General features: G+C 43.9%; 7 protein-coding genes and 2 long non-coding RNA genes across 21 annotated transcripts in view; 6 read left to right on the forward strand and 3 right to left on the reverse strand.

Annotated features, from left to right (window-relative positions):
- tfcp2 (transcription factor CP2) overlaps positions 1–5,422 on the forward strand; it is an 8,204-nt gene extending 2,782 nt beyond the window's left edge. For 3 of the 6 annotated variants that reach the window (XM_020104736.2, XM_020104737.2, XM_020104735.2), the window contains exons 4-16: positions 1–31; positions 167–272; positions 517–623; positions 883–1,035; positions 1,139–1,249; positions 1,575–1,663; positions 1,786–1,834; positions 2,369–2,492; positions 3,064–3,154; positions 3,247–3,347; positions 3,463–3,605; positions 4,073–4,124; positions 4,223–5,422. The exon at positions 1–31 is cut by the window's left edge and continues 46 nt beyond it. In XM_020104736.2, coding sequence (XP_019960295.2) covers positions 1–31; positions 167–272; positions 517–623; positions 883–1,035; positions 1,139–1,249; positions 1,575–1,663; positions 1,786–1,834; positions 2,369–2,492; positions 3,064–3,154; positions 3,247–3,347; positions 3,463–3,605; positions 4,073–4,124; positions 4,223–4,260 — 1,195 coding nt within the window. In that variant the 3' untranslated portion in view covers positions 4,261–5,422. The remainder of the gene's footprint in view (positions 32–166; positions 273–516; positions 624–882; positions 1,036–1,138; positions 1,250–1,574; positions 1,664–1,785; positions 1,835–2,368; positions 2,493–3,063; positions 3,155–3,246; positions 3,348–3,462; positions 3,606–4,072; positions 4,125–4,222) is intronic. The other 3 variants (XM_069527667.1, XM_020104738.2, XM_069527666.1) reach the window with 1 other exon arrangement.
- A 1,873-nt stretch (positions 5,423–7,295) lies between these two features.
- csrnp2 (cysteine-serine-rich nuclear protein 2) lies at positions 7,296–14,906 on the forward strand. The gene is made up of 5 exons (XM_020104739.2): positions 7,296–8,028; positions 9,743–9,915; positions 10,081–10,343; positions 11,116–11,412; positions 11,720–14,906. Exons 2-5 carry the CDS (start codon positions 9,756–9,758, stop codon positions 12,656–12,658), a joined length of 1,659 nt encoding a protein of 552 aa, XP_019960298.2. The 5' UTR covers positions 7,296–8,028; positions 9,743–9,755; the 3' UTR covers positions 12,659–14,906.
- A 22,467-nt stretch (positions 14,907–37,373) lies between these two features.
- On the forward strand, positions 37,374–67,368 carry itga5 (integrin, alpha 5 (fibronectin receptor, alpha polypeptide)). Its single transcript, XM_069526868.1, has 30 exons — positions 37,374–37,829; positions 46,480–46,610; positions 50,426–50,526; positions 51,010–51,133; positions 51,270–51,331; positions 51,468–51,513; positions 51,623–51,748; positions 51,864–51,908; positions 52,090–52,133; positions 52,351–52,407; positions 52,965–53,017; positions 53,174–53,382; positions 53,663–53,854; positions 53,951–53,996; positions 54,403–54,516; positions 55,787–55,842; positions 56,266–56,423; positions 56,585–56,722; positions 59,127–59,194; positions 60,548–60,698; positions 60,819–60,911; positions 61,470–61,549; positions 61,685–61,765; positions 61,868–61,973; positions 62,274–62,432; positions 63,052–63,159; positions 65,475–65,588; positions 66,250–66,351; positions 66,443–66,565; positions 66,699–67,368. Exons 1-30 carry the CDS (start codon positions 37,621–37,623, stop codon positions 66,780–66,782), a joined length of 3,180 nt encoding a protein of 1,059 aa, XP_069382969.1. The 5' UTR covers positions 37,374–37,620; the 3' UTR covers positions 66,783–67,368.
- A 2,127-nt stretch (positions 67,369–69,495) lies between these two features.
- On the reverse strand, positions 69,496–90,689 carry rapgef3 (Rap guanine nucleotide exchange factor (GEF) 3). Of its 7 annotated transcripts, none has more exons than XM_069526873.1 (29): positions 90,587–90,689; positions 88,743–88,791; positions 88,102–88,181; positions 83,357–83,401; positions 78,981–79,087; positions 78,764–78,885; positions 77,564–77,741; positions 77,310–77,394; positions 76,893–76,953; positions 76,356–76,432; positions 76,109–76,255; positions 75,901–76,007; positions 74,688–74,776; positions 74,511–74,589; positions 74,033–74,183; positions 73,829–73,911; positions 73,678–73,708; positions 73,517–73,592; positions 73,254–73,391; positions 73,031–73,128; positions 72,813–72,938; positions 72,278–72,459; positions 71,290–71,380; positions 71,074–71,124; positions 70,885–70,972; positions 70,717–70,781; positions 70,551–70,605; positions 70,363–70,434; positions 69,496–70,117 (listed from the first exon to the last, which is right to left on the reverse strand). In XM_069526873.1, the coding sequence occupies exons 2-29, from the start codon at positions 88,765–88,767 to the stop codon at positions 69,999–70,001; spliced, it is 2,628 nt and encodes an 875-aa protein (XP_069382974.1). In that variant the 5' UTR covers positions 88,768–88,791; positions 90,587–90,689; the 3' UTR covers positions 69,496–69,998. The 7 variants fall into 7 exon arrangements, with proteins under 7 accessions (XP_069382974.1, XP_069382973.1, XP_069382971.1 ...); XM_069526872.1 differs by having other exon boundaries at positions 88,096–88,181; XM_069526870.1 differs by lacking the exon at positions 90,587–90,689 and adding an exon at positions 90,215–90,369 and having other exon boundaries at positions 88,096–88,181.
- LOC138410510 (uncharacterized) lies at positions 72,026–73,692 on the forward strand. Its single transcript, XR_011243220.1, has 3 exons — positions 72,026–72,167; positions 72,256–72,399; positions 73,556–73,692. It is a non-coding gene; the product is annotated as an uncharacterized lncRNA (long non-coding RNA).
- Positions 90,690–91,898: 1,209 nt separating the features above from the next.
- Positions 91,899–94,785, forward strand: slc48a1a (solute carrier family 48 member 1a). Of its 2 annotated transcripts, none has more exons than XM_069527003.1 (3): positions 91,899–92,814; positions 93,132–93,299; positions 93,388–94,785. In XM_069527003.1, the coding sequence occupies exons 1-3, from the start codon at positions 92,706–92,708 to the stop codon at positions 93,522–93,524; spliced, it is 414 nt and encodes a 137-aa protein (XP_069383104.1). In that variant the 5' UTR covers positions 91,899–92,705; the 3' UTR covers positions 93,525–94,785. The 2 variants fall into 2 exon arrangements, with proteins under 2 accessions (XP_069383104.1, XP_019964428.1); XM_020108869.2 differs by having other exon boundaries at positions 91,899–92,528.
- A 114-nt stretch (positions 94,786–94,899) lies between these two features.
- On the forward strand, positions 94,900–101,076 carry LOC109643686 (solute carrier family 26 member 9). The gene is made up of 20 exons (XM_020108870.2): positions 94,900–95,840; positions 96,157–96,296; positions 96,452–96,562; positions 96,720–96,895; positions 96,999–97,163; positions 97,241–97,393; positions 97,521–97,603; positions 97,701–97,848; positions 97,941–98,054; positions 98,167–98,244; positions 98,324–98,419; positions 98,521–98,627; positions 98,751–98,820; positions 98,922–99,014; positions 99,089–99,229; positions 99,343–99,588; positions 99,835–99,889; positions 100,151–100,287; positions 100,725–100,784; positions 100,901–101,076. The coding sequence occupies exons 1-20, from the start codon at positions 95,632–95,634 to the stop codon at positions 100,910–100,912; spliced, it is 2,394 nt and encodes a 797-aa protein (XP_019964429.2). The 5' UTR covers positions 94,900–95,631; the 3' UTR covers positions 100,913–101,076.
- Positions 101,077–109,041: 7,965 nt separating this feature from the next.
- tmdd1 (transmembrane and death domain 1) lies at positions 109,042–111,764 on the reverse strand. The gene is made up of 5 exons (XM_020108871.2): positions 111,629–111,764; positions 111,134–111,325; positions 110,748–110,867; positions 109,771–109,926; positions 109,042–109,363 (listed from the first exon to the last, which is right to left on the reverse strand). Exons 1-5 carry the CDS (start codon positions 111,696–111,698, stop codon positions 109,125–109,127), a joined length of 777 nt encoding a protein of 258 aa, XP_019964430.2. The 5' UTR covers positions 111,699–111,764; the 3' UTR covers positions 109,042–109,124.
- A 1,833-nt stretch (positions 111,765–113,597) lies between these two features.
- On the reverse strand, positions 113,598–114,890 carry LOC138410532 (uncharacterized). The gene is made up of 2 exons (XR_011243241.1): positions 114,770–114,890; positions 113,598–113,967 (listed from the first exon to the last, which is right to left on the reverse strand). It is a non-coding gene; the product is annotated as an uncharacterized lncRNA (long non-coding RNA).
- Positions 114,891–137,573: the final 22,683 nt, after the last annotated feature.

The following is a 137,573-nucleotide window of genomic DNA, read 5'->3' on the forward strand; positions in this document are numbered from 1 at the left end:
ACTTCCGGAAATCACTGATAAAATGGTGAAGGTAAGATGCTGACATGCCGCCACAACATACAGAGGTTTTACAGGTCAGATGCTGCCCGGTGAAACCAGAGTGAAAGTGTTTGAATAGCATTTGCATCTCCTTTGAATCTCCTAACTGAATTTCTCTGGATTTCAGAGCATTATTCGTGTAGTGTTTCATGACCGACGACTTCAGTACACAGAGCACCAGCAGCTGGAAGGCTGGCGCTGGAACAGGCCTGGGGATCGCATCCTCGACCTGGGTGAGCACAGAGAGAGTTCTGGTTCTTCTCCATGGCACTTGTTGTGTTTGTGGAAAGAGTGTTGCTGTGCAGCCTTGTATGTATATTAATCTCCAAGATGTTTTCGGTAAATCTTCCTTAAATTCAGCATTTGGATTGTTAAACTGAACTTCAAGCACAAGATGGCGGTGATGAAATTGTTGAGAAGATGGTGTCCATTAAGATTCCTTCTGATAACACCCTGTTTTGCATTGATCCGTTGCAGATATCCCCATGTCTGTCGGCATAATCGACCCCAGGGCTAACCCTACTCAGCTTAACACTGTGGAGTTCCTTTGGGACCCATCAAAAAGAACCTCAGTTTTTATCCAGGTAGAGCGACGGAGCAACACTGTTGTTTTCCTGAATCACTTTCATTCATGAAAAGCAGTGGCAGTAATCTCAGGCATTTTATAGCACTAAGCTTGTTAACTTTTAGTGTACTCACCTATTATGTGAATGTAAAGTGAATGTTATTCTGCAAGCAATAATTACTAATACAATTAATATTTGTTTCTTGTCTTGATTGCTCAGATTTAATTGTTATTTTCTAACGTTATAGATTTAAATGTAATATTCCTTTCTTTTTTAGGTTCACTGCATTAGCACAGAATTCACAATGCGCAAGCACGGGGGTGAAAAGGGCGTCCCCTTCCGCATCCAGATCGACACTTTTAAAGAGAATGAGAGTGGAGAGTACACGGAACACCTCCACTCTGCCTCCTGTCAGGTCAAAGTCTTTAAGGTGAGGGGACTGAGAGGAACAGAGCAAAACTGAAAGAGGAATAGTTGATGTGCTAAAATGCAAACGCTTGTTGAGTTAATGACCCACACATGACGTGTTTCAGCCTAAAGGTGCAGATAGAAAGCAGAAGACGGACAGGGAGAAGATGGAGAAGAGGGCACCACAGGAAAAGGAAAAGTACCAGTCATCCTACGAAACCACAATACTGACAGAGGTGAGTATGTGAGACAAATCACAATATGATAAAGACGAGGGTCATTAAAATGAAACTTTAATAAGTCCACATGGAATCTGGTTGTGACGCTCGAGAGCCAACTCTTCAGTGGCTGCCCGTTTCCGCTTTAAGACACTCGTACTTGCATACAAACTGCGTAAAACTATGAAATAAAGCTGTGGCTAGTGCACAAACAGACTAAAACACAAACTGTGTGCATGAGCTGAATGTAAATGAAGAAGCTGTAGCTTATAACTGGATGTAGCAGAAGCTTTTCCTGAACTTCTCCAAATGCCACAATAAGAAAAGTGTTTGTCTTTGGCAGTGCTCTCCCTGGCCCGAGGTCACGTATGTCAACAACTCGCCATCTCCTGGCTTCAACAGCACACCCAACAGCTTCCCAGTCCTGGAAGGGTAAACATTTTCTACCAATACTTTGTTATTAACGCTGTAAGTTTAATTTATCACAGAAATGTGGTAGTTTTATTCATTCAGGACCACAGACTCTTACATGGTTACATTTTCATCCTCTTTAGAAACGGGTCCCCAACCCACCAGCCGGAGCCTGTTGTTCAGGTCGCAGATGTAAGTACAAGTGCATTTTTAATTTTCTGGATTGAAATGACCGCCTGACCTCCTCCTGCCTCACTGCATGTTAATGTTCACATATAAAAAAATAACATCTTAGTGTTACACATCTGCCTCCCAGTGGATTTACTAATGCACTTAGAAAACTTGAGTTAAACTGAAATCATCCAAACCTGTGTTGTGGTGTGAAGGATAGTGCTTGATGATAATGAGTCAAAAACGATTCAAGTTAAACTCCCAGTGAAGGCGTTATGCTGAAACTTTTTTAATTGCCAGCATGACCTCGAGGTTAAATATGTAGATTCAGGCTAATTTATGTTAAGAGCACAGTTACAGTGTCACCACACCTAATTTAAATTCTTGTCTTTAAAATTGATGTCGGAAAATGTTAGTTTTGTATTTGCAAATAGTGACTGTTGAAAAATCTGTACGTGTTAAACCAAAACAATACAATCACACTTTTTAAAGCTAAGATGATGATGACAAATATGATGGACTTGACTTTTAAAACAAGATCTTGGTGGTTGTCAGCTGCCGTCTGTCTTGTTTTCTCCTTCTCAGAATTTGTTACCCACAGCAACTCCACAGGATGCACAACAGTGGCTTCACAGAAACCGCTTCTCTCCCTTCTGTCGGCTCTTCACCAACTTCTCAGGTAAAATGGTCCCCAGATATGGAAGTATTGCAAGTAATACAAATATTTTCGTCTCGTGTCCCTTACGGCTGCTGCTAACTGTGATGCCAGAAAAAAGGGAGCAGAGACGGGAAATAAATCTGGTTTGATTAAGTGGCGAGATAAAGTGAAAAGACTTTTCCATTAAGGCTCATTTACGTTTCCCTTACGTAAGAAAAGAAGAGACGTCCATTTTGAAAGATGTAACCGTAACTACCCTCGGCATGTGTTTTTTACGTTGGCGTGGTTGTTGAGCAAAACATCCACTAGAGGACAGTGTAGAGTCCAACAAACATGGTGTTGACAGTGGAGGAGGTTGTGATCAGCAACTCTAAAAGTCTCCTCCGATATTGTTGAAAATTCTTCCCGTCTCGCTTGAACTTTTGGCTACGCTGCCCCCCGTGGTTTCCGTCGAAACTGCTCTGTTTTGTCCGTTTCTGTAAGCTCTTGGAAGTCGACGCAAACACGGACGAAATGAACGTAGAGTATTGACAGAAGGCTGGGAGGGGGAGGGGTTCTCACTCTTAACCGAGGTCTTGTGTCTGTGCACCAGGGGCAGACCTGTTGAAACTGACCAGGGAGGATGTCATTCAGATCTGTGGGCCGGCAGATGGTATAAGACTCTTCAATGCACTGAAGGGACGGTGGGTCTTTAACGTAATCCTACCTGAAAACATGTCATTTATCTCGTGCATCCAGAACTGCTTCACAAGTATCTGAACGTGTTTTTTTATAGTGTGGTACGTCCAAGGCTGACCATCTACGTTTGCCAAGAGTCTCCGGAGGCACGAGATCAGAAACACGAAAACGGAGACGCTGCCACCAACACGTTCTTTAGTTAGTTTGTTCTTGTCTGACATACGTCCACATTAAGTTGCACATTTGACTGTGTAATAATGCCAGAGAGAAAATAATTCATGTTGATCTTACCTGCTTTTCTGTCTGGCCGCAGTATATCACGCCATCTACTTGGAGGAGCTCACAGCGGCTGAGCTGACGGAGAAGATCGCTCAGCTCTTCAACATCTCACCCAGACAGATAAACCAGATTTTTAAACAGGGTCCTACTGGCATCCATGTGCTTGTCAGTGACGAGGTGAGGCCATGTTTTCTTCTGTAATCTCCTGCTCTGTCTCCCTCTACCAAAGTTGCATGTTGAACCACAGACTTCACGACGGCTCCCAAAAGTGAAGCCAAATCATCTCGATTGCCCCCAGGTGGCTGACTGCAGTATTGGTCATAAACCCTGCCTCCTCCGTGTTAGTGGAGTACATGTCAAATAAAGGTTTTTCTAAGATGGTTTTCACTTTAGTTCTTATCACGCTGACATTTGTCAGAGGGTTAATTTGGTGCAAGATGGCCGCCTTTGTATCTGGGATATTTTGGCTTCATTTCTGGATAACTGGAGGAAGTAGAGATGTGTCGTTCATTTTTACAGTCTTTGCTTTCGAGTCACACGTAAATGAGACTAGTTTTAATTACACGTGTCAGTAACTGACGGTAAACTGCTTAAGTGTGTTTTCCTCCAACATTAAACCATTAACTCTAACTTTTTTTGAACAGATGATTCAGAACTTCCAGGATGAAGTATGTTTTGTTCTGGACACAATGAAAGGTATGTGAACATTGAAGTAATAAATCCTAATCTTGTATTTCTGTATTTGAGCATAGAACCTTAACCTTCCCCATGTTGTCTCTTTCTTTTCTCTCCAGATGACACTAACGAAGGCTACCACATCATCTTGAAGTGAACACTGGGCAGGAGTTTCCCTCTCTTTCAGCCCTTCTGAGCCTCGTACTCCTCTCCGTTCTCTGAATATGTGGCGAAGTCCCACAAAAACTCTTAGAGGCTGCTCAGATGAACATGCGACTGAATAACCTTACCCTCTCCTCACTAAACCTTATTGTCTTACTTCTGAGGGAGTGACTCTGATACCACAGTGAAGTAGTGCTCTCCTTCACACCCTGCCATTGCACCCCAGCCTCGTACGTGGTTGCATTTTTCCTCTGTCGCTTATGCCTCATGCAAGGGGTTAGTGGCACTACAGCTGCTATCGCTGTTTATTTGTTTGTTGAGCATCTGGTGTGCCAAAGCTCTGTGCTTCAGAATCAACAGTTTGTTTCTTTTTGAAATCGTCAACCAAAAACAAAAAGGAAAGAAATCAAAGCTAGAAATAAAGAGAGACAGTTACAATGACAGGACTTGACTTCAGCATTTCAGCATGAAGCCTTATGGGAGCCGCTAAATGCCAGGACGCAGGAAACTTTATACAAGCAGACACAATCACAGCAAATCAGGACATGAAGGGAAACTGCTGGAGTCCAGCTTTGCTTCTGCAATTCCTTAGACAGCTAACAACCTCTACTCATTTGTACTTGAGGTTTTTCCAGTCTCCCACACACTGTTAGATTCTTAGTTAGTGTAGAGCGCTCACTGGCACTTGAGGGTGTTTCAAATCTTGAAAGATGATGAAACACAGTCTATGTTCGTGATCACACCAGCAAACTGTCTCTGGTCCGTTTGCTTCCAGGCTATCAGCTTATTTAGCAAAATGTTTTTGCCATTTTTCAACATTGTTTTTAGGAGATCATTGTTTTAAGATGCTTTCAGGATGAATTATGCGTTAGGTCTGTGTTTTTTAATACTCTTTTTTTTACATCTCTTCATCGTTGTCTTTGGAGGTCACCACCTCCAAATACTAACACATGTAACGGCACACCAGAGCTGCATGTGACACGGTGTGGTTAGTCCATGTTGAATCCATTGTAGTGCTTACATGAAAATCCATAGCTTGGCGTATTAGATCTCCATCGTAGCCCCTTGTCATCGACAGTATTAAGTACCCGTGTACTGACCGCCGTCTGTTTCTCTCCTCTAATCTTTGCAAAAATAAAAATGTTTTTTTAAACCAAGTCCCCTATAAAGTAGTTAAATGAGACATGATTATTTTAATACCATTTCATACACAGCTTTCACAGGTGAGGACGCTTACTCCATACATTGATGCTCATTATGTTGCCATGGTTACTAGATTTTAGGACAATAATACTGTTTACTCATAGTGAATCAGGAGGTGCAGTTTTGCTAGGTTTTTTTTTTAATGGTAACTATCAAAACATTTTCACATCTGTTTCAGCTCAATTGCACAACGACAAAAAACAAATAAATGAAAAAAAAACCCGGTATATTTCCCAACATGCTTTGGTGCGGGGCATGTCCGTGATGTCACAATAATAGTAACTGCTTCACTAAATGAAATCCAATGTTGCATGCACTCAGTATTGAAACAACAAAACGTGAAAAATAGAACATGCAGTCAAAACCAACATGGATGACCTTAAAAAACATACAGGATGTAAAACACAGATTCAAATTAAAAAACATGACGTATGAATAATACTGTGTAATACACAGCCTTCACAGGTGAGGAGGGTTTTTACATAGATGGACACTCATTGTGTTCCCATGGTAAATACATCAGGACAAGCTAATAATAACAATGTTGTAAAGAGGTCATTCAGATTAAGCTGAGATCTTTATTTCATCTGTGTCATTGTATTGTCCAAACAGCTCACATCTGTTTCTGCTCAAAATCAACAAAGAAGCAATAAAAAAAGCCCTCCCAGCATGCTTCAGTACAGGGCCTGTCTGTGATGTCACAACAAGTATATACTACTACTACTACTACAAATAATAATATTATAATCTTAACTATGATAATAACAACTTCTAATTTCATCTACAAAGTGCTCTACAGAATAAAATCAGAGCATCCAGAAAATGTAACGACAGCTAATCATGGAGATAAGACCTAAATAAAACACAAAGCATGTGATGACGTATGATCAACACAGACCTTTCCCATGTTGGACACACAGGGAGACTTACTACATACATGTTGCTATGGTAACTACATTTTGACAAGCCACATACATTAAATCAGATGAAGCTGAGGTGTTTGATATCATCCATAAAGTCACATATGTTTCTGCTCAAAATGAACAAAGAAGTCACTATATTTCCCAGCATGCTCCGGTGCAGGGCATGCATGTGATGTCACACTAAGTATATGCTACAACTAATACTACTATTACTACTTCTACTACTAATGATAATTATAATTTTATTATTTTTATAACTAGAACAACTTTTCAATTTCCATTTTACAAAGTGTTTTACAGAATCAATTCAGAGCATTCAATATACTCCTACATACTACTATTACTACTTCTACTACTACTACTACAATTATCATCATCATCTTACAAACACTATTATTATTGTAACTGTAATGTTTAATATCTGTGTCATGAACCATCAAAAGAAATGTCACATCTGTTTCTGCTCAATATGAACAAAGAAGTCACTATATTTCCCAGCATGCTCCGGTGCAGGGCATGCATGTGATGTCACACTAAGTATATGCTACTAGTAATACTACTTCTACTACTTATGGTAATTAATATTATTCTTATTATTCTGTTATTATTATTATAACTGGAACAACTTTTCAATTTCCATTCGCAAAGTGTTTTACAGAATAAATTCAGAGCATCCAGTCAATATACTACTACTTACTACTATTACTACTACAACTACTATTACTACTATTACTACTATTATCGTCATCCTATAAACACAATTATTATTTTAACTGTAATGTTTAATATCTGTGTCATGAACCATCAAGAGAAATGTCACATCTGTTTCTGCTCAACATGAACAAAGAGGCAAAGGAAAAAAAAAAAAGGAAAGTCACTATATTTCCCAGCATGCCCCGGTGCAGGGCATGCCTGTGATGTCACAATAAGTATATATACGGCTGCGGGGAAGAATCGGTGCCTCCATTGTTACACGGTAACAAACGGGGCCGGGGCGGAGCGGGGAGGAACAGGCGGCTTCTCCTCACGATCAAAGACAAACTGCAACATCGTAACGAATCCGGTCAAAAAGAAACAGATCAAAGGAGTCGCGTTCAACCGAGAGGACGGAGAGAAGCTGTCCCCGGAACCATCGACCCCCGCCCCGGCGAGAGAGCCAGACCCAGACACCGGGAGGATAAACGAACACAGATGTCAGCGGATTTCTCCCAAAAGAGAAGATTGTCAGTGTCTGGGAATAAATCCGATCATATGACGCTTCCTCCTCCTCCTCCTCCTCCTCTTCTTCTTCCTCTTCCTCCTCCTGCTCCTCCTGCTGTGGCCTTTAAACAGGGGAACATGCAGAGCTCCTGATTTCTGCCTGATCTCCCAGAACAATGAGCATGGAGGAGGCTCATGTCACATCATAGATCTGTGCTGCACTTTGACAATCACTCAGTCTTTGAGGCAGATCACTGTGGGTTTGCATCGCAGGCTGGACCCCCCCTCTCCTCCTCCTCCTCCTCCCCAGAAAAACCATCATCTCACTGGGCGTTATTAGAGGATTGATGTGCTGCTGCTGCTGCTGCCACTGGTGCTGCTGGGAGGAGAAACCACCGACGAGCTGGTTGGAATAAGGGTCTTTGCTTCTGCCCCAGGTAAGAGGGTCTAGAGTTTCACATGTGTGTGTGTGTGTACTGGAGAGAGAGAGAGAGAGAGAGGGAGAAATGTGCATGTCAGACTGAGCACATCCAACCTTCCCCCAACACAACACAACACAACAGTCTGGTTAGTTTTCTGCAAGTTTGACAAACACCTCATCCACATACCATGTCCCCCTGAAGGCAAATAAACCAGGAAGTCACAATTGTCCTCAAACACACACAAACACACACAGACACACACAGTCCAAACCAACACAACCTGAGGGTGACTCTGGTTTTCATTCACATCTAAATGCAGCCTCTGATCTATTTTGCTCTATTTCTACCCGAGTCCCAGTTGGAAAATGGTTCACGTCGATGCCTTTTTAATTTCACCGGTTCCTCCTATCGAGTGCTCAGTGAGTCATGTGCATTTTCAATGATTTCTCCCTCTGCAACATGACAATTCACTCGTCTACAGCATCTCTCAGAGATCTGTGTCCTAGTTACACCTGTAATTTTTCCCTCTCCGTTGAACAGAGAGAGTTTTTATATCCGGGTGGAATCAGCTCGTCTGCAGCCGTTGTTTCATCACAGCAGCTCCAGGGTTTGTCTCTATAAGGCCTTGTCTCTCGACGCAGCTTCAGGGCAAACTGAGGTGTTATAGGAATGAGTAAATATTAACTCAGTCTATGGCTGTGTTTTCTGTTCGACTGCTTTAAAACCTGCTGTGGGACACGACATGTTAAACCCAGGCCTTCATACAGATGTGGAGTTGCACTATAAACCAGTAATTAGCTGTATGATTGTCATCATGCTGCATCGCTCAGAGTTTTTTATTTCAACACACAATCCACTTGAACGAATACACGTGATATTTTTTAAATATTTCATACCTTGTACTTGTGATGTGAGGAGTACCTGCAGTATGAGGGTTGATCGTTGAATATGTTTCACGAGGCCTTTATACAGGACACACAGTTGTGTGGTTAACGAGTGATGATCTGCTGTGTTGGTGTCTTATTCACACTGCAGGGATTCATCATTTCATAATCACAAGGTACCACATGTATTCATTCATGTATTTACAGGTTTATTAGAAATGTATTTACGTGGATTGAGCGGTGAAAATCCCAAACCTTGTGCGATGCGGCGTGACGACCAACTTATAACATCACACACACACACACACACACACACACACACACACACACACACACACACATCCAGCGGTTTCCATCGACTCACCTTGTTTGACCTCTCCTGCCGATATGATCGATCTCTCTCTCACACACACACACACACACACGCACACGCACACACACACACTTCCCTCTTTATAACTGATTCACTGGAGACGAATGAAGAAATAAAGAGTCTGAAGCCGCGGAGATCATTTGCCTCAGACCATGCTTGCCTAGTTGCCATGGTGATGTTCCTAGACTTGATTTCAAAGTAGGATTTCATGTGAGAAAGGGTTTCGGGGTGGGGGGTGGGGGGTGGGGGGTGGGGGGGCAGAGAGAGGAAATGATGGAGCTGGAATACAGATGAAAGGAGACAGGACCAAACAGCTGATGTCACCTTCCTTGTTTCTGTGTTGAGAGTGGGATTCGAACGAGTCGATACAGATGATCCAGCTGTTTGTCCGACAGAAGAACATTCGGTCTGTTTACGTCGATGAGCCGACGGTGTCGCTCTGGTGCAGTGAGTTTGCTCTCTCTGTCCTCAGACACCGAGTTTCCATGGAGGCAGCTTCGCCCCTCAGCCTCAAACGAAGATATGAAGAGGTGGACCACGGCTCTCCGTTCTCGACGCCGAAGGACTCTGACGATGACATCTCCAGCAGTGACAGCGCCGACAGCTGCGACAGCCTCAACCCCCCCTCCAGCACCGCATTTACCCGTAAGGAATCACTGAAGACACACATTACAGGCAATATACTCACTCAAGCAGTTCATTAGGCTCAAGTACTCTCAGTTATTACTCATGTGTAACGATACCTCTCCTCCTTCCCCTCCTCCTCCTCCTCCTCCTCCTCCTCCTCCTCCTCCTCCTCCTCCTCCCCAGCGACCTCCATCCTCAGACAGCACAAGCCGTCACCGGGGGGGAAGCGGGTGCGCTTCGACGTGGTGACGGTTTACTACTTCCCCCGGCGGCAGGGCTTCACCAGCGTGCCCAGCCAGGGGGGCAGCTCCCTGGGCATGGCCCGCCACCACTCCTCCATCAGACACTACACGCTGGGCGAGTTTGCACGTGAACAGGAAACCAGCCACAGGCACACGTTACGCCAGCACCTGCGCCAAGAGAAGCTCAATGCCCGCAAGATGAAGGTAAATCAGCTGCTTGAAGGAACAAGGGTATTATTTCCACAGATTAGTCAGAGAGAGCTTTGATTGAAGGAGTCCTGGTTTTATCTTGGAGAATATTTAATGAACACAGTGTAGATTACTGGTGGAAAGTAAAGCTACGTTTACTCAAGGTGAGCTGCATGAAATATAAAAGGCATCACGACAAATTGTAAAAGCAACTTAAAACAGAACGAGACCGAAGATTTTAGAAAGACGGTATGTATGAAGGATGTAAAAAATGAATAAACAAATTGAAAAAAAGACATAAAAGAGTAAAACAGTCGTAATGGTAGAGTTGCAGCGGACCTGCACTTCTCTGGAAGCTTGTTCCAAATACGTGGAGCATAAACACTGAATACTAAAAGCGCTGTACTAGAATTTAAGTATAACTATTTGATGCTTTTACTTTACCACTCTTACTTTTTACTCTTTATCTATTTATCTACTCATAAATTTAATATTTTTACATAATCCTAAGTGTTTTGTCTTGTGACTCACAGGAGCTGGTTTTCTACAGACTGAATATTTTTAATAACGTTTCATTGACTCAAATAGGATTATGAATTTACTTTGACTGGAGTATTTTTACATTTTGGTACGATTGCTTTTTCCTAAAACAACATGTCTCCCACCATAGAGAGCATCAGTCATTAATAATCTATAACAATCAATTAGAAACCTCTATAACTTGAAAAAGAGAATCCCTCCACATGATGTCGACAGCTCACAGTTCCACACTAACTGTTGCCCACAGCTGACGAGGAACGGCACAGTGGAGTGTGCTCAGGCCGACCTGCTGACCCTGGAGGACGTCTCAGACGAGGACCTGGATGTGGACGGGGTGGAGGTGGACGACTGTTTCTTCCTTCAGCCGCTGCCCACAAAGCGCCGCCGGGCCCTGCTGCGAGCGTCTGGCATCGCCCGCATAGATGCGCGGGAGAAAGCAGAGCTCAGAGCCATCCGCCTCTCGCGGGAAGAATGTGGCTGCGACTGCCGTCTGTACTGCGACCCTCGACACTGCGGCTGCAGCCAGGCCGGAATCAAGTGCCAGGTAATGACGGCTCGTGTGTTTGTGGATGTGCAGAAAGAAGAGAAGCAAATGTATAAAATATTATAATTCAACTATAAACAACAACTTGATTCAGAGACGAGTTGTGAATCTATGAAGTCAATATTCAGACTTGCATTAATTGTTTTAATGAAGATTAATGCTGCTGCAGAACTTCAGTGGAGTTTTTGTTGAAGTTTGACTCATGTAACACTAATGGGTCAGTTGATTCCAAGTATTTGATTCACTTGTAATTGTTCAAATAAAATAAGTGTGAAGGTGAAATCGTTCCCTCTGCTTCCTTCCTCAGGTGGATCGGATGTCTTTCCCGTGCGGCTGCTCTCGGGATGGCTGTGGAAACGTAGCAGGTCGCATCGAGTTCAACCCGCTGCGTGTGAGAACTCACTACCTGCACACCATCATGAAGCTGGACCTGGAGCAGAGGAGGATGCTCATCCAGGGGGCCGGGGACCAATACGCTGAATCTGACCCAATATCCTCCCCCACGTCCACCTGCCCTACTTCCCCCGACCTGTCCTCTGAGCTGGAGGAGAGCGAGATGCAGACTGTCGTACAGGTTCAGGATCTCCTGGCAGAGGAGGACATACTGGAGCGAGAGAACGAGACGGCTGTGCTGCACCTGCAGAGCGCGGAGGAGCAGGAGAGGAGGGAGCGGGAGGAGGCCGAAGGGGAGGCAGTGCAGCAGGAGCTGGGTACTGGAGGTCTCACAGAGCAGCCTCTCTGCCTTCTGCCTGGGGCTTTAGGAGGGGATCTGCCCGAGCAGGCGGAGGTGCCGGGTGTGGAGCAGGTCCTCCTGCAGGGGCCGTTCCCCACCGGGGCCACAGTGCTGTGCATCTCTGACAACCAGGAGGAGAACCCCTCTGACCTCCTCAGAGACTCCACCTCTCTGCTCTACTATCAACTCAGTCCCATAGAACCTGGAGCCTTTGAGACGCTGCCCAGAGCGGAGGAGGCTGAACAGGAGGAGCGCTCGATGAAAGAACCACATGTGGGAGGAGGCGAGAGTGTGAAGGGGAAACAAGGAGGTGGAGAGGAGTCAAAAGATGATTCGCCTGAAAAAATCACCCGCAGGCAGAAGTGTTTGAGCGACGTGATTCTTTGCTCAGAGGAGCACGTGGCAGTCGAGGAGGAGAAGCCGTCGAGTCGTCAGCGCAGCCGCCCTGAAGATCAGAGCCGAGGGGCGTCCTGCTCGGAGGGAGAGCTGGATCCACTGCCTCCTGAAGTTTAATTCTAGCTTCTCTGCAGATATTTGCACAATAGCTTCATCAAAGATGAATAAATAACATATTTACACATTTATTACAGCTATCATCGTGAACGATCACAGGTTTCAATCTCTTGTATTGACCGTCACTAAAATATGTGGAGGATGAGCTTGAGTATAACGATACACGAGGGTGGGGAGATGCTGAAAGCACATACACATCACTCCTCAGAAGTAATATGGATGCAGTTACAAGGCAACGTTGTACGTAATTCAGTCGGGGGTGATGGGTGCGGCCTTAATGGAAAAACATTAAAAAAAAACACTTGTGCGTAGGAGTCATTCGTCGATGAAAAGTCCATCGAGTAGTGTTTTGATAATTTCCTACACAGCAAACAGAACAGTGTGTGAATGCTAACATAAGCCTTTTCTTTGGTGGTATTTAAAGCTGTCATCACAAATTGTTTTGTCTCGCGCAAGAAGCTGGTGTGGTCAGAAACTCACCGGCTTAGTTTCCATTACAGTCGTCGTGCTGTAGTCAAGCCAAACGAAGGCCTCTGATAGTATCCTCCGCTGAAAATAGACCTAATAATCCTGGAAATACTTGTTTTTTTGTGTACTGTATATGCATTTGCAAAAGTGCAAGAGCGAGCCGAGGTTGCTGCTTTTTTAAAAAATATGTCTGCACGTTGTGAGCTGAGGGCAGTGAGCGTTAGTGGCTCTGCTGCATCGAGACATGAAGGTGAAGCGTCACGGAGCAGCAGACCAACACTGGCCTCAGTCGCTGCTCGTGCTCACCTCGGGCTGCGACTGTGGATTCGTCGAAAGTAAAAGAAAAAGAAAAAAAACCTAAAAACCTAGTTTACCTGTAGTTGCAATGCCTATGATATTATTTCCGTTGGTAATGTGTATTTCGTGAATTAGACGATGTTGGTCTTTGTTTTTTTTTTTTGAGTGAAAGGAAATGTTTCTTTCATGATGCTAACACTAAGTAACACCATGTAGTCGTGTCATGTCATGACGAAATGCCAGAGTAGATTTTCCCTCGCCCTCTTTTTTTTTTTTTTAATCTCTCCACGAGTTGAAGATTTGATTCTGAATCAAGTAAAATATCATATGAAGAAATCAGAATTTAAAGAGACAAAGAAAACGACAGCCTGTGCTCGTGAAAGAAGTTATGAAATGACGAGAGTTTACTAATTTATGGAACACTGACCACAACCTGAATTAGTATTTTTTTTATTTTCACTCTTAAGGTGTGTTTGTGTGCGTGCGTGCCTAGGTCACATGTGTACGCCCAGAGGTGTGTTTGCGTCTGAGTGGTCTCAGAGATGTGTGTGTGTGTGTGTGTGTGTGTGAGTGTGAGGGGGTGGGGGGGTATAATAGTGAGGATATGTACTTTATTTCTGAAAGGTGCTGACGTTACAAATCCACAATTCTCTACTTTCCTCCCGACCATCACGAGAAACACGATTCCATGGAGCTGTTTCTCAATGACTTGACGTTAACGTGTGGGAGAGCCCCCTGTAGGAACGCAATAGCTACTGCACTGAAAAAAAAATCATTACCGGGGCCATTATGGAATGAGGTTGTTTCAGTCATCCAGTATGTAAATGCAATCGTGTAACTATTTCAGTCTTTAAATGTCTTTTTTGTCTGATTGATGCCGATCTGTATAAGTGTGCCGACTCTTCTTACACAAAACCGATCCTTTGTTTCGTTGCTTGAAATTACAGCTGTCGGTAAAAGCTGACGCCAAACACAGGATGTGCTGCCGTGTAGGAGACGTCTGATGTTTTACTTTTTTTGCCTTTTCATTTTTAAACTGTCTTAATATAAATCTACTTAAAGGTTGCACCAAAGCAGTGGTTTCAGGCCTGATGAACAGATGCTTACATCCATCAGACTCTAACGAAGCAGCCTCTGCCAGGCTTTAGAATTACTGTTGTGTTCTCATGTATTCTCGGCCGTGCAACAGCACCATCTTTGAGGTGACGATGATTACAAGCTGCCTGTTGTTGAGCTTTTGTCCTCGGCTTTCCACTAATAGACTTAGGTTTGAAACCACCGCATCAAATGAACTCCAGTGCACCACGTGATTGTGTGTTTGTCGATGTGAATGAGGAGTGTGACTGTCGGAGAGACTGATATGATTTGACTTCATCCAAGGAGCCGTGGGAACGACTCTCATGCTAACTGTTGCCTAAAGTGGACAAAAAAGTTTTTTATACAAAAGTAAAAACAATAAAATACTAATTTCAAAAAGGAAAAAGTTTCGTGTGTTGATTTTTTTCAGAATAACATTGATACACTGATTTGTACTGAACAACAGAAACAACAGAAACAATAGCCTCTTCTCAGCAGTTGTTGAATCTTAATTTAATGAACATATGAATTAAAGTTTACAGTTTATGCTGCTGTCGTCACCTTTGTCCTTTATTTGGTCTGATATAAAAAAAATGTTTGGGTTATGATATCAAACTCATTCACAAAAAACTTGAATACATATAATACAAATATATATAAAAAGCTAGACACCAATAATACTTGACTAAAATATAAGTGGAAGCTTTGAATCGTATTAATTGTTTCTAATAATTTGAAGAGACATGAATTCTAGTGCAATTTTGCATTTTGTTCTGATATCTCCTTGAAAATAGACAAAAGAAATCACACAATTCTTTATATAACGATCACAATCACGCACACCTCAAACTGATGTGGCCTCGGACTGACGTTGAAATCTCTGGATTGTGTGTTTGTGTTATAGAAAAGCAGAAGATAAGAAGCTATTGTCCTCCCTCACACTCGGGAGGTCCTGACTGTGACTGGCTGCTTGTTGCAGTTTAGATAAAGACCACTGGGCTGCAGCATAAACTCAGTTCACTCCTGCCGAACACGTCCTGATCATTACATGAAGCATCTGTGTCACACGGAGTTCAGTCCCTGCAGGAGTTTCTCTGCATGTTGCTCCTGCTCCTCTGCTGTTTGTCTTTTCTGTCACTCACAGACGTTCATTCCTCAGATCGCTCGGCAGCAGAAAGAAAACAGATCTTTTATCTCTCAGCTCACACTGAAGCATCTTGTGTTTCACTGGAAACAACAACTGATTAGGAGCCAAAATATTTGCTCTTTTCTCCTTTCAGTGGCAGGAAGTAGTGAGCTGGATGAAGTGACACATTGCCCCCCCTCCCCCCCTCCCCTCTGGACTCTTTCAGAAGTGGCGTCTTGTGAACGGCCTTTCGTCAGTTTGACCCACACGGGCCTGAGATCTGTGCTCTGGGCAGCAGGATGCTGTGACCCGCTGCTGTGACACCAACTTCCTTTCAACTGTCTCAGCAACAAAAATACAGAAAACAAATAACAGTCACATCAGCGTTCGTGATATTAAAGGCGGATTCCACATGTGAAGTAGAATCTGCATCTGTAACATAATCCTGAGGCGTTTTCAGTCATGATAATTGGATCCGGACATTATTCAGAGTTTGTCTTTCATCCATGAACAGCGCAGCAGGAGATTGTCAGAGTCAGACGTGTTCACAACAGCAGGAAAATATCCAGAACATTCAGGCGAGCGGTGACGCGGCACAACGCGGACATTTGAGTTCTCACGTACAGCTTCTCCAGATAATTTCAGGAGAATATCCGGAGTTCAGAGCGAGACTGAGAGCAGCATCGTTTACCGGCATCCGTTCAGTATTTCATTTGGTAGCCCACTTGATTCAGACAATGAAACTGCAAAGGCCTGACAAGAAAGTGATGGAAACAAAGAAAATATCTTTACTGCTTCAGTTTCACCCGGTTTGTTTGTAAGTTCCCCAATATTGTGGGAGGCAGATCACCGTGTGTGTGTGTGTGTGTTTCATGGCTGAGAAAACACAAACAAACACCACACACACACAGAAACAAATCACCTCTGGAACCTGTGAAACAATTGTGGCAGAGACACACGACTCAGAAAACTCTGCACCGATTGTTAAACCTTTCCGGCCTCCGCTTTTCTATTGTCTCACATCTCCAATGGCCGGAAGAATTCATCAGCTTTCAGCTTTCGGAGCCGATGATGGAGCGCATCAGGAGCCTGTGGAAAGACTTTTAAAACCCCATCACAGTCAGGGGACAGAGCGGCTCCCACAGTCTCCTCAGAGCACGATGACAGATGTGCAAAATCACCAGCGTTACCAGAGTCTGACTGTTGTGACTGGACAGGAGAGCGACTGGGCATTAGGAGGGTTAGGGTTGGGAGTGACGTACGTGAACTGGAGAGCAGCCACACCACCTCGCTCCAGTCTACTCGTCTGAAAGTGCTGCTCCAGCGCCTGGAAAGAATGCTCGCTCTTTTCCCTCTCTCTCTCTGTGACGCCAGCGCTGTGGCATCATTAAGGCCCTCACCGAAACCAATCCCTTTTAAATGGGACTATTCATAAAACTGGCTCACGGTGCTTTCACTCGTCAGCCCTGCAGTTCACGTGCCGGCTGAGGTCGAGGTGGGAAATCCAGACCTCCAGCAGGAAGTTAATTCTGTGTGCTCAGGAGAGAGGATCCTGATATTCTGCTGACGGGAGGAAACAATAAAGATTAATGTGAACAATGCAGCAGCTCAAACCTTCTCTCTGGAAGTGAAATGATAAAACATCTCTCTGAGCTCATATCAGAAGTGTCTCTCTGTGTGTCCCTCTCTCTGTGTCTCTCTGTGTCTCTCTCTGTGGATGGTGAAAGCCTGGCAGATGCTCCTCCTCCTTCCTGGTTGGTGCTGAGGACACAGGATCCTGATTGGAGCGGCATGAACCCCCAGACCTCCAATCACCAGGGAGCAATTAGGTGAGCGGCAGTATAAAGTCTGTCCAGCTGTGTCAGTCCAGCAGCTGTGTGAGTGAGCAGCTCGCCCACCTCGTTCCAGTGACGTCACGTTTGACATTCAGAGATTCTGACTGATGTTGTCTGAGAGTTAAGTGTTATCACAGAGTCTCTAGTTTTCAGCTGTTTTGTTCGGTGAGCGAGGAGGTGGCTGGAGGAGCACGTTCACCTGGACCAGAGGATCAGTCAGCACCGGGGGGGGGGGGCTGTGAGCTGATTGATCCTCTGAGCTCCCTCGAGGAGACACACACAGAGGACTGAGACACGAGGACTGAGACAGACACCGGCAGAAACGGTTTGACTATTTTAAGTTTAGTGTTTATGAGTTTTGAGTTGTATTAATAAAGTAAGTGGTTTGTCTCTGGCTGCTGTGGTAAACCCCCCCCCCCCCCCCGTGTCATTGTCTTCTGCCACAGTGACCTTTTGTTTTTGGTTTGCATGAGATTCATGTAGCTCTTGTGAAGCGTCCTCTTTGTTAGATTTATTTGAAATAGCACCGGTTCCTTGCTTTGCTGTTAGTTCATGTCACCTGCATTGTTCTACAGTCTTTTAAAAACCAAAACAACTTTCTTTTACCAAAAAAACATCTGCTTCGCCACCTCTTTCATAGCGAGCCGGGTCGTAACACATTATCTCAAGACACTTTACATGAGACCAAACAAAATTTAAGAAAAAAAAAAAACACACTTCCTGCTACGAGTAGGCGACTGTGGAGAGAAAAAGTTTTTAACCTCTGGAGGAAACAGACTGGATGTGGGCGGCCATCTGCCTCGAGTGGTGTGAGCAAAGTTAAAGAAGCCACCTTCATTTCCTGACCAATAACCATAGATGATATATGAAGATATACGACCAAGTTTCGTGGAAATCTGCTCAGTTGTTTCTGTGAAATGTAGATTACAATCAATCAGATAAACAGACATCAGTTATCATGACACAGTAAATCAATTAATAGATGTTAGTAACCTTTATAACCATTTCCATGACACCATTAGTCCACATTGCTCTTTCCTCAGTCGTTCCAATGTGAACTGACTACACCACGATTATATTCTCTATGAAAGAAGACAAATCAAAACACCGGGAATCTGGTTGTTTTCCATTTGCAACATGAAAAACCTCTCCAGTGATTCATTTGTGACAGCTCACTATTTAGCATTAAATGCAAATAAGTTTGAGCGGGTAAGAACGGCCAGAACGATCAAGTGAAAATAAAGGGAAACTGATCAAAAGCGAAGCCTGGCAGCTCAGCAGAGTCTCAGCAGAACCAGAAAAGCAGCTGTGTCCACAGTCGTATGAAATATGTTGTGTCTTGCTCTGCCTGCTGGTCCCCAAGGACATGTCAGTCATCACTGCATCCGAGTTCCTTAACGACAACTCTGACATAAACATACACAAGGGAAGTTACTGAAAAAACCTCAGCGTGTAGTTTGTGTTGCGTGCTTGTTTCCTTGTGTTTTTTTTATGTTACATGCTCTTGCTTCCTTTCAGTCCTGTAATAAAAACCATCCTGTTAGCAAAGCAACTGGCTGCGTGCCCAGCTTTCCTCGAGGTGGAAGTTTAAATATCTATATGATTACATCGTCTCGCAACAACAACCAGTGGATAAGCTCATCTGAATGTTTCCTGTCCCGGCCGAGGAGAGAAAAGAGGTGACTTCATGTCAGAGGTATCCGGAGAAACGGGGATCTGCATCAGGCGGCTCCAATTAAACTTTAAAATCATTTTCTTTAAAAACCTGGTGTGGGATTCTGGTTGTTGACTGTCGGTCCTTGTTTGGGCTTTTCATCGTGATTGCTTCTCAAACGGCAGCAGAACAACTGCAAGAGATGACGTTAGCGAGAAAAAGGCTGACGAGGTCCAGAGAAGGGTTGATCGTGATATCATCCCCCAGCTGTGGTAACATCATGTCATTAAAAATAATGCTTTCACAATTTTACATGACGACGTGGTTCTTGCTCTGACTCCCTAAACTCTGACTGGTGACGGCGCTGTCGTGTTTTCAGTCGACCGCTTCGATCCAGATTTAAAACCTCAACTTTATTTGATGGATTGTCGTTAGATATCCACATTCATGGTGCCCAGAGGATGAATCCTAATTGTTTAGAGAATCCCCTGACTCCTTATCAAGAGGCACCAGCAGGTAAAATGTATTAAATTGTTAATTTTGTGGAATTATTGATTAAGTCACATTAACTTCATCCATTGCATTGAATCGTTGCATGCTAACATGCTAACATAGCTCAAAACCCCACCACACCTGAGGGTTTTTAGTTTGCATGGTCTTATTTCATTTAGTTTTTTCATCTTATTAAACTGAATTAAAGTCTAAGAATGGAACAGAAACTAAAGGAAAATAGTGTTTTTTGAATTAGGTTTTAACAGATGTGCCTTCATAAGTGGTTCTCAAATTGAATTCCGTGGCACACTGCCAGGAGGTCAGTGGAAATTCAAATTTGATGAAAAAATAAATAAATCATTATGATAAATGTTTATTCTGTGATCTGGGATTTTAAATAATCTTTCTAAGACATTTCTCTTGTGTTGTTGTCGAAACATACAAATTATTCCAAGGGACATAAACGGACATATTTAAGCTATAGCTTGTTCGTGGGGGTCAGACGTGGGGTGGTGGAGTTGGTGGGAATAAGAAGGACATGCGTTGTTGCATGTCTGAGAAAGGATGTGGAATCACTTCCTGTCTGTGTGTGTGTTACTCCCTGATGGACATTTCAGTGAATCATATAAAAAAATCCCAGTTTGTGGCAAATGTGTAACCCCCCCATCACGTCAGGCCGGTCGACCTTAATGAATTCCATATTCCTACAGTTTGTGCCTCTCTTTCTTTTTTCTCCTTGGTGGAAGAGACTGGCAGCGATAGTCATTCGCAGCAGGGGCCGGGCTGCGTGCTGATGTTTACAGTGGGCGAGCTCAGTGTTTAGTAGAGGTCTCACACACACATCGTTTTATCCAAATGACCTAATTTCCTGTAACAAAGGGTTTCGCTGCTCTACCTGTGAAAACAATGCTTCGCCCTGTCGTCTCCGTGGGTAAGAGTTTCCACAGTGAGCGATTTTTTTTCTTTCTCCCTTCTCATCAACCGTGGTGTCATGGAAACATGCATGCAGAAGCAGGCGTGGTGTGTGTGTGTGTGTGTGTGTGTGTGTGTGTGTGTGTGTGTGTACGTGTGCATATATCTTTGTCAGGACCATTCTGAGTTCAGACATTTGTGAGGACATTTTGTGAAAGTAAGAACATTTTGAAAGTCCAGTTTGAGGGTTAAGACTTGTTTTTAGGGTTTAAGTCAGGGTCAGGGTAAGGATTTGAGTTAGGCATTTATGGTTAAGGTTAGGCTAAGAGGTTTGTAAATGCATTATGTCAATGAGTGTCCTCTAGTGTGGGGGACAAGGGGACAGAGCCCGGTCCTAATGAGGCCAAAAGTCATTTCTGAGGTCCTGGTTGAGGTCAGTATAGGAAGATATGAGTTGTGATTAGATCGAGGTTAAGCTTGGGCCTGAATTGGTCCTGGTTAAAGTTTAGAGATTGGGTTTTTTGGTTTGGCCGTCCACAATGAGAGGAAGTCCATGCAAAGTCCTAATAGCTGAGCAAACCTCTGTGTGTGTGTGTGTGTGGGGGTCAGTGGGTGGAGGGAACTTTTACCATTAGTGCAACGCTGATAAGAAATGTATTTTGGCAAACTGCATCTTCTTCCCCTGTGGAAGCTGTGATTATACAGTGATCAGATAAAATACAAATGTTTACCTCTGCTGTCATGATAAACACTCAGATAAAGATGTTATTCACCGGTTTGTTTAGAACATGTTGTTGGAGGAAAAAACTATTTGCTTCAATAAAACAAACCGAACAGTGAAAATATGAAAAACAAAATTCTGAATTCTGTCAAACAGAAACATTATTTTTCACTTGCTCTGTCATTGGAGCTGATGCGAGCTGGGAGTCAGAGGCCGCTCTCGTGTTACCGCTGGGAAAACAGACATAGCACGAGTCCAACAGGTGATGGGCTTGATGGAGGGGCTTGTCATAACACCACAGCGCTCCGTCACAGGGCGGACGCTGCTGAAAATTAATTACACATCAGGGCTGACTTCGGGAAAAATTATTAATAGCCTCTCTCGGAGGGGTTCGGTGGAAAGGGGATCCCCTCGGAGAGAAAGGAAGTACATCAGAGGCCGTCCTCCAAGAATAAACCGCTCGTCTGGACACCGAGCAACAAACCATGCCACTTGTGGATGGAGCAAAGTGCAGCGAGGTCAGTCGGGGTTTGGTTCTTTGGAGAATCTGCTCTGCATCTGTGAGCCGATGTCTAGTTTTACGCGTTGGCAATGAGTAACAGATAACCGCTCTGTTCAACCCAATCAGCGTGAGGTTAAGCTCTCTAACGCTCCGGAATGCAGAGCACTTCCACTCAGTGTTCTTCAGCGGGTCGTTTTTAAAGTTTATGTTTAAAATAAATCTCCCAAAAAAAACTAAAGCAGGTGCAGGACGAGGGCTGTGTTATGTGTCGTTTTCAACTTCATCGGCACTAAAAGAACGATGTAGCTGCTCGTTGGCGTGCGGAGTCACCTGAGCTCTGTGAACCGGTGAGGAGGGGGAGATTACGCACCACAGCGGTGCTCAATGTCAATTTGATCTCCTTCTTCATCCTTTAATGGCCACTCGCTCCCAGCTGCTCCCAGAGACGTCATGGTTCAGCACTTCCGTGAGATGCGAAAAGGCATCTCCCCCCCCCCCCCCCCCCCCAGGTCCTCAAAGCGAAATGGACCTGAAGGAATCACTGGGGATCTTCATTTGTCTGGGTTTTTTTTTTGGAAGAGGCGACTGGAATTGACGAGGCGTTTCTGAAAAACATCAGAGGCCTTCGCTGCGATCGAGCTACAGATTTACTCGACAGCATCTGGGAGCTAAAAAGAAACCCAAGATGCCCCCCCCCCCCAACACACACACACACACACACACACACACATTCCCCTACAGGTCTTAAACACCAGGGGATAAAAACAGAGACAGGGGAGAGATGAGGAATTCAAACTGCCACACATTCTTGGCACAGTCACGTGACGGATGGTTAATGATTAGAATATTTCCTGATAGGCCTCGTTTCACCCTGTTTCCCACGGGACGCTGTTTTTCCCTTCAGGTTGTAAAAACTCGTTACTTGGACACGAAGACTTAGAACAGGAAGTGTTCCCTTTCCTGTGCTGATAAAAATGAGTGAAACCTTTGCCGGTGAATATTTTCGGTGGGAATGTGTGTTAGTGTGATGGGTGCAGTTTCTCAGGGATGTTCTGGCTGCGTTATGTCGTGCGCATGCAGACGCCGTGGCTTACGTCCCAGTGAGCAATGGGTGATCCCCATATTTCATATTCTTAGCTAAAAGATTTTTTCCGACTTCTTCCACCACGAGGCCATAAAAGCACTTTTATGTGGTTTCACGTATGATTTAGCCAAAGTGCCTTTTAAAGTTGAAGGTTCATCCAGACAAAGTAAAAACATATTTTCCCGTTTACCTCCAGTACTAAATCAATGCAGAGTGTTTTTCTTTTACAGCAAACTCAGCTCGTGAAGATAATATAATGTAATAAAGTCGGAAGTTGGATCTCGAGATGAGTTTTAATTCTTAATTCAATATATTATAATTGTATTTGTCACGTCTGATTCTGTCTGGACATGGATGGAGACTTCTGTTACGGAGATTAGAAAAAAAATGTTTCTTATGAATATAATAGTAATAATCATCATGAATAGGTCGATATTATAGGAGGTTAGAATAAAGACCGGAAACAAGGAAACGACTTAAGTATTTTCAAAATATCTACTAACACCAGAACATCACAATCCACATGCAAACTCTGGGATCGAACCTCCGTCCCTCTAGTTAGTGGACAACCTGCTATACCTCCTGAGCTTGTACCTCACAAATAGTTCCAGGCAATGAAACCATAGATTTGACAAAAGAATGGTCCAGGGGGAACCCCACCTATCGCTCCATGTCACCCGGGATTGGCTCCTGCCTCCCCTGTGACCCTCAAGGGATAAACGGTTTAGATGATGGATGGATGGATATTATCTAAACAGGTCTACTGTTTCTGAGACAGACATTCTGCTGGACATGGACCATAAATCAAACTCTACTCACCTCTATCATGTTATGGTGGACGCAAAAGTCTCAGAGCCCGATTCAACTAAAACTTTCTGCACGTCCATGTCGCTGGAGGTGAGTTAGAACACACGTTATTTTCATACAGTCACACACACACACACACACACACACACACACACACAGACGTGTCCGCTCCACTGTTCTCTTAGTTTCTCACTATCACCAGCATCTGACCCTGCAGGTCTTTCTCTGCCCTCAGGCCCCTTCATTAGGCTCCTGCAGAGTGTGACCACTTTACCCAGGGAGGTGAGGTCGTTCGTCTCCCAGGTCTTTACTACTGTCCCCCCCCCCCCCCCCCCCCCCACCCCTCACCCCACCCCACCCCTCCCGAGCAGCCAGCCCCTCACCAGCAGCTGGCAGGTGAATCAACGCACTCTTTGTTGAATCACCTGAAGGTCTGTTTTCTCCCCTGAGTCTGTTTTTTTGCTGATTACAGGGTAAAAAGCAGTGAGTCAGAGGAGCAGCTTTGTTGGGGTTTGAACTCGTAACGCGTTACTTTCTCATTTCTGTCGTTCTCAGTCATCACAGAGGACCATTGTACCGTACGTTTTTGTGTTTCATGTGGTTATACATGCGTGTTCATGTTTAATGAGAACAAGCAATCCTTCAAACCGCAATCCATGCCAAACAAATCAATGTATGGAACGTGGATGAGACGCTGGATGGGAGAAGGAGGTAGCATACAACGAGCGCAGGCCTGCGACAGACCTGATATATGGACGTGGAAGCTGTAGGAACCCTGGCTGTTAATGCTTTGGCTTTAAATCACGGTTACAGCCGGGCGTGTTCCTATTAGAGAATAACAGAATTTAGAGCCCCATGCTGTGCTAATGAGGGAACCCGGTGCCTTAACACAGCATGGGCGCTCCTGCATGCAGAGGAGGTTGCGGGAAAATTGAGCGAAGGAATGAGGAAGTCTACCAAAAGGCAACTTAGTAAAATATTGAGTAAAATGAAATGTATGTTTTCCGCCTGTGTTAGAGAAATAAAAGATGCTGAAAAGCAAATTGTTCGTCTCTGGCTGTGTTTGAGAGACCCAAGTGAGAATGTCATCAAACACAATCTCATAATGTTCAAGAAAGATTGGATCCATACAAAGATTGAACGGATTATTTCTTGGTTCCATTCTTCCGCCAAGTTAGTACTAAGTAAATTTCAATTAAGCTTCTGTGTCCCACAGAATGACATCAGAAATATTCTACAAATTATAGAAGACACTGGTCAACAAGATCACAGCGTGATGTGAGAATAAGGATGGGATCTCAAACTGACTTCCTGATTTTTCACTTAGAGAACAATCACACTGCTTTTAATTTATTTAATGATTAGGCACCAAAGATCATAAAACACCAGTGTCCGAGTTCAACTAAACATAAATCATCATATGCACTGGAGAGGTTTTCTTATTAAATCCAGTCTAATAGAATTGTATTTATAATTTAATCATATCTAATGTAATGTATGCAGGGTCTAAATTAGATTAAGTAGACATTTGTTAGTTTGCAGCACAGCCACAAGGCATTTCAACAAACATCATACAAAGAAGAATACAATTATTATAATAAAATAAAATGTTGACATCACATCTCTAACTGCTGAATGTTTTTTCATGACTCTCAATGAGACTTTGATTTCTCTCTGTGACTCCAGGACGTCAGAGTCTCTGGTCCAGAGATAGCTCATGTAACTCCCTGTTAAAGCCACGACTTGTTTGCGTTGCATCACTGACACGTGCGACTCAGCGGAATATCATCAATGAACAGCGTCTCGTCGCACAGACGATGGAGATGAGTCACGTGGAGTCACAGGCAGACGACGCTCACAACTTCCTGTGTCTCTGTTCCAAAACCTTTGGCTCTCTTTAATTTCAGTGAAACCAAACCCCTTTAACAATGCATTCAATGGTGTTTCTAACAAATGATGTGTCTGTAAAAACTTTAATGTGGGTAACATCAGCAATGAAAGTGCCGGCCACCGCAGATTACTGGTAATATGATGAATAAACACTCCAGGTCCCGGGAGTGGGGAACAATTGGTTGTTGTTCTCATGAAGTTATTGTTCCAGCGAGTTTCTGTGATGTGGGGGAGACGAGAAAAAGGTAGTTTGTCCTGGTATCACCTCAGCTCTTCTCTGACCACAGACCGGAGATGGGAACACCTGGAGGATCCAGGTCAGAGGATCCAGGTGAGAAACTCTGCCTCCTCACGTGGGTTTGTAACGTCAAACACCTGGATGGAGTCTGGACACTGAGTTCATTCTGTTCGTCTAAAAATATCTGTCTTTGAGGGTTTATCAGCCTGACTCGTGTTGATAAGTGGAAAAAAGAAAAGAAAAAGAAATCTCCCCTGCAGAAGCTTCCAGCAGATGAAACAGATCTAACTGGAAGCACCATACTCTGTCAAATCTCTTCAGTGTGTTTCACATCAGTATATCTCTCATTTCGAGTCCTGTCACAGATCTGAAAGTGGCACCAGGTTTTCATGCAGTGAATTAAACTCATTTCTTTTTGGCTAAGTGTGCGGGTGACTTTAATTGGCTGTAGGAGGTTGTGGTTCGGGACGTACGGACACCATGACTGCAGTGGAAATAGCACGTTATGACTGCAGGAAAGCGTTACTCACAGAGACGTCTCCTTCGGTTGTGTCATCACCGTGTGGGACTCTCAGCTGAGAGAACGGGCCCTGCACAGCCAGTAAATGACCCCACCCAGCTGTTCCCCCGTTGTCCTCATCCAGAACCTCCCCTCTCCACCTCTCGCTAACATCATCGGCATGGCCCGCACCACAACTGAGAGACATGGAAGCAATTATAGCAGCAGGCACGGGAACATGCAGTGGTGAAGTCAAATCTGAGCAACAGAGGAAAATCAAAGCCCTGGATGGTCGTTTATTCAAAGGAGCATCAGGACAGATGGTTTTATGAAATGTGAAAACTCTTTATATGAACGTGTCGCAGCAGAAAATATGGGATTTGAACATATGTTTGTAGAAGAGACGACGGTTTTATACATTTTCATGAGGGATCACAATTCTCTGTGGTGTAAACTGTTGCATGTGGACTTTTGTGGGTCAGGGTTTTATAAAAAGAGAAAACAGCCCTGAACATTGAATCTGTTTTTACTTGATGTCATCATTACCTCATCACCCTTGTCTGTTGAAGCAAGATTACACACAAACAATTGCGTGTGTTACCACGAAGCTCGGTCCGGGAACAACCCATTTCATCTGGTTGCGGATCCGGATCAGGGGGCGGAGAGGAGGCTGTTTTTTTTATTTCCGCTGCACTCCCATGGAACCATTCCTGATATTCAGGGGAGTGATATATATGAGTCAGTTAATTTTGGTGCAGTGTGACTAAATTCAAAACCATCATGTTTATGTAAACTCAAAAGTATCTCAACTTGCAAAAATATAAAATGTTAAACTTAATATTGGTTTTTGTGTCTGGAGCTTGATTTTCCACATTTTTAACGTTTCCTCTTTAAAAACTAATTACAGCAGTTTAATGTGACTGAATCCACGTTTAAAAAAAGGTTTGTAAAGTCTCAGTCAAACTTTAAGGCTTGAGGTGAAGCTGCCTGTAACGAAGCATATTAATCTAAGAACTTGTGGCATTGTGGTCCTCTGAGAACTTGTTTGAAAATGGTCAGGAGTGATGTAAAGTACACGTAGTTTGTAGTTAACGGACGATGGAAATACAAGGTCAAAGAAATGGTCCTTGAAATCACGTTTTGTCTCTGGATCCACACCAGCGGCTTTGATTCTCACAGGATCCATGTAATTATTTCTGGATCCAGATGATAATTTTTCTCACCACTTATTTCTCACTGGCTCATCAAACATTTCTCTGATCCTCCCACCATACACCAGAACTATATTTTCCTCCCTCTGCTCTTCCACCCGAGCAGAGGTCTTTATCATTCACAACACATGGGGTAAAAACAAGACAACTTTTTATTTTTCCTGGAGAAACCGAACCCCTCAGTGGCTGCGGTTCTGCCAGATACTGATTGGCTGAGTTGGGTCCGTCCAAAAGATCTGGACGCGCCCATGACAGCAGCTCCTTGGGGAGTCCACCCCTCCTTGTTACTCATGGAAACCGACATGCTAACACACTCCTGTTCTCTCTGAGACTCAAATGTTCCGGGCTGTCCGTGTCTCCGAGCTGCAGGCGTGAGACAGTGGGGAGGGGGGTGCAGCTGTGAATTTATACATCATACATGTTGTTTTATGCACATGTGTGTGAGTCAAAGAGAGTGAGACAGACTGAGGGATGGGGGGGGTTGTGTTGTAAAAAGGGAGGTTTCTGCCTTAACAGCTCCCGTACCTTCGCAGAACGCACGCACAGGCCAACGCCAAATCTCTAATGGAAACCAGACACACGAGGAGTGAAGCTTTCAATGCACATCTCCGGAGGGAACCGGTGGAGGAGTGACGGGGGAGGAGGAGGAGGAGGAGGAGGAGGAGGAGGAGGAGGAGGAGGAGGAGGAGGAGAGGCAAACAAAAAAAAAGATAGAAATAACGACATGAAAGGATGAATGAAGGAAGTGGATGGATAAGAAACTTTTAACCGTTGTTTGCCCTCAGAGGAGTGCTGAGATGGGACTGTTGACTCCCTGCGATTTCTCCATCCACTAACAGGATGAGTACAACCGACTGATAAGGGGAAAGCCAGCATTGCACTTAACTGAGATAAGTCTTTGGGAGAAAAAAAAAAAGAAAGCTGCTGTATATGTGAGAAAATACTCGGCTGCTTGACGTTTTATTGATTTGACACCAAACTACAAACACATGCAGACACATATGTAGATAAACCCCCCAGTCTCACTGACAGCACGTTGAAAGGAAGCCAGGCGGCGTGTTGGAAAATAAGCACGGACGTATAGAAATGTGAAAAAGTTGAGTATATGCTGTTTTTTTTTATTATCGGACAAATTGTGTTTGGAACGGAACCGAGTGGGAAGAACAGGGAGAACTCAGAGTGTAATGTGAGACACTGGGACGTCAGATGAGATGATTCATAGCGATTTTGTGAATCTGAGGTTTTCTCAAAAGCCTCCTTCCAACCTTTACCCTCCTCTTCCTCTTCTTCTTTCTATCATATCATATCATCTTCCTCTCATATCCTTCTCATTTCATCTCCTCTCCTCTTCCTCTCATGTAATATCATATCTGTTCCTCTACCTGTAATCTAACTCTCATCTTCATCTTCATCTTGTCTCATCTAATCTTATTTTATTTGATCTCCTCTTCCTCTTCCTCTTCCTCTCCTCTCCTCTCCTGGAGAAGCTCCGGGCTGGTCATGTGCGAGACACCCAGCGAGTAAGAACAGAGGCTCCAGTCTCCTGCTGCCTACAGTGGATGCCAAGTCACAGGGAGGGACAGTGAGTGTTATGAGAAGGGAACGTGCTGATAAACGGTGCAGAGAAATACACTGCCTTATTTAGAATCACACTTGGATGAGGGTTTGAGTCACAAGGCAGCGGCGGCACGGTCGTTCCAAAGGGAGTTCATTAAGGAGGGTGAATCAGCATTTTAACACAAACATTACATGTTTATGCTCAGCAGCCTTTGAGATAGACGTATTACCATGAATGGTCAATTCCTTGTTGCAGTGAGACATTTAGTCTCCAGGTGGTGGAGATGAATCAGCAGTGAGAACACTTCTGTCACTGCCCAACTAACTGGAAACAGAAATATCATGTTCAACTGGATGTTCCTGTCAAACACTTTGGAATATAGAGAAGGAATAAATGAAAATGAAGGATGATGGGGGAGATGGCAGCTGATCATTATTGCTTTGCCATGTCTCTCATTCTCAAACAAATAAATAAAGGATGCACAATAATTACTTGCTTATAATTACTCAAAACTGATGTCATGCATCTGGGACATAGCAGAGATTTTTTCCAGTGTGTAATGTTGTCAATAAAAAGCTTGTTTTTATCTTTACTCATTTACTTTTGCTTTTTTTTTTTGGAAGTCAAAGGAAGATACTGATTTGAAAACACCATCAGTAGCTGGGTAAGACTACTGCTCATGTTAGAATGTCCCACATTAGAAAAAAGATGTTTTCAAACTGCACTCATTAGTTTTCCTTTTACCTCTGATACACGTCTGTGGTCATTTTATGTTTCCCTGTTGTTTTCCTCTGTTTATGTTTCAGTGAAATACGAGCTGTGTTTGTTAAAAATGTATATTTTGTCATTTACTCCACAGGGAAGATGAAAACTGCTGCTGAAGTGTAGGTGGTCCTTCTCTAAGCCCCGAGCTGTGTTACATTACCAATTAAGTGTGGTCCACAAAATCCACTTAACCCGTAATGCATTTAACATAAATGCAGCAGTACTAAACAAATGGCAAATTAGTGTAAATTTGTACTTATAACAGAAATAAGGCTGCCTTGTTTTTTTATGTAAGAAAGAGCAGATGGAGAAATCGGCACATTCGGTGTAATTAGTCCACGTTTTTGTCAGAACTCGATTCCTCGTCAAACGCAGGGAGACTGGCTGTGACTGTGGGAAAATGGCAAACGGCAAATTATGCAGCATGTGTTCCGTATAACACGTTGAGATATAACTCAATTAATGGGATTTCTACTGAGCGACTCAAAACTAGAGCTGTCAGCTTCTAACAGGGAAAAATAGACGGGATCATAATTGTGTGTTACCTATTAGAGCACATTCTCTTTCTTTTTCAGTGTTGGATCCTTTTCAGCTTTAACTTTAATTTCAATTGTATTAAATTGTCTAAAAACTTCTAGAACTGTTCAGTTGTCATCCACAAATAAGGGTTATGAGGACTATACGACCCAGTTCTGAGCTTTAAATGATAAATCTACCTTTACAGAAACAAAAGAGAAGTAAAGATGGGGAATCTATTTTTAGTCCAGAGTTCACAGTTTGAATCATGGATTCCTCACAGCACAGAGAGCAGACACACAAGCTGCGGCTGATTCAGTGTTATCGACTGTCCCAAAGCAAAACAGCCTACTAAAAGATTTTCCATGGAGATGTCCCAGAGCTGGAGTCAACAGCAATAAAAATACCTGCTTGATAGTTTCTTTCCTACCGGCTATGGCTTATGTTTCAATGAGGACTTTGTTCATGTTATACACGATTATCTGCCGAACACAACTTATATTTTGCTTCGTAGGTTTGAGGCTTCGAATCATGTCAGCAAACAAATAAAGTCAGGGAACAGGTGGAGATTCGGTGAAGATCCTTCTTGGTTATTTAACACTTGAACCCGTGAGTCAGATTTCAAGAGGATGAAAAAAAAAAACCCTGCAGTTGAACCATAATAATGCCACTGACCTTGCAACCCTTCATTAGAGGAGACACTTCACTTCCCCTCTGCTCTGTTTGCTTGTGTGTCTTTGGTTTGTTTGGGATGTAACTCTATCCAGGCAGAGGACAAGCTACGTGCCAACTCTGCTTGAACAGGCTTCATCAATCTTTACCTTCACCAAAAAAAAAAAAAAGAGAAAAACAGGCTAATACCATGCCAATAATTTTTCCCAGGACCCCTCACCCAGCGCCGGCGTGGATCGGGACCCTTACTCATATAAGGGAGGGGAGTGAGCTACACCAGACCACCACCTCGGGATGTGACCCAGCTTTGACTCGTACATTAGCGAGATGACAGAATACCCTCCGCATGTTGGTTCGCACCAGCTGATACGACTGATCATAAACCTCTGATGGCTTCTATATAAGGCTGCGCAACTCGGTGAGACACCTCGGAGGTCTGGACAGCATTAATATCAACATTGACTTATAAGGAGGGGTGGGACAGATTACAGGGAGTCGGGGGGGTAGGTGTAACCTTTTAATGGGCATTGTGACTCACCATCCCAAACATTGTTTCTTGTTGTTTACAGAATGTGACACAGCTGAGGTATGGGACATTCTTTTGGGGCCGCCACGTCGTTAATGTACCATTATGTTATGTGCAAAGTCTGGACAGGATGTTACACACAATACACCAGGAAGTAGTCAGATGAGAGATAGTGGGAATAAGAGCCGTTTTTAAACTGAGTCACCAGAACATATTAAAAGTTATAGGTTATGTAATCCACTCCACCATTTTTGGTCCAGACTAAAATAACCTGAACAATGAATGGTTGAAAAGGTATTCATGGCTCCGAGATAATGAATCCTAAACTTACAGTAACTTAGGTTTTCCCCTGATTCTTCTTCTGCTGCTATAAACAGGTCAACAATTTGAAATTACTCAACAGCTATTGGATGGACAGACATGAAATCTGGGGTAAGCAGGATAAACAGTATAGATAGTAGTTGGATGTGGGATTCTTGGCGTCCGCAGGATGAAACAGAAACTACTTTGGGTCGATCTCTTTCAAACTTTGCCATCTTTGGATCCAACGATTGATTAATGAGCAAATGCTAGAACCAGCCTCAGCAGTAGTGATTGATTACCAGCAGATGCTAGCATGGAAACAATCAAACTTAACGTGGCGAACAAGATCAAGATTGTAGCTGTGTCCCGATCCAGAGGTCGCCTGCTTCAGAGGACGCGGTCAACAAGGTCGCCTCTATAGTCCTGTCACCTAGCAACAGAGCTGGAGTTGGTCATGATTAGAAAGATTTAATGTGGTTTCTAACATGTGTATTGTTAGCTGTTGAAGCTCAAGCCTGATGCTTACATTTTTAATTCTAAGCATTGGAAATGTTTCAAACTGAACCACAATGAATTAGTTGACCCACGAGGGATCCATCCGTCGGAGCAGTCATTGCTCTGGGATTACAGGAAAAGTTGCATTTGTCGGCCTTGCTTGACGGAGCCTTCAAAATGGGCGACAATAATATCAGGCAGTAAAAGTAAAAAAAGAAAATGTGTATATTTATGTCTATGAATAAAAGAAGACACTGTATTGTTTACTTGTCTATTTTCACTTGAAGTGAAGTTTGCTTTTGCCACGGGAAGCTGGGTGCGACTGTTTTGTTTTGCCTTGTGTCAAACATCTCTGACCAAGGGGAGTGGGTGTGGGAACCCAGCGGAGACAAATTGGAGGGAATGTGTGAATGGTTATACGTGTGTGTGTGTGTGTGTGTGTGTGTGAAACAATAACCCGAGGCTCTCCAGTGATCACACTGATTCACTGCCCTCTCCTGCTGTACCCCCAGATACACACATTTTACAGCCACATTCCTTCCCTCCGAGGCCCGGCGGAGGCCCCGCAGCACGCCCGCCTCAATAGCAAAACACAGGAGGGGGTCAGGGGGCACACCATTACTCTGAGAGACAAATAGGCCGTCCAAATAAAACATGACACCCTGAACACGGGACCTGAATGCAAAACTGGACGACTGGCTGTGAACACACGTCTTATTCAACACCATCGTTCAGCTTGATCGTCCCTGTTCACAAGATTTCGCAATGGAATCAGACACCCTGCACTTTATTTGTTACCCTCCCATCACGATAACCTGCAGCTATTCCCTGCTACGATCCAGCTCATGGTGTTACCAGTGTTTTTAAAAAGGCTTTTCTGGGCCCTGGTACCATGAGAGCTTGCATCTTGTCTTGCCTCGTCAGCCTGGCTGCACTGACCTCCTGTTAAACGATGTCAAGCATTTTATGCCGTCTCGTAAAACGATGTGTTTCTAAGCAAACAAATTCATTGAGGCAGCACTGAGCGCCAGCTGTAAACGCAGGCAGGTCTGCGTCAGGGTGTGGGGACACTCGTGAGTGTTATGAACTGCAGGATGAGGGTGAAGGAGCTGCTGGTGGTGGGGTTGTTGGGGTTTCGGCCGCTCGCACGCTGCAGCTTTACTGTTTTACTCCTTCAGACCGATTAGCAGATGTACATAAAAACTCAACTGCTCATTTTAAGGTGTTTTGTGGCTGTTTTAATGAGGCAACTAAACAATGGACACTGTTTGGATCATCCTGCTCCCCACACACGTTGCTGCAGTGGGGCGGGTGATCTTCGCCTTGTAAAGAACCTCTGGGACAACTTTCGAAACAGTCTAAAACAATCATATGATTCACTCAGGCACTTGGTTGCTAAGGGCTTGTGTTGAAAACAATAGAGAGTCCACTCAGCAGCAGCAGGAACCCGCTCACGACTTCCACTCCTTCACGACAAATCTGTCATCCAGTGAGCAACGTCTCTCAGACTGGCTGCAGCAACAACCCCTCGCCACTCTTCCTCCTTGTATGTGGGGAATGTTGCAGAAAACAGCAGGGAAAACAAAGTGTGTGCAGATATGTAGTTTGTGTTTGAGTGTAATAGCGACACAAAGAGTAGGGACCCAGCAAAACAGGAAGCACAGGCTGGCTTTTACATCGGAGGAATTTCCTGCCGGTAAGATGTGTATCGCTCTGTTTCTGCAGTTGGGCAAAGACGGAGAAGGGAAGAAGGAGGCAGGAAGGAAAGTTTGTTCTGTGAGCTTGAAAGGCAGGTTTCAGACGTGAGGTGAAGATCAAGAGAAGCCGATTCTTCTCAAAGTTATGGGCTCAGTTTTTCAGACACAACATCCCCCATCATTACCCCCAATTGCTTTGTTTTACAAGACTTTTTATCAACAGCTAAATAATAACAAGTCCGAAAGGAACTGGCAAACTGCCTCAAGGAACAAACAACAGTTGAATTCGGCTGATTGTTGTGACTGGTGACTCGTGTGTGTACAAACTATCAAGTTGCCTGTTGTGCCCTTTATTTGCTGTTTGTTCCCGAGTGGTAAAATTGTATTTATTCTTGCTACTTAAAAGGCCAACAGTTGCCTAACAGCAGCCATCAGCGTGTCTGCCCACCCTGCCCCCACGGAGCCCACCACTGTTTGTGCTACAAAGAGAAATGAGTTGGGTGGGGAGGAGACCGGTGGCTCTGGGATTAAGCTGCTTCCAGACATGCACTGAACTCCGAAGATCCTCCGCAGTTTCTCCGGAGGAGTGCGAACGCAAACGTCTGAGTGAGAGTCTCTGGAGTGTCTGCAGACCTTCTCTGCCTGGGCCCAGAGTGGAAAGTCAGCAGAACGTTTTATGAATGTATGAATGTAGCAGGAGCTACTCTAAACTACGCTAATGTTGACAAGCTTTAATTAAATGAAATAAGTGAAAATGAGTGTGTGAATCAATTCTCTCATCTTACTCTCGGCAAGAAAGTGAATCATCAGTCCCCCCCCAAAATGTCTCAATGATTCCTATTAAATGCATTTGCAAATGGCCGACACCTGGAGCCAAGGCTGTTTAACCGACGCATAAAATGTAAACGTGTAAAGAAAGTGAAGAATCTGTGAGAGCTGTCATTCACACCTTCATATCTTGACATTACCGTGTGAAGATAATGTGGCCCTCAGCAAGTGCTAATAATAATTTGCCGCTCTGTATCAGAAAACATGCTCAGTAACCAAAGAGGGAGAGAGTGCATGTATGTATATATGTGTGTGTGTGTGTGTGTTTGCATGATATGACCGGTCTTGCAGAAGTGCCAATGTGTCAGGTCTATATTTAAAAAGGACCTAGAGTCCTGTGAAATTCTCTATAAGTGTTTTGCTGCACCTCAGATCTGTTGCCATAGCGGCTGAATGATGATGTCAAAGCAGAGGCATTACAAGAAATCCACACCCCCTGTTTTCAGCGGAAATTACGGTTGGAGCAAGATGGAAAATACTATTCAGTTCGCCAGCAGAACAAGCTCTGGCCTCACACACACCAAATATGCTTAACGCGACACACTCGTATGGGCGGACACCGGCCTGCAGTTTCAATTCCTGCTGGACGACACACACAAGAGAGTGAGGAGAGGGATTTAACAGTAGAAACATTTCTCCTGTCTCCTGGTCTGATCCTGTGAGAGGACGGACAGATAACAGCGGGTGGTTTGATAACACAAGAGCTGTGCCGTACTATTAGACAGACACCGAAGAAGACAGTGACTAAGAGCTGATGCCGCTCGCTCCCTCTGAATGACTTCATACATGAGATCACTGGTCTATATGTAGAGAAGATCAGGATATATTCCAGATTTGCAAAAAGTGTCAGGAACTCATTTTGATGTATCTATATTTACGACTCTCAGCGTTTGCAAATGACTGAAAACCAAAATCATAACTTCAGTGGGAAAGTTTGGACTCCAAATCATTTTGATGGCTCCATATAATCTGTCTGTCAACCACCAACTCTGGCCATCACTCATCTACAGTGTCATCCCGAGGACCTAAAAACAGCATGGGGCCCATCCAGGATTAGGGCTATGAACCACCGAGTGCCCCCGACAGCTGTGAACTGCCCCCCTCCTGCCTCCACACACTCTGGATCGCTCCCATCAGACTGGTAAAACTTCGCTCCCTTTGTCGGGGAACGCTTCGGACTGGATATAAATACAAGCAAGCACTTGACAGAGAGAGTTCATGTTGCTACTGCGACAGAGCCAAATTTGGCCCCTGTGTTCAATCCCAGAGGCCTCAAGTGAATCAGCTAAACCAACAGTCACTAATTCCAGCCAGTCTGGATAGGTTTATTAAAGGTCTCATTTCAGCGAGCAGTTGCTTTTCACGGCCTAACCACTTTCTCTGGTCTCGTGTGACTCAGAGGCAGGAGCACGAAAATCTTCCCACATCGCCGCCGCCCCCCCCAAGCACACATCGTGTGCCCGAATCAGATGTAATGCTGTAATTACATCGAAATACATATGGATCACACATTCAGCTCCAAGGGCGTGTGATGAAGGTATAATTAGTGTGGAGTTGTACAAATATGTCGGTGCTTTGTTGTTCCACATTCGGGGGCGTTTATTTGAGGCGGAGGATATTCCTGGTGTCGTTAAAAAAAGATGCTAATGCAGAACATCACAAATACAAACACAGAACTCTGTTCTTATCATTATTGTTAGAATTATTAGTACCCACGCTAAGTAAGATATGTTTTCAACCCTGTCCGTTAGTTCATTGGTTTGTTTGCTTGTGAGGTTTCACCAATATAACTTCACAGATTTCCTTGGAACTCTGAGAGATGTTGTAATAAGGGAAGAACCCATACAAATTTTTTTTTTCTAACTTTGTCTAACATTGTGAAATAGGGCGTTTTTCAACATTTCTCCAGGGAATCATTCGTGGATCTTGATGAAAAAAACTGATGAGTGTGTGAAATTTGGTGCAGCCGGTTTGGATGCAGTGACTGTTGGACCTTTGTGGACGTAGGCTTTGTGCTGTACTGCCATCCTAGTTATTATAGAAAAAGTTGGGGTTGGGGCTATCAGTGCCCACAAAGCACACACAAGCAGCACTTTTCACAACAGTTTGAATTCCTGACTTATCAGTGAAAACCTCAAGGAGAAGAGATCCACATGATTATCAGACCGTGGACATCAGAGGCTTTTATATCTATTGGTTGGACATGTGGAGATTCATTGAACTTTCCATCACCTATGAGGCTGCCCCCCCTTACACCACTCATTCTCAGAAGGAGGGTCAAGATAACTGTGAGATAAACCCAAAAGCAGGGTTATGGATCCATTGTTTTCTTTTGGTTAATAATCTCAGTGTCGCAGATAAGAAATTGTTGGAAATCAAAACTGCAAATGTTCTTGCCTCGTGGGTAAACATAGACTCTGAGATAGTGGATGAGAAGAGCCCCTCTGCAAAGTTTTTTTTTTTTCCTTTAAGGGAATCACAGGCTCCTCCTCCTCTTCCAAACTTTGTCACGGCTGTGGGAACTCCCTGCTCCATGTATCATGATGAGGGGAGCAGAGGAGGCGTGCGCCCTGCGAGACGCACAGAGCGAGGGGCAGAGTGAGGACGCACAGAGGAGCTGACGGAGCATTAATGAGACACTGGCCAGAGTTACAGGGATGCAGTTGTAGTCTCACTCCTCCACTGTTCTCAGGCCTGATCTGTGGACTCCAGAGCGAGGACACGGGGACCTTTTGACATTTTTTTTTTTTTACAAAGCAAACTTTTAGTGGATTACTTTATTCGCAGAAATGGGATTGGAACGGTTTTGCGCAAAGACGCCGAGGATGGTGCCGCGTCTCTCCCGCTCGCTCCTTTGTATCATCGGACTCTCACTCACCTTCTCTCCGCCTGCCTGCGAGGCGTTCAACTTGGACGTGGACAATCCAGCTGTTTACAGCGGACCTCCAGGGAGCTACTTCGGATATGCTGTTGACTTTTATTTGGCTGATTCTGCCAGGTGAGTTTCTTTTACGCACGACTAATGTAATGGTTCCTTGTAAAGAAGGGTCTTCATCAAGAAGAGGTTTGTTTATGGTTCCATCTGGGCTCCTCAGACCCGGTTGTACATACATGTAAAACTTTCCATTGGTTTAAATCGGAGGTTTATGCCAAACTGCAGAACATCTACAAATCCCCCTGTTAGAGTTCCAGAGCGAGTTTCCAATAGGAAAAGGACGCAGTACGTTCTGTGAGATGAATCTGGGTTTTGAGTATTGACTCTGCCTTTTGGACGCATTCTACACGCACAGTGAGTGTAACCCACTGTAATTGGATATATTGAGGTAATTACATTTACGTTCTAAATGACTCCTACGTCAAATCCTGAGTAATGCCAATATAAAAGAGTGTCTGTTTTCATCACAGTAAAGGAAGAACTCAAAGAAGGAGCAGAAGCTTTTGGAATGGCCCTCAAATCCTAATCCAATTTTCAAAATGACATAATTCTGACCTCTTAATCTTCCCTCGCTCGCCCCTTGACTGTAACCCACAGCAGTCCCATCTTACTGGGATGAAACGTTGCTGCTGATTGTGATGCTTCCTGGCTCAGTGGAGATGTGATCCCTGTAACACTCAGTACCACTACAATCCCAGCATTCTTCCTTAAGAGATTTTGGCACCAGTCAGTTGTTGGACTTTATATCATGCGTGACATGCCTGTGGTCAGGTCTAATACCCCGGCAGTCTGAGGAGAATATAATAGTGTCGGACATGTTGACTGTCCTGGGAGCATGTTGTCTTTGTGTGAGCTTGGATACAGTGAAAAAGCAAAGCATGGGTTAACTCAGTCACTGACAGATTTGCATTTGTGTTGCTACCCATTCTGTAGCCTCTGGTGGGCCGTGGACCCAACCCTGTAATCGTAATAATCATTAAGAAAAGGTTATGCAGCCGCAGTCAAGGTTTCACTCAGACACGATCAGACTTCCTGGCTGAGGCCGTGTCTGCCGAGCACTAACGGTGTCTCGGCCCACCAGTTTAACCAGCCAGCATGCTGGGATTTGAGAAAGGGCTTTGTGCCGAGTGGGCCGCCAGCAGCAGCTCTAGTTTCCCCTGCTTCTCCTCCCTACTTCCCTGGACGACAGACTCTCAGACATGGGGAGATTTCCCCCCCTCTTCCCCCTGGCCCCCCGACTGTCTCTTTAAAAGCCTGCAGCTATTGCTCTTCATGTCTCTGCCTGAGAAGCAGGGCCTTCAGGAGAGAGCAGCATGATTTAGTACGTGAGGCTCGTATGCATGGACCCCACTTTTCTCTCCAACGTCCCCCTCCTCACTTCCTCCTGTGCTGATGTCATTCTGCAGAGCTTTTTAATTCATCAACCACCGCCTCCCCCACTACCCCATCATCTCTCTTTGTCCCATTAAGCATGAGACAGAGTGGACGTCATCTTACTAATGACATAATGTGAACTTTTCTACACTTACACAGGAGGAGATGAGATAATGGTTTGTATGTGCAGAGCAGGAACGGCGTCTAAGTGTAGCTTCCTACAGCCCGGCGCCCTGTAATTTCCCTGTGGATGATATGTATTCAAAAGTCAAATGTCAAACAAAACAAAGTATGAGAGAGCAGAGTCAAGAAGGTGAATCATGGTTTTATCTGCACACCACATGTACGTGACACTTTTCATCCACAGCTTCTTAGAAAACACATCAGTGGAGTCCTGAGTTGAGTTTCTGTTATCTGTGGGATTTACCGTCACATCATCATGACCTGCGCTTCAGAGACATTAATGGGGAGGTGGGGGAGTAGCTGGAATCCCGGGGTGAGGTCAGTTGAGGGAGTTTATGAGCTGCTGTGAGCTCGGCTCCGACCCCATGAGTAAAAACACTGTTGTCTAGATCACAGGTTAGACCGCAGTGTTGTTTTACAGAAATGAGACTGATGATAGATATAGACGGGGAGACAAGGGAGGAAAATACGTCTCCCATCCATAAATGGCTCTGCCTACAAACACAAAGGCTCACTCTCTCTCTCGCCTTGACGTTTATCTCTGACAACTGAGAGTTTGTATGTGTGGGTCTGTCATGCCCTTCGGCCTGGCGTAATAAAATTAAGTTTGGACACTGGCAGACGGCCCACCATGGAAGAACGCCTGAGGATAGTGTCTGTGAACCGTGTGACGGCCCTTGTCAGAAGCACACAGGAAGGGCAAGAGGATATAAATGGTCCCCTCTTGTGTGTGTATGTTATTCCACATTGAGAGACGATGAGCTGCTTTGAGTCAATAGTCACTCACACCCTCCTCTGCGTCAAGGGGAGAGCTCACCCTGCCTTCAAACGCCGACTGACTCTGCTTTGACTTTCTCCGGTGCCAGGCAGGGATGAGGGAGTGGATCATACCGAGATAGAAAGGGTCAAAGGTCAGGGGCTGTAAATAATAACAGACCTCGCCTGGTGTGCATGAGAGGATGAGACAGCCTCTGGAAAGTGAAGGTGGTGAAATATGATGAAAAGTTTTTTGTTGAAACTTATTTAAACACCCTTTTGACTTTTCTGGCATCATTCAAATCTAATGTGAAACAACGGAGGATGGTCTGATGGAGAAAGTTACAAGTTCCAGTCAACGCCTCCATGTCTTTGACCGACGTGTCACTGATGTGCATTAGCTCACGGATGGTTGGGCCATGACGAGCACATGCTGAGGTCAGCCGGTCCATGTAGGTCACTCTCCTGAAGTTTACCCTCTCAAACAGGGTTAGGGTTGAACTAATATTGACATTGGACTGGGGTCTCCTTTGGCCACTAAAGCGGTCGTGTTTTCTCTGTGTCAACACCGAGGTCCCTCTCCATATAAGATCAGTCTCATTTCTGTTATTGTTTTCATTGGTGTCCTTTTCTTGTCTCCTTTTTCTAAATCAGACCACTGAAGTGTTGGAGCTGTAGGAGAGCAGCTCGTATATTTGGCCGAATTTTGCTTAATCCAGGTTCTTGTATATGCGAGCCGACAACAGGGCCCTTTGTCTGATTGTTGACTGTCTTTAATTGGAGGAACTTCAAGTTAGATTAGTTTCTTTCGGAATTTATTGGCTTGTGAAAGGCTGCTTTAATCTTATGTTGTCAAACATTGTGTTCAGCCGTGATGAGTCAGAGTAGGTTGGGAACATTAGTCTCTGTTGCTGTAACGGTCAGTGGCTAAACTGCGTCTGTCTCAAACTTGGACTGCCTGTCTAGCTGTTGCTGGTTTTAAATAAAGAGTCTGTGTGTGTTGTGCTTAAAAAAGATGTCAGGTTGGATGGTGACAGTGTGTTTAAAGGGCTTGTGAACCCTGCTGTCACCTCAGTGCAGTACTGGGTCGGGAATGCCCGCAGGACGTCATGTCTACTTTGGAATGGAGTGGTCCGTCGGTCAGGGTCGTCCTGACTCATGCTTTGCTAGATTTAATCTATGACTGCCAGAAGGCCTGGTTTGCTTTAACCCCAGGTCAGAAAATGACTCACATCCACGGTAACTTGATAAAGGCTTTTCTTTATACGGCAGTAAGCGTATGACGCCACGGACCAGTGGCGCTCAACTGGCTGACATTCAAATTTGCATCAGTTCTCATATTTGAGATGGAAATAAGATGTAACGTCCATGAATGTGTGTTTGTATGCATGCTTGTGTGGGTGCGGCTGGGAGTTCTGGGTGCGCAGACAAAGCGTTTCAACAGCTGCTTCAACCCCCCACCACCACACTTAGTACAACGGCCTCTCTATACGGAGGTGAGAGGACCGGACCCCCTGACGTGGGCATTGTGGAGAGAGGTGTGAACCACCGGCAGTTAAACTCCCTGCAGGAGGATTTCAGGGAGGCTGGAGTGTGAAGGGGTGGGGGAGAAATTCTGTATGAGAAAACACATAGGTACAAGTCATTGATGTATTTATTTTACATGTGAAATGCTCTTTTTGGTTTTTAAAAGCTGCTGCTGGTTTTCACACATTAACTGTAAAACATGCAATGATACAATACACTTATAAAAGGATTGTTAACTTGCTGAAAGTTTGGAAAAAACTATCATTGCGGAATCTGCAGGGTGTTTGCTTTGTAATTCATTTACCAAACTCCGAACCCCAAGCTGCAGACACACGTAAAATTGTCGCGTCTAAACTGTGTGACAGTAATTAACATTATTCGGCGATCTAGGCTCGCAGCACTTTTGGTTTGCAAGCCACCTGTTGCCCTAACACTAGATACTAAGGAAAATTAGATTTATATTAGATTCAACGATTCATCTGCTGGTTGATGCTGATTCAAATCTCAGTGGCTCCTTTTAAAGCTCATCCTGACATGTGGGAATTCAAATCCATAAATTGTCTCGGAGACACGTGACTTGCTCCAGGCCTGAAGAGCAACATATACAGATCCTTCTCTGTGACATACAGTACCATCTGAAAATGTGGCTTCAGCTCAGCACAGTAGACCGTCTGTAGTCAGCACACGCCATCGCAGCAGGCACTGCTACTCTCATCATCTTCAGTCTCCTGGACAGCAGCAAAGAGAACACGTGTGTGTGTGTGTGTGTGAGTAGACGAGCGTCCATATGGCAGCCGTAAGGAACAGCTCCTGTCTGGCCTTGGCTCTGAGAGGACGTGTGACTGTCGGTGTGGCTCCATGTGGTCTAGAATAAGTCATCACATACCACTTGCACTCCTTATTTCTGTCTTTCAGCTGATCTCACTCTAAGTGCCCACGCAGGCTTTGAAAAGTCAATATCGCTGCTGTTGGATGATGTCACCCTGCAGCATCAAGCGGCCATTAATTTGCTGAACATGTCAAATAACTGTTCAGCTCCATATTTCCACTCTCAGCGATCCAGGTGTCATTAAATTTTGTTGGTTAAGTGATTCCTCAGAGTCAAACTGGGGGGAGGGATGTACTTCGCTTTATTCCGGCGTCCTCCCTTCGTCTTTCTTCTGCAGGAACGGGAGCGGTGAAGGTCAAGAGCTGCCTGTGGCTCCTATCAGGTCACTGCATCCGAGTTCCTTTTACTGATATGGAACCACTTCATTGTTTAAGCATGTGTTGATAGCTCAGTGTAAACTCCATGGGTCAGCGTGCATGTTTAACTAAGGTGCTGCGGAGGATTGACGGCCACTGCTCAGTTTTTCCCCCCAGTCGTTCCCCCTGTGCCATATCGTTCGTTGAGCCGTGTTTACGACTGCAGATGGTGACTGTAGCCAACACTGGCAGGCTTAACAAATGTGCGTGTGATTTTTTTTTTTCCCCCCTCTTTCTAGCGTGAAGCATTTATAATAGTGTTCAAGTGACATCAGCTTTTGCAGCTGGGTGGAAGACAATTAAATGTGGAATGGGGGCGTCGAGGGAGTGGTGTGTGTGGGTATGAACAGGAGGGGGTAACAGAAGAATTTGCCCTCTGACAGCCCCCTCCTGTAACCTCATCATAAACTGTATTAGCCTTGGCTGCTCAACATAGCCTCACATCAGCAAGTTCCAGTGCTCTGCATCGCCCCCAATTTCTCAAGCCCACATAAAATATGGTCAGAGTCTGGTAATTATGGTGCGCTGAGGGATTTTCGTCCTCTTGATTGCTTGAGCTTCAAATAAGAAGAAAAACCCCAGTCCTCCACTCTTGTTTTCACATTCCTCACTTGCAGCCCAAGTCACTTACTGTAGCTTAATTAATGTTTAATTGTGAGCCGGGTGGTGGAGGTCATTAGTGGCTGCCGAACGGCAGCTGGTGGGGTCGAGTGTGCGAGACATGGTGAAGCCACTAATGCTTTTCATACCCCAACTCCCCCTCCATAAGGATATTGCTCAAGTGTCTTGTGTAATGCAGTTGCTATTTGTCCATTGCAACATGACAACCGAGCCCAAGCAGCCAAAACATTTCAGTGAGCAGCGCTGATGTATTGAGAAGAGTGTGTTTTTGTTTGAAAAAACTAAAACAATCTTTGGCTTTGTCTTCATATAAGTTTGAATTCCCGTCCATGCTAACAGGCCTGAAAAATGCACAACACGTGACCCCTCACATACACTAGACATGCTGGTGCACACAGGAATTGCAGTTGCATCATTGTAAAATGCAGAATTTAACAGTACTACAGCTGTTAGCCAAGACAACAGGGTCAGCAATGCTTGTAATTGAGTATTCACATTGTGTTTCCAAACTTCCCTGTTTCAGTGGCTCTGACGGCAGAGCTGCTACAAGCAGCAGAATCTATGTGTTTTCAAGTGTATGCAGTTGTTCAGATGTAGAGGATGATTGGTATGATTCTCCTGTAGCCAAAACATTTCAGTGAGCAGCACAGTAGTATTGAGTAAAGTGTCTGAGAGTATGAGAAGTGGTTTCCAGTCCTTTCCATATTCACTCTGAGCTACATCTGTCAGCAAGGCTTTCCTTATCCCCGCCGTGATCCCTATCAAACCTGCGATGGTGCTGATTTCACTCCCACCATCAACAGTCTTTTGTCTAGGGACCCACTTGATTCTCGACCCGACGAGCATGTCTGTCCTTCAGCCCAGCAGCTGAGAATTTCTCACCCCCTTCTAATTACATATATTTGCATACCCAGCCCTGGAGGCCTTACTTTTACAAAGGAATTTGTTGTGCAGCACTCAGTCGACTGCGGTTAAAGCTTCATTAAATGCTAATGATACAAAAGCTCTACCTTTTCAATGCACGGCCAGCAGATAAGGGGAAGGGGAGGGGGGGAATTGCCAGCTAGAACTCGACTGATCCTCACCAGATAGAGACCCATTAAATGCTAATTCCTCCTCATTCACAGCACTTTCAGATCGCTATCAGCGCACGTTTGTGTGTGACCGTGTCTCCCCACATCTGCATGTATCTGTGTGAGGTAGTGAAAATCTGTCTCGACCGCAAAGTCACTGATTAAAGCGCGATCCGCTTGTTTTGTTATTTCCTGTGTTTCTTCGTTTTGAAAAGCCGCCATGGCCAACTCTGTCTGGACTCGGTTCAGATCAGATTAAACAAAAGATGCTGCGGCTTCCAATTTCCTCGGCCTTGTTATGTGAACATGCTGCTTATTGCGTAAATGTGCTTGCCCTCAGATGATTTTGAATTTCGCCATGGAAGCATCAGCTGAATCAAATTTATCTTCAAATATATTATATGGTGGACTTGTACGCGACAAGTTTTTTAAGAATGTGGATCTGTTGATTTTAAATATATTTATCGACTGCTTGGATATTTGTGCATGAAAGTTCAGACGATCCTGAGCTGAAGGAAGCCTCTCTGTGATTTACATTATCGCACAGGTGGAGCTCCGCTGCTCCACTGCTCCGCTGGGGTATTCCTGCATGCGTCTGCACATGTGGTCAGAAATAAAAGGGGGGACACTGTCTCTTGCTTTCCAAGTGAGACCGGTTTGTTTCTCTTCCTCTCTTCCAACACAAACCAGGAGTTTCTGTTCCACATTTGGAATTGGCATTGGCCTGTATCTCTCCTGAGGTATTGAGGCCACGGTGACGGTGTAATATTAAACTAATACCTTCTTCTCTGGGGCCTTTGTTCTCCCACAGATGTGTGGTTTATAAACCGTGGATGCTGTGATGATGTGGGAGCTTTGTGCCGACCACCAACGCACCCTGGGCCATTGTTGTTACATTTTATTTCCACAAGCCATCTCATAATGTCTTGTCATACACAAGGTAATAGATCGGGTCAGGTGGATTAATTATCGTGGATTACGAGGACTTTTATATATCGCACGGTTTAACTGTTTGACTCATGCTGGCTCGTTCGTCTTCCTCTGGACCCTGCTGAGTAATCACCCTTGGGGGCAGGATGCTAACCTTAGCCGAAATGTAAACTTTTCTGCCCTATTGGACGATCTGGGACAGGAAAGGGTGCGCGCTTCCTGTCTTGGAGGCCCTAAGATGATGTCTGGTCTGCCTCCTTTACCCACATCAGTGCCAGGGACTGTATCTATGATGCTTGTCAAGTCAAGTGGATCCGGATTGAGGTAATGGCTAAAAAAAAAAGTCAAATTATCCACTGGGGGATTTTTTTCTGCCAACTTAACCAAACCCAACATCAATGTATCATCGCTCTCTGCCTTCTTCTCTTTCATCTGTGAAGTACATCCATGTTTTTAGTCTTGAACGCACCTGTAACCTCACTGGTTCACATGTCTGTTGAAATGGTTGGCTGCTCTTCCTGTAGCTGTAACAGAGCAGCTCCAAGGACATGCATGTTTAGTGTGACAGCTGTAGAAACAAGAGTGTGACTCCACTTAGCCCGTCTGCTTTTTTGTTTTCCCATTGAATCTGCCCCACAGGGGCTGCATGTGTGACGGCGCAAGAGTTTCTCCATGTGTGTCGGACTGCACCCGAGTGCAGTGAGTGCGGCTGTGAATAAACCGTTCACATCATGTCATAGGAGCAGTTCATTGTATGAGATTATGTAAAAACTCCCTGCTTCAGCCGGTCAAAATGTTTTAACTCTGAGTCACAAGCAGGAAAATGTGCAAGCTGCATCGTGTTTGAAGCTGTTGAGTGGAAAGTTTTAATTGAGGCCAGGCGAAGATTTAAACAAAGCTGAGCAATGGCTTCTCGAAGAGGCTCAGGTTTATAAGCGCTGGGTTTGTGTTGTAATGTTTGATTTACAGCACGTTGTCTCTCTCTGTCTCTTTCTCCCTCACAGTGCAAGCGTGGTGATAGGAGCTCCCAAGGCCAACACGATGCAGGTCAATGTTACAGAAGGAGGATCTGTGTTCTACTGTCCATGGAGCCTCAGCCAATCAGATTGTCACACCATTGAGTTTGATACAGAAGGTAAGCCTCATGTTTGACACAAAGACACATTTTGCATTCATGTGGTGTTGGGAAGTTGTGACATTTGGGGATTTTTGATGCCGCCGGCAAACAAAATGTTAAATTTAACTCTTATTGTGCTTAAGTACAAATCACATGCTTCCTTTGTGATTTTTGATCTAACTGATAAGAATCCAGTCTCATTACATGGTCATTTGAGAGGTTGAGGAACTGAATATGGTGTTTAAACCCTCTTGAAATGGTCGAGCTTTGTTTTCCACTGCTCTGGACACTTTTGAAGCCATCGGAGCATTTCCTTTCTGCTCCTTTTGTCAGCAGCAGACCTGGATCAGGCGTCAGTGTTCCACTCCACTGATCTGTTGTTGGCTACATGGCTCCTGGACTCGGGATGATCCTGTCTTCCTGTTTGTGTCTGCTTTTTGGGGATGAAAAGGATAATGGGCTGTTGAAGAGGGTTTTTTTGATGGGTACTCCTTCCTTCCTCCAGATCGTGTTTGTCTTGCCGCTGCCCAGGAACTGTAGTGAGATAAGCAAGCAATAAACAAATATGTCAGACAAAGACTTGTCCCGGTGAAGCAGCTGACAAAAGGGATCGAGTTGAGTCGGATGTAGGTAAAGTAGTCTTGGGGAACATGGGGAAGCGCGTGAGGGTGTCTAATGAGTAGATTCTTATTTCATTGTGTTGACAGAGCGTCTGTCAGCCTGTTCGGAACAATAGTGAAGTGAGGAAAGGGGCTGTGTAGTAACTTGCTTTTAGATTGAACATGCCATGAAAACACACTCTTGCACGTAAGGGGACATTTACCACACCACTTTTGGCGTCTTTCCTGAGAAATCAAAAGTTAGCGTTGCGAAAGCCAACTTAGATTTACAATCCATAATGTACAGTCGGGAGGAATATTCCACTGAGTGTTTCACAAGCCTGGTTTAACAGCGTTCCTTCATTGGACTCCGCTGCCTGATACCTTTTTTTTGCACTGTTTTCCTTGCAACATAAAATGTGCTGCGCATCCCTCAGCGTTGGCTGGAGGCTACGGGGAGTGATGTCATCCGCGAGCACCGCGGTCTCACGGGGAAGGTCAGTCCCCCGGGTTGTCAGACGGCGTCGTTCATATTTTTTTTAAAGAGCTTTGAAGCAGCTGATTAGAGTGCCAGAGCCGGTTCCGACATCTGGATCGTGGCAGAGGCGCCGTGCAGTGGAGGAACACTCAATACACGGACATCTGCATGCAAATGTGCCCGGTGCCAAACAGCTGTTAAATGGATGATATTTACTGCTGCGATTCATTTACTGTAGCTGTGACTGTTTTCTTTGCCAGTCCTGATAGTAAAAAGCAAAAAGCAAGAGCAATAAAAAAAAAAAAAAAAAACATTAAATGATGATGCTGGCGGTTACATATTTAAAAAAACTTTTTCCACTATGGATGCTCATATAAACATAGAAATAGAGTACTGCAACATTACTTTTATCTTCCGCTGGAGTATCGGTATCTAATATTTTGCTAAAACAAAGTGGTGTCGTAGGTCTCAGTATCTGTTGGTGTGTTTGAGCTCTGACCCACAGGCCACAGACCCTCTTAATTAGCCGGTCTAATTGGGTCAAAGTGGCCAGAGGCCCCCTCCCATCCACTTCCTTTTCCATTGAGATAAGAGGCTGTCTATGGATCTGGGAGGAGGAGAGGGTAGTGAGGGCACTAGGGAGGGTGTGAGAGGGGCACATACAGGATGGGAGGATGGGAAGATGGGAGCGAGGGTAAGAAGGCCAGAGGGAGCGAGGGGAAGGAGGGAGAAACCAGAGCCCTGTTCCTCCGCTCTGTCCCCCTCTGGTCTCCTGCTGTCGGTACTCCCACAGGGGCGGCTGATGTGATGAGTGAATTTGGCCATTTGTCTCATTCCCCACTGACACACACAAAAATACACACACACTCACAGCGAGAGGCTCTAACCCCGCTAATGGCTGTCCTCTCACACACAGTTCAAAGGCGGGGGTTAGTGTATGGATGCAGTCCAGACCCCCACGCTCCTCTGCTGTGTCCCACGGGAAACCGGGCCATGGCACCGAGTCACATCAGCACGCAGCGCTGAGCGGCCTCCCAAAGTGACTTCCGTCAGACGACATGTTATCGTGGCCGGTCTCTGGCTTCCCCTCCTCTCTGTTTTCATCCCAGAGCATTTCACGTGACTCCAGCTGGCCGCCGTCAGACAACAAACAGAGCTTGTCAGCAGCCATTATAGTGACACGGAGCTAATGCGAGAACTAATGCTGCCACGTGAGACCTTTGCTTAGCTACTTTGGGCAATTACGTTAATGCACTTCCTTGATTTTATATAGTGAGATAACTGATCGTATAGTCACTCAGTATAAATCACAAGATGACGTTCTTGGTTGCGTTGGTGCAACGACTCAAACCGGCACAGTCATTGTTCAGCTTCTACTTTTCCCCGGCAGCTGTACATCGGCCTTATCCAAACAAAGACCCCTGAGTTAGGAAAATATTAAAAAAGGTGTATGCTGTAAGAGAAAGTATAGCTTGCTGCTAAGGTAGATTAGTTAAAGTAACAAGATTATAAGGAGCCGTTTGAAGCACTGCTCATGTTATTGCCTGTATGGCTAAAGCACTTGTTTTCACACATGGACTTAACACACTGGGGGCAGGGCCGGCTGCTGTTGGACCACGATGAATAACTTCAGCAGGAAAGCCCAGACATGGAGATTAAGCAGAAATACAGGCGGGTTATTAAAAAACTATAATCTCTCTGCTTACCGTCTTGGGGCGAGGGGAGGCCGAGCTCCCTGAAAGCAAAAGGAGGGTGAGCGTTGTTTGGACATGGCGACATGGGTGAGATAGTGTAAGAAAAATGAATAGGACGATGGAGATAATGTTGAAAATGAAAATAGGGAATGAGAGAGAGAAGTGTGTGCCTAAACAGAGATTACTGGGAGGTTGCTACGAGGAAGCTGAGGCCAGAGTGTGTATGTTTTCCTTGGACCCAAGCCTCTTCGCTGTTTCCATAAAGACACGGAGCAGGCCCTTCACCCCCAGTTCCAGGCTGCCTAGTTGGCTGGGAATAAAGACCAGGGGCGGGCAGACATGGAGAGGGGAGGCCTGACGCACAGCCTGCTTTCTTCACATCAACGCAGGTCACGATCTCTTGCAGTATGTATCAGTCCCTGAGAGATGCTGCCCTGCTCTTTTGCAACACACCCGTGGTTTGATGAAGTCTAGAGGGGGGACGTGTGTGAGGACACAGGATACGGAAAGGTCAGGGAGGAGTGGTTCCTCAGACCTCACATTTGCACTTCCTTCACAAATGCCAACTGAAATGTCAGCCTTCGGTGCAGTGTGGGACGTAACATCCTTGCCAAATCAATTTGTTTGGATTTCGTTCTCCGTTGCCGCACAGATGTAACATCTGTCTTACAATAAAGTTGCGTTTAAAACCTGACTCCTCGGACCATCTGTCACATCACCTGCTGCTGTCATACGGTCGAGGAGGGAGATCAGTGTGAGTGGCCAGGTGGTCAAACAGAGTAAAAGGTCAGCGAGGTTAAGCACGGCCATTCCAAACTCCCTATCTCCTTAACTGTGGCCGTGTAGCAAAGACCGTTCTGTTCGAATTCTCACTCTGATCTCTGCATGGAAAATCGTCAAACTGTTTTAAAGCCTGCTTTCTGCCAACTGTCCAGATGTTTCCAAGGACTCAGGGAGGGAAGGGAAAGCAGTATTAAGATACTGAGTGCACCAAGGAATGTATGTTTTATCATAACTTCTATAAATCACTCAGTGTCATTTTCCTTGTGTCTTTTTCCGCAGGGGATCGCTCTATTTCACTCCAGGACACAGAGCAACAGATTGATTTCAAGTCCCACCAATGGTTCGGCGCCACCGTGCGTTCCCACGGTGACACAATTCTGGTAAGGTGACCCTCTCGCAGATGATTCTGGGGGGTGGGAAGGGAAGGACTACTGCTGCTCTCCACTGTTAGGATAAGGACTCTCATTGAAGTCCGCCCGGCTGTGAGAAACGTCCTACCTGGACAGATGTCTCAGGAGGAATGTGTATGTTCCTCTGTAGAAAGTTGTATCTCACATTACTGTCTAGCTACTGTCCAGTTTTAATCAGTAAAAATGTTTAGTGCCCCCCCCCCCCCACCGTGACATCAAAGTAGAGCTGCCGGTTGTTGAGCCTGATGGTCCTGGTTGTGACCTGGGTTGAGTTATCAGTTACCTTGCTCCAGATGTACCGCTGACCTCCGCCTGGGTGTCCTCCTGAGTTCATCAGGGTATTGTTGCAAGTGGAAAAACATCACCCACCTAAAAGCTCACCCTATTCATCACCACTTCTCCTCCCTCCCCCTTTCCCCCCCTGTCTTTCTCCACCTCCTCCCTGTACCCCAGGCTTGTGCCCCTCTCTACTCTTGGCGGACTAAAAAAGACACCCCCCTCTCTGACGCGACAGGAACCTGCTACCTCTCGGTCCATAATTTCACCAAATTCGTGGAGTACGCTCCCTGTCGCACAGGTAACTTGTCACTGCTCTTTAAATCGGAGTGACTTTAATATCAGTGATTCTTCTTAATATTATGGACAGCTGTCCTCTACATAGGAGATCGATAAGGGAACATTTTTAATAATTCATGGGGCATTGCTTTTTTCAGAGATCAGTGATGCTGTGGGACAAGGCTACTGTCAGGGAGGATTCAGTGCCGACTTCACAAAGGTAAAAACCACCTTCCTGTTTGCGAACCACAAATGTCAGAGCCCTTCGGCTATCGTCTGCAACCACAGATACCCGGGACAATCTTGTCTTTTTTTTAATTAAGTCATTTACAGGATTTCTTTCCTTAATCTTTCAGGATGGCAAAGTGGTGTTGGGAGGGCCGGGCAGCTACTTCTGGCAAGGTAAGTCAGACATACTAACCAAGCATTTGAGAATCAGGAAATCCAATCCTCGAAATCCATTTTATGTCTATTTTCATATTCATACTTTCGGTTTTCTGTTTTACTTTAGGTCAGGTGATTTCTGCAGCGAAGGAGGACATTGTCAAAGCTTACTACCCAGGTTATTTCATGCAATCTGTGGAGGGCCAGATTCAGACCAAACAGGTCCAGGCTAAACATGATGACAGCTACCAAGGTAAGAGAGGCAGACTAATACCTGCTGCTTTCATAATAAATGGATATTGACACGCTCCTCTATTTGTTTGCCGTGCAAGCTGAAGATGACCTCAGTGCTCCTTCTGCTTTTACAGGCTACTCTGTTGCTGTTGGGGAATTCAGCGGTGATCAAGTTGAAGGTATGTCCATAAAATATGAAGCTACATGGCAATGCAAATATTACAGTTGGAGTAAACACAAACTGAACTCATGTGCAATATTTTACATGATTATTGAGCTGGAAATGTCATCACTACAGGAATTCTCTGCTGTGTATTTTCCCTCCTAAATCTTCGCTTCATCTCTCTGTGCACCTCTCAGATTTTGTGGCTGGCGTTCCAAAAGGACTCATGCTTTATGGTTCGGTAAGAAAGCTTCATCATCACAGTTTTGGCTTTCATTTTGGTCCTTTTAGAGTGGGAGACCTGGGCTTTAGACTTGGGACCGTTGCAGGAAAATAAAAAAAAAGAAAGCAGCCTTATCACAGTGGGAATTATTTGTGCAGTGAATTCCATACCAGAGACTGTGCTTATATTAGAACCAATAAAAAGATGTTCACCACATGTGTCTGCTGTCCTGCAGGTGTGTATTCTGAATGGTACAGATCTGAAGGCCATGATTAACTACACTGGCGAGCAGGTGAGTCTGAGAACTCCTATCTTCACCCTCTTAAGAAATCTCCTTCATGCTTCACTCCCTTTGTATTTTCTTTGCTCAACTCCTCTCGAGAGCTCTTAATTTGTTGAGTCAGTTTAAGCAAAATTAATTTCCTTTGCATCGTTCTCTACACTTGATTTTGGTCTCTTTTGTGGTTTGCTCTAAAGCTCGGGTTTTTGGGGGAACGTGCAGATGTAATTTTGTACAAATGAGTCTGGGAATAGAGAAGCACTGAGCTTGTTTGAACAATCATGATTTACCCAGCTGAAAAAATAAAATCACGAGTGAATTTGTTGCAGTACACGCTGCTTCTACAATGTCGACACTATTTACAGTGACTTTCATGACAGAGCTGGAACAGACACAGAACCAAACTGGGGATAACCTGTAAAACCCATCAGGCCTTTTATGTTTCCTTCAAGCTTTGCTTTATCCTCGTAATGCGGAAAGCACGTCCGAAGATCACAGTACTGTGTCTATTCTTTATGATGTTAAAACCTTTTCATTTGCTAAAGTCAAGTAATCACCTTTGTTCACAGATGGGATCATATTTTGGCTATGCAGTGGCAGCGACTGACATCAACAGCGATGGGTGAGCCGTCCCTGTGCCTGTTTTTCTCACCCTCTCTCTGTATCTTTCTGAAACAATGAGTCGACTGAATCTAGATTGGATGCCACCAACAACTCATTACAACTGGAACCATGTGTCTGATCTAAAATGAGTTTGTGTGATCTTCCTTGTTTTCAGGATGGCTGACCTGCTGGTGGGAGCTCCCATGTTCATGGTCCGGGGCTCTGGGGGCCGGCTTGAAGAGATGGGCCGGGTCTACGTTTACCTGCAGCGTGATCCCCTGAACCTGGAGCTAAGCCTGCCTCACATCACTGGCACCCAGGCGTTTGGTAGATTCGGCAGCACCATTGCACCACTGGGAGACCTGAACCAGGATGGTTTCAATGGTAAGGATGAAGATAGTAGGGAGCTGATTGAATGAGCTGATTGAATTTATGAAATAAATTGAATTAGAATTTATAACTGCATGCATGTAAATCCATTTTTACTCAGTGGAAATAGTTGGCCTTTTAACACGAGGCTGCTGTGGCTGAAGTTCAACCTGATTTTGCCATTATTATTTTTCCACAGTAGAAAGGTCTTAACAAAGATCTTTACATCTAAGTCATATGGTAGATCCATGAAAAATACATTTAAAAATCTAATACGTTTCCTGAACTTTTACAGACGTGGCCATTAGCTGTCCCTTTGGAGGAGACGACCAGCAGGGGCTGGTCTATATCTTTAACGGATACTCAGAAGGACTCAGGGAAAAGCCATCTCAGGTGATCACTGGCCAGTGGGCTGCTGGAATGATTCCTGCCAGCTTTGGGTTCGCTCTCAGAGGTGCTAAAGACCTGGACATGAATGGATACCCTGGTGAGGGACTCTAGAAGTATTTTGTGACGATCATAGACTTTTTAAAAAACTATTTTTGTTTGTAAATGTTCTAATTCTGTTCTTTTGTCTCCTCAGATCTCATTGTTGGTGCTTTTGGCGTGAATAAAGCAGTTCTTTATAGGTATCTTGTTTTGAATATATACTGTACGTCAGTCACATCTGTCAATTTATCAGAAACACGACCACGACCACATGAGTGTGATAACAATAAGAATGCCCCAAAATGACAGAAAACGTCTTTGAGAAAAATTGATTTGACATGTATTTTGAATTTTTGGCCCATGTGCCATCCACTAACATGGAGAGGATGGGTTTTATGACGTATAAGGCTGCCAATTGGCTTCACATTTAGGATCTTCCTTCTTTATGCACACTTTATGTTTTTGACAGAGCTAGCTATTTTTTTCCCTTTGTCCCCAGTGTTTGTGCAAAACTAAGCTAACAATCTCTTTAACAGACACTGTCTCACTAATTCCTTTCAGGCAGGAAATATGGAAATTAACATGCATCCTTTTTGTTACCCACAGATCTCGCCCCATAGTGAACACCAGTGCCTCTCTGATAGTTTCCCCCACCATGATCAACCCTGAGGAGAAGAACTGCATTGTCACCAGCGGGAACACCAGCGTCCCTGTTTCCTGGTGAGTGTTTCAGCTCGCTCAGTACCCACCTCTCTGTATTTGTTTTAACCAACTGCAAAAAGATGCACTTCCTGGCATCCTGGCAGGAAGCCCTGATAAGGAATAGCCCTCCATCGGTAGTCACGTTATTCATTTGCACCGGGCACAGCCCTTATCTGAACCTTTTCCAAAATGTCCTCATATCACAATGTTTCTGTTGAGGCGCAGAGAAAGAACCTGCTGAATAGCAGCATTGTAAGCCCCATGTCTTTTGGCGTCTCTCAAATGTGCACAGTGTTTGATTCCAGAAGAGGGGAGAGGAAACAGATGACTGTTGCTCGCTGCTCAACATGGTTGACACTGTGCTCATGTGTCCGCTCCCCCCCCTCCTCCAGATCCTGATCCATAAAGGAAACTCTTGTATACACATGTGTCTTGATTATGCTACGTTGCCTGGTGATGAGGAGTTTTTGGTGGGGGTGCAGGGAGAGCAGGAGGGATAATGGGAGGGAGTGTGGGAGGGGAGGGGCTGTAAGGTTTTTCGGAGTTGCTTTGAATGAGATATTGTTTGGTGGTGGAACACAGCTGGGAAACATCAGGACACGTAGACTGTGTGAGCGTACGCACAGAGCTGTGTAGAGACAGGCCGACACAGGAGTACACAAAGTTTTTTACTACTACTCAAATGGACTCCTTCTATCCTTTGTGTCTTTCTGTCTCGTTTTCCACTTCTCTTCCATTTCCTGGGTTTTTTCCCCAACACACCCCTGCTTTTGTTTTCCCAGTTCTTCCAGTTTTTGCTACTTAACTAGTAAAAGGACTAAGGGGTTGGGGGTTGCAGGCTTTTGGACAGTGTTGTGCGGCTGATGTCATGGGAGCGAGCTACAGGCTTATATAGACAGCCATTGACTGGTCAGCACTGTAACCCGAGTCGTTGCCCAATTTCACCCTTCTTAACTCTGCTATTCCTTTGTGTGTGGCGTGGTGGCCGGGTGGAAAACGGAGACGCGCCGATTTATCAGCCTGGCTCTGAGAAAGAACTCAGATGCCAGCATGTCTCCAAGCATTTGTCATTTCTTTCATATTATTCATTGTATTCCCATTACGCCCCGTGCCTTGTAACGTGAGCCATGTAAGGAGCTGACTCGAGAGAAGTAGAGCAGGAGAGAAAGTGGAGAGAACAAGCGAGGGCAAGTGAGGTGTCTTCTGTGTGCGAAATATTTATACTGAATCTCTGCCATCAACGAATATGCTTCCCTCATCAAGTCCTTGTCCCCTCTGTCCAAAACAGTGTCAACCTGAGTTTCTGCATATCTGCTGATGGGAAGCACCTACCAGACATTCTAGGTGAGCCAAGAAGTTTCCTACATTTGCTCTTGATTACAAGTGAAGAAACCTGTCAAATAATAGTAACAACAGCGAAAACACTGGTAATGTTTTGAATCCACAACAATCTGTAGGTTAAAGTGCTTTGGCAGCTGATGTGATTCCAAATATCTACTGCGATCCACCTTAAATGATCCAACCTTTCAGTTTCTTTCTCTATCAACCAGTCATCATGTCTAATGACTCCTTCCCCTATAACAAACAGTTCCCTGTGTGGTTATGTTAAAGTTACATTGACTACACTGTGAGTGCTTTAGGGTATTTATGGAGGTCAGAGTATTTATGGGGGTCTTTTCTTTCTTTTTTTTTTTAAAGCTGTCATTAGGGTACTCCAGTACATTCATCATGCCATGAATGCTCATTTGTGTGTGTTATGTGTTCCAGATTTCCAGGTGGAGGTGCAGCTCGATAGTCATAAGCACAAGCAGAGGAGTGCAGTGAAGAGGGCTCTGTTCTTGGATTCCCAGCTGCCCTTGCTCCAGAGACGTGTGAGGGTTCGCCATGGCGAGCGTGTGTGCAACCAAACAAAGATCTACCTAAGGGTATGCCCCCTCTCTGGCTAATAAAAATCCTCAATGAATAAGATTTAACTTTCTGTGACGGAGCCTTGATTTCAGTCATAATACAATACAAATCAATGGCTGTCGTTGTTTTCCTGGGAAAGTTTTGCGCTACATTCTCTTCTGTGTTTCTGTGACTTCAGGATGAGAAAGACTTCAGGGATAAGCTTTCCTCCATTCATGTGGCCTTGAACTTCAGCCTGGATCCAAACGCTGCAGCCGACTCCCACGGTCTGCGTCCCATCCTGAACTATCAGACCACCAACGTTATCGAGCAGAAGGTACATTGACTGCTGCTGCACATCTTCTCTCCAGCACGTTTAACTAAACCCTGGAGTGATGCACAGAACTTGGATCTATACACACACATATATATATATATAGGGGAACAGTGTTCCTCTGATAATGAACATGTGGTTCTGATGATAAGAATGTCCGCCATATTCGGTAATCACGTTTCACATCACCTGCCAGCGACTCACCAGCTCTCTCCTGTCCCTGATGAAAGAATGAGTCTGTTCTTTTAATCTCAACTCTGAACCACTCTGCTGGGACTAGGTCCAGAGTGTCTGGAAAGCTGTTTCCAAAATGAAAATGTGAGGCACATGTACAGTGCAGTGTTTCCCTGTACCAGCTCTCATTCCGCTTGGCTGCGTAGCGGTACGTAGGTGAGTCGTTCCAGAGCTGGGATGGTGGATATTTCAGGGTGGGGCACAGCCGGGCTATTTGCCCATCTGGTTGAAATCTTTTGGCAGCCAGCCGGGGTTCCTCAGGCTGCGAGTGGAGCTGGCTCAACATGAGGGCATCCTTTCAGCTGTGGCACAGCGTGCACCATATGTGAGCTCAGCAACAGCCACCGGCTCAGAGCATTTGGGAAACGGCAATCAGCAAAGTTTCACCTCCGCCCCCTTCTCAAATTTTCTCTCAATCCTGGTCTCTTTCTATCTCATTCCTGTTGGATCAGATGCCCTTCATAGATATCAAAGCTGTGGGGCCTCCAACAGATGTGTTTTTTTTTTTTTGCTGAACCAAGACCTTGAGATGAGCCGGAGCTAAAACATCAACGTTAAATTGCCCAAAAAGAGTCCAAACGTGATCTGGTATGTGTGTGAAAAACAGGAGTGGGAGAAATGTCAGGCTGCCAACATACTTCATTAATCTCCCTGTAGAAAAAGTGTGAATGTATCAGAGCGTAAACAGACCATAATACCACTGGCCTTGATCAGACACATGATGCCCTATTGATTTCCACATATGCTGTGAGAATCTGTGGCCAGCCATGTAACATTTCACTGACTCTGCCAAGGTCTTACTCTCTTCAAGCTGCAGTGAGAATGAGATATGGTTTATGTGCTCGACACAGCCTCGTTCTCTCTCAACGTGATGTATTCCACATGTTTCTATGAAGAGTTATGGCATCACGACGGCCTATTAATTGCCTTCATTCTCAGATCCTGAACGAAGAGATGCGTTCGTGCAAAAGCAGAAATGTTCTCGGTCGTTGTTTTTGAATTGGCTGAAACTTCCTCAATGCCACCATTGTTCTTAAAATAACAACATCTGACCAAATAAGTGTGACTTTGATTAATGGGCACACGCTTACTGGCACGTTAACATGTTGACTCCTCTGCCTGATGCTTGCCCTCATTTTGTCACATGTTGATATCAGTGGTGATGTTGTTTATCAACTGTGACGGGCCTGCGTATGTTGTTTTCTTGCCCTGTGCACACGTATGGACCGGGGTGCACATGTGGCCAAGTTCGCGTGGTGGTTTCCATGGTGTCCATAATTAGAGCCCCTGGTTGGTGTAATGACAAGGGGGGCGTTCGGCTCTCTTTAATCTCCTCCTCCATTTCTATTTATTATCCTCATCGTCATGAGCATCATCACACTGTGACAGTCTCAGCGGGATGCAATATATGCAATCCGCAGGGCCGTCCCCCGCCGCTGCTCTGCCACACGTCCAGCGGTCGTCCACTTATCCGCCAGTGTTTCTTTTTCTTTCTTGTCTTTCCCTCCACTGTAATCTCTGAACCTCCACATCTGATTTTCAGGTCAACAGAGATATCCTATGTCTCAGAAAGTTCCTCTAGGATGCAGGCTTCCCCTTTTCCATATGATCATACGCCGCTGTGGTTGGCTGGGTGGCGTAGCGTGTGGTGAAGGCGCGGTCTGCCACACGGTGCTGTGATGTGGGGCGCTGGAGAGAGCTAGCAGCTTTGCGCTCAGCTCAGTGCGTCCTCCAGCGAGCGCTCCGGGTCGGACGCCGTTCATCTTTCTCCTTCTCAAACAGAGTGTGAGCGAGTGTGTGTGTTTGTGCCGCGGACAGCTGGCTCAGGGTTCAGCGTGTCTGCGTCTGACATGACCTCACTGATTCTGTCATTGCCCCCCTGAGTCATGACATTGTATTTTTTGTGACGTGCAGGGAGGATGTATTGTAAATAAGAGGGAGTGCGGTGCAGGTGTGTGTTGTGGCTGGTTATCAGGAGGCCGGGGTGGAATGCATTAGTCATACCACATGTCGCATCTTGCTACACTCATCCTGTTGTCACCATTATGATTTATCATGTGTGTGTAATCTTTTTCACATGTGAATGGAGGATTTCTTCAGTCTGAACCCACTGTCTGGTCATCAGGGTCTGCAGCCTCTCTTAACGTTCATATCCCCCAATTTATTCTCCTAGGCTCAGATTCTGTTGGACTGTGGAGAAGACAATATCTGTGTCCCGGATTTGAAGCTGGCAGTTCACGGGTGAGTCTGTTCACTTCCTTATGTATTCCTATAAATCCCAGAGCATGTGATCACGGTGAACTCTTCACCTCTTCTGTACAGATGGGAGCGTGGAAATTGCTAAAGCATAAATACATCTGTTTTTGTTGTTCTGTTGCTTTGCTAAGTTTAGCGTGGCAGAGAGGGGCCGTTAAAAGCCACAGTGCTGCAGCAGTGTCACTCTGAAAACAGGACGCAGCTCTGCTCCACAGGTGTCACGACAAACAGTAACAGAGGAAAAGACAGGATAGATGAAAAGGGATCCGTTTGTGAACTCTGTGAGCCGAGTCCCAACCTCGCCTCGCTTCTGAAGCCGTCAGGGGCGCTCTGCCCACCACACTTTGATTCAAGCAATCTGTTAGCATTTTTCTCAAAAATAACAGCCTCCCTGATACTCCCTTCTCTGCTCTGTCATTTCCATTTCACATTCCTATATTTATCTACCATCTGCCCCCATTTCTTTCAATGTATGTCTGATCCATCACACATAGAATAACCTGCTGTGAGCGTGCGTCTTTGTGCTGCACTCCATCCCAGAGATCGGGGATCAGGATTAGAGCAGTTAAAATAAAAGCTAGACGTTTCTGTGCTCTGGAGCAAATTATTGAAGCCTAATAGTTTTTTAGGGGAGTTGATGGGATGGGCATGATTTAATGGAATTTCAGTAAAAAAAAGTATCCATCATTCCTGCACTGTTGATTCTTCTATTCCACTGCCAAAGCACATAACCTTGCAGACCGAGCGTCCCTGTGGGAACCTTTTAGGTTTTGTGGTGTTTTCTAGTTTTCGGCCTCTGTTTGGTTTAAAAAGTGCATTGCCAGTGAGAATCAGACTAAGGTTGACTGTCAGGCCGGCGGAGGATCAGCTTCAGAAATCCTCTCTCTCTCCACTCTCCTGCTTTGCTTTATGAGCTGTAATTAAAAGCGTCTGTGTGGCGCTGCATATGGCATTTCTCATTGTTCCCAGCAGAGAGAGGTGCAGGCAGTGAGAGCAGGAGAGAAAAGGGAGGTGTTACACAGTCCTGTGCTCTGTTGTACAGCATGTATGACTTCATTACCACATCGGAAAAGTTTGAATTTAATTGGGAAAGCTTCGCGAAATGGATCCATTAGATAATTAGCACGGCTCTAAACAAAATAAAAAATAAACCTGAACATTACTAGTTTCATTATCAGTTTATTGCCGGCTACGACTGCCAGCAAACACAAACAAAGAATGTCATTGTTTCCTCTTCACGCAGCGTGTTCTTCTTTGTTTACCTGAGCAGCCCTGACACTATTTAACCTGATAATTGGCCACATTAGTGATCAGCTCTCTGTCTGTTTGGCTCCTCAGGGACAGGAAGGAAGTCTACCTGGGTGACGACAACTCGCTGACTTTGACCATTAACGCCAAGAACGAGGGCGAGGGAGGCGCATACGAGGCCGAGCTGTACGTGGTGCTGCCTCCTGAAGCTGACTACAGCGGAATTGCTCGCAATAATGAGGTGAGTAGAACTGCAAACAGAGTGAAAAAGTACAACTTCCAGGTTGTCTCTTGGGATTTTATTTTTCCTGTACTTTTTTCCACTGCTGTGGTTTGACCCACGTGTCCTCTTGGTTCCCAGAGCCTGACGCAGCTGACCTGCAGCTACGAGACAGAGAACCAGACTCGATACCTCAGCTGCGATTTAGGAAATCCAATGAAGTCTGGTACCAGTGTAAGAACCCCACTTCCTTATTGATTTAAGGCATCACATATTCTTGTGTATTTTGACTTGATTTGCGGTCAGACACTACATCATGGTTTCCTGCCTTGTTGGAAAAAGTTGTGTGTCATCCTCTGGCTGGGGGTGAACAACACAGGAAAAGTCAGCGTGTGTCAGGAAGTGTTGTGACACAAACTACAGACGCCATCTGTGCCCTCAGCCTCCCGCAGCGTTTCCCTTTTTAATGATGGAGTCATGAGCTGGCATGTGTTTAATAGGTCTGTAAAGGAAAACTGTCAAAGACGCGTTAACTGGGGGAGACAGACAGACATCCAATTAAAAAGAAACTGGTTGTTGTCACATAATCTGCTCAGAATTTAGTATTATTCATCTTATTTGATTGAAAAGGTAAAAGCAGAGAGATTGAATTAATAAATAATTGGTTTACTGCTGGAGAAAACACATTTCCTTTAAGTAGTGATGGCAAATATTACCAATACCTCACTTCTGATGATGACTGATAACGATCGATTCATAATAATAACTATTGTCTGATCTTCGTCTTTGCAGCTGTGGGCAGGTCTGCGCTTCACGGTGCCACGGCTGAAGGACACGCACAAAAACGTTCAGTTTGAGGTGCAGATTCGCAGGTACAGCTTATATGTGAACAACTCAGACACTGAGAGTTAATGGAACACGTGTGGATTCCGAATCCAGCCTTCCTGCCCTCTAAGACTCTTCAACGTTCTGAGCTAATCAGAATCTCTCTCTCTTTGTTTTCACAGTAAAAATGAGAATAATTCCCACAGTGAGGTTGTACCCTACAAGCTGGAGGTGGTTGTCCAAGCTGAGGTCATTCTGCAGGGGTGAGCTGAGGTTTAGGATTTCCTCATTTGAACTGCGGGAACCTTATTGAGTCCCTCGGGCCCCTTGATACATGTTGTCACACCTCCACTTTTCCTCTTCAGTGTGTCTCGACCAGATAAGGTCTTCTTCCCGCCGGCCAACTGGAAGGTGACCAAAAACTACGGGGTGGAGCAGGACGTTGGGCCTGCAGTGGAACATATCTATGAGGTAATCAGCCAACACTGTGCAGCGTCATTGGGTCTGAGCAGATTGTGTTGGAAAGCAGATCCTATACTGTTCATAAACTGAGTCAAGTTCCCAGGACAGCAGCGAAGAAAAACTACTCCAGTGTGATTTATTCTCAGGCTTCGCAAATCCACTTTCACCCTGGTGACGATAAACAGTGCTCTGCTTTAAGCAACCTAATTGTAGAGTAAAGGGATATGTCACATATTAAAGTTTCAGCATGGGGGGTGGAAACTGCTGCTCACATGTTTAACTTTATTTGACCTATTTCCGATTTTCCAGTTGTTGAACAACGGGCCCAGTCGGATCAGCCACACCCTTCTCGAGCTGCGCTGCCCCCTCAGTGTCCAGGGCCACAATCTCCTTTACCCCCTGGAGTTCTCCACAGAAGGAAACATCAACTGCACCTCCGACAAGAACATGAACCACCTACACCTAAAAGTGAGTAAAGCCATTTTCAGACATTGAACTCCGCAGTTAAAGCATTTCTGAAGGCAGCTCAATATGCAGATGTGCACAAATGCTCACCTCTCAGGCCTCCCACTGATTCCCAGTCAGATGTATGATTAACGGTTGGATCCGCTCGCTGCTGGGTCCACACCCACCTCCTACTCCCGGCTTCAGGGCCCCACCCAGGACACTTACCCTACCACCGCTTTGAAGCTCCACATCTTCCCTTTGCTCTGCACAGCTTGATGAACACACTGACTGATCTTTGACAACCAGTGATGCGCCCCCTGACACCAAGTCATATCTTTAGGATTTTGTGGGTGGACCCTCCAGTTGTTTGTGTTTACTTTTGAAGCTTGACAGATGTTGAGCAGGGCCACGAGTGGTCATCTGTCTTAACTAATGTTTTTTTCCCCCTGGTGAATTACTAAGTACACGAATTTCCAAGGGAATTCATGCGTAGCCCGGCTCACATGCTTCTGATTAATGACAAAAAGCCTCGGGGTCATGCTAGCATTAGGTCTTATATTGACAGGAAGGGAGGTGTGCTCCTCTGCCGGGTGTGTGTTGTCCTAATGGCTAATGCATTTTGCACTTTCTCTTCCTGTAGCTCCAGCGCACGTCAACGGAAACACCGATCCTGGCTCTGAAGGCCCCGGAGCACCGCGTGGAGAGGAGGGACGTCCACAGGAATCAGCTCGCTCATTTGACTAACCTGGTAAGATGCTCACAAAGGAACTGTCCCGGGCCAAATAAATACAGCATGAATGAATGGTGTCAGGCCAAAAGGTGAAGTCTAATGCAATAGGTGACTGATTGGAGACTTGAAAGTGCGGGAATAAGGAGCTTGAGTTTACAGTTTAGGGTAAATGTTGTTATGCTGTTAAAACCATTTTGTGTCACTGACAGAGCAGATCGAGACTCGGAGTCAAACACGGAAGCAGAGGGTAGAAAAGATTTTAATGCAGTGCCTTAAATCTGCAAATCTGGACCTGACATTAACCCCGCACTTCCATGAGGCCCCCGGGATTGGCTAATTAGGTTATGATGTCATTAAAAGGGAGGGGTCAAAGGGCACAGGCTTGTCCCCTTGTGGTGATTAACATTAAAGAGGCTTTAGTAGTGGTGGAGGGGAGGAGAGGCTGAGGAGACGTCGGACATGCGAGGCTTTTTGTCCGTGATGCTCTGGTGACTTCACAGGCTGCTCTCTAATTTTCGGCCCTGGGTGTTGTGGGGGCCCCCCGAGCCCTCGCACACTGGGGCCATTGATCAACCCACCTGCATGTCGCTGCTCCCTCGGCCTCCGCCTGTGGATACCTGCCTCCGCCAATGAAGTCTTTGTCCGCGCGCCCGTCGCTCCTAACCGTGCTCGTTTATCAAGCATGTCCAATGACACGTTAGCATGAAGGAGCCCATTCTCCTGCGTCCCCCGTGTCTGCACTTTTGTTTTTTACGCTCAGCGGGACAAGACATCCCCCTGGTCAAAGTGTCTCCTGATTAAAGTGTGTTAGTGTTTTGCAATGCTTGGGTGAAGCTGTCGGCCTATAGGTCATAGTATGAGACTTTAAAATGACCTGCTCAGGCTTTGAAGAGCTTAGCTGTGCAGGGAGAACAAAGATGTGGCTGTGATGGACTCTAAAAATGGAAAAATAATCATAATACTTATGTTTTTACAATTGCTGTTTTAGAGCAAGTGATATATTTTTAGTGCTGTGTGATAAAACCTTTGTAAATTGAAAGTACTTCAGAGTTTCCGGGCTGTGAAAAATATTATCTCGCAGGTGTTTATCCTGCAGCAGGACACGTCTTTTTTATCTCTTTCGTTCATCGGGACCATGTGATGGACCACCCGTAGTAAAACCTGGAGAGAATCTGCACCAAAGTCTGTTCATTAGCAAATGATTCACACATGCAACTATAACCATGACAAGTGTGAAACCCACAAGTATTTGTTAATGGAATACCAACATTTATTACTGCATTATTACCAAATACAAAGGATTAACAACATATTTTTTACACAACCTGTCAGAGACGAGATGAGATTTCTCATGAGGGATTTATAATGCATTGGTTAATGTGTATTAATCCAACTTACATAGATTTATATCTATGTAAGTATATTTCAGATAATAAATATATTTTAAGTTATCAGTTGATCAGCGAATCATTTCCTTGCTTCAAAGTGGGAATCTAAACAGACTGTGTGCGTGCAGCAGCTGCGTCGTCAGGCCAGACTGTGATTTTATGTAGTTGTGGGAACAGCTTCCACCCCCAGAGCTCCAGATCTTGACCACGTAATTCCACCAGGGAGGATATGTGGGACTTTGGTCTGAGGCATCTTTGGCACTGGACCATGTTCCTGCCATTTCCACAGAAACCTTAGTGGCCCCAATGCCCTGGGGCGCGAGGGAGGTCTACCAGGAAGAAGTGGACTGATATGCTCCCTGACTGTCTGAATACCCTCATTAAGTCTGTCTAAGACCCAGCCTGAAGGAGCTGTGAGGGCACTCTCCCCTCTCCTCTCCTTCTGTGTTTGCCCAACTTGGTGTAATAAGTAAACTAATGCACTCCCGCAGGAAACCCGCTGAAACCTCTCAGTCTGGGGGTGGTCTGGCTACAGCCCCAGCTCTGCAACACAATGTGTGCACGTTTTAAAAACCTTTTAAACTTAACCAAGCTGCATTATGAGCACCTAATTAAGATTGTGTATTCTGCAGCCTTGAGAAAAATGGGCTGGTTTTAGTGGTTGGACAATAATGTGGAGAGTGGTGCATGTTGCATTTTTACAGTCTCATGACATTCCTTCAATCTAATTCGAAGCAGGCGTGGAAAAGGGATCATAACATTGGACTCTTTGTTATATTTATTCGACCTGCAGCATTAACAGGGCTGTTATTTGTCCTTCGAGTATGTGCTCAGCTAGTTTTTACTTGTATTCACCTACATTTAATCCCTTTTTTGGATATTATCTTTGCCTCAAAACACATTTATTATTTCATTAACACTGTCTTAATGTCTTTGTTTCCACAGTCGTGCTCTAATGTGGAGTGCTGGTCGCTCCAGTGCAAAGTGGGTCTTCTGGAGAAAGGGACCACTGCGATCGTCAAAGTGCGCTCCCGCATCTGGGCCGAGACCTTCATGGAGGTTTGTGGGAGAAGTCTCTTTTTGTTCCACACTCACAAGACATGCACTGTTCATTAACACACAGGCATGGCAGAGGAAATGACCGCAGACTATAGATCAGTGCTTTCCCTCCTGTGCATGTGTATTTTTTAATGTCACGGTTCAGCTGGAGGTAAAACCCATTTATCATTAAAGCATCAGAAAAAGAAAACATTGAGAGTTTAAACCTCAAACGAGCTGCTAGAAAAGACAAATGGCTGCAACACTGTGTCTCACACTCTGGTTTGTGTTGACGAGGCATCTGCATCGGGCCTGAATCAGTTTGCAACGCTGCCAGTTTGCCTGCTCTCACATATTTGCCTTAACAAATGGGATGACAGTTGCTCGCTGAGCATGTAGATCGCTCCAGACTGGCGGTGCAGACTGTAGTTTCTATCAGTTGACATCACTGCTTCCCTGCCATGTCTCAGCTACACACAGATTATTTACCACCATGCATCTGCTAACACAAGGCATATGTGTGAAAGTATTGAAAATTCATTATCTGGTCGTCGCAGCTGCTCATGGGATCGGAATGCTGGGAGAATTGTCTCTGCTGGCTGCATCTGGTCTCTGTCGCCATCTAGTGTACGTGCGCGCATTTTGAATATGATGGAGTAACACTTGACTTGTCATCCTTCAGAGGGCCTATAAGCAGTACGTGCTGGAGTGCATGGCCAGGTACAGTGTGGAGAAGATGCCCTACGCCATCCTTCCCAAACATGCACCCAGTGGACACAAAAAGGTACTAAAGATGTCTATTTATTCCTTTAGTTTGGCTTATTATTATTTTATGATTTAAGTGAGTTAACAACAGACTGTGCCCTCCTCCTCAGGTGGTGACCCCCGTCGTGTGGAACAAGCCGGACATCGAGAACTCAGTTCCTCTGTGGATCATCATCTTGGCCATTCTGGCTGGTTTACTGCTTCTGGCGTTACTTATCTATATTCTATACAAGGTCAGTGCTGCAGAGAAACAAGGTTTTGAAGGAGACATAAGATGCTTTTTCATTTTTTATTTCGAGTTGTTTTGTTAAAGGTCTGTGCATGTTTTAATTTTCTGTTTTTCTGAAAACATCTCTCTGTTTGCAGTTCGGCTTCTTTAAGCGATCTCTACCATACGGCACCGCCATGGAGAAAGCACAGCTGAAACCGCAGGCTGCCTCCGAGGCCTAGAGGACTCACCAGACTCAGCAGAACCACAGTACCTGGCCGTATGATTGCAACAGACAAACACAATGGAACGTGTAGAGTGGATCAGGAAGCAGACCACTGGAACTCCACTGTGCTGCACTAGAAAAAGACAAAAGAAATCCAAAGATTTTCAACCAAATGAATGTTTTTTAATTTATGTTTGATGGCGGGTCAGGATTGTTACCAAATAGGACTTTCCTCAGTGCCTCGAGGTAAACACGAGGACGTCAGCCTGCAGATGCAAAGAGATAGTTTCCTTTTGTGGACTCTTGCGTCCGAGAGTTCGGTGATTCCTGTTAAACTGCCTTATTTTGGTGCTAAGGTTCTGATGCGTTCACTGCCTCTGACAGAGAAGCTTCCACGTGTAGCTTGTGGCTGTGAATTACTGAAAGTATTCTTCTGACACGTCCAGAACAGATACACATATTTCTCTATTGGCAGAAGATCACGAAACAGGTTTCAGGTGAAAACATTAACCGGTCTATAGCAGCACTACATACCCAAATGTCAAAACCAAATCTTTCCAATAGCTTTGTTGAAAGAATTTTATTTAGATGATATAAATCCTGACCTGTCTGAGATGCTGCCCTGGGTTCGGCTCCAGCAGCTCACAAACCCGGAACAGGTTGTGCGGGTATTGAAAATGATCTCTCTCTGCCTCAGGACGGTGGACAGCGCTGGGTTGAGTTGTTTTTTTGCACTCAAAGGAAATCTACTGATATATTTCCAGAGAAAGACACCAGAGACTCACTGATTGACCTTCCTTTGAGTTCTGACTCCTACTGATCACTTTGTATGAAGCCTGTTTGTCGTCGCTCAGAGTTACCAATGCTGGCATCGTCCTCGTCGTTGCGTAGTCGACTGGGATGGGACTGGAACCACCACGGACCTGCGAGACGTCACGTTAGGCTTGAAGCAGTGCGGTGCCTCTGGCAAAAACTATTTGCCAAAGAGTTTTTCTTTTCGCTGTCTCTTCGCTCCTGTGCAGTTTGGGTTAAGCTCATCCAGCGCAGGGGAGTCAATGACGGCGGCGTAACGTTGTCTTGATCCGAAGACGTGACAATCAGCAGCGTTGTAGCCTCGACAGATCACAGCAGGATCACAGGCGTGTGTGTGTGACTGTGAGTTACTGTATTTGTCTCTTTGAGTAAAAGCTGCCCCTTGTTTAGGAAGAGAAGTGGCTCCAGTCTCCCCATCACCAAAAGACTACAGGGACTGAACATTTCAATGCTTGGTATTGGTTTCTTTTATTTGTCCTGTACATAGATGTTACGTGCCTTAAATGTAAATACTAAATGTCCGTGGGTGAGAGTTAGGGTTGCGTGTGCTCACGTGTGACTTCACGCAAACATGCATTTGTGCGAATGGTGTATTTATGAATGTTTGTTTCCTGTATGAATCGGTCGTATCTTTCCCACTGCCTGGTCCTGTTTATCCCTGTCGCCATTGTAGCTTGAGTTCATTCAGGTGAAGCATATTGAACATGATTAACGCAGTTCACATCCAGTAGAGGAACGTTTGATGGGTGCTAGATCAACAAAGATCACGAAAAGGAGAAGATCCACACACCTGAAGCTCCCAAACATCAAAAAATGAAACATCACAGGCGAATCATTTCTTTAACGGGAGCTTCAGGTGTTCAGATCTTGTTGAACAGCGCAACATGAATTTAATCACAATAAGGCTGCCGTCCAGATGTGAGCATCCTCTTCAGGATGTGTTGTACCTCTCTCCAAGGGATAACAGCTCGGCACTGGGAACTCTGTTGTTTGGAAGTGCAATATTTATATTCACTCTGTCTTTTTTTTTTTTTATATTACAGTGCTTTCTTTTGTTTTTATGTTTCTGTTGTGGACTGACTTGTGACAAACCAGAACGTTGTGTGTTAAAATATGTGATAAGCACATCGACTAAATCCTTTTGCGAGTGTTCTTGCTTTTCACTTTCACTTGCTTTTCTCACTTAAGTCTTTTTTTTTTTGACTGGAGATGTACTCACCACTCGCTGGACCACTGTCCTGATTTTTTTTTTTTAAAACCACCTCCAGGACATTTCTGAGTTGAACCTGTTGACATGTTGACACACTTTGGTAATTTATGTGCTCTGCTGTTGCACCTGTCCAAACACCCCCATTATTCTAACCATGTGTTTTACATTTGTTTGCCTCATTACACTCTGTTAATATGCCCCCCCCCCCCCCCCCCCCCCCCCCCCCCATTGGATACTGATTTAATATTTTTTCAAATGGGCCATGAAATCCCCATTTGATAATTGATTTAAATCCTTTAACACCGTCTACATGAAATTTCTTTTCTGAACAGGTCGACTCATTATTTATAATGACGGGGGATCGTTTTACCACATCCTCCACGGTGACATCATGAGAAGGCACTGTGTGTTTTTTTTTTTTCTTTCTGTTTTTTTGACGTCTACCCCAACTTTCTCTCTCCGGGACTTTCAAAAAGAAGTTGTACATATTTAAGACGTGGAGAGTAATGAATTCAATTGATAACTGACTTGTTGTGAATTTTTCTCACCCCATATTGGGGAGAACATTGTTGTCGGGTGGGGAGGAAGTGGACGGGGGAGGGGTATTTGAGGATCAATTTTTACCTGTTACAGTTTGTACTTTAAATAAAAAAAAAAACATTTCTCCTTTTTAAGAAATTCTTGTGCTTTCATTGAATATACATAGCTGAGAAAATAATTTATTTAGAAAACAACTTTGTATGAAATTATGTGCAAAAAAACCTGATACAACATGTTACATGAGTGTGAAAATACTAGTGCACGAAAGAGCTGACCTGAAGTGATTAGTGGTGAAGAAGATCTGCAGCATGTGAGTCTGTTGTGCGGCACGATCCAAACTTCACATGGATGTATTTTCACAACAAAGACGAACATATTTGTTGTATGTGTGTGTGTGTGTGGGTGGGGGGTGGTTGATTTCCACAGTGGCACATACACCAGAAATATTTACATGAGGTGAGAAAGTCCGATGGGCGGTTCAGGATTAGAGGTCATTACTGTGCGCTCTGCACGTGTTCGCTCTCTGTGCACAAAGCTCCTCCATGAACCTCCGGGGGTGCGGCTCGTTGAAAGAGAAGCGTGGAAACATTTGTTCATGGAGAGAATCTGTTCTCCGGTTCAGATGTGTGCCACAGTTCTGCAGTCTGTGTAGGTTTGCAGGCTCGTGACCTAGCATTCTAACGTTCGCGATAGCTGCGTTAGCGTGCGCTGGTTGTCGATCACCTTCAGGTTCTGAATGTGCTGTCGGATGTTGCTGGGACTCCGCAGGGGGAGGGCGTGGTCCGAGTCTGGGTGAGAGGAAATAAATCATTGATAGATGAATCTCGATTGGTCAAGTACATGTAATAGCGAGACCTCGATTCTGGCTCCAAATGAATATTAAAAAGGAAAGATGGCCGCATCCATATACAGGATACTTTGGATTCAAAGTATTTGGATACTTGGCACAACAGGTGGAAGTGAAATAACATTTATTTCCATATCTATTTCCAAAGACGCAAACACAGTAACAGTCGTGGTAGTTGGAACTTACACGTGGATATGCGAGTAGCAGGCCCTTCCAGAAACATCCGATCTGCGAGGCCCCTCTGCGGAGACGAAGGCACTGAGGACCAGAAACAGAAATTACCCTACATGCTTCACTCATCTACTCATTTACTCCAACATGCATGTGATTTTTTTTGACTTTGGTTCTGCTATAGTTGTACAACAAGCTCTCACCATAAGGCTGGCTTCTGCATCCGCACACTACTTTCACCGTCTTGGCGATCATTCGCTGTGGGACGGTGGGAGGAGAAGAGACCATATCACGTTAATCTCATACTGAGGACAAGAGGAGTGAGGAATCAAGGAGCTGAGAAGCTCCACAAACATTCCTCTGTCTTACCATTTTCTCAAAATTGACCAATTTGTCCACATAGTTTAGGTTTCCCTCATGGATGAAAGTCATGTCTGGGCAAAGACAGAAGCAGAAAACGACATAGTTATCTCATAGAAAATTAATTTTACATGACATCCACATGTATCAGCTGTATCAGGTACGGTTTCCAGGTACCTTTGAGCAGCAGAGGCATGAAGGGGATGTAAGGAGGACCGAGTTTGGCCACAGTCAGTCTGTAGGCCCTGTGGTTACGGGAAGGATCCTAATTAAAACACGTTAGAATGTAAGTTTAACTGGAGATAATGCAAACTGTGAATGTTAAGAGGCAGGAAACTGTAGGCGACAGAACAGAATGAAACTCACCATCAACCTCTCATAAGCACAGTAAATTCTTTTCATTTTACTGGATACTCTCTGTGTCGGACAAGCAAAAATTATAAATGAGTAAAAGTTCCAAAGACTGGCACAACTTTCATCATCATCCACAGACTGTATATAAAGATGGACGTGGGGTGTGTCGTCCATCTTTATTTCGAGTCAGTGTCGTCATCATGCCTGCAGCTTTCGGGGGCCCCTCACCTCCCAGGTCTTGTAAAGCCTCTGCACGGCACTGTTGCTCAAACCGAACATCACAGCAAAGAATGAATTGAGATTCTTCTGCTCCTTCAAGCTGTAAGAAAGACGATGCATGATAAAGACCGTTACATGCAAACAACAGCACAGTGTACATCATCGTACCAGCGGCTCTAAACGGCTGATGTCACGCTGTTATGTCATAGAGACATTGCTTGCATTTGTATGTTCAGCAGGTATCATGTGTCATGACTTCAGGCTTTGGACTCTTGGATAAAGATTTTTTATTTATAGACTTTTACCAGTGTTTCCTTGTGTTTTGGTTTGTGTTCAGTTAATTCTTTCTGAGTTTTTGTTTCCTATTTTATTTTGAAGTTTTGTGTTTCTAACTTGACTTCCTGTCTCTGTCCTCTCTCCTGTGATTGTCTGCATCTGTTCCTCATGTGTCTCACCTGTGTTCAATTATTGTCCCCTGTGTATATAAAGTCTCTGTGCTTCTCGTTGTCATTCACCTTCGTATCCTTTGCTTGTGACTTCCTCTTGTTCCTAGTGTTTTGTGGATTTTTGGACTTTGTTTTTTGAACCTTATTTTCTGTGAAGTACCTTTGACTTTTGTTATTCGACCTGGGCCCCCCTCCTCTCTACACTGGGACATCACGTTAATGATATTGGACATCTGAGTTTATTGTCTTAGCATGCTAACACTGGCTAATGTTCACTGTACAGTTGAGGCTGATGGGAATGTCATTAGTTTTGCAGTTATTTGTTCATATACTATAAAAAAAAAAGAAATAGAAGTTTCTACAATTAATCCTGTGGGGAAAAATTCTATCACAGTGTCAACCTCATGGTGGCGCTAGATTGAAAATCAGACAATCACCAAGGTCAGCAGCCTTCAACTGTACAAGATTTAATAGCACCCCATCCGAAAGATGTCGGGATATTAAAACTGTGGACCTGATTTCTCCTCAGAACATGGCGGAGGTTTTCTTACACTGCAGCAATCTTGATGAACTTCTTCAGCAGAACGGCTCGTCTGACCAGGTCCTCACAGAGGCAGAGCTCAGTCACCACCCAGTACTGCACCTCGTTGAAGCGGCGCACGAACCTCTCCAGGTTAGCTGTGGTGGCGCCGGGGAACTTATGGCGGCCGAATACGTAGTAAACAAGCTCCACCTGGAGAAAAAATAAACAATGACTCACAAACCACTGAAATAAACTGCAGACTCCGTGAAGGAGAAATGTTTGAATCAAAGCGAGGCCGTTTTTTTTACAGGCGGCCTAACGGACGTGACTGATCTCAGAAACATGTGAAACATGCAGGAAGTGTTGCATCACAGTTCCAGATGATCTGATGGAAAAGCCGTCAGATTAAAAAGTCGTGTGACTCTGATAAGTTTTCATCAAAGAGATGAGCCCTGCTGGCACTTTAGTCTGTAAATAATTAGTTTCCACTTTGTTCTGTAGTGATTAGTTTTTATGCTGTGGTCAGTAAAATTGTAAAAGAATTGTCATATTGGTGGAGTTACCTCATGCATGGCTGTGAACAGCTCCCAGTCATAATTTGTGAGCTCATTGGCGATGTCTTTGGAGCCCATCTGTTCGAGGACGTCGCTGGTTCCTCGCTCTGGACCCTGCTGCTCCCTCAGGGGCATCTGAGAGACACAGAGAGAGAAAATGAGCAGAGAGAAGATGCTGATGTCGTTCTTCTTCTTTCTGCTTTGAACCGAAGGCACCTCTTCCTCACCAGTTGTTCCACTTGGCTGCTTGCGCAGATGAACAGTCTTTCATTGAGTCCCAGGGCGGTGTAGACTGCAGTCGCCTCCAGCTTTAACTGAGCTCTTTCTGTGAGCATTGATTAAAACAAAAATAATATTCAGCATCAGAACCGGCAAAGTACAGTTAAACAATTTAATTATCACTGATGCTAAAAACAATAATATGATGTGTCATGAATAACTCAGTCCCACCTCCTGTGGAGTTCATTTTGACCAGGATGTGATCCTCGCCTGGTTTGACCATTGCTGACATCACATCCTGCACTGACGTGTTGACCGGGAGCATCAGAGTGAGAGCTTTGTTGTCAGGGCTGTAGATCTCATACAACACTGCACACAGAGACGACAGCAGCAGAAAGATAAAAGATATTCAGATGATGGTTGACGACGCCTGCAGATACTGAGCGTGTGATATCGATCAAACTGGAGAGAACGCCTGATTTGATCTGCCTCACCTTTGTCCTGTGCTCTGATTGGCTGTAACCTCCCCACAGGCTCTTCGCAGTTGGAAAACCAATCAAAGGGCTGGTTCTGTCGACAGTGACTCAGTGAGTGAGATGACAAACTATTTCCTCACTAAAAAAGATGCAAAGACAAACTCTGTGACGATGCTCACCCTGCTCAGTGACTGATATCCATTCTCCGACCTGCCGAGGGGACAAAATATAATATGCTGCATTATTTATGACTGGATATTTGAGAATTTTGCAGGAATAACAAATGTCGTAACTTATAATCAATAATAAATATATAATGTTGTAATTTACACTTTTGTTCTCCTCCTGTCCCGAAATTGTTCTTTCAGGAGGCTGGACAGACGGTAATCTCCTGCCACCTCCTTCTTCAACCTCTGTATCAGCACAAACATGCAAATAAAAAAAAAACAGGAACGTGATTATCCATAAATAGAATCTCTGTGTATTCTTAAAATGCAATGGAAATATTCCAATATCCACAGATTACACAGTCACCTCCAAAAAGTCCAAAGCGATTGGGTCTTCTTTCAGCAGGAGGCCGTACAGCACCACCCACTGGCCGAGCAGCTTCACTACCTTCTGCTTGGTGTTGAGAACGTACGCAGCTTTCTCCTGGTCTGAACCCTCCGACAGCTCAGCCCGGTAGGTGCAGTGACGTCAAGGAGCGTAAACGTAAAAAAAGAATCTGATATATGACCCTGGTGTGTCAGCAGGAATCAGTTTATCAATCCATGAAATGAAACCTACGTGTTTATTCACCGTATTCACAAATTTGCCTCATAGGGCTTCAATCTGTGCAAGATGAAAAACACAGAGTATAACAGTGTTTGAAGCGTTTGTGCTTAAAGAAATAGTGGGATGTTTTGTTTGTTTGCACTGTGGATGTTATCATCAGAACCACCAGCAGCAGAAGCAGTTCACTTCATCACAACATCATTACTGTTATCAGTGTGATAGACCAGGGTCAGGATATTGGTGCTGCAGCGCAGGACACAGCTGGCTGGAGGGCATGAAAACTTTATGGGTGAGCAGGAAGTCACTCACACAGGGATCTGCAACAACAACAACAACACAGTTTAACTCGGTCTGGTTACCCTGAGTCACTAACTTACACAAGTCATCATACAATAAGATTCCTGCAGGCTCCCACCTATGGCGTCATTTCCATTAGAATCCAACTTGACTGTTTCCAGTAGATGCTCCAGGATTTTCTCAGGCGTCCCTGACATGACTGTGTATCTGCACACAGCAAAACAGAGAGATTTAATATTTCTTTCACAATATCACTGTCTGCTCTGTGGTTCTCGGTTTGTGTCTTAAATCAGGGTCTGATAATGATTTGTTAACGTTAGATAATGAGGAGAACTAGTTAACTTCACCTCGACCACACTTCTAATCACCTGCCGACAAATATCCAGTTTGTCTTTCTCCACCAATCCCTTCCCTTCATCCATTCACTCCTTCTCATTCCTCCCTCTGCTCATCCCTACCCTCATCCCTTCATCCTCATTATCTCAACCTCACATCCCTTCATCCTCATTCCCTCAAACCCTCATCCCTTCATCCTCCTTCCCTCAAACCCACATCCCTTCATCCGCCTTACTGGCTCAATCTCTTTTTAATGCGTTCACATTTTCTAATGAGTAAATTACAGATGGCTTGCACAGTCGTGTAATTATTAGAAAGATCACTTATCCTGTATTATTAGTTTGTGTCTAGACGCTGAATGATAAAAATGCTTTAAAAGGCCTTTGACGTCACCGTTGCATAGTTTGTCCAGCAGACATGTTGTTTTTACTGCACTCTGAGTGTTGGCAGCTGAGTGGACTGCGGTGTTCTGCCCGGGCACACACCGTGCGATTACCGCTCTGAACTAAAACACCTCGTCTTTTAGGGCAAGCTGTGTGTTCGTCGTCAGAACTAAACGTGAGGCCTCCCTGTCGAATGGGTTCCGACCAAAATGTGATATTGGCTCAGATAATAAATCTTCCGTGGTGGAGGGGAGAGAATGAGAGGAGATGGTGTGTGTGAGAGAAACAAGGGAGAGCAGGGTAAGTGTGACCCGAGGGAGAGGTCGGCATCAAGTTAATTCACTTCTGTGTTTGCTAAAACACTTCAGGAGTGATAACAAGTCATTCAGCCAGGCAGGGTTGAAGTCCATTTCTTTTTCTGGCTGTCAGATAACAGTCCATTAATAATGATTTAACCAGAACAGAAAAAAAGAGAAATCCCACCAAAAACAATGGCACTGCTTGGGTTGTTGAATCTGCTCACACCAATGTAAAGTGTGTTATTGATTGTAAACCTGCTTGTGAAGTGGCGGTGTTGCCTTGTGTGTGTGTGTGTGTGCCGGAGTTTCTCACTTGCTGTTGTTTCCTGTTCCTCCTTGCCCGGCGGAGGCGGCACTCTTCTCCAACACCAGCACAGATTTCCCATGCTCCTCCAGTCGCACTGTGTTGGCCTCCACATCCTGAAGAGCAACAAGCACAGATCACGACTCCGTCAAATACAGAATCGAGTACATCTGCGAATCTGTTGCGCACAAATAGAAACAGTCCAAGTGTGGCTCACCTTGAGGATGTGTATGAAGTCCTGTTTATCGACACGGAGGAAGTGGCAGTTGTCTTCTCTCAGGATGATGGTGGCAGCGCGGGGTGCGTCATTCAGCAAAGCCAGCTGCCCAAAGTCCTCCCCCTCATGCAGTGTCGTTACCAGTCCCTGTAAACATGCAGTACTTTCAGCATCACATTACCCAAAGCAACAAAGCTGTTCACAAGTGATTCTTAGCTTTATTGTACGGATCTGATTGGATTGTTACCTTCCCGTGTGTGATCACGTTCACGGAGCCTTTCCAGATGATGTACCACGAGGTGCCTTTGTCCCCCTGACTGAACACTGCATCACCAAAATCACAGTCAGTGGCAACAGTGGTAATGATATGTGCATGAAGTTCACGTTTTATATCCAAGTCTCTTACTTTACTATGTTTGCATAGTTTTATATTCAAGATTAAAAGTGCGCTGGCCAGAAAACTCTGGAGAAGAAAGTTTGATATGTGGACTAATAAATTAGAAAAATTAGGTTTACTTTGTCAAACATTGAGGGACTCTAAATATCAATAATGTACATAATTTTCAACAGATGTGTCTTTGCTGTTGTTTTCACTTGTGCATTTGTTGCTGTTGTTGTGTTTGTTCAAAATCAATAAACAGAAAAAGGTGCAGAATGAGGATTAAAACCTTATGCAATCAGTCGATTAGATTATTCCTAGGTGGCTATAACTCTGAGAGCTCTGTGTTGTGTTGTGAAGAGGATGTTTTCTGAGGTAAAATGTCAGAGAGGCTGTTCCACTCACAAACTGTTCCAGCCTTGGCATGGGATTCAAAAACCAGCACGGCTGCCAGCTCCTTACGCACCTACAGGCACAACACAGCAAGAAATGAGACTCAACTGAAATCATTACTCTTGTTTCCATTGGATTACACTCAAATTGTTCTTGGTGCATTATTCGTCTGATTTTCTGATATAAAGCAGCTGGTATTATCGCTAATGACAGAAAACGTGAGAAACATTACGAGGCAGCTATTACGTTTTCAATGCAGAGCATGTTTCTTCATTTAGCTTTGAATGTCAAAGGTTGAATCAGTAATTGGAGGATGGCTCACACTTAAAAACCTCTTCTGAAGAAAGTACTATATAAGAAACCTTATGTGAGAAAACCCACTGATAAATCACAAAGTGACAGATTGTGCTGACAGTAGTGGTGACTCACCGAGGCGGAGAGATGAGCGGCAGCCTTAACGTGGAGCAGCTCCTCGTAGATCACCTCCAGATCCTCAGCACTCCTGTGACTGGGGCTGAACACACAGAAAGATGCAACCTGCATAAACATTACTACATCGACTAAATCCTGCTCTCCTGGCTCCTTTAGTCAATTTATGACAATATCATATGTGGCAATCACGACCCACTGTATATTCTATCATAGGTTTTCATGATTCTTATATAGACGTTCAGCAGACTGACCATTTGCGTAGGATCATCGTGAGCAGAGCGTCAGGACCGAGCTGAGACAGCAGCGACAGACCTTCCTGCAGCTCGTCCTCCGATTCCCTCTCATTTGTGTTGTGGTTCAGGCCAAACTCGGAGTCTTGGAATCGGTAGAACTGAGTGTCCTTGTCATGAAAGTTCAACTCGTGTTTCACTTGAATTGATTGAGGCAAAACACACGAGAGGAAAAACAGAGTTAAATGTAGAACCCGACCTATTTATCGGTTGGCCGATAAAAATGGATTCATTAATTTTCCTTTGGCTTTTGGGAATGGTGCCATTACGTAGTTCGTCCATGTAAAATTGTGTTTAGTTATGAATCCCATTATTATTTGTGCATGTACAATGAGCAATGAAATGTTTACCAAGCAGATTTGCATTTATGTTTACATTTGACCTTAATTTCTTAAAGCTAGTTCAATATATTTGGATCTAATTTGTTTTCTTTTTATTTATAGTTATTCATGATAAAGTTGATGGTTAAAATTTAAAATATCAATTTTTCATAAGGGTTTGATAGCAACATCTTAGAAATCATTGTAAAATGTACTTTGAATATGTGTATCAGCCAAAATATCAGTATCGGAAATGTTTTACTCCCTAATATAAGAATCAGCTAACTAACATCGACCTTAGAATCAACTTCACAAAGCTTCAGAATCACAAGATAAATGGAAATAAGTTGCAAATCTATTCTGAGTGATGCTCTTCATTTAATGATGAGACGTGTCCATCCTGATTGCAGTTGTCTCCTCCGGGAAGACGATGACTCGTCCTGAGAGCGTAAGTGTTGAGTGAACACTCGACTGAGAGGGAACAGATTTCAAACGGCTCAAGCACTTCGCCGTCTGAGACACCACAAACGTCTTTCCACTATCGTTCATTCCGAGGCATGAATATTGCTGTGGCTAACTTAGGTCTAGCAAACAGAAGTGGATGTGGGATGTAACCAATCAGTTAGATGAAACAGTGTGAGGGCCACAAACACCAGCTTCTTCTTTTTATTTATTAATTGATGCTATGGAAACCTGAAGAGGATTTCAACAGATAAGGTCAGCTTTAGATTGAAGCAACAGCTGCTGCAGGGGGACTCAAACCTTCCGTACATGAGGCACCTGCTCAACCAGGTGAACTCTTGTACTTTCAATCAAGAGACAATTCCGCCAAACCTCTTACCATGAACAAGAATTCCTTCATCCACCAGGACCTGCCACATCCCAACGGCCTGACTTCTCCACTGGAGGCATTCGTTTTGTTTCATCAGCCAGTCGACGAGTTCTTTACCAGAACAACATTGTCTGGGAGAGAAATTAACCAACACATCAATTTGCATGTAATCTACGGACTCGTCCTCCTTTTGACATGAGAGAAATCACAGCAGCAGCTCAGGTACCTGTAGGTTTTGAGGTGATACTTTCTATCTCGGATCAGACCTGCGTTCCTCTCCATCAGGACGCTGTACACGGACCTGGCTGCTTTCACGACGCGATCTGAAAGAAACTGGATAAACAAGAAACAAATGTTACTGAGCAGTTAAACAATCATCTATTTTTTTTTATCACTTTCCTGTTTTAGTTCTGAATGTTTCATGTTGTGTTCCCTCCGAAGCGATGAGGAGAAAACGTGTGACAGGCCTGTTTAGATAAAGATGGACATGCAACACAAACTGTCCTGTGTACTGAGACAGCCACCGCATGGAAATCATGTGTGAGGGTATGGACGTCAACAGCGTACATACCCACAGTGAGTGGAGATTTCTGTGGGTGTCGGACTGTAACATGTGTGTGTGTGTGTGTGTGTGTGTGTGTGTGTGTGTGTGTTGCACAGACAGTTGGAGTTCCCAGCCTCTGCAAACTCCCCCATCTGCCACAAACTTTCACTTTCTGACCACCCTCAACTGACAAACCTTTGAACGCCCCTCGGTTGATTTCCCACTCACCCACTCACCCACGCACCCACGCACTCACACACACACACAGTCAGGTCTGCTCAGGTCAGGTGTAAAAACAAAAGGGTGCAGCAAGGGGTGCAAAACCTGTCAGCCACTGATGCAGAAACGAGGCTTACGTAACAAGAGTGTGCTTTGTTTTCTGCTGTAATGCTGCCCGTCCTTTTTCAGGCCATTTCATGCTCTTTCTGCTTCAAAAAACAAAACTGCCTCCAAATACCGTCCGACAACATTAAGCATCTTAATGATTGACAAAAATGTAACATTAATATTTCCCTCCTCCCTGCTAACACCCCCCTCCCCTTCCTTCTCCTGCACCCGGTCTTGTGATTCCACGAGTGACTCAGACTGTTGCCTGTTTGTTCTTTGGATTTCCCTGCAGGGCACTGCTGTTTGTCCAAGGCGGTGGTCTCTAAATTCACAGAGAACCCAACACACTCCATTTCCCTCTATTCTGTCTGGATGAGCGGAGTTGTGACAACGTAATGGAGCATGACGCAGAAACCAGACCTGCACCATCTGCCTCCTCTGGTTTCCCGCAGCTCGATCGGGTTGTAAAAACCTTGAGTGACCTTTGACTGACGCAGGGACCCCACGCCTTCATAACACCACAACACAAGCTCTGCTCTGGAGGCCCTGACGCACGCTCGTTAGATCCAAGTTCACGCAGGTCTGCTAATTATACTGAACAACTATAACAGACTACTGTGGGTAGCACTGTGTGCCACACACTTCAACCTATCATCCCCCACATCAGCCTGTTCCCAGACCTGACATCTGAAGTGACTGCTGTGCCCCGCTGGAGCTATGTTGTCTGGAGGTCACAAGTATTCCCAGGGGCTTGTTTCTCCCCCGGGACTCCCATAGTCCCATTCTCAGGCATGTCAACTCCAAATCTGGTTTTCTTGATGAGGCTATTTTCCATGACCTAACCCAGCTCTTAGAAAAGCAATATCAAAAGCCATATTTCATTCAGAGGGCTTGGCCTTCACTGGGAAACCTGAACGATAAACTAAAAAATGTTTTTTACGGAGCCGTGGAGAAGCATCGGTCAGCGCTGTTGGCTTACAGCAAGGTTTGAATCCCTGTTAACCTTTCTTGTATGTTCTCTGTGTCTGTGTGGGTTTAATCCAGGTACTCCGTCTCCGACGGTAGGTGTGAAAATGGGCGTGGCCTGTGCAATAAACTAGGACTGGCTCCACCTCCACCTTGAACCTTAAAATCATTTTCCTTGTACAAACGTTTGAATCCCGATGAGCCTTCCTGTGTGGACTTTGAAAGCTTTCCCTGTGTCTCCCCGGGTTTTCTCTGGGTTCCTCCCACGGTCCAAAATCACGCACATTTGGGTCGGGTCGATCTGAGACTCTAATGGATGTGAGAGGGAATCATTTATTTGTGGCCCTGAGATACGCTGCACCCCGCCCCTCGCCCTATGTCAGCTGGGATCGGCTCCCGCTTCCTCCTGCGACCCTCGAAGATAACAGATTTAGATAACGGATGAATTTCAGAGCTAACTGTGGTGAAATCTGTTGTTTATTGTCTGCGTGTAGGTTAGCTAATCATGTACAGGGACTATAACCCACCGGTGATTGTTCTTTTTGGGTCAAATTACAGCTCAAACAGTGCTGATGATATAAACTCTGTGTGTAGATGTGGAGCGACTGACACTGAGGTGTGGGTTTTACTGTTAATGTCATTTTACAGTGAAGTGCCTACATTTTATAAACCGTCTTAAGACTACTGTTTAAAAGTTTATCATCAACTTGATATTGGTTTAGACTTTTATACGGGCTTACTCTCTTTACACAGCCTTTACAGTTTGTTCAAACACTTGTCAGCACAGCAGATGCTGAGTATCACACAGCTGTGACATAATCGATCTGTTGAAGAAATGATTTATATCACAGTAATCTTACGTAACTGGTCCCTCGTGGTTCAGTTTCGTGTGCTTGTCTTGTTGAGTGGAAAGATGATGAGTAATATCCAGCGTGTGTCTCCACTGTGGGCGAGAGATTTTCTCTGTGGTGACCTCGTTAAGTTACAGTGAGATGCAGCTACAGATGAAAACAGTGTGAGTTGACAAGGAGCTTAATGCAACTCTGCAAACTTTGCTTTAGCTGTTTCCCCTTTTCTCTCTTTTTCTCTTCTCAATCCAACATGCTGAGGCAGACATCCACCCTTCCTAAGGTCTCGAGATTTTCTTTTTCACTGTCGCCATGTGTGCTTGCTGTTTGTGGGAACTGTCTGATTCCTCCATCCTCCTTCAAAGTGCCTTTAGATAATGTATGTTGTGATCTGTCACTATACAAATGAAACTAAACTGAACAAAAGTCGAAGTTTATTAAAAACAATCAGTCTCGCTCGGTGCTATGAGAACGTGTGATGCTCATTAGTGACTTTTAAGATCTGGAGCCGACTCTTGCCGGGCAACAAAAAAACAAATCTCCGAGAGGTTAGAGACACCTGCATCCTGCAGACTCTAATACTCCATCCAATCTATTTTCTCCCTCCAGCACAAAATGAAATTCTCAGGCATTGATTCTGTGGAGGCTGAAAGATGCTCTCTACTACTACTGATATCTACTTTCTCTCTCTGAGGGGGAGACAACCAAATAATAACCATCATTTCCACGTCAAGCCCTATTATAGGTGCTTTAAAGGTTCTCTCCTTTGTGTGCTGAGGGTCTGAGATACAGAGGTGTAAGGGGCCGGGGCCAAAGCTGAGGCCGGGGCCAGGTGAGGTAGGACTCAGGAGGTCAGGGGATGGTCATTTAACAGTGAATGCTGAAGAGCCCTTTAGACTCCTTGTGACTGCGTGTCCCGCGAGGAATGTGTTTTTAAGACTCGCCTGAGTAGCAACGCAGGATATTATAGCAACAGAAGAACAAGTTCAGCAGTTTGAGAGGATGCAAGCGCTGCAACCCTAAATGATAGCAAAGGTCAGAGCAGCTCTGAGCCACCAGAGCAAACACAGAGGTGAATCAAGGGCAGTGCCAACCAATGTTAACAACTGTGAGCAACTAAAGAGACAGATAAAGAAGTCGAGGAGCCTGATGCGCTTATAAACCTGATAATGACAGTAACACTGGGGTCTTGAATAAAAACCTCTAAAGGATATCACTTAATAATATTTAACCCTGATTACTAATAGTAACATTCAGCACTCAGATACGTCCTTTACATATTAATCAGAGGGTATATATGGTTATTTAAACTCCTTTCCTGTCACTGCTGTTCAGAGCCGGAGTTGAAGAAAACCCACATCTACTGCAGAGTCATTCGACCTGGGAGTAAATGTTGATAGTGTTAACAGTAGCATCTATTGCCATTGCAGACAAAAGCCAGATGTTAGCAGGTTGTTTGACCGGTGCTACAGGAGCGTGCATACCCACAGTGATGAAGTATGAATTCAAGAGATCTGAATTTTTATTTGGATCTTCACCAAACTGCACAAAAACAAAATCAGTCAATGTCCTGGATTCTTTCTTGACTCACATCACATCCTTCCACCAAGTTTCATGGTAATCTGTCAACAGACAAATTAACTTTATAACCACTAATAATTAACTCTGACAACCAAAGCTCATATTAATTAATTAATGTTGCAGGAGATGATGTTTTGCTTGAGACTTAATGAATCACAGTTTTTCCCCTGACACCGTGTCTCTTCTAATGTCCAACAGGAGTTTAAAAACACAAGTGAGAACATTAGATTACAGTTCGCTGTAGGGAGGTGATGCTCCAACACATAGCTCACACACACACACACACACACACACACACGCACACACACACATGAGCACACACACACGCACACACACCTGTTTCATCGTGTCCTTTGAATCCAGGGCCTCTGGCAGTGGAGTCTGGGAGAAACAGAAAGAGAGACGTTATCACCGCGGAGCCGTGTCTGCATATCTAAAACGCTCTGAAATAAAACAAATAACTTGCTCTGCAACAACATTCCACAGAAACAAGTCAGACGGAGGACTCACGATAACCTCACTGCAGTTTGCACAAAATAAAAACACATATAACACAAGCTGGAGCGTCCAGATACGAAGAATAATCATTTTCTTTTCACTGGGATGAGGGTCAACACAAATACATTATCTAAACCTGTGCAGTGTTTCTATTGTCTTCGCTGTGGTGTGGGTGGGTGGTAAGAGTGTGTAATGTAGTGGGAGGAGAGAGCACATAGACATCAGCACGGGAACACACTCTCCATTAAGTGAAAAGGTTGCTTTTAACCACAGACTGTGCTTTTCTTATGAAAAAGCCTTTTGAAAATGATCTGCAGACTGAACGCACTGCCACAGATACATCACTTTAATCACATGTTATTCCTGGAGACTCCCTTGCATGAAATCAGCACTGACTTAAAAACCTGCTGGCATGTACAAATATTCAACATTCCCATGTCTGCACTTCGGCCCAAGTCGTACTTCCTCTTTGTTGCGTGGTTTTTTATGTTTTTATGATCCCCACTGTGTGCTTTTACTGCCAAGTCAATAACTATCACTGAATATAATGCAAAGATGTATAAAGACCTTTTTCCAATGCAATTTATTATGAAACATTTCTCCCCTGATGAGGAGGCTCATATTGCAAGAGCAGAATTTTATTTACTAAAATAATATCTGGTTCTTTCTTTATGCTGCATCGATATCTTGCAAAAAAAAAAAATTCAAATACACAAAGTAAATGTGTAACTTTGCTTCACACAGATACAGACGCTGACTGTGTTGACCAGAGAGCTGTGATCAGTTCTTCTTGTCACTGACATACTTCAGTTCAACGAGTCCAGCCCCTCTGCAGGCGGACTGTGGCGTGTGTAGTTTGCACGACGCATCACATGATCAGTGCCTGAATGGAACATCGCCAGTACTTTTAAGTTGCTCATAAGAAAACTCATTAACTCCCACTGTACGTCTGTTACCGTGGGTGAGCAGCTTGACGAAACCAAAGCTGGGTTTTCACAGAAGCACTTTTTCAAGCCTCTGTTGTGATGTATCGCAGAGATTTATCAGTTATGATCAAACCACAAAAAATGGCGCCCACGCCCCCTGTGCAGACAAACAATGTGGAAATACCGGCGTCCTACAGATAAACAATTAGGAACCTCTATGCATGAGAGCTATTTTGCTCGCGCTTTGTGTCCTCGTCTCGTGGCTGGTATGCAACAGCATGAAGGACAGAAAGCACGATGCCCGGGCATCTACTAATGAAGACAACAAAATGAGCTCAGTTCAGTCCCTGTTAGACGTATCCCACTGTACGAGGCCAGAAAAGGAATTAGCTAATGCATCAGAGCCTGTTTAATTGGGCTCATTATTGACATCACACAATAATGAACAGAGAGAGAGGATCATTTTTTTGGGGGGGGAAGTACTGAACTCGTTTGAGTCTGGTTTAAAACGATCCAATGAACAGATCTCACTGATTTTTGTGTCAGTTCACAACAAACAACGTGGAAAAGATAATCACATGTTTGTTTAATGTCAAGTCAGAGCATTTATTCATTTTATTGTGTTGTCCACACGAACTTTACACTTTTAGAAAAATCTTGTTAAACCGGCGAGGACGTCACAGTGGAAGTGCTCTTGTGTAATTTATGACACATATGATATCCTGAATAAACACAAACTCAGCAACTCTTGGTTGAAGCTGCTTCTGTGACATTTAAGAATAAACAGCATGTTACATTAAAGTGATCGTATGATATGTATATATATATATAAATATATATATATCATTTTATATAAATATTGCTGCTCTTATCCCAGAACATATTTGCAGTATACTTTCTGTTTACAGTACATTACACTATTTCTGTTATATTTATCTATTTACTCTTTTATTCATTATTATTATTATTATTTTACTCAGTCATGGGCTGTATGCAATGTACTTTGGTTCTATTGTGCACCTCACAGAAGCGTCTTGTGTATGTTCTGAATAACATAAAGTGAATCTTGAAACTTGATCTTGATCATTGCACATAGTGAAAAACAACAACAGTATGTGTATTGTATTTGTAACAGCGTGACATTCAGGAAACAGTCAGTGGAGATTTACAGTCACTGAAACCCACTGATGCTGAAAAGTCAAGTAAATTTAGAAGCCCCGAGCCTCAGCGCTGCTCTGTCTTCCTGTGACCTGCGCTCACAACCTCCGCTCTGTGCATTCCTCTGCAAACTGGTGGTGAAGGTGAACAATACACAATACTCTATTAATAACAGGACTTTAATAAAAACTTTGTAGCTGAGTTACCTTCCTGCGTCCCCACACCCGAGCTGCGGAGACAATAGAGGAATAAACTTTGTTCTTTAAATATCTGCAGACTTCTGTGTTGGAGGAGCCTGAAGTGTGTCAGGAAGTGGAGGTGAGAGGAAGTGAGGTTAAGCAAAACTCACTTTTAAACACACTGCACCTCCTCTGTGTCATCATCACTTTCTCCACCTCATCTTCCACTCAGTTCCACAAGTTCAGATTAGATTACATTAGACTGCACTTCGTCTTGCATCCACATGCCTCACATAAAAACATACAATCACACAAGAGAATGAAAAACTATTTCTACAAACATTATGCACAAAAACAGACGACGTTGGATCGAACATTAAAAAACAAGCAGCAGTTCAGGTCCTTTCACATTCAGTGCTGTGACCACACTCAGGCCTGATGAGAGCTCAAACTCTGATTTACAATTTGACAGAGTGAGGAACAAAAGAGTCTGTTCAGCATGTGGGACTGTGAAACTTCTGTGTAATGGCAGGAGCTGATGTTCCCAGTATTAACACACGAGGTCAGATGTTATTTTACCACCGGGGACGACATTCTGAGAGTGTGCACTGCTTGAAAACCAACAATCTTATCTTTGAGCAGATACACGTCCGGCGGTTCATCACCTGGAGATGAGATTTCCTCTCATGTTAGAAGGTGGTTGTCACTTTCTTATTTAAACATTCCCTAGACATATTAACAAATAGAAATGATAATAATAATATTAATAATAATATATATTAATAATAATATAGCCTAGTTAATAAAATGTAAAAAAACAAACTTTAAAATCTGATTAAGAATCAAAGACACCAAATGAACACGAAGTTACCACTAAAGCCAAATGTTTGTATTATTTCAGTCTTCAGTAAATAACACACTTATATTCTGTCTGATTCAAGTAATTATACTTTAATTGTCATTATTTTGTGTTAAAGTCATTAGATGAATATTAAAAAACAGGCTGTGAAGTTCTGCTCTTTTTACTCTTTACTCTCTATGATGATAAAATCAATAATGGTCTTCATCACTACTCTCCTCTCCTCCTCCTCATCTACACACACTCTCTCTCTCTCTTTCTATGAATGCATCAGGTATAAGACCCAAACACTGAAGCAGCATTTACCCAGCTGATGCCTCGTATGGTCGGCGTCTCCAGAGAGGAGCGGTCCGGGAACACTTGGTAGTTGTGACTCCGAAAGAGATGCATCTTGTCTCAGATCACAACAAACAACAAACTTTCCCAGTCAGAAGATCTGCGGCAGGCTCCGGCGCCTCCGGACATAATCCACACACCACCACCGGCACCACCGGCTCCTTAGAGTCAGACGACGAGGCTGCACCGCAACTGTCTCAGCTCAGCATTCCGCATTTCGTCCTACAGATCCAAACAGGGCTCCGTGTAGTTCCTGAAGTGTTGTTGCTCAGTGTGGCTGTGTGACAGTGTGCAGCCACCACTCCCCCCTCGCAACCGCACACTTACCAACACTGTGCGCTCTGGGTGCGCTCTGGGCGCGCTCTGGTTGCGCTCTGGGTGGGCTCCACACTGACAGACGCCCCCCTCTGGCATTCTCCACCGTGTAATCAGCGGCCTTTAATGAAGCCTGACACTAATGCACCTTGTGTGTATGTGGGCAGGTGCAGTTTTTATACATACAGCACTTCAGCAGGGGCGTGATTTTGATTTCAAAGGTTGTGGTGGCAAATTCAAAATCTTTTAAAACACTGTTCTTTGTCATCAGGCCACGTCGTCATAGCTGGGTTTAATCCGGCAAACTTAATAAAACCAAACAGACACATACAGGACGCTGGCATGATAATAAACTACCTGTTCGGTATTTAATTTTTTTACCTCACACTAAACAGATTGTGGGTCAAGGGTATTTAAGGAGGCGTAATGTTCCACGCAGGTAGTGTAGGGTCTAGTTTGTTCAGTGCAGTTGTACGGAGCACAACACACGAGCTGCAGAACACTGCACACACACACTTATCAGGTCGTCCAGCTGTCTGGCTCAACCGGGTCTGCAGAAATGCAGATAAACAGCTTCAAGGGCACGAGGCAGTCTATGTTGGAGAACAGCACCTGATCATCAGTTGTTTCTGTCATTCTCAGTTTGTGTTAAACTGTGACGTGTACCAATGACTGCATCACGGAGCCATACAACTCAGAACCTGATGGTGTGTTGTGTTGTCTGTTACTGCTGTTGCTTTGTTGCTCGTAGTTGATTCACTGACTTCATTTCTTTTTTGTGTAGGAAAGAAGCAGATGACTTACTCCCACCTTCTTTGGTGTCGAGTGTCTCTGTGGAGAGCAGATGGATTTGACCAAGTTCTCCATAGAGAACATGGCTTGAACTGCGTCTGTGTAAAAAACAAAACAGGGGAACGATTAATTTCTTTAAGCGACTGCAAAGAAACATCAATTTGTCACTGATTAGTCAAAGCGAATACATGTGAATCTGCAGATTGTGAAATGTGGACAAGGGGCCCTGAACGTTAATGGATTTCTCATGCAACTCTAGTTAGAACTGGATCGTGGTCAACTGTGTCTCGCAGGCTGGACATGTTATGGAAGACTTGTTTAAATCCCATCAATTGTTCCAGTGCAGCTCTGCCCTTCCTGTACTCACTTCAGTACCGGAGTCAACTGTTCACAAGACATTTATCTTGCTTTCCAAGCTCTGGTTCCAGCTCCAGCTGAAACAATGCAGGAGGGCAATGGAAACGATAGACCTGCCTGGTGCTCCTGTTTGTTAAAGACGTTACTGATCCTATCTTGGTGAGTTCTCAGTGTGCGCTGAGTGAACGACGGCTCACAAAGCCGAGGGAACTCAATTTCACTTTAAATCACAAGTCTCATTAATCTCAATTGCATAACAGAACGTAGCTGCTTATAAAAAAAAAAAAACGGTGACTTCTTACCAAGTTTAGTCCTCCGTGGAGTCATGAGGACGTTCCAATCCCAACTGTCCTAAAAGCCAATGTTAAAATTAAACAGGAAATCAAAGCAAACAGAAAAAACACACACACACTATTTTAAGTGCTGCTGATTAGCTCTCTGCTGGCTGGAGCTGTGTGACTCTCTGTCTCTTTCATTTGCCTCACAGGAACTCTACAATTTCAAATTAAGAATGTACAGGATGAAAGAAGCTTCTCAAAACCTCCTCAGGGGAATGTGGAGACGATAAGTTCTGCTGATAAGAAAGAGCACACGGTCCTTTGATAGTATCTGACAAAGTGAGAATATCCAGAACATAAAAAGGGGACTTGTTTCAAGGTGTTGAAGGAAGTCGTGTTTCAAATGTAAAAGTCTTCAGCCACACAAAAGATCAATCTACAGTGGGTGGAGACAATCTCACGATTGATTTCTTAATAGAACCCGAAAATGTTAGAGCGGTAATTGCTCTGTGGCCCTGGGATTTAAATCAAAGCTTATTAATGCTGGTGATTTGTTGGATGACCTTGTTACCAGCCGTATGTGTGTGTGTGTGTGTGTGTGTGTGTGTCACCTTTGGGGACAATTTCCAGTCTTTAAGATCAGTTAATTGGGGATTACTCATCCGACTGGGGACCACAGCTATGACCGAGTGGGGAACAGATGATTATGGGGTCAGGGTTAATGCCAGAGCAAGTGTTAGGGTCAGAAATGAATGTCACCTATGTTAAAAGGCTCATCTGGGGCTGGACGTAGTGAAGAGTTCACTTTATGTCTCTGGTCTACACTCATTTACGTCAAGCAGCTTTGTATCCCAGTCTCCGTCATAATATCAGTAACGTAGCAATGACTGCTGAGCATGAACGGGTCGGAAGGTCAACAAACGGTCACAAAGCTCCATCACACAGAGGACATTACGTTTATCCTGTCCCAAGGTCACTTTACATTGGATGTGAGGCCCTCACTTCCCATCATGCTCGTCTGGTATTCTGAAAATAAATGCTGCCCTCTACTGAGAACTTCAGTGCACTGCAGCCCTCATCAAGTGAAGAGGATATTCACGTGAGCCTCATTCACATTTTCTCATAAATCCTCATGTTGTTAGACCAAAGCGTTTCACATTAACTGGTCCACTTGTATAAAGGTCTTCAAACACAGGAGGTTTGTTTTTGCACTTTAATTCTTTTAAGTCAGATAATAATGTTTGTGTCTAAATTTGGGCCCCGGTCTGTCTCTCTCTGTCTTTCTGTGTTTATTTATGTGTGTGCTTCTATTTAGACCCTCAGGGAATGGGAGTGGGATTTCCTGCTGCACACCTACGCCCATGGAACGGGTACTTTGCCAACTGATCTTGTTGTGCCGGCCTGCTGGGCACACACACACACACGCACACACACACACACACACACACACACACACACACACACACACACACACACACACACACACACACACACACCTTTTCCTTCCTCTCGTCTGGCCTGTTAGCAGTGACATGGAGAGACATATTTCATCTGTTTGACCCCCCTGGTCAAATGAGGACTGGAGCAGAAAGTAAAGCAGCGTCACTCTAACCCATCCTGCAACATCGTTCTAAATACTAATACAACAACAAAACAACTTAGCAAATAAAACTTTTTCTAAATGTTACATCTAAAATGTGAGGAAAATAAACTCTTTCATAAAACATATAATTGTAATTGGTCATACAAGACAACAATTGCATGGCATACCATAAAAAAAGAATAAACATGAAGATATAATAAACTTTATAATAAATCATCTGTCAGTCTGTCAGTTGCATTAGTTTGAGAATGGATCAGTAACTCACCTCTTCAGTCCGATGGCGTCCACACTTTTTGCTTTTCTAGTCTTTGCTCCCTTCATGCGTCTGAGGAGGATTTCTCTATCAGCTTATGTGAGTTGAGGGGAGTGTTGCTGGTCGCAGCTTCCTGTATCTTTCCCATTGGTCACAAGAAGAGCGCCCCAGGGCTCGGGCTGAGCACAGCGGTGAGACACAGATGTGTGTGTGTGTATTTGTGTGTGCAAAGATAGAATCAAAAGCAACAGCACAGTATTTGATTTTGCTTTAACTTCACAGCAGTAAATAAGTGCTGTGCTTTTCATCAATGACATCTGTGACTGCAGCACATTATGTTTGTCATTGCTGTTTCATAATTAATCACAGATAATATTTTTCTTTAATATTTCCTGCAGTGGAACTATAGTCTTGCATCTTATTTAGATGTGATACACATATATATGTTTCAAATTTTGCATCTTTAATATTAATATTATATAATTTTTCTGACTGACTGTTTGTGTTAACACGAACTGTGTCATGTGTTCACGAGAAGCGCTTCTGTGGCTTTTTATGAACTCATGACCACTGAACTAATGACTTGTTTTGAGTGATCCATTTACATCCACTGTAAATATAAGTATAAGTGGAGCTGTTCTCCAACATGTTTAGAACAACATGCGCGCAAAGGACCATGGCAAACATTGAGATTATGCAAGAGAACTTGTTCTGCAGGCAAATGATAATTCGATTTATAGGTTTGACGAAACGTTTCTAAGTCTCGCAATTATTCTCGGAAAATATAATATCCATATATAACATTATCCCAATGCCCCCCAGTATTTTTACTCATAACTTTGTCAACCACTTCACGTCACGGAAAGGTTAGAGGGAAGAGGTTTTTAAAAAATACATTCATCAATATCCCAGTCTTGTTCCTTTAACTGTTTAGTTCCTTTTTCTTGTCTTTGTTTTTTTAATCTTTGCTCTTAAGTTTGATATATTTTCTTCTATTATAACTTATTGTTACCTTTACCAATGTGGCATGAATTTTGTTCACTGCTGTTTCCTCGAACCAAATCTTGGAAAATAAAAAAAAACTATTACTGCACTTTGACTCAAGTGAAATACTAAATAATAAGATAATAATTGCACTCTGTATCGAGTTAAATACTAGATAATAAAAACTAACTTGAACACAACCCTGGAACATGAGAATGGAGCGATGACATTGCGTTTCCTCTTCATCCACTAGGGGCGATATAACATTTGGAAGCGAGTTTTCCTCTGTACAAAGATATTAAAGACTTTGAGAGAAAGAAAAAAGCCTTAAAACACCACGTCAGATCAATTTATTCCACAGAAAAACCCCCATTATATTTTTATACTATACACAATACATTATATCTCATGCGTTTGATAAAACCCAGGAAGAATTATTCACAAATAACATCGAGGAAATTCGATTGTTACGATTCATCTTGACCGGAAACCAGGGCCTGGTGGCAGCGGCGGCGACTCCTCTTGTGTCGTCCGTCGTCTTTGAGGCGTGTGAGATAAACAGCTAGCTTGATGTTTTGTAGCATCGTTAGCTGGAGACTTTAATGGTTCGATTCCTGATTTAAAAAAGAAACAAATCAAATGAGTTTCAGATTATTTCCATATTTCCAGAGCGGCTCTGTTCTTCAAGTCGATCCAGGAGTTTCCGGTTGTTTTCCCGTCAGGACATTACATAACAATGTGGCGCTCAACCGATGATTTAGCTTAAAACCTCGTCTGCTTTAAAAAAAAAAAAAAAAAAAAATCGTCTTTTTGAAACAACAAGCGAAGTTTTATGTGACAATGGGAAGCAACAGGATCTACATCAGCATCGGGTACGCGACCTTCGGTGCCCTGATGGGACTGTCGGCTTTCCTGGTCTGGAACGTCGCCTACAAACAGCCGTGGACGGCGGCCATGGGAGGCCTGTCAGGTACTCCGACACCGACACGGAGGAAAGTGTCAGTGCCTCGTGTGCTCCAATGTTTTTAACTTCGTCGTGTGCACGCGACGATGGAGGATTTCAACCTAATCCTCACCACAGGATTCGGTTGTGTTGTCTGTGATTCTGTTTGATTTACTGTCAGTTTCTTTAAATATCCCTGATGCCATGATTGACTCATATGAATATATCAGGTGTGTGGATTCTCCTCCTCTTCCTCGGCTTCTCTCAGTCAGTGACACAAAGGGCGGATCTAATTCTGTTACGATCATTAAAGGTGATGATGTGTATTTTTGCACTTGGGTGATGGAGCTAATGTTGCACTGGAGGAAGATTATTATCTGGTTAAAATGCTTCTCGTGGCTGGAGGACGGGAAATCACAAGAAACTGACTCACGCACCAGAACATGTGAACAATGTCTCAGGGCTGCGTAGTTCTATGAAAACTATGTAGTGAGGAATCTTAAACTCCTGTAGTGCACTTTCCTCTTAAACCTATAAGCACATTTGCAATCAGACAGTGTTAATTGACATGTCGGCATGGCTCTGGTGATCACATTGGCGTCTCATTGCTGTGTGTTTGTCTCTTGACAGGAGTTTTGGCGCTCTGGTCTCTCGTCACACACATCATGTACCTGCAGGACTACTGGCGCACGTGGCTCAAGGGGCTGAAGTTCTTCATCGCTGTCGGCGTGCTCTTTTCAATCCTGGCAGTGACCGCCCTCATCACCTTCCTCACCCTCGCCATCACACAGAAGCAATGTAAGCCCTCCCTTCGTTTCCTCCTCGTTGTAAATGTGCGTAAGAGCAGAGGAAAGTATTCATCGCTTCACTTCTTCTGTCCCCGCAGCTCCCACTGACCCGAGGAGCCTCTACCTCTCCTGCGTGTGGAGCTTCCTGACTCTCAAGTGGTCCTTTCTCTTGGCCTTGTACTCGTACAGATACCGCCAGGAGTTTGCGGATATCAGCATCCTCAGCGACTTCTAGTCAGGATTTATTTTATAGACTCCGATGGACTTTGAGGGGTTTTAGTTTTCTGGCAGGAGTTGGTCAAAGAGCTTTTTGTAACAAAGAGGAGGAAAAACCCCAGACATGGCTAGATTAAAAAGTCATCTGACCTTTTTCCACATGGAGTTTCACTTGTTGCTCTCGCTTAACAAGTTCTGTATTTGCATTGTAACCTGTTCTCCTACTTTTAATGAGCTACATATTATATTCCCGTCGTCGTCGTCATCATAAGTAAACCTCTGAAGAATGGAACTTATTTTGAGTTAATTGCTGAAGGCTATTTATGAAGAGATTTACAAACAGATTTTATCTTTGGATCGTTCAAGCTTAGAAAAATAATATATAAAAGGAAACCGCTTCCATAACAGGTTTTTATTTCAATGAGTAGTTGCTGAAATGAAAATACTCTCGGAACCAAAACTGAAACCACTTACCTGAAACCACGCTGACGATAAGAAGTTGACAGTGTGTTTGGGACTGCTTGATTATTTTTACCCCTACCATCATTTTCATAGCTCCAGCCCTGAACCACAGAATATCCACATCTCCAGACTGTCGCTGTGTTTCACTGTCTGTCTGATATCCATCATCAGTGAAGCAGTTTTAAGAATTGATATATTTTTTTAATTCAACCGCTGATTTAAACCGATTCTCTCTCATTCGTAGCTTTTTAGTGAAACTAATCCTGTTACAACCCTAAGAAGGAAGTGCTTAATATATTTCTTACTTCATACTCAGCTTCTTTTTTTTTTCTTTCATTAGATTTGAAATGTGGAGTCTTGTATCGTGCTCAAAGAAAAGGCATTCCTGTGGAATTTCTGCTTTTCATCTTTTGTTCCACCAGGGGGAGACCTGCTCTTCCTGTCTACAGTCCCGAGACATTCCTCTAGAGAGAACGAATTGATAAATAATTGCACTTTAGTCTTTGACGCCATTGTTTTGCACAGAAATCCTGATACAATGGGCAAAAAAAAAAAAGTTTTACATGCTATCCTTCATGTCTCACCCTTTCTAATGATGAAATCCTCTATTTATACACTACGTATGTTTTATGTTACACTTCCTGTGATTTATGTAAGTCACACCAGGCTTTGTGAGTAGTTTAGTTCCAGCTGTAACGTTTGTCCACCCTCTACCACAAAACATGTACATTTGTATTTTTGTCCATGAGAGATTGAATGTGAGAATCCCACGTGTATAGAAACCAAACCCATTAAAGATGCAGTTATTGTTAATTATTTTATGTTGTCTGCTAAGTTTTTTTTTTTTCACACGCTCCACCTACAAGGTGAAAAAGGTCTTTTAGTGCAACTTGATAAGAAATCAAACAAGTTGTGTTGATACACACGTCTGAGCCGAATGCCTTCAGACTTCCTGCTTCAACGATAAGGTACAGTGCTGTTGTCACACTCTTTCTGCTGTTAATTAGACTTTAACCAGAATTTTTAAAACTGATCTTGTAGTAATAGTATTGAGATGGATGTGAAGGCATTTTACTTGCAGTTGGATCATTGTATTGATAAATGCAGGTGAATACTAGTTTGTAGGAATCAGTTTATTACCTGAAAGTTAACGACTTCTGTCAGTGTTTATAAAGGAATATGTTTTCAAGAGCAGATTTCCCTTATTTCTCATTATTAAATGAGTTGAACTGAATTAAGCATTAATTTTGTTCTGAAATATAAAACGAGAAAGACTTGACTAAACTCACAGTAAAAGTTTTTCTCCTTGTGAAGTGAAAGATGAATGGGGACGAGGTGAACTCATGCGTGTGCTGTTATTTACCTGGTGTTGATCAAATATTTTAGCAGCGACCCGACATGTTGACTGTTCCTTCATCCGTCAAGGTCAGATTAGGGTTTTAAACGTCAAACACTCAGACTGGGATTTAAATTAGGATTGTAATTTTTAAAAATGAAAGTCAGAAATATATATATATGTTGTTGAAGAAATGTAATGAGTTAAGTGTTTTCAGCTTTGATGTATGAAACTCAGTGCACTTTAACTGATGAACATGTTTTATTATCACTGGGTGAAGATGTATTACATGTTATTAATGGTAAATCTTTGTATTTCACATTGATAGATGTGGTATTACATCTTTATATACAGTCTATGGGTATTACAGTGTTTTCATTACGGCTTTAATATGCCTCTATATTCTCCAGCCATGCACAACGACCGCCCACGTTATGTGATTGACAGGCCGGCGTATAACCTCCCAGACTTCGACAGAGAGTTTGACAAGAAGAATCGACAGTTTCCTGTTGGAGAGAAAGTAAAGAAACTCTTCAGGTACAGAATTAGAATCTCACAATCTCAACGGGATTTTTCAGCAAATAACAAAAACCTTGGTAGAAGTCGGGGATGCAGTATTTCCAGCAAATGCCTTTAGATAGCAATGCACCAAACAATGCACCTGACTGCACCTCAATTTAAGACCGACCGAGTGCATTTGTTACTCAAACAACGAGAAAATGGCAAATGTGCTGCTGTGAAAGAAACGATTCGAGTCGAGCTTTGACTCAACACAAAGTTTCTACAAGAGTTTCACAGTGAGAGCAACACAAGCAGAGCTTCTCATAGAGCTTCTCCCATTTGTTTCCGTCAGATGCTCCGTGTCGAGACTGAGGGGCCTGTTATTCAGACACCTGCCCGTCCTGAGCTGGCTGCCCAAGTACAAAGCAAAAGACAACCTGCTGTGTGATGTTATCAGCGGGGTCAGCGCCGGCACCATCCAGGTTCCCCAAGGTCACTCACTCCTCTCTTTCTGCTGATGCGTCTGTGTAATACCTGTCCACTGCTGCTAGCTGCATCAGCGTTAACACCCAGTATATATATAACGCAGTTTCTGTTCCTCCTTGTGATTTATTTGACAGTTATAAAAAGGTTTCTGTTCTCTCCAGGCATGGCGTTTGCCCTCCTGGCAAATCTCCCTCCCGTCAATGGCCTCTATTCTTCTTTCTTCCCCCTCATCCCATATTTCTTCATGGGCACTGCTCACCAGATGGTCCCAGGTAAATCAGAGTGATTTATCTGCTGCGATTTCGTGGGATGACAGTGATAAGTTGCCAGAGCTGCACAATGCAGATCAGCTGCACTCAGCCCGACTCTGCCCTGTTTGCAGCATGAGGCAAAGAAAAGTAGATGTGACACAGTACTCCCTGCGTTCAGGTACTTTTGCCGTCCTCAGCATTATGGTGGGAATCGTGTGTCTTCAGCTGGCCCCAGATTCGGACTTCAGTCATTTCAATGCCACTCTTAACGCCACAGTGGTGGACACAGACAGGATGAACGAGGTTCGTCTGGGGATATCTGGAACTCTGGCCTGCCTCACTGCAATCATACAGGTACTTGTTCCCCTCAGAGCTCAGTCTGTTAAACTGAAATGAAAGAGGAATGATTGTCATTAGAGGTGTAGGTCAATTCTAAAAGTCACTCGTGTCCTCACAGATTGGCTTTGGCTTCATGCAGTTTGGGTTTGTTGCCATCTATCTGTCAGAGTCCTTCGTCAGAGGCTTCATGACTGCTGCAGGGTTACAGATCCTCATCTCAGTGCTCAAGTACATCTTCGGCATTAAAGTGCCTCCGTATAGTGGCCCCCTGGCTGTTGTATATGTGAGTATGTGTTATATACTGAATACAAGGAAATCAAAATGGATTTGTTAGTATGTAATTTTAATTGATTGTCACAGACTCTCATAGATATCGTAGCCGGTCTTGCTGATACCAACGTAGCGTCGTTAGTCTTCGCTCTGGTCAGCAGCGTGGTTCTGATTGTCGTCAAGGAGCTGAGTGCACGTTACCGCCACAAACTGCCCTTCCCCATCCCCATGGAGATCATTATTGTAAGTAGGATATAGTTTGTTCATTTCTCGAAGGACACAAAAGTGCCTCTCTTCAGTTTGTGTTCAATTTCATCGACCTAGTCCAGCAGCATAAAGGTGATTGTTGTTTCTCCCTCCTCCTGCTCAGGTGGTGGTGGCCACAGCCATCTCAGGCCCTCTGCATCTTCCTGAGATCTACCACATGGACATAGTCGGAGAAATCCCTTTGGGGTAAAGCACATGTCGGCAAACTCCTGATCAATGGCTGCTTCCTTTATTTAAACTACTCCTGCAATCCATGCTTTGTTTGGTTCTCGTTATCGTCCAGATTCCCAGCTCCGATCGTGCCCACAGTGAGTCAGTGGGATGACATGTTGGGCACAGCCTTCTCCCTGGCGATAGTTGGGTATGTCATCAACTTGGCTATGGGCAGGACTCTGGCAGCCAAGCATGGATATGATGTGGATCCCAACCAGGTAAAAAAAAAAAAAAAACCCAGCATCTCTTTGTGAAGTTAATTTGAGAAAAATTTGAATCCATTTTTGAAATGTTGCACGTTTCTCTACAGGAAATGTTGGCGCTTGGCTGCAGCAACTTCCTTGGGTCCTTCTTTAAGATCCATGTGATCTGCTGCGCTCTGTCTGTGACCCTGGCTGTGGACAACGCTGGGGGAACATCACAGGTGAGTGCTCTGGTCTTGAAAAGTTGCATAGAAATGTTTTAACCAGTAACTGAAAGAAGTATCATGTCAAATATGTCAAATTGCTAACTAACGCACACGTGTCCTCTCGTAGTTTGCTAGCCTGTGCGTGATGCTGGTTGTTATGGTTACCATGCTTGCATTGGGGGCCTTCCTGAAACCACTTCCCAAAGTAGGTGTGACATTAGCACCTCGAAACATGACGCAAAACAGTTGTTGTCATAATTATTAATATGTGTTTGATTGCTCAGTCAGTGCTCGGAGCCTTAATCGCAGTGAACCTGAAGAACACGCTCCTGCAGATCTCTGATCCCTATTACTTATGGAAGAAGAGCAAGTTAGACTGCGTGAGTCAAAGCTGTGTGTTGTTTTGCATTATAGCAACACAAAACAACACCTGTTCGCCATCATATGTTGTCTCCTCATTCCATTGTTCTCTCTCTCCCAGTGTGTGTGGGTTGTGTCGTTCTTGGCCACGTTCTTTCTCAGCTTGCCTTACGGAGTCGCGATCGGGGTGGGCTTTTCCATCCTGGTCGTGATATTCAAGACGCAGTTGTAAGTAAACTCCTTTCACTAAGTTCTGTATTTGAACCAACAATGAAATTAAGCAGAGTATATATATATATATATATATTAAGGGATGATCTATTTTAATACTGCGTTCCTAATACTGTGTAGTCGTAATGGATCAGCAATGGTCCAGATTGTGGACACAGACATCTACATAAATCCAAAGGTGTACAATAAGGTATTAAAACAATTCTTTTGATATTTTTCTCTCTCTCTCTCTCTATATATATAATGTAAGTGAACGCAGATGCATTTAACTGTTTTGTATTAAATCCACAGGTCATGCCAATAACAGGGGTGAAAATAGTCAACTACTGTTCGCCGCTCTATTTTGCAAATGCTGAGATATTTCGTCAGAGGGTCATCAAAAAGGTACAGTGGGTCCATGACCTGTGTCTGCTGTCGTTCACGGTTCAGCAGGTTTGAGTGAGTGTGTTTGTGTCTAGACCGGACTGGACCCTGGAAAACTCATTCTGGCCAGACGCAAGTTCCTGGAGAAGGAAATGAAGGAAAAAGTAAAAACGGAGAAGATGGACAAGGGGGCGAGAAGGAGGAAGCTCAGCTCGTTGGTTAACATGAAGATTCAGGTTGGGATCAAGAGCAGAAATCAGACACTCACAGAAAAACCTTTTTACATTTCATATTCAAACTGTGAGACATTACAACCTGTGACCTCTGTGTTTGTGTATTTCCTCTACAGACCATATCTCAGCTTGACCTGCAGAACGACTTTGACATGAGCGACGGCAACTCCCCCGAAACTCCCACCAGCTACGTCAACTTCCACTGCAGTGACCTTGAGCAGGGCGAGCAGACGCCCGACCCAGAGCCGCCCAGTCCCGGTGCCGTCACCCTGGAGCCCCAGCCCATGCCCTTCCACACGCTCGTCCTGGACCTGGCAGGCGTCTGCTTCATCGATCTGATGGGCATCAAAGTGCTGACGAAGGTGATAAACCTGTTTTGGCTGCACTTAAACATTCACTCTTAGAATAAGAGGTTTCATATTATACATTATATTAAACTTACATTAAGGGAGCTTGAAATTAATATTTATTTATTTATTTAAATAATATTAAACTTTGTAGAGGTCAACGATTCTTTGAGTGTCAGGAGTTCCTGATTCAACCTTTTATGATTATGTGGATGTTCAGAATGTTGATGAACGAACTTCCGTCTTTTATTTCCCGCACAGATGAACTCAAGCTATTCGATGCTGGGGATTAAACTCTACCTGGCTAATGTTCAAGGTAAAATCTTAAATGACTTAATTAATTCACACTGGGAACAAAGATCTAATGATTCCTATGACACAGAATCCAAACAAGTCAGATAAAAGAATCATCCCCAGTTATTAAAAGTTTACTTTCAAGTCTCAACTCAGAGTTTTTCTCTTTGCAAACATGCAAATAGAACGCCCAGTGTTTTCCTCTTTATACCGAATGAACATAAGGCAACGTAAGTTTTGCCGCGTGCAGGTCTTTGTTTGATATTTGTCTCGCCGCCTGCAGCCCAGGTGTACGAGGAGCTGGAGGCCGGAGGAGCGTTTGATGACGGCAACATCCCCCGCGGTAATCTCTTCCTCTCCGTCCACGACGCCGTTCTGTTTGCTCAACACACCTCTGGAGAGAGGCGAGTCCCCCCAAAGGTAGGCCCCGCTGTATGAAATAACTTAATCATACAAATCCTTTTCACAACATCACATACAAACACCTGCTGTTCAGAGGTTTAAGCTCGGGGCTACGGGGAGAGATTAAGACGACTGTAATACCTTGATTTATTTTCTAAGTGGGAAATTCCTCTATTTAGTCCGACCTCGGACGCCTTATCGGCCTCGACAAAGGTAAACAGAATATCACAAGGTGTAAGTTGCACCAAGGTCATATCACATATTAAGAGCTGCCGAGTGAAAGCAGGTTACATACATGTGTCATAGCTTTGAACTGGAAAATAAAGCTGCTCTTAAAACATATGATGTGATAGTTAATGCCAAAGTTAAAACTATTTCACCAAGTCATGTCTATTTTTATAACATCAAGCTGTTGGTGCCAGTTTTATTTTAAATATGTATGTTGTTGGCTGCAGGCAAAGAGAGCAGGACAGGGACTCACCTTTAATATTTATGAGAAGATGGATTTGGAAGAGGTATGTACTTGTTTTGCCTATTCAGGCCGATACACTGCAAAATGACACTCCGTCCTTTTATTTATCATGAAGCCATTACTCTGTTCTGTTGCTAACAGCACCTCCACCTCTTTTAGGAAATGTTTTGAGCACCGATCGCTGCGGAGGAGACGAGCAGAAGTAAAATGACCCACAATAATCTTCGGTGTCAGTGTAATTTATGGAAATTTATCGTCGCCAAAATGTGTCCCGTGCATGGATCGTTTTTTTTGCTGACTGTCAATTATCCAAATAAATGTTTTTTACATCGGGATTGTGCAGAGTAATCAGTACTTGACTCGGCTGACAGGGGGTGGTACACACCAGCACAACAGACAACTAGTAAGTGCTGAGCAGATAATGAGGGGAGCTCTGAGTCTCAGTTCAGCCACCCCCTCACAATAACTGGCGTGAACCTGCTGACTGAGCAGTCACACAGAAGTGGGCCTGTAATTAACTGGGAGCACGTGGCCGCAGCCGAGAGGTGCAGCCGGCTGAGCAGTTTGGCCGAGTCCCCGTGGAGGGAAGGCGTCGAGAAAAAGGCTAAACACAAACGAAAGGGAGGAATTTCACGGCGTCAGCAGTTTCGTTGGCTTTGTTGTATTCCAAACTCTATTAACGAACCCAGTCTGCATCGTTGTCCGTATGGTGGAGTGAAGTCACAACAACCAGAATAACCTTCTGTCGTGGTAATGGGGGGGAGTGACTGTGAGAAAGAGAAGTAACGTGGACGTTTGTGTAGCAGGTGCGTCGAGGCCTGTGGTGTGGAGCCGAGCCGCCTGCTGACGGTGGTGTTGGTGTGCCTGTGATGCATGAATGGATTTATGAAGCTATTAAGAAATCATCCTAAGGTATTCTGGCACACATCTGCTCCTCTGCTTCCCTTCGTCTCCGCAGCAATTTGGCACCACAAGTGATTACAAGGTTTCTATGGCCATCAGCTTTAATTTGGAGCTCTGGGAAAGTCTCTCATCACTTTTTGTGTGTCTGTACATGTGTGTGTGTGTATATGTGTGTGTGTGTGTGTGAGAGAGAGAGAGAGAGAGAGGGTGTGTTTGATCACCTGCAGCTCGTCCCTCTCTTTCCTTTCTACCTCATTGTTTTTCGGAGCGTCTGTAAACACCTTTTGCTCGAGTCTGATTTAATTAATATGAATCTGGGAAATTGAAATTTGAAATCATTTGTTTAACCATTTTATTTTTACCTCGCATCAGCTCTGATGTCACTTTGCCCGTCTTTTCTTTAAATGTTCTAAAGTACAAGAAAGAGCTTTACAGTCTCGTCTAACAGACACACAGGTATCTACATACCGCAAATTACTTTCAAGCAGGTTTTGAGTATGAAATGTGACAAAAACAAGTACATTCACTTTTCATATACTGAAAAAAATAACCTGCTCTGTGGAGGTAACACATTTAAAAAACAAAGAGAAGAGAAAGAAAAGAATAACCAGTACAGATAATAGATAATTAGACAGTAGTAAGGGACCGGATCCTGTGGCTGTCTCTCTCTCTTGATGTGTATTTTATCAGAGATTACAGTTTCTGCTCACATCTGGAAAACAGCCCCCCCCATCAACACGTCCCTGCCTCTCATTACATGGTGCGCTGCTTTTATTATTTCCATTTATCTAAATTCACTTTCAGCTTTTTGCCTCTTTTGCTTTTTTTTAAAATTTGACTTTCTTGATATTGTTCTGTTTTATTCTCCCTTATCAGCAGAGGTTGAGAAACACCCTCACCTTTGTGGAGGTCAGCTGGTGATTACATTGAATTATGAAAAGCTTTGAGCTAAATCCCCTTTTTCAAACGAGATCCAGTTACATTGGCCCGTAGCTTCTCAATTGCACGTTCACATAAAAATTAATTTTACACCCCTTGCACATTCATTGACCATGATGGTTTAATTAACAAGGTCCCTTTTAGAAATTTGAGACGGAGAGATTTATGTATTAAATTTGTTTACACGCCCAGTGCTTTTCCCACTATTGAGACTAATTGCGTGGTGTCGGAGGGTATCTCGCCGTTGAGTCACGATGCCCTGTCATTTAGTGCTTGCCTGCTTTTATGAAGCGTTGCCCCGGAGACAATATTCAGCTTTGACCTTTCAGAATAAAGATTTCAATTCTGAACGCCTTAATAAAGAGCCAGGAAGCCAAATTTTATTAAAAGACTCTTCCTCAAATATGTAGTGGGATTGTAAGTGTCAGCCGAGGAAACGAGGGTGATACAGAGCGGCCGTAACCACTTCTGGAAATTTAAATAATGGCTGTTTGACATTGATCAAGTGACGGCAGTTAGTGCTTTGCATATGCATTTTGTGGAGCCATGTTTTGGGCTCTACTCTGCTTCATTAACGCACCGCTCTGCAGCCAGAGAATCATAAATCTCGATCGCACGATGTCAGCGAATTGTCTTCAGACAGGGTTTATTTACAGAGTCGCTAAGGGCAAATCTGACCACTGATAACTGTTATTAATTCATGTTGTATATTGTCTCATTCCAGTAGTTCAACAGCAATTAAATGCACCAACAATGGAGCGTTCTCTGGTGATTAATTAAGGCATGAAATTATTGAGTCTGCATCTCTGACCAGACGATGTTGAATTATTTACGGTTAAATTAAGCCACAGTCTGATGAGAGAACGCTGCTCAACCTGCTGCCATTTCTGTTTTTCTCTTCAGCTCTTTCATTTCACCCAACCGACATATACATTTGAGGGGGTGAGCTAACAGCCAGAGGTAGAAACTGACAAATTAGAAAACCATTAAGGTTGGTGTTCAAAGGACAGGGAGGAAGAAATGAATTTCAATTTCATAAACAGTATCACAAACCGAAGCTGAAACGAGAAGATACCGCAGAGGAAAGATAAACAACTTTCACTTTGCCTCTGAACACGCCATCAAGACAAAGGTGGATTTGCAGCTATCGTGTCAGACAGATACGCCCGTCATCAGTGCAGCGTTTTATCTTCCCATCATCTCATTAAACAGAGCGGCAGGTACTGTTTGCTCTCCTGTCTTCTTATTAGATGGAAACTGCAGCGTGATGACTGCAGATAGCTGCTCCTCACTGAGCCATTCGATATCAGCGGGGAAATTAGACAAGACAATGCAAAACAGCGCAGTGTGGTGCAACACTGAGGGAACTCATTAGAAGACTGCAGCAAGGGAGGAAACCACATGATGCTCTGCAACGTGTCATCAGGAGTGTTGTGAGTGTTATTACACAATCATAATTTGATAGCTCGTGCACAATTGCTTTATTAATTTTGAGAGATAAACTCACAGCACAAGGACGTAAATGAGGAAAAGCTTTGTCGCAGCGCGAAGAGTCAGATTTAAAATGATGTATTCTCAGATTTAATATTTCAAACTCGCTTTTCAGCTCGGTGGTTAGCTTTGTGGCCTCACGGGTTGCTGGTTTGAATCCCGGTTTGGCCGTGGTACTACTGCATGGAGTTTGAACGCTCTCCATGAGTCTCTGTGGGTTTCTCCGACTTGCTCACCGGAAAGGTGTCACAGATGATGGATGAATTGCCATCTCATTTTTTGGGATTTTCTCTCATGCACCAGTCTTTAATTTTTTGTCAGTGGTTTTTATCTGCACCACAGATAAACCCCAAGTGGTGCTTTGTTTATTTTTTTAATAAGGCCCATGATGGCATCAGTTCTCATTTCTTATTATAATCCCCAACGACTCAATTTCACTTCTATTTCTTTAAGACCACACTCTTTTGTTTTTTTCTTACTGAAGCACCCGCCCCTCAAAATGTCTGCACACAGCCCTGGGCCCAGTGCACAGTGGCAGCAAACGACCTCTTGAAAACAGCCGTCAGTTTCTCCGCAGCTTCGTCTTCACACACTGACATACACCATTAAAGTCACGCTTGAAGAATTGAGCAGTGACAACGGAGGAAGACTTTGGGAACAAAGACCAGCTGAGTCTGACTGTCTTCAAATGTCTTTAAGATTGAACCGGCTGAGACCATTAGTTAAATTAACCTCTGCTTCGGAGTCATTACCACAAACATCAGCAAACTAACTTTTCTGAGAGCTCGACATGAAAGAGGCCCACAGAGTTTTGCACTCATTAACCTCCAGACACATGACGCCAACAAATAAGGGAGAGATGGAGAAAAGTTTCTGGTCTTGATTTTCGGTGGAAACATTCTTCAGACCTGTTTGTTTGCTCTCTCGTTGTCTGACGTCTCCTGGGAATCTCTGCTGGTCTCTGCTGCAGAGGAAAATCACCTGTTTGAAGCCCGGAGGAGAAATCTGCAGGCTTTTATCTCAATAGACAGAAAATCAAACAGTCTGATTTTTACAGATTTTCTTTACCCTTTACTGTCACCAGGGGAATTTAACTGTGGTTGTGTGTCTGGTTTATTCATTATTTTAATTAAGAGCTCAGAGTCATTGGATGCAACAAAATTATAAAACAGGATCAGTCCTCTGTCTCCTTCTGGTTTGAAGTCATTAAGTGTATTTGCATATATTTTGCAGTAGTTACCTGCATCATTACCTGAATTTTTGACTTTTCGTAGAAGAGTCCTGCACAAAAAGATTTAAAAAACAGAAATATTTTGTGCATCTCTGAAGTGAAAGGTGTGTCGGAGAAACCAAATGTAATAAAATATCATGTTGCACATTTACGTGCATGCAAGTGCCCAATAAATTACACGTCCCATCCCTCCTCTAAGTTACACACTAATCTGCTGTGTAGTTTTTATGTAACATTGCGTAAACATATAAACTCCTAATCATTTGTATAAAATCAACAGTAACTGATGCATTTACTCCAGGAGGTAATTGCAGCAGAAATAATTAATAATCACGTCTCCTGACTTTTTTAAAATAATACATTTTATTTCTCTCTCTCTCTCTCTTTCAGCTTTTCACAATATATTATCCACACTGTAACCCGCTCACATAATCCTCTGCTATTACAGCTCACAGGTTCATCACAGCCATTTAAACTCGCTCTTTAATAGAACCATTAAAGGAAAAATATAATTCCACCCTTGCTGGTTGTCTGCTGTAACGATCTGCGCCGAACAGAGGAGGGCACTGTGGCTTTGTGTCTGAACCTGCGGAACCGCTCTTGTCTGATCAAGCCCAGAAAACTTTGAAGAAGTCTCAGATTCCCCCGAAGGATACCATGAAAGACAAAGTTGTGAAAGCTGGAGCTGAGGCGATTAAAATTTAAAAAAAAAAGAAGTCTGACTTTAAAAGAGCTGGTGTTGTGATCTTGTTTCCTGTGATCCATATATATTGAGCAAACGGAGAGTGATGGTTGAGCGGGGACTGCGGCGCCTCAGTGGCCCTGCAGATGAATGAAGATGCAAATGGAGGGAGGGGGAAGTTAAAGCCTTCAGTGGCACTAAGCACACCCGAGAGGCCGCGGTGCAGAACGCTCAGCCTCAGCACATCGAGGACACGGCCCCTCTGTCTGAGTGTCCCCTTGGCACGCATCACATCCCGTCCATCTACATTCTCATCCAGACAAACACTTGACTCCTTATGCCGAGCGCAGCCAATGACAAGAGACAGATGTGCCCTCCTCGGAGAATACGGTTTGATAAGCTGCTGCTCTGCAAACTGTTAAATAACCCAAAGAAACCACCACAGTAAAAAAAGAGAGACAGAAAAAGGCCTATTTTACATGACAATGGAAATGCCTGGAAACCATATCCGCACACGTTTGGCTGTAAATGTCAATTTCATGTCTTTCTCTATTCATCCATGACGTCTGTGATTGCTTCAGCCTTTTGCATGAGAATGGCTTGAAATGAACATTTCAAGCCTATTCTGGCGCTCAGTGAATGAAATGCATCTTAAAGGACCAGGCTGCAGACCATCACGTGATCAGACCGCTTCGTGGAATATGCAATTGTGCACTGTGATGTGCAGTCCTGAAGTTACGCCGTGCACCAGAACAGGCCCGAGGTGTTCTCTGCAGTTTCCCCTCACCCGCTGTATGAGAGACGCTTCCTTGTAGGGACCTTGGCGATGCTGAGGAGTGTCACAACCATGATGCAGGTCCCATGTGGCGTGTTGTTTCCGTGAGTTATTCATGCAAACGATACGCTGGCTTTCCTCTCCACTGGTTACAGGAACTCAGGTGAGCCCGCAGCAGGTGAACCTGTCAGAGTCGGCACCTGCAGGATCCTCACAGCCAGCAGGGAAACTGAAGGACGCAGGAAGTTTTGTCGCGAAGAGCCCGGGAGGCTCGCTGATGAAGGTGAAACACAATGTTGTCTGAAGACACATGGAGCCGAAGACCAACTGTTACAACATGATGTTGCTATTTATAGTAAAGACGCTCTAGAAAGAAAAAAAAGTCTGCTAGGAGAAATTTATCTTACATAGATTTTTAAAAAATGCAGATATAAATACATAAACTTAAACCTAAGCTTATGTTTATTTGTTGTATTATTACATGTATTTAAATGAAAATTAATTTTCAAGACCATTACGCAATTGAATAACCTTAAAAGTTATGTACTGAAGTGATCTATCTAATTTATCTAATTTTCTATAGTGTATGTTTCTTGTGTTAAAAATATATTTTCCTTTTGAATTTTTATTATTAAGAAAAGTCCAAATCAAAAAGGACAAATATCTCGGCCTCTATAGAACATCTACATGTGTCCGATTATCAAGGTCATTATTAGTTAATAAGCCAAAATTCAAATCCCCTCTTGTCCTTTCAGATCGTTGCTCACGCAGCTTTGCTTTGCATTATAATTTGTTTAAATGTTGATTTATGAACTAATTGTCTGTAATTGCTGCTTAGTGCCACAGTTAATCCAGGCTGTCTGCCTCCTGGAGCACATGAGGCCAGATTTGTATAATGAAGTAATTAGTTCAATTATGAAGAAGAAAGTGGGGATAGTGTAAGAAACTGGGAACAAGAAGCTAGAAAATACTCCAGCGCCACGAGTGTCTCTCTATTGTTCTTATTAAACTGTGTCTCAGCAGAGTAAACGTGAAAACACCCTCGTTGTAAGCAAATGCTTCTCTTTATTAAAGCCTGTCACCGGAGTTAATTTGAATCCTCCGATATAGACATTTGTATTCTGTTTTGTTTCCAGTGACATTTTCCGAACCTGCTTTGCTGCAGCTTCTTCGTACATCAAGTTTCCTCAGCTGGCTAACGATCCTCGCTTCTTCACACCTTTAAAAAAAGATACACGGCTGAGTGTCGTCTATTTGGCTCCCGTCATCTGCCAGAAGCTGCCTTCACAACCAACCAGCAGTGCTCCATTGTCTGCCAGCGTTGTCATTGTTATTAGTCTTTTTGGGCTGCCTGTGGAGGTACCGGCCAGGCCCCTGGGAGGCAGGCGCCAGGCTGGATAATTAGTTGTTCTCCGATGCCAGACGGGCACGCTGCCGTCACTTGGAGGGGAAATGGAAAGTGGCATCACTATCACAGTAACACCGGAACAACCTTTGGTGTGAGGGCTGGGTTCCAGCGCATCTGTCACACCACTAGTCGTCTTCCCACTGGCAAGACTGTGATGCTCACCGGTCACAGCATGGATAATTACTTCATCTGAAACGGCATTATCGCTGTCGTATTGGTCGTGGTTGTGGTGGAATCAATATTATTGGGTTTCTACATTGGTTCTTCTGCGGATCACTGTGGACGTGAGACGTTTAGGCATTTAACAGCTTTCATAAAAGAGAACGCATGTGTTACTTTACTTTAGTGGAACTTTAAAGCTAGTCTGACCTCCAGCAGCTGCATCCTACGAGTTGGACGCCGTACAAGAGAGGCCACGTCCAACAATCCCTTCAGGTGCTGAAGAATTCAATTATCTAAAATCCATATTTTACTGTAATATTAATTTACCTATTACAACTTGTATTTAATGGATAATATTGTAATAAAAGTCACTGACTGTTTTATTATCGCGCTTACACCTGATTTAGAAAGAAAACTAAAATAATCCAATACATTTTTTACAGTGTAAGTTACTGGTGTTATGTTAAATGTCAGATCTTCCTTCTGAAGATTAAACACGAGCTCATTGGTTGATGCACTAGATCATAAAGATAAGTCATATTAAAAGACTGAGGGTCAGGAACCTGCTCCACAACCAGCTCATATTCTTCATAACTGGTTGTGGTGGAATCAATATTATTGGCTTCTTATATTGGTTCTTCTGCTGATCACCGTGGACGTGAGAAGTTCAGGCATTTAAAAGGTTTCATAAAAGACAACGCATGTGTAATAAATTCAATGCCAACTTTATTTTAATGGCATTTTAAAGACCTGAACTGCAAGTGTGACCTCCCAGGAGCTGCATCCTACATATCAGACCTTGAGCTTGGAGCCAGAGCTGCCGGTGGCGGCGGTGGCGGCGGTGGTGGCGGCTCTGTGGGAGACGTGGATGGCGATGAGGAAGACAGAGACACCGACGAACAAGGAGCCTCCGAACCCAAGCAGCACGCCGTACAGGACGGGCAGAACCACATCCAACGGTCCCTTCAGGTATGGAGGCAAAGGACCCACCTCCACAACCAGGTCCAGGTCACGCCATGACAGATCCTTGACTAACACACGCACACACACAACACCCAGACGACAGACACAATCACAAAAGGACCGTGGGAGCATTTTCTTTGTCGAGTCTTAACTTGAATTAAACGCCCGGGAGGATTTAAAAAAAAAATGGACAGGTGATAATTACATTTTTGAATTTCAAGGTGTCCTGGGAAATACTCCTCATACAGCGAGAGTGTTGATGTCGAGGAGTAATGAGTTGGAAGCTTGCCCACGGCCACCAAATCTAATCCAGCATCTCATCTAAACACTTAATAGATTCATGGTTCAGTGAAACATTACATAATTTGTCATTCAGGCGGCCTCCAGAGGGGTAACCCAAAAATCTCCTCTTGACTTCAGTAGCCCAAGATTAAGATTCACTCGCTCTATTTTCTGTATGAGGCCTTTTGTTTACCTTTCCTTTTTCTTTTTCTCCTGTGACCTGCATCCTCCTGGCGATTCGCATCCGACTGGATTGATGGGACGTTTAACGAGCTCACGTACTTGTGATAGTCGTCAACGTAGCGCTTCAGGTTCAAGGTTTTGTCCTCGTTGATGTTCGTCCCCACTTCTGTGACAACCCAAACACAAGCAGGGCCAAGGTAAGAGTATTTCTCTGTCATCTTCAAGTGCTATGAGTGCTTGTGTTCCATCCCGTAAAAAGGTTGTGAATTTGAATTTAATTGTTGTTTTCTTGCCATGAGCATAATTAGTTCTGGCAGGAGAACAACTGTCGTTCTTTAGTTCAGAATAAAACAAAACCAGCCACTCAAGCTTCAACGTACGAGTGGATCTCTTCAGAACTGCAATCAAGTGCAGGATAATTTGCCGCATTCTGCATCCAAACAGCTTTTATTTTCATGCACTCCCCCTCCTCACGTCTTATAACTCATCTCTTCCCATCCTCTCCTTGTCCCTTTTTTCCCTCCAAAGCTGCTGATGAGAGGAGCAGATGGTTTGTTCTGTGGCTGGTGTCGGCTCCACTGAGTCCTCTGTCAGATCATTTACACCTCCCTCTATCTGACACCACTTGAGTTGTGCACACGCTGGACTGCAACACATGCCAACGACTGGCAGTGTGCAAAATATGCCACTTTTTGAAGTTCCAATTAAAACAAATCTCAAAGTAACGAAGCAATTACACACTGTCGTTAGCCGTGCGGAGGCCTTCTTGACCGAAACAAACCAATTCCGAGAAATACATCGACGTGAACCCAAATGAGGCTTTGTTCCAAATTTCCATTTTGTGGAAGGACGTGCTGAGATGTTTGCTCCAACAAGATTTCGCCTCGTTCTGGCCCCACACAAAACTGTTCTGTTTAAAAATAGATCACTCGTCTCTGCAGGAGGCACGTGTGTCCCCCCCCCCCCCCGCCTCCGCTTGTTTCTCACCAATGGCGATGTCGGTTCTGCCGACCTGCTGCAAGGAGCGAGAAAGCTTGTCGTAGTAGATCCGCTCGCCGTATCTCAGCAGCCAGTCTGTCAGGGCCGTCCGGCACTCGGCCTCGCTATCTGGTAAACAGAAAACATATGGATCTGATGCAGACAGGTCTCTGACAGTCAGACAGGCTGAGAAGCAGACAGGTCCCAGGATGGACTTCTCCTCATGTCTGCCTTATTACAGCTGGAAGCGAGCGTCTTCTCTCTGTTATCTGAGAGCTCTCGTCTTGATATCAGCCCTTTGACTTTCAATGCGTGCAGTAGACTATCTTTGAACCCTGTGGACTAATGTGCCAAAAGTTTCAGGTGAGACACGTGTCAGACGTTTCAGCACCAACCCTCAGAGGAAGATGTGTCCCTCTTGGCCCGCGGTTTGAGATCCAGCTGGTTTTTCCCTGGTGAGAGGCGCTCGAGATGCTGGAAGATGTTCTCCTCCGGCTGAGAGAGGACGACCAGAAGGTCCTCGCACTCTTTGTGCGTCAGCAACTCCACCAAACGCTGCAGTTGATGGACACCGACATCTTCTGCCACTAAACAGAGGAACAAACAGGAAAACAGAAACAGATGAGTCTGTTTTCACCGGTCACATTAACAACACTGTAAATCTGATTTAATGAAGCATCGTGCTGACACCGTAAACAACATTTCTGCAGCATGGCTGCTCTCTCAATTAGCAACGGCTGCTCCAGTCAAACTGTCATATTGGCCTTCTCAGCTGCAGAGAATAGAAACCCAATAAACATTTCACCACAGAGAACAGAGCAAATCAGCACATTCAGACTTCGGCTGAATCTTTGCGACGTGCCGGCTGCTGTTGGAACATTTGCTCTCACCTGTGTCCTCTCCGAGCGTCGAGCACAGAAGTGGAAAGATGAAGAGGAGACACAATTTCCACATTTTCATTTCAGCGGAAGTTGTGTAAATCAAACCCAGGCTGCAAAACAACTCACGAGGTTTCAAAACTGACAAGTGATGTGGAGTGAGGTGAACCACTAACAGGGCAACTGACTGTGTGACATCATGATGCAGGAGATGTTTGTTTCGTTTTAAATATTCAAGTTGTTGCTATTAACAGCTGTTGTTGTATTTGTTTTTTCTCTCACATTTGAATATGATTTTGTGATGACACATGTAAATGTCAAGCCAATAAAGTTTGCTGAATTGAAAATGTAATTGATATTAGAGCCACAGAGAACTGAAAATGCAAATGTGTCACAATGCTGACGCACTTATATTACTATTCAACTATTTTAAAAAGTTAGTTAGGTTTTTATTTCAAACTTTTTTTCAAATAAAAACATCTATGTAAGCAAATAAGAAAATAGGCACAAGCAAACAAGTGAAGTTAAAAACAAATGTTGAAAATAAATAAATCATTTCCAAAAAGGAGTTTTGATTTCATATTTCATCAAAACATTTTGTGAAATGCCACAGTATTCTAGATTTCACCATGAACAACTTAATAACAATCGGTAAAACTCTAAAGTTGAATGTTTCAAACTGTTTAACAACTGTGATGTTGTTGTCCATGTTTGTTTAAAATTTATTTATAGTTTCTCTACATAGGATGGATCAGATACATGCAACACCTCTTTAGTTTATCTTTCTTTAACTTCAGGAAGTCCCTGAATGCATATTTCCCAGATTTCCATGAAAGTTGGTGGAAGGATGTGATGTGATGTGAGATTAGAACCCATAACATTTTGGTGCGGATCCAGGATTTAACAATTCATCAAACTTGAAATCCGACATGTTTAGACGACTGATGTTTGTATATGTGTGGAGCAGATCCAAGTCAAAATGTTACGATGAATTGAAACGTGGTTTCACGAGGGCTCGTGTTGGGCGGAGGTTTGCTCTCGGCCTCAGGAGTGACATTCTGTTGTGTTTGCATATTCACTGCAGGTTGTTAACCCGACCACACAGAACATTTGGGGGCATCTTCTTCGTATCCCAGCATGCACATTGTTCCTCCGCCTGCCTGTTTTCCTGTTGTCTCAGAAACTAACGTTGCTCGTAGCGATGCACTTCAAAGCCTGACATTGCTCAGTTACTAAAATACATTTAGAAGCCATTGGGGGAAAAATCCATTCCGTGCCATCGAGACAAGGAGGGTGCGTTTATATTTATACGTGCTCACATACATAACCATGGGCCAACTGCATGTTCCTTTGCTCTTTAGTGTTGTTATTATTTCATGTTTTTAAAAAGCCTCCAGAGGGAATTGGTTGTCAGTAACAACACAGACCTCGGCCGGTGAAGGGCTCACAAACACCTAAATGCAATATGCTCTGTTTATTTGTAATTCCAGTGAGCTAAAAGCTTTATCCATATGGCCTGGATGAAATAACCTGCACTTCCAGACGCTGAGCTAAACAAAAACTACAAAGCCTATACCTCCATCACTTGTGTTGTAGAGAGCGTGATGCATTTACAACCTGAAACTGAAGCCGTATAGAAAAAGTCAAATACTATTATGTTTGTCTTTCATATTGACGTGCACGACTGCACAGAGAGGTGCTGGGAGAAGCTGAGGTGCATCTCTCCAGCAGCTGAGAAACATGTTTAATGATTTTATTGTGCCGGCTACAGTGAGGGCACGTTTTAAATTGTTAATAAGCTTCATTTGCCAAACAGTAAAGGTTGTTTGTGTGGGCTGAGTCTCAAACTCTCCATGTTCGCTACTGGAAAAAACAGAATCATGCTCTGGGGCGGAGAACCGCAGAAAGTTGGGAGTGGGTGGTGTAATGGTTCCGTCATGATTTGAAATGTTTCACTTGCAGAAAATAATGAACAAATGTGCACAAGGTCAGGAAATTTATTCACATTACTGTGTTGCTCAGTACATTATCTTATCGATGGAAATACACACACGACATGTTTTATTCTATGTATCACAGGAAAAGTACACAGCACCCTGAAGAGCAGGGTTTTATAGGAGAGAATAAAGTTTTTACGTCATTGAAAATACGACCAAAGGAAAAACAGTTGACACAAACTGAGTTATTTCCTTGACTCCCGACTCGGCTGTCGTCTGGTGTTGTGGCTATTTGCACGTGAAGTCATATCCCCATGTCTCTTACACTTCACACCACTGAAATCTGGTTAACTGCAGATACAGACTCCGGTGGAATGAAGGATAGAACACATGGAATATTCCTGCAGAAGACGCCTGGGGGAAACAAAAGACGACATTTTACATCACAAATAACAACAATTAAGAAATTAAAAAACTTCTCCGATAGCCTGCCCTGAGTTTTTTGCTGGGACACTGAGTGTGAAAGTTACACTGAGGAAAGCCGTAAGCTTTTACTTTCACTGTAAAGCTGCAGGACGGAGGCGCGGTGGCACCTGGCGCCGAGCGAGGCGATGGGGACTGTATGATTTATGAGGACGCCTCGGAGGTTGAGGGGGTGGCGGATGAGCGCAGCAGCAATTTGGATGTCGGCCTCTCCCTTTTTCTGAGTCGGAGCCCGAGTCTGAGCGAGACCAGGCCTGCCCTGCTCCGCTCCTGGCTCCAGGGTTTCAGGCTGCTGTTGAAATCCTGGGCTCTGGCACGTCATCACAGGCCTGAGCTGAGTGACTGTCTACTCGTCAGTGATGCAACCCCCCCCCACCCGCCCTGCCCCCCCTCCCCGAGCCTCCAGTCTCACTCCTGAGGAAACACAACACCAACTGAACACTTTGCTCACCCCCCTGAAGCACCTGAAGCTTTGTGATAGTCATACTTTCTCTTTCTTTAATGCATTTAGAGCCACTCTGTCTTCTTCTCCCGTCCCTCTAACACACTTATAGGTTGTTTCTGCAGAATCCTAAATCTGCAGCACCTGACTTCTCCAGGTGATCTTACGATTTTAACTTATTGACATATCAACTTCTTTTGCCGTTGGTTGTGATAAAGTCGTAGCTCTCGACAAATCCACTTGTTTCGGTGCACAGATGTTTTCTTACCTTGTTTGAAAAGCGTCACTCACCTTATTGGCTCCTTTAGTTCCCCTGTGATTCCTTTTGTTCGGTGCAAATCAAACAGCAGAAAATGTTCAAAGTCGTCTACGGCAGCGACTGAAGGTGCGACTGACTTGGAGCTGTCTGTGTCCTCTGACTTTTTTCTCTACCTGATTCAGGTATTGGTGTTTTAGAGGACTGCACCGACCAATCAGATGCTCACACCTGAGGAGGACCGCCCATTTTCTTTTTGGTCATAAACAGCCGCCACACCCTGATATGTGGCGTGGTTCTATTCCCATGAATTAAGTTAGGGGCTGGAATCAAAGTAAAGGTGTATTCCCAAAGCCTCAGTGTCCTTAAAATCAGACTGTTAACACAAACATATCATCCACTTCTAAAGCTTTGAAAAAAGACTCCGAGGAAGTCGTGAACTTACAAATGGAATAAAGGAGTTTCATGTAATATTCATCAAATAAGGGCCTCGCGTTCATTATTTGATGAGTCGCTGCTGTAATTTGCTCATTTTGGTCGTGCTCTCCAGAGTAAACTAGATTCTTCATTAGGCCTGAGCATCTCTCAAGTACTCCACCAGCCCCCGAACCCATTTTCAGAAAGATAGTTGAGGGATAATTCACAACTGAGGCGAGAAAAAAAAAAAAAACCCCTTTGTAGTCAGTTAAAGACGTAGCTCAACTTTTCACCATCACCATCGTCCAGCCCTTAAATCACATTCATCCATGTGATGGTATAACGTCAACATGATCAAGCCTCATGTGCGTGTTTGCCTGTGTGAGAAAAAAACCACATACATGTTTGCATTTCGCATGAAGAGGCGTCTCTAGCTGTGTCCCCCTTTCAGCCTTAAATGAAAAACAGGGCGACACCCGACGTCTCCTCGGTGTGAAAGGACTGACTTTTTGAAAAGCATTCCTTCCCCCTCACAATGGCAGGTTTTTTTGGGGGGGGGGTCGTGGTGAAGGAGGTGAGTGGGTGGGTGGGTGAGGAGGAACGGCGCCGACACATTCCTGAGGTGCAGCACCTCACCTCAGCTGACAAGATATTTCTCTCGAGAGCACATTCATTTGAGGCCAATCTTCTTTATATGTGATTTTATTGACAGGGACACCAATATCTTTGAGTTATGAGCTGTAGCTCTCCGGAGACAGACTGTGCTCTTACCTCTGTGTTCTGTGTGGGCCAGATAGCCCGTGGACAGCGTGGCTCGTCCGGGGGGGGGGGGGGGGGGGTAATCTTTTGGACCACTGGAAGGTGACAGCTGAAAAACGAGCCTCTAAAAACTCTGCACTCTGGCTTACTAACCACACTGAGAGAGACTTTGCCGGAGAGTTTTCTTTGAGCTCGACTGGCTGCGGCGTGAACTACTTGAACTCGCAGCGTTGCTTTGTTTTAAAAACGTCTCTCACACAAGCACACACATAATATACAACCTATTTTACTCCTCAGCGAGGCTTTACCTCCCTGACAGCCTGTATCACTGAGCATCAAATGCATGAACTCATGTCCCCTTGAAGTCTCAGACAAAGGTGTGTGCATGCTGTTGATGGGGCTGGGGGTGGGGGGGGGGGCTGCCTCAGACGAGATCAAAACGCTTTGTGTTAAACAGGAACTCTCCACAAACAGCATCAACGCTGCAGCATTTCTTTATTGACATATAAAATAATATGCAAAAATGTAAACATCAAGCGCTGAGTGAAAACAAACCGTCTACAAAGTGCGTTGGCCTGTTTAACAACCTCCGCTGAGTAGATTTGATTGCTGCTGCTCTCTGACTGTGATTCAGGAGCAGGATCTGTCTGACATAATTTCACTTTTACTCGTTTTACGCTTAATATCCTTGAGTTGTTTTCTGGAGATTGTCTCATCACCGTCTTTGTGTTTGCTTAATATTTCATAGCTCTGCTGTTGTGACTCAGACGTGTTGTTCTCTGCAGCCTCGGAGCTGACAGCTTGGTCGGCGGGGCCCTCCGTCCTCAGGTTCAGGAAAAGCTGCACCTCTGTGGTTTCGCCGGAGCGAACAAGCAAGAGGTTACTGGTGAGAGCACGGCCATGCAGAGAGGCTTTTGAGATGAGCGCTGACCCTTAGATGGGGAGACTGAGCTGAAAGAGGATGTGATTCAGCTCCACGCTCCCTGAAGGCAGCAGTTCGCCAGAGTGAAGGCTCCGTTGGAACACGTCACCGTGAGGAATGTGAGCTCCAACACGTTCAGATTCCACAGTCAGATTAGCCTCGGTGATGACACCTGTGTGCGCTACTGTGATCCTCCGCACATGGCTGAACCACTGTGTTAGTTCAAGATTAGATTGCAAATGTTCACTGTGATCAGGAGATTTTTGCAGAAACACACAACTGCAGCATCATCCAGGAATCAACACAACACACAACACAAGTCGTGTCTTCACCCCGACAGACAACGACATTGAGTCTGTTGAAGATCTCTTCCAGTTAATGAGTTTTTTCGCTCCAGAGTTGTTGTTGGAAAACAGTTTCTTTAGAATATTGTATGGCCTCGACGTTATTTTGTGCATTGAGATAATGTATCTTATAATTTGGTGCTATACAAATAAAACTGAACTGACTTGAATAATCTTTAAAATCACTATAAGCTCATGGACAGGTTTGCCATATAAAAGTTTTTGGAATAAATTAGCTTAATGAAATTAATTTCTTATCTTAAATGCTAAAAGCACTTTTCGTCTGACGCAGAATCTCTTGTAATCTTTGCCAGAACTTCGCTGAATGACCTGAAGTGCTTGCCAACACCACACTACTCAAAGTGTTGACAATGACTCAGTGTTATATATCAGGTAGAAATCACCGACGTTCCTTCGTCTTTGCTCGTTCTTGCATCTCATGTACGCGACGTGTTGTGACTCCATCTGCAGGAGCCGAAATAAATCTCAGCGAGCGTTCACTTTGACTTTGATTCACAGGAAACAGATCATTTGAATAAAAATCTTATCTCAGAGATTAAAATCCAAACTGCGGTATCTTGATGTAGGACTGCACCGTCACTGCACATCTGCATCCATCTGCATTCAAATACAAACCACAGTAGAAATGTCTCCACTAATAACAAACTTGAATGTTGCATGAGCATGTCGCAGAGGCGTATTGTTTATTCATGTATGTAGAACATGCAGAAAATGCAGCATTATGAGTCTTTTGCCTGCTATCATCGTTTCATATTCATGTTCTGCACCTTCCCTGCTCTCATATGCACGGCTGTAAAAATGCACATAGTAAACTAACCTATTAATAATAACAACAGAGCTATTTTCATGTCTGAATGATGATGTTTGATTCAGAGCCTTTTGACATTTATTGCAATTTGGATGTTTTGGTATGAGATTCCTGGGTGTCGGCCGTGTCTGCAGGCTCTGTAGCCCGAGGCCGCCCAGAGGTTTTCTTTCTACCTTGATACTCCCCTCGTCTCTTTCTCCGTCTATCCGACGCCTCATTGGCTGATTCTGTCCTGACTTGCCTGGGCAGGAATGCACCTACCTTCTAATGCACTTTTATGTTCAAGCAAATTGACAATGAAGAGCGCCATCATTTCACAGCATAAATATCTCTCTCCCCATTTGGATGCAGATTTGAGGCGTCGCACCCAGAATACAAATGGACTTTCTCTCCCGTGGAATAAAAAAAAATAAGACCCTGTGTGAATTTGATTTGTGTGAGCTCTTTACAAATATGGTGCAATGTGGTAAGGTCTTATGGAGAATCACTTATACACTGCAAAAACAAAATAAATAATAATAAAGTCTGAATCCTAATCAAATTCCGGTTTCTGAAATATTGGCAGGAGCCGGGCGATGCAATTAACTGAATGTCCAACATTTCTACAGTTTTTCAAAATGGCTTTTTTAATGCGGCCCCTGTCGATTCTTTCTGAAATTAAATTGATAAAACAACATTGACAAGAGCTTCACAGAAAATAGTTTCAGGCAGATTTACTGAGTTCTCCTGGTCTGAATCGATGTGTGCTAATTCCTCAGCGAGTCTTTTCTTTCTATCTGGATTGAAGTGTTTGGTGCTGAGTGACCCTGGGTCATTGTGTTTCTCAGAAAATGATATTATTGTAGATGAATGGGTTATTTCAGTTTGTCAATCAAAACTATTTATTATCTCTGTTTCGATTAAAATGTATTTTATTTGGTCATGTGCCAACCTCGTATTTGAATTTTACTGAGAACATTCATTTTATGCTATTTGACACTTTATACGTGTTACAGCTGTAGTTTCATGTTGATCAGAGAAACACAACATTTCACTGATCAAAACATTTCGTATAATAATGAACATTTCAGCCGTTTTTCACTCAGCGATGTATTTCCTAAAACGAAATGTCAAAAAGCTGCATGAGAGTAGGACTTAATTCAATTGATTGTTTTTGATAAGAAGATTTAGATGTATAACTTTTTACAGTGTTTTTTGCTACTTCTGCTGTCGTAACAGAAAGTTTTGGCCACTTGGGGGCGTCAGAAACACTCGTTGTTGCACTATTACTCACTCCTGTAAGGAGCTGTGGGGTTACTATGGTAACCAGGGGGCGGGGTTAAAAGTGGATGTTTTGCTGATACCCGGAAGTTCTGTCAATAAATGCACATCGAGAGGTGAAGAAAACGAGAAATCTCCCGACTTCTTTATCCCATTGACTCCTACGATATATTATATTTCTGTTTCGGAAACATTTGGGCTCTTCAGCAGCTAAATGCTTTGTCGGTCCAGCGTTGCATGACTCCTGAAAACAACGTGAGTGAACACAAACAAACAAATTAAGGAATATGGAGCTTTTTTTTTTTTTGCCTGAATAATTCTGCTACGTTTACAGCTGGTGTCCATACTAGCCTGGTCGAAAAGTGGGGCGAGTTTTCAAGCCCCAAAATGGAGACTCTGGGAGTGACTGCTCACTGCAAGTCTCTCAAAGACTTTAAGAATAGTTGAATTTTAAGCGACGTTAATAAAACGTCAGAAGTTGCATTGCAGGATGAATGTGTCGGGGCAGGAGGGAGCTGGGTAATTCTCCCATTCATGTGTGAGACAGGGGGTCTGTCAGTACCCTGTGTTTATGTACTTCTCTCCCTGACATGGTGTAATGGAACATGCGGTAATAACAGTGGAGGAACGGCATCGCAGCGTGAATCACTGGAAAAGCTCCATTCTGCCGCAACATTGTGCCTTATCTGAATATTACTGGAGCGTGAACGGCTCGTGATCGTCATCGCCACGGTGCAGAACACCGCCGGCATGGTTAACGTTGTCTGAAACATTAAAAAAAGAAAAACTCCTGTTGCCATGGGGATTTAACACATTAAGATGTAATAAGAGGCTTTTGTTTCATTATGTTCGGCTGCATTAATAGTTACACTTTGCAGAATCGACAACATTTTCTCTGCCAAGTGTGTATTTTTTCCTGTGAGAACACAAATGCAAAAGCTGCCGTAACACTCCCATATTTTTTTTATTTTTTTTTTTAGAATGGCGCTCTGCAGCCCTGACTGCTGAATGAGTCAGGGCTTGTTGTCGGCTCAGTAATACCTGTCTGGTTCCTCTTCTTTAGAAACTGGGAACATTCCAGGTGGCCGGAGGTGCTGATTAGTCCTGGTCTGTTCTGTGTGCGGGGGCATCGTGTCTGTGCGGTGGGAGGGGGGCCGGGGGACGGGCGTAATTGAGAGGTCAACACTCGTCTATTGACAAAGGTGAGACAGACACGACCAACAACCTTTGATTAGCTAGTCCATTAGTTAACCGGTCACACAGCAGCACACACACGGATCCACCTGGGTCAAATATCACCCTGCCACAATTTAGTCTTTGCAAAGGTCTGATGATAATTAGTATGAGGACTCAGGCTCATATGAGTGTGTGGCCATCTGTGTATGTGTGTTTTATAAAAAGAAGTGAGCTGTGTCTATCTATGTCTATGTCTCCTCGAGACCTGAATTCCTAACTCGTACATTAAAGCAAAGGTTATTCAAGGCATATTTTCTGCATCCTTGTTTTTCAAATCCACAGATTCACTGATGGATTGTTTTTCTTTATTTTTTATTTTCTTCCTTTTCCCGCTAACCTCAGAGCGCAGGGTTTAGGTACCTTGACGCAGAAAGTCAATACATTGTCTGAGGGGACTGAAAGAGGTCACTGAGAACCAATTTAGATTCTTCAGCTTCCACAGTCAAGAGTCAATCCCCAGACACAACAAGCTGAAGAAAAAGTGTGCAAGGTGTGACAGGTGGCACGCTGCTCTGGTTTGTCTCTTTGTTAAGGTTATTCGGTCAAATAAACTACGAACTACACTCGGAATATGTCCGTGTCGTTGGTGAATGCTGCGTCGGAACATATCTCAGTGTATCTCAGCTCACAGATGCAGTGTGTCAGATGGGTGTCTTGGATGAGGTGACGATACAGAAGTAGAATAATTATAAGCTACTATTGTTTTGTCTTCTTGATGGATCAATGATGGTGACTTTATATCGCCACCTGCTGGTCCAGCATCCTCTTTTGTGCGTTTCTATTCTTTTGTGTGTGTAGTCGTCTGAATAAAGATATTTTGTAAAATGAACTAATTGTTAGCAAGATACGAAGGTGGGACATGACCCGAGGACGAACACGTTCAAATTTGGAGCAGATGCGGAGAAGTGGTCCATCAACACCTGAAAGAAATAATTGTTAGTGATAGAATCCGTAGATGAAGTGGTAGTTATTAATTTCTTAATTGAATCAACACGCACTGTTTCTGTGAAATGTGTAGGAGGTGAGATTGTGAAGAATAACAAAAACATAATTTAGTGCCAGACTGTTCTCAGGCACATACAGCACAGTCTCACCTGAAGGTTTGTGAAGCTTCCTCATAAAAATACCACACAAGTGTTGTTATGGACGGATATAGCCGTAATCCGAAAGTGAAAAAAACTCTTCTCATCACGTTATGTTTGATTTTTAATGATCCTGACCAACAACCAGCGTCTGTACGTTCTAATACTGCTTGGGTGAAGTAGTAGAAGTAATCAACAATGTCAATTTTCCCAATTATTTGTTTAACCACAGAATTCCAGAAAAGCCGAACTGTATTTATAGATCGACACCACGAGAAATGATCATGCGATAAAAACACGTTTGCCCCCCCCCCCCCGTGACGAACGGGCGCGATGTTCGGCTCCCGTGGGAGGAGGCGAGAATTGTTCTGAACATGTGACAAAAAGGTTTCGTTCAGAATATTTGTTTCCTGTCGAATGGAAAGAAGGAGACAAACAAATTCAGTGTACAGGGTCAGAACGATGCCACGGATGTGGTTCAAGTCAGGAAGGACACGTTCATTCATTCATTATCTACACCGCTTATCCTTTGAGGGTCACGGGGGAGGGGGAGCTGGAGCCAGTCCCAGTGGACAGTGGGTTAGAGGTGGGTACAGGCTACATCCATTCCACTGGGGTTTGGTTTGAAAAAGGTGTTTTCAAACAAAAACAATCTCTGTCGACACAAAGCTTTTGGCTCCGTATCAGTTTTAATCCCCGTCGAAACGAACACACCCGGAGACGTACATGACCACTCAAGCATACTGGGCGTGTGTTTGCAGGTGAACACAGGAAGTCATGCTCATCCTGTAAACTCTATGACTCTAACTACAACAATGCTTCCAAGTGGTGATACATGTCTCGTTCGACACTGAAGGCCGAGGCTTATGCCGGTTGTTTTCTTTAGAAGGGGATGTCGTGACCAAAAGAGTTTGTGAGCGTTTACATCATGGTTTCCAGACATCTCAGTTTTTCTCCGTCTCCTCTAAAATGCAACCTCTGAGTTTCCTTGGATTGATGTATAGCCATACTGAGAAAACCCACAGTGACATGCAAACGCCACACAGAAAGACCCCTGGGAATCGAACCAAGAACTTTTTGAGAGAGACGACAGTGCTTTTAATATCGACCCAAATGAATGAAACAAAAATAAACAGTGTCCTGACTGACAAACACAGACACACAGGCTGGTTGATGTTAAACCCAGAGATGATTTCTACATCACTTTATTTCTAGAAGCCGTTGGCTCCAAATTGAGACTTTTATAATCTGCCGTTTTCTATCCTCTGCTTATCTGAATAGAACATGAGGAGCAGAATGAGTTTCTCAGTTGAAAATAAGAGCCACAGCCGCCGGCTTTACATATTCATTCTGCAGCAAAGGTTAAATTTCACAGGTGGGAAACTAAATTATGTATCAACATCTAATGGTGATTTCTCTCCATAGGCTAAACTCTCTATGAGGAGAAGGCAACAAGGACGTACAGCCCTGCAAGTGTCCCCTTATTAGCTCGTGAAGCCAGAATAAACTCTGCCTACTTCATGTGTGGATAAGAACAGCGTTGTGGGTTTTGATTGAAAGCGCTGCTATCTCATCAGTGATAAATATTCATCCCATGGCCTTTTTTATTCAAGTGTTGTGCAGCCCAGAATTAATGGGACTACGTCTGGTCAGCTCCGAGATGCGGGGCAGCTTCATGACATTTGGACATCTCCTGTGTGCAGACGCTTTGCAGTCAGGGAGCGGTTTCTATTGTGACCTGCAGCAAAACTATACAGATTAAAGCTGATATCTGTTTTGTGGAATCATGCAAGAAGGAGAGATTTATCTTAAAGTAATTTGAGGGATGCATTTTGTCTTTTCTTTCCATCTTTTCAAACGCACCACCCCCTCTTTTCTTTCCCATCCTTCAGAAAGGAATTTTCCAGGAGAGTTTCTGCAGAACGGTGGAATGCTGACAGGATGGAGCATGTCTGCTTCTCGCATTGTCTGCAGAATATGTCCTGGAGTGTCTGCGCCAACGAGCTCAGACATAAAAAAGAAAGCTGGAGAAAAGTTCCACAAAGTGACAGCTGGGAGTTAATAAAATGTTTTTTCCCTATAAACTATATAACTGCATAATTTGAATATAGGCCCTTTTATTGCAGTTTATAGAAATTACAATTGATTTAGATATTTAGATGTAGATATTAGATATATGATATTTACTGTAATATCAATTTAGGTGAGTTGTTAATAAATCCAGAGAAGGGGAAGAAATGTAGGAACCTTTTCTACTTGTTCGTCATCATTATCTGTTGATGCACCGATTGGTTTCCTCAACTCCTTTGTATCCGATGTCTGAGGACGAACGACAAACGTGATCCGTGATTCGTAATCCACCATCATTGATCCGTGATTCCTGATTGATGCCACGCTGGCGTGAGAAAAGGAAAACAAAGTTGCAGGCTGAGGATTTACCTCAGAACCCAGACAAAGCTCCCCATGTGCTGCAGGCTGACTCACAAATGAATGTTTTGCTTTCACCTCCTCCTCCACCTTCATTCCTCACACACTGAAGTATCCTACTGAGGTTACTGAAGGAATTTGACAGAGTGTGGGATGCCTTTATTTTCCTCCAGAACGATGCTGACACAGGGCAACATGAGCTGCAGCTTTGTAACGCTCCTCGCCCTCTGTGATCAGCTCTGGTTAAGTCACTGGACCTGGCTGCCTATGAAACCTGATCCAGTAGTGAGATTTTCTTTGAAATGGAAAAGTAATACAGTTTGCCTGCCTCGAGCGAAGATAACAGTTTAGTGCTTCTCCACTCTCTCTCTCTCTTGTGTGGGAGTACCATCAAAATGCATCAGTGCAACGCATCTCCTTGGACGTAATGGCATCCGAGTCCCTGATAATGATGTACAATTTGAAACCTCATTGAGTTAAGCTTCAACACCAGCAACGCTTGACCGTTTTCTGCCTTGATTCTGATGGAGATCTGGAGAGAGAGAGAGAGCAATGAATTAGAAACCATGACGGAAATGTCCTTCAATAAGAAAAAAAACCACTTAGCGGAGATTCTTCCCTGGAGTTACCCAATTTATTCCCCTGGAAAATGAAACTTAGTGATTTGGAAAAGTGCAATAACAGCTTCACTGATGACCTGCAGGAGGATCATCACACATTTGTTTAGTTGAACGACGGAGAGAGACTGGAGACACACTTGTGCGCCATCTACTGATGCAGAGAAGGAAGCGTGTGTGGACAAGAGCTTCAGTTCGTAACAATCCATGACTGTGTCTTCAGGCAATAGACAGAAACACCTACAACAAGTTAAATACAAGAACACAGTCAACTTTTGACAAGTGGTAATTTTAATTAGAACAGATTAGACAATAAAAGAGACTCTGAGAACGGAGGAGTGGAAATATATGAGAATTACACAAATAAACACTTGGAAAATGCACGTTACAAATTATTCTGATTATCAGTGTTGGAAAAGTTTCCACAAACGTCCATCTATTCCTTTATGGACGGCCACTTATTTTATTTCTGAAACTAGTCCTTAATTTCTGTATATTACCATCAGCACTTCAATGTTGAAGAGGTGGAGAAAAAAATAGAATAACTAAATGTAGAAAGCAAAAGAAATCAATCCCTCATCCAAAATCAATATTCTGCAGCTGTGTTGGTTGGAAACTGTCCATAAGTAATGTGCTCTTAATCAAAATAAATCCTTATCTTGATAAAACTAGTTTCTTTAATATTCTCGGCCTGAATTCGAGCTTCAGTTCTTGATAAACTGACCACTTGAAATTAACTGTCGTCCATCTTCTGCTGTTTCTTCCACTCAGAACATCAGAGAGTAAACCCTCAACTCTCTTCTCTCTTCATCAGACTCGACTGTCGACTCATACAAATCTTTGATCGATGACTTGAATAACAGCTTATTTGAAACCTGACATTCTGTGGGATTTGACTTTCTACCCTTTCTGAGTTATTATGAGAAGCTCTCCTGGACTTTACCTACTCACTTAAATCTTTATTTGACAACCACAGAGATTCACGGTGTCCGTCCGCGGTGAAGAAAAGTGAAATAATCACTCGTCCTGGTTTAAAAGCTTTCGTCTAGTTCCTCCTTTTTTTTTTGACATCTAATTTTATTTGCTCTTTAACTCGCCCTGTACTTGACCCACATTTTGAACCATCCCTGTAATTTCACACCGGAGCTTATTATTGTCATCAAATAGGGGCGATGGCAGCCGGTGGTTTCTCCATTCAGAGACTTGAAAGCACAATAAAGTCTCCGTCCACACACAGACGACATGACAGTTTGACATATTATCATCTGTATTTTTATTGCAAAATCTAATTCACATGCAGCACACTATACGAACAGATGATTTATGGATGTGTGGTAATTATTAGGGTCAGGGAGCTGTTGAATACAATATTTAAGTCGTGGCTTAGAATATTTTGCTATCTGTCTCTCTCAGTGTGCAGCCTATTTCCACTCCTGATATTTCTTTTGCTTTTGTAACTCAGATATGGATTTCTGGAGACATGTGCAGAAACTAGATTTTCGTAACTTTTGAAAGTTACAAATGGTTTGTGCAATCTCTTTTCTCCATATGAGAGTGGGCGAGGTATTTTCTCCAGCTGGGGGAGACACATAAAAAAAGAACGCGGGCAATATTATTTCTGAAACTGAGTTGACGTTATTGCAGTTTTATGTGTCATGGGAAATCATTGTGTCCTGGGCTGCAGCAAATGATTATTGAGAGCTAATAGTGTGCAATGTTTAATATAAGGGAGAGAACAGACAAAATCGCTCATAGCACCTCAGGGAATAAATTAAGGGTGAGGAAGAGTGAGGAGGGGAGGCATTTTTGTGCAGGAGGAGAATCTTTATTACCACCTGCTTGGCTTTGTGTTGTGTCATTACTGGGACACAACACATTTCATACTGTACATCTGCTTGAGAACTCTATTTCCAGAGTCAGCTGGAATGAGCTCTGTGTGAGGACTGCAGTATTTACTGAAGCCAATACATCCAGCAAATATTGACCTGTGAAATGTGATGGGGAGCCATGGTGCGGGCAGACTCCCGAGGCAATCTGCAGCATTACTTCAATTTCTTTTGCCATATGTTTGACTTAACAAGTCCACTGTCCTTTCATTACACACCTCATTCTCGAGTGTACGAAGCCAAACAAGGATAAATCTGCTGTCTGCAAACTAGATCATACATAATTTACTTCTTTAAGTTGTCAGAGTCGTGCAGCCCGGTGGTCTGCAGTGCCAGGTCAGTGAGTCTCCTCCACATCCCATTCCCAAGGCAGATTTCTTTCTCATTGACCTTCTGCAGGGCAGAGAACGGCTCATGTGTTGTGGAGGGAAGCAGCGTGGTCTCAGGAGGCCTGCCTGCGTCTGTGTGCTTATCAGCAAGCCGAAGAAAGAGGCTATTTTCCCCCCTATCCTTCGATGAAGGGCACCTGAAGAAGCTTCTGCACAGGTAGAACAAAGTACATGAGGCTACCAGACACACAGAGAGAGAATAAATTAAACCGGATGATTAATAAGAAACAGAACATGATCGTTAATCATGTGTTTTCATGCAAAATAAGGAAACAAAATGTTCTGTAATGAGCAGATTCAACTCTGGAACATAGTCAAGGTGTGTTGAGTATTTATCTTTGAATCATCAGCTGAGCATGATGGTTAAAAGTCCATCTGTTCGGGTTCAAGCAGGCGACTTGTTGTGTACAGTGGACTGAGAGGTGTGTGTGACAGTTACAATGTCAGACCAGTCTACTAGTGATGCACTGGTCCATCAATAACCCAGCTTTTTAGAAAACAAGCAGCTGAATTATCTTTCTCTTCTCGTGAACTGGAGGTTGCAGGTCCTGCCTGTCAATGATCTGCTTTACTGAACAGTAAAATACATCCATCGCACATCTCTGTTCACCCAAATTCAATTCATAATTAGCCTGTCTCTGTCCTGGCTAATCCGTTTTGCCATCAATTTGCAATTATGGTTCGGTCAGTGCAATCCGTAGCTTCTGTCTATACCAACATCAAAGCTTTTATAAAGGGGGGAATAGGTTAATATAAAGAACTGAACAACCCTTCTGAGAGCCCAGTCCCACATCTGCCCAACGCAAAGTGAATATCACGAGACAGAGTTAATCAAACTGCACACAAAGCTGAGATTTGCCTCGTCACAGCAAACAAACGTTTTATTCGCCTCCTCGCTCACACTGATTGGAAATGGACGGGGTTGTGGGTTCGCCACTGACGTTCGCGTATGTGTGACAGGGCCCTAAGAGTGTAGGAGACTCTACGGAGGAGGGTATAACAAATGTTTAAACTATACATAGCTTTATGGACTGTTCTCCAAGTAATTTTAAGTCAGTACAGAACAGTAAAACACATTATTACATCTTACTTTTAGTCATTGATGCATATGGATCTACAACAAGCATGTTATATTCATTTCATAAATAATTGTAAACCTTTGGCAATAATTTAAAACACACAATTCCCTCCAGTTATTCTACTTAAAACTTACTTTTCAAAACTTAGCTCAGTGTTTTAAACAATGCACAAAATAACAATAAAACTTGTTAGCTTGGCTCCTACATGGCCCACCACCGAAGGCCTCGGCATCATCTCAGTGCTGGAGGTCTCGACAGAGAACGGCAGTGGAGCGAGTGGTGATTAAGTTGGAAGGTCAGGTGGAATTGATTTTTTTCCCGATGGTACATCCTTGCAGCACTTGAACTAGAGCCGAGTTCCAATTTGTTTTGGGAGCGTATAGGATCATTTTGGAGATGCTCTCTCCACTCTTCCCCCCTTCTATCTCTCTATCTCTCTCTTGGGGATTTCATCGGCTCTCGCGGACCTTCTGGCGTCTGCCTCACTGGACGACTCAGCTGCTCGCTGGAGGTCAGACGGACGGTGGTCAGACTCAGGGAGAACAAGGCGAGCCCTTCAGAGATTGGCTTAATTGCGCTCGATTAGTCTATGAGATGGCGTGCTCCTACCCGGAGTGATCTCCTCTAACGATTCATTAGTGCATTAATCACTCATTTCACAAATGGGAATAACCCTCAGTATTTTAATAGCTGCTACAAACAAAAAGCCTTTGCCCTCGGTGTGTGAGGCTTTTCCTTTGTGATAAGAAAATCTCACAACTTTAGTGCAGCTGCAGCTTCTCTTTTTTATGAAGCAGTATATAATTTGTCACTCTTTTTTATTATGTTTGCATAAGAAGATGTGTGGTCTGTGTGGTGGGAAACAAAGGCAGGCCTCGTGTATTTCATGTCATGTTTACAATATCTGAGCAGCGTCAGCTTCAATCTGACAACGTTTTCCCTCGTCTTCATGCCTCATCAGGAAGTGACAGCTCGCTGTAATTGTGGACCGAGCTCCACGTTTTGATGGAGCTGACTGACAGGAAGCCGGCTGCACACGCTGCGGCCGTCAGTTACGAAGCCAGTGGCATTGTCTACGTGTTTATTAGGTTGAGCTGATTCCACAAAACACGTGTTTCACACAAAAGCACCGAAAAATAGACAATCTGTGAACATGGTCGCTTCAAAAATGTGATAAAGTCACACAAAAACTTCTATCAATCAATCACTCCATCCATCTTTCCATCTATCTATCTATCTATCTATCTATCTATCTATCTATCTATCTATCTATCTATCTATCTATCTATCTATCTATCTATCTATCTGTCTAACTATCTATGTAGATAATAAATAATAATCCATGCATTGATTGTCTCAGATTGTGTGTTAGTGAGAGAGAGAAAGAGAGAGAGAGGTCCACCGGGACTTTGAGTTTTTTTCTTTCTTCCTACAAATTGCTGAACCATAGCTCCGAGTCAGCCCAGCCATTCCCCCCCCCCCATCACAGGTGGTGATGGAGGAACTCTGACTGTGAAGAACGCGTGTAAAACGTGCCGGCCGCTAACCGCCTCTCCACACGTCCCCGGGGAGATGCAGGGGCGCTGCGCTCTCCGTCACCTTGCTCGGTTCCATCCGTGGGATATAGGAAATGGGGGTAGGGTGGTGAGGTAGGGTGGGCGTGTGCAGGGTGGGTGAGTGGGTGGGCGGAGGATTTGAAGAGCAACAAATGCAATCATGACACAGTTAGTGGCTGCTTGGAATAATAATGCTATTATAATGATTTTAGGAATGTCTTCATAAATGTCTGCTCTCTGGGGAGGCCGAGGGGAGACGTGGGGGCCCTTGTGCGGACGGCCTCTTTTCACCATGAATAAATTCATGTCCACTCCCGCGTGCTGCTGCAGCCTCTGTTTGCTCATCTCGTATGCAGCTGCTTCTGCGGCCCGTCCCAGGAGATGAAAGTTTGTAAACATGAATAATAATTAGAAGCAGGTCGGCGGGCAGGTAATCTGCATGTGGGTCCCAGAGATGTGCTTGCCCAGTGTGCAGCCGTTTGGGTGGCCTTCCATTAGCATTTAGTTTGCACAGAGGCCGATAACGTTTGATCTCTGATAAAGGCAAACAGAAGAGATGTCATTTCTAATTGCTTTTGAAGGGAGTTAGACCTTGTATGAAGAGGTGAATGACTGGCAAGTTTGGTTTATAACTTTTCACCAGACTGTGTTTGTGTGTTACCACTCATGCAGGAGACAAACTGGCCCTGTCTTACCATCAGGATTCATGTGCACTGCAGCTTTATGCAGTATCTGTCCCATTTGGTTATAATATTCAGATGTCATCGGGCCTCTCTGTTGGAAAAGTTCAGAATTGCATAAGAGCCGGCTGGCGAGCATCTGGGGGGACAGCTGAATTACAACTCATGGGTTTCATGGATTTGGTGCAGAGCCTCTGGTGGCACCAGGTTCCTGCTTGTTAATATAATGACAGGATGCTAATTGATTTATTAAGAGCCTGATTTTCATTATTACTGTGGCTACAGAGGTTTGATCTTGAGGTGACTTTGGAGCAGGAAGAGAAATTGAGGCTTTAGCTGTTCTGCAGTCCTATACCTTCTCCTGGCACTAACAAGCCCCTGACAGCAAACAAATCTTTGACAAGTCCCCCTCATCGCCCGTCCCCCTTCTATAGATAGTCTTAAGACTTTAATCCGGATCCGGCGACAGGCTCATCCCCAGTCAATAGGGTAAAGAGAAGCTCATGCGAGGGATGTGTGCACTTGTCCAGAGGCCGGTTCGAGTGCACATGCTCCGAATCCTAAACCGGAGCTCACCTCATGAAGGGTATTGAAGGAGGAATTGACATTTGTTTCATGATTGATTTTGCTCAAATCTGTAGAATTTCATTTTCTTGAATGTCAGACTTTGGATTTACTCCAACATCAGCTACATGTTACAAATCTGTGGAAACTTGAAACAACTTTTATTTATTTATAATCTATTAAAGCACATCAGAACACATAACTCTGTTCCAGAGGAGTTGAGGACATGTGTCAGCTGCGGGTAGGATTAATGCTTTTTGGATTTGTTCCTTTACTTCAGTGCGTCATAGATTTTTTCTGTGCATGTTAAAAGTCTGTTAAATCCCACAAAAATAAACATCTTAACAGCTCATATAGTTTTGGTTGTAGAAATATTAAACACACAAAAAATGTACAAACTGTTGAAATGGAACAAAGTGTACAGATTTAATAAAATCAATGAACTATATAAAAACCTTCACTAATGATAATGCCCCTATTTTGAGGATTATGACAAATCCTGGATCCAACAGAGAGACTGAAGAGCATGAAAACTATTTCTGATAGAACTCAAGCAAAAAAAAAAATGAACCTGTAAATTTCACTTTAAATTAACCTCCTGTCCACTTCAACCTTGTACCTCTTGGTGGTCCACCTTAAGTTTAAGAAATACCTACCGCCACGTGCACGAGTCCCCTGTGTTCCCTGTGTGTGGCACCTCCGTCCTGTCGGCGGTGATCCATGCACAGTCACATTTCAGAGCGTTAAGCTGGAGTGTATGAGAGGATCTGCCCTGCAGGTCCCACTCTGTCTTTGTTAGGCCCGCCGCGTTGGCCTATCACGCCTGCCACGCTCAAGACGGATCACCACCCTCAGCACCAGCCATGTGCCGCAGCAGCTAATATACACAATTCACATGCACTTTGTAATTGTCACAAGTGGCACCTTTACTCTGTCCCGTGTGTGTGGGGACGAGCCGCACCTTTACAAAATACTAAGCGGGTTTGAGATGTTCTTGGATAACTCAAGTTAAATAGGTGAATAACTAACAAAGTTGATGAACTCCGGGGCTGTTCAGGTGGTACTGCAGTATTTCACTCCAGGAGATTTATTACTGCCCTCATCGGTATAATGGCCAGGAGGAGGTCGCTGTCACCATTGTTGGAGAAGTGACCGGCACCTAATAGCTGAGGGGCAGAGTTGAGAGCTGGCTCATGAACATAGAGGAGCATCTAGTAGCTAGAGACACAGATACAGTATTTCCCAGAGCTAAAAAAATGTAAACTATGACATAATACCAAATAAATTCACATGTTGAAAAGAGGCAACTGCTTCTGCTGCCTCCAAGTGACCAAAACAATGTCATTCCAGGGTTGTGATGAATAATTGATGATTCTTTATTTTATTTTACAATTATTTATTTACAATTTTATTCTTAATCGCTCTACCCAAGAACCATTTTCTGAGTTATGCCTCTAATCAAATACTGACTCCAACAACTTTAAAGACAAATCTTTGATCTATTAACTTTTGGCTTATCCTGAAATCCATTTTATAAGAAAACACACCGAAAGTTAAATAACAAAGTTTTCCCACCCACTTCTCAACATTCTGTTATTTAAAGTTCTGAGAGGCTGCATGTTGAAAGTCATTATTATGTCTGGATGAATCATAGGCCAGCCGTCGCTCATAGTTTGAATACAAAGCCCCTCTGTATTGACTAGTTGTTAACTTGATCAGAATGTCAATGCTCATTATTGTTTATCCTGTCTTGATTATCCTCTCAGCTATAAAATCAATTAGGCATAATCCAATTCCAATCCAATTCAATTCTGCAGGTCAGAAGTTCATACTGTATGATTCACTGTACAGCCTCAACCTTTGTGCATATGCAACTCTCGTAGCGAACGTCTTAGGAGCTGCACATGTTCCCGATTGCGAGCACGGCAGGGATAAATCTAATTTGCTAAATAATGGCTCCGTTTTACCTGTTTGTCAGCGGGAGAGAACAGGTCACGCGATGCTAATCACAAGGCTAATAATGTTTGATACAGAGCTGCACAGAATGGCCGTGATCAATACAGATGAGCCGGTGTGAGCAGAGCAACACAAAGTATTCAACGCAGGACGTACGGGGTTAGAGGTGGACGACGTGACCTCGCGTGGTTCAGCAGCTCACACGGGATAATTGTGAATTTCCATATCCAAGGACAGATTCACACACTTCACATCCACCGCAGCAAAAGAAACATCTTCATGTTATTACTCCGTGAGCTCTGTGAATGACTCCGTCCTCCCTCAGCCTGATTACATGATTAGATACTAAACTGACAAGGGGCAGTGTACAGTAGCAGAACACTGGAATAGAAATAACCCTTTATTTTCCCCCAGCAAATCCAATTTCAACTGCACATCGTGCCTGGATGGCTGTTCATCCCTGACTGGATTTGATGGGAACCTGTAATAATGTGGGCCATGCCTGAGATAATGCAAAGTGACATTGCATTGTTTTGCACATTTCCCTCCTGATGCGATTTAATGGCACATCGTGGAGCTGGAAATCAATTTGATTAAAACAGAACACATCGACCAACAGGTTGTGATAATTATGCGGATACGTCCATTAATCAATGTGTTTGTCTGGCGTAAAGAATAAAACACAAAGTCAAAACAAATGCTGCAGTTTGAGTAATCAACAGACTGTAGCTTTCATGGGGCGGCGAGAGGCTGTAACTTATGGGGGAGTCGTCCCTGCCGCAGCCCCGGCCTAAGCCCTCCACGTCTCTGGATCAGAGTACACTAATTCGATTTCACGACATGCCGTTGAAGATGCATTAATCTTTCCCAGACCATCGCATGCCCCCGAGCAGCTGGAGGAAGAGGGAGAGTGAGAAACAGAGAGCGAAGTGGGGTCGGAGCGACGTGACTGCCATGCTAACGATGTTCTCCTGCCAACAGAGGCGCATCCCTCCAGGCAGCCTGTGTAAACAGCACACACCATCTCTAAATCACACTCACACCCTCAGAGACGTCCTGGGCTCAGTGTCCCTCTTCATACCTCCTTCCTTTTGTCTGAGGCAGCGCGGTCATCAGCTCCTTCGGCTCAATCCAGTCACAAGTCTTCTTTCTTTCTTTTTGTGACGGTGTATAAAGATGGCTGAGAAGTGAAAGTGTGAAAAGTGACACCAAAGCGTCTTGATTGCCCCGTAGTGGTTTGCAGTATGGGTCATATTCTCGGCCTCCTCCATGTTAGTGGATGGGACATGGACCGAACTAAAAAGTCATGTTAAATATTTTTAAATGCTTTACAAGATGAAATTATAAAAGTGATTAAAAACCAAATAAAAAATAATAAAGTGGAGCTAATTAATTATCCAAAGTAAACTAAATTAATCTTAGGGGTTATATGAAAGCTGTATAAATATATATATATATATATATAATATACATATTTTCCTGGAGAAGAGCCCCAAAATATTGTCCATTTCCCTCAAAAGTGAATTCATTATCAGACGATAGCTTGATAGTCTGTGGTTCTTCGGGAGTCAGAGCTGTTTCTCAGTGGTTGTGGTGATACTTTACTTTGTGTAAAAAATGTTGAAAAGAATTTCACACCTCGATCAGTGACTTCTACCATTAGTATTCCGCTCAGCACCCCTCCACCTCCCATTTGCAGTCTGGACCCTGAAGGTTGGCTCCCGATCACAGCTGATCCACGGCTGTCAGGCACCGTCCCGTATCTTACTGTAGAGCAAAGTGGAAACAAAAAGCTCCATCGACATGCACATGTCCCCAAGTCGATTTGTGGTCAACACAAATCAAAGAGAACGAGTAGAAGAAGAAGAAGAAGAGAGCGACGAGATAAAGGGGACCACCGCAGACTCCCTCTCGTTGTTAACCTCCCCACCACCCACCTCCCGTCCCATTGGCCTCCCCAACTGTCATCTCACTCTGGGGCACAGCGCAGCTCTGCCAGGCGCTTTCTTGTCGCGTTCCATTGATCCATTCTAACACGCGGCGGTGAGCGCATCAAACATTGCGTGCCATGGATCCATACCCCCCCCCCCCTCCTTCTGCAGCGTTCAAAGGAAATGATGAAGGCGTGAAAATATGAAAATGCTCTTCACAGGGGTCTGTGAAGGAGGCAATTTCCATCATGCCCATGTCTATTTCCTATGTAGAGGAAAATAACACAGTTCTCTGATGTTCCTGCACACAGAGCAGCAGTGACTCTACTTCTGCTGGAGCTAACAGAGGGGGTAGAACAGATCGGGGGGAGTATTAAATTAGGAGGCTGACATTTATTTTAAACTCTCTATTTGGTTTACACCCCTGGGGTATGTAATCATAGCCACTGCAAATCCTTGGATTGGCTTATTAGCATATTCATGTATCCTGAGTTACTTGTTCACGTAAAACTTTGTGGTTGTCCTTGATAAGCATTTTTAACTGGTTGTTTGATTACAACACAGTGGTATATACTGTACACGAGGATACACGCAACACTGTGGAGGCAGCGGAAGCAGTCGAGACATTTAATTTTCCTGTTTCTATTGCAGGGAGGTTTAAGATCCCGAATATTGGAGAATGAGAAAAGCATATATTTATAAAAACCTCACAGCGGAGATAATGTTTATGTATTCAGACGAGGTTTGTGCTGTTTTACCGAGTTAAAGCACGAGATTTATCCTGGGTGTCCACTTCAATGAAGACCTGTTTGCCCCACCAACTTTTCACCATGTAGTTTTAGGACACGAGTCTTAAATCAATGGTAAATCCCCTCCATGCTCATCCAGCTTGATTTTAAATAAACACGGGGCCAAAGAGGGGTCGTGGTATCGAGGGGGGATGGGTGGGGAGGAGTGCGTTCCAGTAAAGAGCCATTTGCATGAAGGAGATGTGCCCGGATCATAATTTGATGAGCTGCACTTGCTCGGTAAATAAATGAATTAATCCTGTCTATTGTCCTTGAGATTTATTCAGCAGTGTCCTCACAGGAGAGTAGAAGTTAATTAAGATCATGGTTCTGTCGACTCATAAAGATATTGTGCTTGAGCTGAGGAGCAGTCCTTGGGCTGTCTGCGGAACACACACACACACACACACACACACGCACACATTTTCCCCTCTATCGGATTCTCTCCTTTTTTCGAGGAGAATTCTAACCTGATTGAAATAATTGAATTCAGCGTCTCCAAATGAAAATCGGAGCAAAACAGTCAGAGCTTGAATCATCACCACGCTGGTGTTTTTGAAAGCTTCCATTCAGAGTTAATTTAATAGTTTTATTTCTGTCACTGATATCTGATCTGTTGGTGGACAAACATTCATTTATCACCTCAAATGAGCTTTTATTACAAAGTTAACTTTTGGAAATGTGCAGGTGAACAGGGTCTGATAACTGGATAATATCAAAACTTTATACTGAAGAAAAAAATACCTCTTTGGATTCGAGTGTTTCTATTTGATAATTACGTAATAAGAAGCCACCAAGGAAGTTGTGCGTCTGTTTTTCCTTTGTCTGTTTGTTTGTAAGCAGGAACACGCTCACAACAGGTTTCCATTTCATTTTTCCTTAACGTTGGGAGATCAGGGTGTTTTTCAACATTTTCGTGGATTTCTCAAAGAATAATTCATGAATCTCAGTGACATGTTCAGGGGACGGGTATTTATGAGTGTCGGAAATTTGATGCAGATCCAAATAAAGTGAATTTAAAGGTGGTTTCATGAGGGGACAGTTGAGCCAAGACATACGCACTCTACTTACTGCCAATATTTTTTTTATTGTTATTGAATTGAGCGTGTGACTGGAGAATCTTCTGCTGCGTCTCGACATTTACAACAGAATTAACACACATCACATGGCTGTTCACACGTTCCTCAAAACAACGCTGAGGTTTTTTTCGAAGCCGTCCTGCTGTCAGTTCTTATTAACACAAAGATCTCAACAGTAAATATGACAACACATCAAGGAGAAGATGACGTTCCTGCCTCAGAAGCAGGTTTGATGTATGTGATGATTGTCATTGTACTAACGTGACTTAATTGGTGCTTGAAGAGTAGAAAACAACTTGCTTTGAAACAGATAGGCAGTAATTATGAATGATTAAATGTAAAGAACATACGGAAACATCAGTATGGTTTTTTTCATCGCTGTCGCTCAGTTTGAGTGAAAGTAAAAGACTCACACCTGCCCCACAGTAACTCCTCTGAACTCCAGGGAGCTGACTCCTGAATATGTCAGCAGCATTATCGCACATCCACTCCACTCGTCCCAATCCCATCAGCAAATACTCGACTTCTCTGCTTCGTCCACTAATTAAAAGTTCACCGTTTTTCCTGTTCAGCATTTGCCCGAGCTGCTTTTAAAATAAAACCAGTAATTTTTTCTGCAGGTTGATGGACTGGATCATGTTTTTAATGTGTGTGTGTGTGTGTGTGTGTGTGTATGTGATTGTTTTTGACTGTTATTAATTGTTAGGCCCTGAAAAGCCCAGGTGTAATTCTCATCTGTGTAAAGTGCTAAATATATAAATATTGGACAATTGGACCAAACAGTCAAAGGACAATCAAGCACAGGATTACTTTCTCAAAAGTAATCCCACCCAAAAAAGAACAGATTTAGTAGATAGCTGAAATAAATGAACCAATCAGAACCGTACTGCTGACAAAACAGGAAGTGAACTCCAACAACTGACCAAACGAATCCAACAAAAGGGAAACATTTAAACTACCTGATCAGACCATTTGGAAACAAAAAGGGAAAAAACAAACCCCCCCCCCAGGCTGATGCAGCACTTGGTCTGGTCCAAT

The sequence above is a fragment of the Paralichthys olivaceus genome, chromosome 6 (assembly GCF_024713975.1).
Source record: "Paralichthys olivaceus isolate ysfri-2021 chromosome 6, ASM2471397v2, whole genome shotgun sequence".
Classification (NCBI taxonomy): Eukaryota; Metazoa; Chordata; class Actinopteri; order Pleuronectiformes; family Paralichthyidae; genus Paralichthys; species Paralichthys olivaceus.

What these genes read in the sequence shown, in the direction of transcription:
- rapgef3 (XM_069526869.1), bottom strand. Translation starts at nt 89,380, where the DNA reads ATGAGTAATCCCCAATTAACTGATCTTAAAGACTGGAAATTGTCCCCA. An exon ending in TAATGGAAATGACGCCATAG is followed by an intron (nt 74,590 to 74,687) that starts GTGGGAGCCTGC and finishes TTGTTGTTGCAG; the next exon opens with ATCCCTGTGTGAGTGACTTC. An exon ending in CATGCCTCTGCTGCTCAAAG is followed by an intron (nt 70,782 to 70,884) that starts GTACCTGGAAAC and finishes GTCTTTGCCCAG; the next exon opens with ACATGACTTTCATCCATGAG.
- LOC109643686 (XM_020108870.2), top strand. Translation starts at nt 95,632, where the DNA reads ATGTGGTATTACATCTTTATATACAGTCTATGGGTATTACAGTGTTTT. An exon ending in GTCAGAGGGTCATCAAAAAG is followed by an intron (nt 99,015 to 99,088) that starts GTACAGTGGGTC and finishes GTTTGTGTCTAG; the next exon opens with ACCGGACTGGACCCTGGAAA. An exon ending in AGAGGCGAGTCCCCCCAAAG is followed by an intron (nt 100,288 to 100,724) that starts GTAGGCCCCGCT and finishes TGTTGGCTGCAG; the next exon opens with GCAAAGAGAGCAGGACAGGG.
- itga5 (XM_069526868.1), top strand. Translation starts at nt 37,621, where the DNA reads ATGGGATTGGAACGGTTTTGCGCAAAGACGCCGAGGATGGTGCCGCGT. An exon ending in CATTGAGTTTGATACAGAAG is followed by an intron (nt 46,611 to 50,425) that starts GTAAGCCTCATG and finishes CTTTTTCCGCAG; the next exon opens with GGGATCGCTCTATTTCACTC. An exon ending in TCGCTCATTTGACTAACCTG is followed by an intron (nt 63,160 to 65,474) that starts GTAAGATGCTCA and finishes TTGTTTCCACAG; the next exon opens with TCGTGCTCTAATGTGGAGTG.
- csrnp2 (XM_020104739.2), top strand. Translation starts at nt 9,756, where the DNA reads ATGGAGGCAGCTTCGCCCCTCAGCCTCAAACGAAGATATGAAGAGGTG. An exon ending in TCAATGCCCGCAAGATGAAG is followed by an intron (nt 10,344 to 11,115) that starts GTAAATCAGCTG and finishes TGTTGCCCACAG; the next exon opens with CTGACGAGGAACGGCACAGT. An exon ending in AGGCCGGAATCAAGTGCCAG is followed by an intron (nt 11,413 to 11,719) that starts GTAATGACGGCT and finishes TTCCTTCCTCAG; the next exon opens with GTGGATCGGATGTCTTTCCC.
- slc48a1a (XM_020108869.2), top strand. Translation starts at nt 92,399, where the DNA reads ATGGGAAGCAACAGGATCTACATCAGCATCGGGTACGCGACCTTCGGT. An exon ending in GGCCATGGGAGGCCTGTCAG is followed by an intron (nt 92,529 to 93,131) that starts GTACTCCGACAC and finishes GTCTCTTGACAG; the next exon opens with GAGTTTTGGCGCTCTGGTCT. An exon ending in CGCCATCACACAGAAGCAAT is followed by an intron (nt 93,300 to 93,387) that starts GTAAGCCCTCCC and finishes CTGTCCCCGCAG; the next exon opens with CTCCCACTGACCCGAGGAGC.
- tmdd1 (XM_020108871.2), bottom strand. Translation starts at nt 111,698, where the DNA reads ATGAAAATGTGGAAATTGTGTCTCCTCTTCATCTTTCCACTTCTGTGC. An exon ending in GGACACATCTTCCTCTGAGG is followed by an intron (nt 110,868 to 111,133) that starts GTTGGTGCTGAA and finishes TCTGTTTACCAG; the next exon opens with ATAGCGAGGCCGAGTGCCGG. An exon ending in GAGAAAAAGAAAAAGGAAAG is followed by an intron (nt 109,364 to 109,770) that starts GTAAACAAAAGG and finishes TGCGTGTGTTAG; the next exon opens with TCAAGGATCTGTCATGGCGT.